The sequence below is a fragment of the Microchirus variegatus genome (genome assembly GCF_963457635.1).
Source record: "Microchirus variegatus genome assembly, chromosome: 22".
In the NCBI taxonomy this organism is placed as follows: domain Eukaryota; kingdom Metazoa; phylum Chordata; class Actinopteri; order Pleuronectiformes; family Soleidae; genus Microchirus; species Microchirus variegatus.
The window spans coordinates 10,276,256-10,406,524 of NC_139823.1; the positions used below are offsets into that span (position 1 = coordinate 10,276,256).

Genomic DNA, 130,269 nt, shown 5'->3' on the forward strand with positions numbered 1-130,269 from the left:
GTTTTCAGACGAAGGATGCAGCATATAAATAATCAAATACATTGTGTCTGTCAACAAAGACACAAACAGAGGCAAAATAATGACATTAACAACAATCACCGACTGTTATGAACTGCAGCTGTAAATTAGTTTTACGTACTTACTGAAAGTAGAATCTATGCAATGTGCTGGTTTCTATGTGGTACTTAAACAACACCTATAATAGTCTGTATTTCATGGTCCTCCCGACCAATGAGTGGGACTAATTGTGCTGCTTGCTTAGCCCACCCACACTTTGAGGAGGACGGCTACAAATTTCCCCAAATCCAAGCTCTAATGGGTTGATGGATAGTTCCCACCTGTCAGCGTGACATTTGCAATGGTCCCATCTTTTGTGAGCAAACGGGAAGGAAGGAATAAATGGAGGGTGAGAAATGGAGACAGAGAAACGCTTTCCTTTAGTTCCTTCTTGTGTCTTCATCGTTTGGCAAAGCGAGGACACAGCAGACATGATTCACTTTGAAGAGTGAACAATAGATGCAAATTGCCACCAGTTGTTTGCCTCCAACATAAATCTTTTGCTTTTCTTATTTACTATGTCAGGGTTTCATTCCATCCACAATGTGAAGCTTCCACTTTAATCCTTAAGGTTTTATCATAACACTGGTGAACATTACAGTTTCCCTACGCTCGCAGGAAGGTCTGTAATAAAACTGTTTAACTGTAAACTTCGCATTAGAGTCTAAAAAAGAAACCGAACACTAATTCCTCCTTGCTACCACCCACCAAACTAAAATACTCGCCCGAAACAGGCACATAAAAAGGCACAATGCCACTTCACTAGCTAAATCTTATGCCATGTGTGCTGTAATAAAATCATGGCCCCAAAGGCCTGGACAGATATCCAGTAGTTGACCAGCTTCGGGGTTTTGTTGTGGCAGTGGTTTTAACTTTGACTGCTGCACTTTTAATTTCTTTAAATTCCAATGAAAGTTAAAATTGCAGGTTCCCAGTTACCATGGCGACTTTGTTTACTTTGTCTCTCTGTGTCGCCGCCGACTGGGCTGATGTACAGAAATATTTCATCCCTTAGATGAATTGGCAGCAAAAAATGATTCTTCCAGTGAGACAAACAAATGTTGCTATGGCTTCGGGAATTTATGCTGTGGAATATAAATAGGGCCTGTTTATATTTTGATAAATTGTCCTGTTTACAATGTACCCATATATACCCAGACTACAATTAAAGGATTACTTTGATTATTGAAGACAATGTGCATCTATGTTAAGCTTTGGTAATTCTTATATTTGAGGGGAATATTAATATATAACAGACATTGGACGTGATGTGTTTATGGAAAGCATAGGTTGGACTTAATCTGACCTAATCTGTGCCTCTTGCTTTGCCAAAGTTATAAGTCTGAATATGTATTTTTTGTTTGTTTGTTTCATTGTCAATTGTCAACGCTGACATGTTTAAATGGTGACGTTAAAGCTGCACTTCGTAACTTTTGGTGATTATCGTTGTTAATTATTCCCTTCATTTGAAAACAGCCTCTGTCAAGCAATACTATCACATCTAACTGAGGGATTGTTGGCACACAGATGGGCAGGGATAAGAAGCATTTACCCTATCAGGCAGCTGTGGCCTGTGTGCTGTGTGTGTTCACTAACTCACTGCAGAACAGAATTGACTTAAAGGGTTCTTAATCTTAATAATCAAACTGCTGAAGCAGGAGAGTTCACTTTTTTTTGGGGGGGGGGGGGGGGGGGTCGGGGTGTTTCTTTACGTTTACGTGTTGCTCTTGCCTTTGCTTGTTTTGACATAAAACAAATAATTTCCTGTGTGCAGCATGGAAATGTCATCGGGTGATACGAGATCTAAACACTGCTTTACTGAAAAACACAGTGTGTTGATCGATTTTTTTTTTTTGACAATGCTTTGATTGTAATCGATAAAAGTTACACACTACACTTTCCTGAAGGGCAAGAGCCCTCAGCGATTAAGTAAGTTTGTAAATGCCACAGTTTGTCACCTCCGCTCAAGATAAATAGTTAGATTTATTGCGTGATACAGACATTGTAGAGGAAGAGCTATCAGGGTGCACTAAAGTAAAGGAAGCAGCTGAAAGAAAAGGTTGCACGTCAAAGCGGTCACTGTAAATTCGCCTCTCTCACATGTTCCTCGAGTACGGTTTTGACGTGAGTGAATAATATACATTTTTTCGCTGCTGACTGGAGCAGCAGCAGCAGCAGCAGCGTGGAAAAACATCTAGTTTGTCCTTGCATAGTGGTGCATTTCTGCTGACATTGGGCAAAACCTTTAAAAGCATGCGTGCTGCGGGTGTGTGTGTGTGAGAAAGAAAGATATCTGATTGAAGGATGTGATAGCTCACGAGAAGAGGGAAGACTGAGGTGGTAATTGATGTCTGTTGATTTGAAACGCTCCTGTAAACAACACATGTGACTGTGTGAGTGATTTATCCAATTTAAAACTGAGAACTTTTTTTTTTTTCTGATATATTCAGTGGGAGAAAAGGAAAAGTGCAATTTTTTTATTTAGAATCTCTGTATTAATTTAACTGCAAATAGAATGCATATGAAGTATACACCTGCAAATCCTTAAGTGCTTAAGGTGGACATTAAGTATATTGCGGTGTTTCAATGAACATTAAAATCCCACTCTGCACTACAGTATGAGTAAATCAACCGCAACAGGAAGCCAATGCTCATGATTTACTGTGTGTTTGCTCTCAACACTGTATGAAACAAGTGATAATGCCTGACTTGAATGGTAACGATATACCGTATCGTACTGTACTCCAACCCCCTTCGTTATGTTTTGCTATTTCACGCAAAATGTCTGGCCAAATGTCAGACATGTCAGGAAAAGAGCCATCGTAGAGATCACGTCAGGAACAGGCTAAAATTAACCAGCGTCTTGTCTGTACGCATTTACTCACAATCTGAGTCATTATCGGTGGTGTAGAGCTGTTGAACATCACCCAACACAGTGGAGGTCAAATGCTGTGTTTATATGACAGAGGAGGAGACAGCAGTGGCTTTTTTAAAAATTATTATTAGTGTTTGTGTGAATCTCAAATACCATATACACAAAGCAAGTTTTGCATGTGTGTGTTCAGAAAGAGAAAGATTGTGCGTGTCCACACTGTATTGTGAGGCTTACTTTCCCACTGTGGTCATTCACATTGTTACACGCGGCCTTGTGTGTGTGTGACATGCTAGATAAATCGTATCAAAAATACCATAAGAATGAAGCATCACAGCAGTTCAATCACCCTGCCAAAACAGCCCCGTTCAGAACGCTCCATTTAATAGCATTTAGCATTTGGAAAAGTGATCATTTGCAGGCTCTAGCAGGCTTATTGACATCATATATAACATTTATCCACGGGACAGATAAATCCTATGAGGCTGGAAGTTTGTGTAGAGCTCTGTGCTGCACTGTGGAGCCAAGAATAGAACTTTTTGCAGACTTTGCAGACTTCCGGGAGAAAGTGGAGCTCCGTGAGACAACAATTCCAGAAATTCAGCGTTTTGTGTTGTCCCAGTGAGCACGGAAGTCAACATTGCATGTTTTATCTCCTGAGGAGGACCACAAAAACATGAGTGAGTCATCCTTTTTCACACTTTGCCGACTGATAGGGCCTCCAGAGTCCCAAATATCAGGATTTAAATGATTAAAAAGTTGATTTTGCACAATATAGACCTTTAAAGATTCACCATCTTCTCTTCAGTTGTGCAGAAGCCATATTATTTCAGACATGAACTGGTGGGAACCTCTCACGTGAGCAGACCGGAACCAAAACATTGCCGCACTTGTTTTGTCGAGATTTCAAGAGAAAACATTCGACAATCAATTTACTCTGCAAGTTTCGCATGCTGCGTTTCCAAATCAGCGCCTCTCAGCTCCCGTGGCTTATTTAGAAAGTCGGATTGATTTATTTTGGAGTCAAGAGCTCATCATATCAAAAGACAATTAGCAGGCTCTTCTGTTGTTGCAGCAAACAAAGATCCTCGTCGTTTTTAATTTAATGAGCAAAGTCTGGCTCGGAATGAGAGTCTTTTTTTGGAATTTAATAATGGTTTCGCTCTGAAGAAAAAAAAAAGAAAAAACGATTCAGCCTGGTGTTGTCACAGTGTTAGGTAGCATCTGATGATATTATAGAAAAACAGGCCCAGACATAGTGAGGAGAAGATGTCCACACAGCCTGGGATATTAGATTCATGAAAGGGCCAATACAGAGGCAGTGTGGGTACGAGTTCTGCTTGAATAATGGATGTTTGTTATTGAAGACAGCAGATGGTTTTGTTTTGTTTCTTTGTTTGTTTGTTTTACATATTCCTCCAACACTGAAGTGTTTTGACTGATTCGCTTGTTCCAGAAAAGAGAAGAGGCTCTCTTCTCACCAATCTCACCGACGGGTATAATGAGACGGCCGCACGCACACACACACACACACACACACACACACACACACACACACGCACACTCAATGGGATAAAGGTGTTTTTACACCCCATTTTTGATGCCCTTGCTCAGTTGTCCTCATTTGCACAGAACCTTAAAAATGTGAATGGTAATCATAGCATTGTTCCCTCTGCTCTCATGGAAACCCTTTCAAACAAACACATGTTGGGACTTCAAGAGTGGATTACTAGCAGACTTCTGTGTGTGCTCCTGGCCTGTCTGCACAAGAAAAGCAGCCAGTTAGCATTTAAAACCTGAACACTATAGCATTGTGGCTCTAATGGAGCATTAGATTAGGTTTAAGAATCTGAATGGGGACTGGTTCACTTCGCTCTGGCCTGGGGCTGCCCATACAGGTCCTCTGCTTAGCATTAGCATAATTGTGGTACACTGCAGCACAGCAGAAGGTACTAAGAAATTCCCTTCCCAGCTCATCTAATTCACTCTGATTGAGCTGGGAGGACTGGTGTTGAACTCCACAAATGACCCATGCAGGGATGGGGAAAGAGGATGGATGGATGGATGGATGGATGGATGAATCTCCTGGTAAAGCAATTAAGAGAAGATGCAGAGAAAGAAGAGCCAATAAATGCAGTTTCTCATTCAATGCATGACAAAAAAAATAGCAAGAAAAAGCAAATAGTCATAATTATCCAACTAAAAATGCTTTACAACAAGTCTGACCCTCTCAGAAATAGCGAGAACAAGAGATATTTCAACTTACTGTGTGGATTAGAACAATAGCTGGAAGCACCCCCCCCCCCCCTTCTCTCTCTCTCTATCCGTCTCTCTCCTTCCCTCTATACTGCCATCTCTCCTCCTGGGATAGGCCCTATTTTGAATTTAATGAAAAAGTAGATAACATTACATTGCACAGGGCTCAAATGGGACCCAAGAGAGTCCCAAACCAATTTTTGTTGGACAATAGAGAAAAAAAGGAAAGAAAACCAGAGATGTGCACAGTTTTTTGATGAAATATAGCCGAAAAAATGACATTCCCACAAAACTAAACTTCATTCTCAATTACATTTTGTTAGGATTCTATTATTGAATCCAACAATTGTATAACTCATTTATGTCTACAGTAGTGCATATCAATGTGATTGTGTTTGAGCAGGGGAAGATGATAACAAGTTTGTGGTTATTAACGTGGACAGATTTGGGCACATAAATATGTTCCTCATAAAACGCAATGCAGTTGAGTGGGAAACAGAGTGTGAATGTGGGCAGAAGTTGGAATAAATGTGTGTGGAGTGGTGGCTAGAAAGAGACAGAGATTCTTTATTTTGTCCAATCTTGGACAGCACTATAGAGAAGTTTTGAGACAAGGTAATCATATTTGATTTGGAGGTTTTCCTGTGTGCTCCTACAATGATATAGAATGTAACTTGGATTTAACGATCACGAACCCTTCTCCTGCTTAATCAGAGGTTAGCAGTGAAGTGGGATTGGTTTAACACCTTGCCACGAAGCCCGGATTTTGCAGCACCGCAGCCTCAATGGATCCTAGACTCAGGGCCAGTGCCCTCTACACAGTGCCTGTGAGGGTTCCCTGAACCCAGACAAGCGTTTTCCCTCCCATCTTGCACTATTCTACCCTCCCCTTGCCTTGGATTCCTATTAAGCCCGTTTAACATGCCACCAGGCCCATTCAAATGGCAGTCGGGAGGTCTTCCAGAGCCTTACAGAGCCACTGAACTCTCCCTAACCTACTAATCAGACCTCTCCTCCCTTTCAGCCCTCAAACATAAAGCACCATCTTGACCACCATTTTGTAGGTCAGCCAGTGTGGGCTTTGTATGGGCCTTAGCACCAGCCAGAGAAAGATCCTCCTCCTATTGAAGCATCTTGAGCAGCTCCCTGAGCCACCCAGACACCTCCTTCTGCAGATGGAGGCACCCAAAGACAGCCAGATTATTAAGCTGTCACTGCACATCTAAATCTGTTCCCTATTGCAACGGTGCAGGGCCTTTCCAGCAAAAGAGAGGGGAAGCCTTTGTGTGGCACCAATGTATTCAAAGCGCTATAAAAAATCTCTCACACACACAAACTAATGCACACACCAGTGAAATGAGATGCAAATCCAAGGATTCACTTGGCAGTAGGGTGTGATTTTCTTTTTGTTATGTGTGTGTGTGTGTGTGTGTGTGCAGGTGGCACTTGTAGTTTTGTGCATGTGTGCGAATGCCTAATTCCTGTAGCATGGTCTCAATCTCCCCTAGCATAACAGGGCCCGTACAGTTAGGCAGCCATAACACAGATGTTGGTAGAGGGGCATTGTGCAAAAGTGGCAGGGAGAAAAAATTACTTCAGGAGCCAAGACAATGCTTTTGGTTAAAGCAGGCTACAGTGAAGCACAATGGTGCCCACATTGCTGAAGATGAGCAACACAAGGTTTTGCAGCAAACGGAGGAAAAAGGGGTATGCAAGGGTAAAGGCTGACCTGGATCCTGGTTAAGACTTCCTGTTTTTTTTTTTCCCCCCTCTCTCTCTTAGACAATCGGCCCTCACAGATTGGATTTGCATGGCTAATGTGAGTTTAAGGAGTTTGTTTATGCTAGGGGTCTTCAGATGGGGTTGACCCATGGATTCCAAAAACCCTCACATGGAACTCCACCATAGCGAGCATGTTACACTATTACTAATCCCTGCTGCACTATATTGACATAAATGGCAGGAGGGGGCTCTTGTCTGACAGTGTTCGTCGATGTGGACGCATGACTTCCTGTGCATATGCTTTCCATCTGAATCAGCTGCAGGAGCTGCCTCAACCACACGGTCATGCAAACTGCAACATGGAATGGTTTAAAAAAAAAAAAAAAGAGTGTGGATTAATTAAAGTAAATAATGGACATAATTAGTGTAAAATATGAGGATTAATTAGTGAACAATATCAAAGGGTTACTATGTGAACTTCTGTAGGTGGATTCATGTATCTGCACTAAACTTTTCCTGAGTGAACATGTTCCAGGGTAAATAGAGAAAAGTTTTACATTGTCTGAAATCTGAAACGATTCTTAATATAATGAATAGTGTATTGGTGGTGAGGTATTCTCTCTCTCTCCCTCTTTCTCTCTCTGTGTATTTGTCTAAGGAGTGGAAATTAAAGGATCTCGAGGTAAATTCTGGTATTAGGAAAGGAAATGACCACTGAAACACTCAATAACACCCTCCGTTGTTAATGGCCACCACCCAGGCTCAGACAGCAGCATGGTCGGACACATGGACATACACACACATGGGCACCTGAGTAAAGGAAACAGGAAGAGGAAATGAGCAATCCACGATCCACTCTACCTTCTACTGTATATTCCCACAAAGCTTTAACGGCTTTCCCCAAACTTCTCCATGGACTAGATTTAGGCTTGTGTGTAATGCTTGAGCAAAGAGGTTGTTTTGGACCAAAGACAACCTTCTTCACCCTCAAGCTTCTCTGTGTGTGAGTGTGTGTGTGTGTGTTTGGGGGTTAGCCCTTCAGTTTAGCAAGCTATGAGGAAAAAGTTTTGTTTTGGAATCATTAACGTACAGATGGTGTAAGTGTTGAAATATGACCCAATTAACAAGTGCTGCAGTTGTGTTATTATTTCCCCCTGAATTCATCTTATGGAAAAAAAAAAAGAGAGCTCAGAGTAAGGTAGATATTTCTCATGGCTGCGTGAAATGGGTTACACATGTACAATCTCGGCCCCGCCGCTGCCCTCTTTCCACTGCTTTCTCACATGGCTGTATGCTCTGTGCGCGGAGTATCAGCGCGAGTTGGTCATGGGCTAAACAAACAGTATTGCCTTTCTCCCTTGAAAGTTCCTATTTGGTCTGGTAATAATTTTAGGTTAAAGGACTGAGGGGAGCCCTGTGAGTGTGTTACAGATGGTATTATAACATGAAAATAGGTATAATTGCTATGTGCTTACACTGCTGGTTAAGAAAACCTACAGTATGGGATTAGGTTGCACTGTGTTGCCCTCCCTTGTGCATCACTCCATGCTGTCCATGCTGTTTTCACTGAGTTATAGCTATAGCAGACTGTATGAATGTCTTATAATTACCTGGAGTGGAATTTGTCATACTTCTGTTTTACACCATAGGTTAACAACCCCAACCTGAGCGTGATGGGCCTGACAAGAAAGTTGAAATGTTATTCGTGTTTGGGTCAGATGGTCACATTGGCTGGGTGAGCTAATTTGACGTGGGGGTTTCGTATTTGTCTTTGTCAGTGATGGTTTTTCCAAAGAAGTGTTGATGGACACTGACCGCAGTTGTCTGTTATCATGGAAAACTGAATCGGACTTGGACACAACAAGTACGCAGCATACGATCTCCTTTTAACGACACAGAATTATTGTAGGGATTTGAAAAAGTGGTCGATTAGAATCAAATATGTTTTTCCGAGTTGCACCAAAGAAGCACAATACTGCTTCTGTTCAATAAAGAATACAAAATGAAAAAGAGATTATTGAGAAATTAATAAAAACTAACTTTAATGACTTACCATTAAAACTAGTGTTTGCAATACAGTTGTCTTTACTTTTTAGTCATTCACCGTTCACGTCAAGTGGACAGCATTCAGGGAAACAATAATTGTGAATTGTTTGTTGTTTTGAAAGATCTACTGTTGCGATGAATCACACATCAACAGGATGGTTAATGTATTAGAAGTGCAAAAAGAAATAGGCAAACAGCCTTGAGTTGCAAATACCAGACACATTAAGGCCTGGAGCACTTCCAGGGAAATCTTTCAATTACACAGAGTGACTACCACTCTGTTTCGGGAGCAAGACGGATGAACCTGGAGAATGGGCTGTCAAAGAAGTAAACTACACTATAGATTTAATTAGAATAACACATCTGGGAGCTTATAGTTGTTTGAGCAAGGCTGCGTTGTAATAGACAGGTGGATGGCAAATCAATGCTCTGACCTGAGGGAAAGGCTGTGTTTTTATATATAAGAGACACAGGCAAGAAGAAAAGTGAGTTTGTTGAAAGTGTTAATCAGGATTGCCACTTCAGCTGAAGGCCCTAAATCCAACATCACAGCATCACGCCCGGCGTTTCAAATGCCCCTGGGAATAACTGGTTAAAGGTGATGTTGACTGTCAGGAATGAACAACCACATTGTTTCGTAACGTCGGCCGTGTTGTTGTTGTAGATTCTTTGCTTTGTTACTTGATAGACATTCATCATCTTTGAGTATTTGCTGACACCATGCTCTCTTTCTATGCTAGACAGTGTCACAATATCGGGGCCTGCTCGCCCACTGTTGATACCAGGAGAACTAATGATTTTGGAGGCTCTGCCAAAGCATTATGTCACTATATCTGAATGAGAGACGAGTTCAGAACAGTAGCACCCTGGGATTTGCCCTTAACCTCTGCATCTCTGACAGTGTACTTTTTGTTCGGTTTCCAATCGCAACTTGTCAGCCATAATTTGTGGAATAATTGAATAATGGAGCCACTTTCCAGAGAAGGGGGCAGTTTATTCTCACATATCTGAATATACTGTGTGTGACAGAGAGGCAGAAAGAGAAAATGGAGAGAGCGAGCACTCGGCTCAGTCAGCATTGCCCGGCACCCATGACCGCCTTCACAAACCTCACAGTTGCAGGTCTAAACGCCTGCCCTAAACAGTGACAGTATGCTAATCCATTTAAACAGCTGTCAGTCAATCTCCAGCACATGAAAGTGTGTTGTATGTGATTGAGTTAAATGCAGTGAGACAGACAGATGGAGCGCATGTGACTGAGTCTGTGAGTGAGCAGGGCGAGAGAAAGGCGGCGGCGGCTGTATGAGTTATTATACATTTTGTTCAGATCCATGGAAGGCCTGACATTCTTGTCAAGTGTATTAAATAACCACATCTTTCAATTTCTGGGTAGATGTTTCCAACTAAGTTTGTCTGCACCGACCTTTCTGTCAGACTGACGGTGTCCCGGCGAGGGCCGAGCATCCGCACATATGAAAGACCGCTCTGTCAGTCGACTCTGAAGCACTTTCTGCCAGACATGTGGTTCTTATTTTGCAGCTAGAGGAGCAGATTAACATAAAAGAGGGCGTGTAACAGTTCTCCTCGCCCTGGGGCATGTGGACGGAGAGGCCGCTGCTGGATTACCTCATTGAGGATCCTTTATAATGCTGTTTACCTTGCAAAGTGTGCATCTCAATGAGGTATTGCAATGGCAGCAAGCATAACAGGGGTCAGTGGCCAATTTTCTTTGGCAGATTCCTGCACACAGATACTGTATATATATATATATATATGGGAATTTAAAGTTTTACTCATCATGCGATACTAAGACAATAATTTGTCCCTCACGTTCTGATGATTCTTAAACAAACAAGTGCATTTCGAGACAATTATCCAATATTTTATATCTTTGTGACTGAATGGAAAAATGAACTTGAGGCAGTAGATGAAAGAACGTGAGAGTGTAATTCCCCAAGGTCTGTTCAGTGGCAGCGCTGAAACTTTTGATTGTATCACACGATCGCCATCAACAGATGGAGATCGCTTTGTTGAAGCAATGTTCTTTTGCATTAATCTTGCCGACTCGACAGATCTGAGCACACGATCTAAATTGCATGGCAAGAAAAACAAGGTTGTGCTTAGTCTTGTAATTGATCACGGGTATATTTTGAACGTAGCATGTGATAAAGCAATCAGAGCACCATCTCCCCTCTTCATATCAAAGCCTTGTGCATTTGCACCTCACTGGTTTCACTTAGTGTACATGTAGACCATGTGTGCATTAGCGTTCCATGCATATTACTGGTTTGAGTCACAGTGAGATGTTGCAGCACTGACCAGACCAAGTTTGTCTTTGTCAAAAGCAAATTACGAAACCACTGTGATGTCACTTGTAAACAGTTTGACCACTTGGCCAGCGCTGTTTTGGTTATTTGATTCCACAAGAGGTTCTTAGTGATCATCATGTCCTTGACATCTGCTGTCAGTCATACCATAACCAATTTTTTCCATCTAATTTGACTTAAAAATGAAGCAAAAAAGGGTAATATGTTACTTGTGACCATAACTTAGATGTACTAGAATATGTTTCCTTGCCTGTTTACCAACCAATAGGAAGGATTAGGAAGGGGATTGAGATGTCATCCTTGTTGTCCCTCCACAACTGTAAATGAGAATGTCCATATGATTATATTAAAGGTGCCATATGTAAGAATGTGGCCAAAAACGGTTACTACATTCAAATTCAAAATACCGAGGTCTTTTAGGTTTCGTTTTCTGACGTAACTGGCAACCCGTGGTTGCTCGGCAGCTGAGACTCTACTGACTGCAACGATTGGTAGACGGCGGTAATTGGCGGCACATGCCAAAACATGATTTGAAGACATAAACATGATTTGCAGTCTGCAAAATATTTTTTTTAATGCAAATATTTTGTCTGTACTGTTGTTGTTGGTGAGTTCAGTTTGTTATATGAACATTATTCCTGAGTCTCTGTGACATATTAGGAGGATTTTATGGCCAGTTGCTTTAGATTTCTTACATAATGCACCTTTAATATGTGTGGAATGTGGGTTGTGTTTGACCAGCCATAGGGCATTTAACACATGCTTGGTTTGACATACTCCTTTTTTTTTTTTTTGGAGACATGTGAGATGTTGCTTTCCTTGATTGGTTCAAGGGAAAAAAAAAAACCTCTCAGCAAACGGAAATAATGTCAGGCCGAATAAAAACAAACCTACTCAGTGCTAACTTTCAGCATCATTTGTAATCTTGTCAAAGACGATCGCAAAAAAATCTACTGCCAGATTTAACTAAACCCTTGCAGTTGTAGAAACTGTACCGGGACAAACACGAAACCATTAAGCACAGGTGAGAACCATTTTCCAGCTATTTGCCCTGCTGACCTGTGAAAGGAGCTACTGGCTGGTGACGTTGACGTTCGTGTCTATACATATCTAATGTGTGACTGCAGAGTTGATTTAAAACAAAGCAGACATAGTCTGAGAAACAAGTCATTTCTTACCAGTTCAACCTTTGATAAACATATAAAAATATCTCACTTTTTTTTACAGGGGTGTGAGGTATCAGATTCAAAAGTAGGTTTAGGACATTCTATGCACACATTTTTTTTTATTCAAACAATATTTAGTATAGTAGATTAGGTTAAAGGTATCGTGTATAACATTTAGCAACATTGGTGCAGAATATCCCAAACCTCACAACTTCCCTTTCAAATGTGTTGGAGAAACTACTTAGCCTTTAGCAGAGGTGGAAAGAGTACTGATATATTCTACTCAAGTAAAAGTACCACCATTTTGATAACATTTTACTTAAGTACAAGTAAAAGTATTGGTCTAAAAATGTACTCAAGTTAAAGGTGCATTATGTAATACATCTAAAGCAACTGGCCATAAAATCCTCCTAATATGTCACAGAGACTCAGGAAAAATATTCATTTAACAAACTGAACTCACCAACAACAACAGTACAGCCAGAATAGTTGCATAGAAAAAAATCTTTTGCGGACCGCAAATCATGTTTATGTTTTGAATGTTTTGGCATGTGGCGCCACCTACTGCCCGTCTACCAATTATTTCAGTCAGTAGAGTCTGAGCTACAATGGCGGAGAAAACAAACCTAAAAGACCTCGGTATTTTGAATTTGAGTGTAGTAACCGTTTTTGGCCACATTCTTACATATGGCGCCTTTAAAGCTACTTTTTTTTTTTTTTAACAAGGTTGGGGTTATTTCTTGTATCGTGCAAAAAGGACATGGGGACACAAATCTCACATTAATTGTTTTTAATTAAAGGAAAACCTTTAGAAATTAAATTTCTGACAAAATGATGTGTAAACACAGAATGTATCAGTCAAAATGGGTCAAAGTACACAACAAAAACTACTCAATTACAGTAACCCGAGAAAATGTAATTCATTACTTTCCACCTCATATATATATAGAGCTGACCCTGCCCCTGATATAAAAGGCTCATTCTGGGCTAATGAAATACAATTTCTGCCAAATTAGAATAATTACAACCACATTTCACACACTGGATCTTACGTCGAGATGAAGCTAAAAGGGCATCATGTGTGATTTAAAGAGCAGACACACCCCAATGATCAGGCTAACTGGTTTCCCAACACATTGGATACTAATATTCAAGTGATTATAAGATCCCTCTTTCTCTGCTGCATAATTGTAGCCATCATTGTAAGAATTTCTCTTTAACACCACAGATCTTGAACGGGGAAAGGCCACGTATGAAGGAGTCCTTTGTCAGAGAAGAATTAATATAATTTTGTGCAGGTAATGAATCTCCACCTTCGCTGTTTCATTACTCCGTGCAGTCACGTTATCAAGCCCTAAATTTAGCCTCATTATATATTCCATTTCTGCCAGCCACATAAAAAAAGGGGGAAATGGGCTTCTCTGAACATCAGGTGTATATTTCATATTACTGTTCACACAATGGCCGGTGCCCCTCTCATGTCCTCTTCTTTTACCTCTCACTTCATCTCCTTGAATTATAGCCACCGCTCACATCTACCAGCTCCAGATAAGCAGGTCTTTGCTGCTGGAATTGAAAATAGATGACAGAACCAAGATGAAGCACTTGGATGAAAGGTTCAATTATTTTGATGATTGGTCTCAGGAAATGTCTGACAATGACACTCATTTAGTCCTAGTGGTGCTCTGTGGAGACACACTTATTGCAAGCCGAAATGTCATCCTCCTCCTCCTCCTGATATCAGTGAAACCATATTAACCCATGGGAGATTTTTTTTTTTTTTTCAAACGTTCCCCCTTAATTTGCCGAGATATAGTTTGAATCGTCACCTGATAATTAATCTTCTGGTGACCCTTGTTTAGCGGAACCAAGCCCGTCCAATTAAGCAATGTAAATCTGTGATTAAGATGGTGCATAATGCACTTGACCCTCGAGGTGGGGCAGATGATGTCCTAATCACCGTCACTGAGCTAATCTATCTCAACAGAGGAGTCAAAGGTCACAGATGAGGCTGCGATAAGAGACGGACTTAATGCATAACAATTGCAGGATTAACTCGAAGCCGGTCGCTGACATAAAGGAGATTCAGCCAACGATGTAATTATTCTGGAAACTGGACACAAGTCTTATTTTGGGAAATCTGTGTTTTGAAAACAAATTAAATAATGGCAACATTGCTAAAAAAATACTAGTCACTTGGTGGGTTGTTGTGTCCCTAAACATCAAAAATAGTTAATGTTCACTCCAGACCAAATACTGCTGCATATTTATTAAAATTTTTCTTGTACTTTAAAGGGATAGTTCGGGAATTTTGGACATAAGACCTATTTTCCAACTCAGCCGGTGTGATGGAGACGTCTGGAGATGTTTTCAAGAAATTTCATTCAGTTCTTCCAGTTGCCGAGTTCGCTGGTGCTATGGCTAGCGCAAGTCAATGGTACCAGCTAACATGGCATTAGAAACACTCAAACACCGACTCCACGGTGCACCCGAGGCAAATCAATTTTAACTGCAGACTATCGATGTACATGTCTGTGTTGATAGAATGTTTGAAATAAAACTTTGCAATTTGAAGGATGTATGTCTCAGCAGCAGCGCGTCATACTTCCTGTTAGGATATGGCAGCGGCGGACTGATTCCGCTGCTGCTCAAAAATGGATGATTCATGCGATGCGATTGTTTCAAATATTATTCTATCAACACAGATATGTACATCAATAGTCTAGTGTTTTAATTGATTTGCCTCGGGTGCACCGTGGAGTCGGTATGAGCGTTTCTAATGCCATGCTAGCTGGTACCATTGACTTGCGCTAGCCATAGCACCAGGGAACTCGGCAACTAGAAGAACTGAATGAAATTTCCTGAAAACGTCTCCATCACACCGGCTGAGTTGGAAAATAGGTCTTATGTCCAAAATTCCGAACTATCCCTTTAAGGTCACATCTGCTATTTTCAACCAGGTTATTAACCTGTTTGATTTTACTTGTCTGTGTATTTGAAGTAAGTAAAAGAGGCGAATTTAAAAAAGGTAAAACATTCAACAGTATTCAACAGAAACAATGTGGTAGCCTAGAGCTATGGGGTTTGACTTTTAAATTCAGATTCAAGTCTGTAAATAAACCAAAAATGAAATGTGAAACAGGACAAGCCAAATATTTTAGACTGTGTTATTTTACATAACTTTAAACGTGTCTGTATTGTGCAAAATGCACATTTGTATGGATGTATACAGTATGAGTTAATCTGTGTGTGCGTGTGCACCACCGCTGGTGATCCTGACAGCGTCTCCTTGCAAACGTCCACAAAGGTCATTGAGGGGGAGGAGGACGCACACGCCAAAGGTTTGACCCCCTCGGGTCAGAGGAGGCCTGTATGATGGAGATAGCTGGACAGGGTCAGATAATAGAATGACAATAAATGTATGGTGCGTTATATATGCCCGTGAGCCTCTCCTGCTGCATACATGCATGAGTCTCCCCCATTCAACGCGTTTGGAACACTCGCATTCAACGCGCATAAACATAAGTGTTGTCTGGGAACGGTCAGTCCGGCTTGTCGAGCTTTCGGGTTGTTCCATGTGCAGCAGATAACGGTGTTTGCGTCTCTCCCCAAAATGCAAGAGAAAATCCTTGTGTCCACATCCCCAAATATTACTTTCTATTTACTCCAAGGATTATATCCTGCAGATAATTAGAGATAACGTTGGTGCTTAGGGCACCTGTCACCTTTGCTACCACCTGGCTGTTATTCCATTATCTATTCCATTTGAAATGTCAACATTTGTTTTTTGTCTTAAACGGAAAAGTCCTTGTCAAAGCCTGAGCAGAAAATGACCAACCGAACTGTAAACACTGTTTTTTTGTATGTGTTCTAAATTTTAGCTGCTGTGTTTGTGAGTGTAATGCAAATGTATTCGGAGACAGGAAACTGTTTTTACATACTTGTCCAATACGGTCTTCATATTTGTCTTTGGTTTGACCTGCTACAGATGCCTGATTTGATGCATAATTTATGTTCGGGAACAGGGAGATGAATGTATCTGGACACACACACACACACATACACACACACACAAGGTAGGGTAACAGACTTGAATTACCCGAGAAGGAAGAAAAAGAAAGGAACCAGCATGAAAGCGAAGGGACCTTGAATTTGAACAGAAAAAAAGGGGGGTAATTACGGGAAGTGGAAAGAAGAGGATGAGGAAATGAAAAACAGTTGTCGGAAAATAGCGCTAATTCAATTTGATTAAGTTTCTGTTTTCAAAAATAAACATCATCATCGTCGGTATCCCCTTGTTGTTGTCAGCTTGTCTGCCCTCACACTGTTGTCCTTCGTCAGTCTTGGGGAAATAAAGGGTGCTGAAAACCATTTCCTGGTTTTCAAATGTGGTTAGGAACAGTCAGTAAACTGCGGTCAGGGCTCAGAAAAGATCATCATTATTCCTCATCGTCTCGCAGCGTCTATGGTACACTTAACTTCAGAGACCTTTGAGTTAAGTGCACCAATACTGATAATACACTCAATTATCATGATTACCAACATCAATTATTCCTTTTCCCTTCCACATTGCGACACATCAGGTTCAATCTTGAATCCTAAAATAATTCCTCCGTCTGTGAAATGGATGACACATTGTTTTTCGGGATGCTGTGTGAAAACAAGAATCTTTGAGTCATGCTCTGTCAGTCCCTTTTTGCTCCAGATCTCCTGAATGAAGTTGTCTTTCTTTTATGTGAATAAAACCGGATACATTTTAAGTCTGAAAGGTGCCATATGTAAGAATATGGCCAAAAACAGTTACTAAATTCAAATGTAGTCACCGTTAGGTTTCGTTTTTCTGATGTAACTGGCAACCCACGGTTGCTCGGCAGCTGAGACTCTACTGACTGCAATGATTGGTAGACGGCGGTAGGTGGCGCCACATGCCAAAGCATGATTTCAAAACATAAACATTATTTAGACATATTTTTTTTCATGCAAATATTTTGGCTGTACTGTTGTTAGTGGTGAGTTCAGTTTGTTTTATGAACATTATTCCTGAGTCTCTGTGACATATTAGGAGGATTTATTGCCAGTTGATTTAGATTTATTACATAATGCACCTTTAATCATACATTTTTGTCTGTCTCAGTGTTTTAACCCTTTAAGGTACTACTCAACCATTTGGTCGACCACACTTTAAGTCACTACATCTCATTGAAAAATGCATCAAGCTGAACTCACTAACACTAAATTGATGTGAATTGTTCTGAATGTTGTACTTTATGAATTATGCAAACCAGGTTTATTATGAACAGACGTCTCAACCGTTTGGTAGAGGCCTGTAGCTAAAATACTGTAGGGTCCAATTAAAAAAAAAAAAAAAAAATGTATTGATTGTCCTTATTGTTATCATAAGTAAAAAATAAAATAATAAAACAATAAAAATGAAATTCTTTTTTCTTGGTGTGTACCTTAAAGGGTTAAACAAAGATGCACAGATATATATAGGCAAGAAGATTGGACTAATGCCGGGCCTGATTGCAGCGCTGGAGTCCTAAATCATCTCTTCGACTGTTTTTCAGAAAACGTAATGGTGCAGACAGGCAGGGTGAACTAATTATCTGCATGCTATTTTTCCAGCCAAAGCTGGTAATTTAGTAGCAATTGACCTCCTGCAGTTTGCCAGCGAATGAAAACATGTAGGCCAGTCGGCTAACGAGGGGCCTGAGGACCCCAGGGTTCATCCGGGCCTTTCTCAGCACAGTGGACACAGGACCTCTCACTTCACTTCTAATTTACCTCTTTACCACCTCCAGGGGAGACATCATCATCCTCACACTGTGAAATGACTTAAGCTGTGTAGCTGCAGCTGAGGAAAAGCCTGTTGGGGGAAGAACTCAATACTGCAATTGTCTGGAAAACGGGATGTACTTTTTTTTTCTGAGCTGTTTCACTGATGGCTAAAGGCCTTCACGCCTCCAGCTGAAATGTGCCTAAAGAGCACAGTTCTACCATTTATGTCATTTCATGGAACATTTCTTTCTGCTTTGTGATTTGAAGTTAAATAGATATATATATATTTTATTTTTTTATTTTACCCTTGGCAGCCTGGGAAAGCATCTGACACCGTTAACTTCATGGGAGACACCATTCCAGTTAAACAAAGACAGATTCACTCGTTCTTTTTTAGGTCAGCGAGTAAACTCTGGCATTCGTCTGGCCTTTGCTTGAAAATCTCAGGCTAAATTGCAGCATGAATACAGAAGAATCGGACAAAAAAAAAAACTATAAAAATGGCCTTTATTTTGTTTCATGTGACCACAAACACCTCACCTCATTGTCTCACGGGATCGTTCCGTTTGCTCAGTATTAAACACTTCTCTCAAAAAGATTCAATTACTTTTATTATTGCAAAGTCGTGCTTTCATCTTTTATTGCAGATTCCAGTGGGTGTCATTTTTGGCATGGCTGCCGATGGAATAGCGCAGAAATCACAACAGTTCTAACCTCACTGATAAAAGTATGCTCACGGTGGAGTTTTGGATTGGTCCTGTGTAGGCCGTACTCTTGCTTTTTCGCTATAATTATAATATTTATTTGCAAGACAGGCTTTATTATCAGGTATGAGGATTGAGGCTATACCGTTTCTTCATTGTCATCTTATTGTCCATCCTTCCTGCTTTTTTTTTTTTTTTACCACATTTCCATGTATTTAATGATGAAATGCTATAGTAATGAGTACAATACTGCAGGTGTCAAAGTGAATACTGCTACAGACTCATGTTATTGCTCTGAACTGTATGAAACCCTGAAAAGGCAGACACCGACTGTAACTGCAGCAAAAACCAGATCGCCTTGTGAAAACTCACTCATGTGTGACCTGGCTATAATCAGCATTTGTTTTACTTACTGTGAAGTATTGAGCCATATTGCTAATTGTACTACATTTCATAATGCAAAATGCAGAATCAGGATATTTTTGGTAAAAATGTCATGTGAATTTGACAACGAGACGTGGTTTTCCTTTGAGATATATCTTGGTTATATAAAGTCTAAGTGGGTGGAGGTTAGGAGGCAGAGGAATTTCATTTAATCTGTTTAAGTAAACACTGTTTCCCTATGAAAAGGAGTAGCTGCATCACCATGATGTGTTAATGTGCGTGTGTGTGTGTGTGTGGAAGTTTCCCCACAAATATTTGGCTAATGGTACAGTTGCTTTTACTATATTTTTACTACCCGCAGTTTGTGATGCCGGTAAGTGGCTGATGCAGAGGGCATCTGTTGTCAACATGTTTTGGAGAGCACTCACAATGAAGAAGGCGTCATGAATCACACAGATACTCAGAGATTCCCATGGAGAAAAAAAATACACACAGGTATAAATATTGTCGATCTGGCAACCCCATAAACAATTAGTTATTTTTTCCCTTATAAATTAATTGAATCTGTAGCTTTGAAATGTGTGTCTTTACAATTAAAGATGTTAAAAAAAGATATATGCTTTTATTTTGAAGGCTGGATGTCATATATTTCCATTTTTCTGATGTTTGCACTTTTTTCTGTTTATTTTCTTTGATTTTTTTCCCTGCTATTCTGTATTTAATGTAGTTCCAGTTCTTAAGATGACTTCCTGTTTTACTTTGTAGTCTTCCATCTGTGTGCATTAAGGCTAGTTTTACTTCCTGTTTCTCTCTCCCTGATCGAATGCACATGTTCCCAATTGTTTGTACCTGTGTCCCATTACTCTCCTCTCACTTTGTTTTTTTCGTTTGGCCAGATCATCTTCTGTGTTATCTGTAAGTATCCTCACGTTCTCCGTCCTGTTTTTTTGTTACTCCCATGTGTGTGTGTGTTTCATTCAGTTTTTTCTGGGATATATTTTTCTTTAGCCAGAATGCTAAACTCACTTTGCACTGAACCTTTTCTGATTTATGTTATTGTAAGAATTACCTATAACCTTATCTGAGTCATCTGCACTTTGCTCAATCCAGCTCATTGTAGATAGTTCTGCAGAGAGTTGACTTGTGCTTGTTAAATCTGATAAAGTAGAGTTGTTGCCACTTGGGAGCAAAACAGACAACGCAATATTCACATAATATCACATTTTAGGGCTGAAACAGGGAACTTGTTTATAAAAAAATAAAAAAATAAGGCCACAGAAAGATTCAGCAGCATCTCCTGAAGTGAAACTGAATGTATTCTTATTGAAAAATTCTTGAACCTCAGTTTCTTCCGCTTCCTTTGCTAGAATGTTTTAATTTAATGGGCATTTATTGAACTTAGTTTTGGCCAGTGACTAAATCGCATGCACATGATACTGCAAAAACAATATCAGCTGCTAATATACACATTTCTTTTTCCTTTTGTACATGTTAGTTTTACAAGTATCTCCTGCAGTCAAAACATTATCAGTATGTGTCGGTAAAACAAACAGTAAAAGCGTATTATTTTCCTCTTGAAAAATGATTGTTCAACCCAGATTGTTCTGTTTGCACGTTGTTCGAAGGCCGATCGTGAAACGGACTGCGCGCAGAACGGCACGGTCTGCTGTTGTAATCAGAGGATGGAACTGCGTCCTTGTCAACATGTGGACATTATTCCTTATGCTTGCTGAGTCTTGGCTGTTATTGAAGTGCTGTTTTTGATTAGTTTTGATTGGTTTCATTTGTTCCTCTGTGTTTAGACATCAATCACTGCCTTTCCCGTATTGGATCTCTGCTGTCTCCCAGCTGGTTGTGTTTTGTGTGTATGCGTGTGTGTGTGTGGGTGTCGGACCACTTTGAGCTTTGAGACTCACAGGTGGTCCTCTGTGAATCTATAGGTGATCGGAGAGGAAGCGAACGCAACATAGATTTCTGGCAGTGAGGTGTGAAGTCTGGATGTGTCCTGTGATGCCACTGTTCTGGCGATTTGCCCTCGGTGTGTTTTTTTTGTATGATTGTTTTCAGCCTGCATTATGACTTCACCGGTGCAGTGGGCTCAATTTACCTTGAACGAAAAACACATTTTAAGTATCTGTACTCTTGTGAGAACAATCAATCAAAGTTATTCACATGTTTTTTTATTCCTCTATGCAAAGAGATCAAACCAGCCGGCGTGTTTACACACAACTACGTGTGTTGGAGTGATTACTTCGACGGACTGACTTTGTATTCGTGTTGGGCCAACAGACATAGACATAGTAACCCAGTATCTTCAGAATCACTCATTCCAACTGTTATAGCTCGGACTGCTGTTCCTCACTGACAGAGGAAAGAACAGCACTGACCTGCCTGTATGATCCAAAATGTGATTTATTAGTTCGGTACGCAGTTGGACAATCCATATAAAAGACTCCTGCTATCTCAGTTTGCCGTGATAGAGAGGGATGGGTGTGTTGCGATGCAGCCTGTGGCACAGTAAAAAAAAAAAAAAAAGGAAGAAAGAAAGCTTTCTGTGGAATCCTATGGGAGGATGAGGAGGTGTTTTTTTTTTTTTTTTGGCAGCGATAGAAGAAAGGGAGGGATGGTGTGTTGGAGTGAGATGTCTGACATGCAGCCGAGTTCTCTGACCTGACAAGGCCTGGAATGGCCTTGACACTGGAGTGCAGACAGCGGAGCGATCATGTATAAAAAAAAAAAAGGAGGACAGGCTTTTTCATTAAAACGGACAGTTTAATTGAGATTCCCAGTGATTTTTTTTTTTTTGAAATCATCGATGTGGTTCTGCCCCCGGCAAAGACGTTCTCTTACGGGAGGAGGACAGTGGAAGTGGAAGCATGGTTGGGTTGAGCACAGACTAAGTGGTGCATGGATACCAGACAACATGGCACCTACAGTACAAACGCCTTCTAAAAAAAAAATCCTGCGTGTAGTTCACAGACTCTCTATTCTCACCGCCAACCCCATTGTATACCAAACAAAAGTTACACCAGCTGTCCTTAAATTAAAATGTTCGCTCACTGCATATTTACACATCACAAAAGTTAAAAGGGGTCAAGCCAAAACAAAGGATGGATATTCAACTTACTTTCAAACCTCATTGGTAAGGTTACCTTAAAGGTGCCATATGTAAGAATGTGTCCAAAAATGGTTACTTCATTCAAATTCAAAACACCGAGGTCTTTTAGGTTTCCTTTTCTGACATAACTGGCAACCCGTGGTTGCTCGCCAGCTGAGACTCTACTGACTGCAATGATTGGTAGACGGCGGTAGGTGGCGCCACATGCCAAAACATGATTTCAAAACATAAACGTGATTTGCAGTCTGTAAAAAAAATTTTTTTAATGCAAGTATTTTGGCTGCACTGTTGTTGTTATTCCTGAGTCTCTGTGACATATTAGGAGGATTTTATGGTCAGTTGCTTTAGATTTATTACATAATGCACCTTTAAAAATCCCCTCACTTTCATGATCAGCACTGCAAAAACACACACATTTGTCCATGTTTTCATGAATTTTGCATTATCATGACTACATTTATCGTTAAGTTGTGTCATGGGCCGCTTCGATAGATAATAGTTCAACATTTTGGTGCTGTGATTTTTTATTATCTGCAGCTCTCTCTTCTGACAGGCTAATAATATTTTACTATTGGGACATTCCTTATCGTTACAGAGTTGTTACTCATAGCATTCAACGATTGTTCTCCATCATTTAATTTTCTCCTTAAGGACTATTTGCCTGTATGAGCCAGCGACTATAAATACTGAGCTGATTTATACTGAGTTTGCAAACAAGAATTAGTCTCAGAAAATGTCACTGACATAAAAACAGGGTTTCCGACGCATCGCTTTTCTGTCTGGATTTGGGTGGAAAATGGATGAAAAGTATATTTCAAGTGAAGCGACGGTTTTCCTTTGCCGTCAACTGTAACGCGGCACCACTTTCCTCTGTGACAGATGAGCCGGAATAAAAGAAACTGAGTGTCTTCATTTGTGGAAGTCACCCTTGGTTAGACACTACAGTGACCGCACATGATTGCTTGAGAAAGAAAACCCCCGGTTATCCGCGTTGTTGTTCTCTGTGAGACGAATGAGCGCGTGTGGGTCATGACGAGTCACAATTGGTGACGACAGGAAGGCTTTTTTTTTTTTTTAACATGTTGTGAATCATTTTGTTTTTCTGAAAGTGTTTCACTCGACTGGGCAACACGAGGTTTATCTACTGCACACATTACTGCTTTCTGCTATAGCAGCAAAGACCAGGGGGTTGGTGTGTTGGCGGTCATGTGGAGGGGAAGGGATGGCGTGATGGTAAGCATGCGTGTCGATAAAATGGTGCCACTGGGCTTCTGTCACAATACTTTAGACTCTGTAACAAGCTCACGTGTGTGTATGTTGGCTGGATTCATGCAACCCCCCCCCCAGGCCAAATTGGCATATTGTCTGCTTTCATATACACAATAATTAAAACCATTATGTATGTGATTTACATTTCTAGTTTCCGCCGTTTCCCTCAGCGATGTTTGAAGGTTTCCTGTTCTCCTGCTGGAGCCACACCTCTGACCTGAGCCATCCAAACTTCAGATGTGCTCAATGCCAACTCCTTATCCGAACAAGCAGCCAATCAACCATTGAAGTACTGAAAGCTAATCGGGCGCAGTGGCTATAATTTCCGTGTTTGTTTTTAGCCTTGCAATTTGGAGGATTTCTTCTGCCAGTGAGAGTGTATACGCTGTTTTTGAGAATGTGTGCATGCTTCGTGATTTGAACCAGCAGCGCGTCTCAATCACCCATATATTAGAATGGATCAAACGACCTCTCGGGAGTTCAGATATGCAAAGGGTAATTCATCTCTGCATTAATCTGCTCAAAAAGGGCCTGTGCTCAGAAGGAGCTTGTGAGGACAAGAAACCGCTGTAATGATTCTTTTCATGGAAATGTTTGTCGCGCCATAGGAGGTTGGTGCCAGAATGATGCTCGCTGATGAATTCCTGTCATATTCAGAAACATCTGGCTGCTAATATTGGCCATTGTTTTTTACCTCATTGCTTTCTGTACTCTGGTCTGTTTTAGAGGAGTTTCTTCTGATAGCAGGTGAGGTTGTTTTCCTTAGGTTGACCAACTCAACAATAGTTAAATTATCAAAACATTTACCTGTTTAGATGTTGCAGGTTTTCAGCGTAGATTCCAGCTTTCCCATTTACTCAGGTAAAGTAAAATATTTACTCATATGAAGTCAAATGGCATTAACCCTTTAAGGTACGCACCAAGAATAAAGCAAAGGAAAAATAATTTCTTTGCATTTTTCATTATTTTATTTTATGTACTTATGACAACGACAATCAATAATATAAATATATATATTTTTTTTTTTTTTTGTTTAATTAGACCCATAGTATTTCAGATACCGGCCTCTACCAAACGGTTGAGATGTCTGTTCATAATAAACCTGGTTTGCATAATTCATAAAGTCCAACATTCAGAACAAGTCACATTGATTTAGTGTTAGTGAGTTCAGCTTGATGCATTTTTCACTGAGATACAGTGACTTAAAGTGTGGTCAACCAAATGGTTGAGTAGCACCTTAAAGGGTTAAAGTGTTTTCTCCGATCGCAATCGGTTAGTGCGTTATTTTACAGTTTAATTTCTTTTTTTTTCGTTTATATTTCTCTCCACTGTCCAGGCTCCACCAAGCTTTTTTGTTGAGTGGCTTGTTTTAATGGCGGTTGTCAAACCAGCTCAAAGTTGCATTACTGCCACCCTTATTAACGCTCTGCCACTGGCACACGCAAAGTCTTCTAGGACATGGTCAGCAAACGAAGGATCCACCATATGTATCCTTCACGGATGGGCGAACATCGCCGGAGCCGACGTTTCGCGTGACAATCGGGACAGCCCACGTCGCTGCTGTGCTCTGACACATTTTTGACAACGTCCGGATGACGAACGCGCGTTCGGTGGACATGGCTTTGAGAATTGGGACAGAGCTAATACGTCTTGGAGACGGGGGGGGGGGGGCAGGAAGAGCGTCAGACGTGTTCACATGAAAGACAGATGCTCCCGATGACGGGTGAGGGTTTTATAGTTCAGTATTACAGAGTTTAGTTTTGCATGTGGTGCAGACACCACCTCTCCTCCTCCTCACTGCGCTGTGCTGTTGGGAGAACTGTGCATGTGTCATAAAGCGAAGCAACATAATGATATGGGCCCCGTTACACACAGTATTTAGAGATTAGACTAACACTGCGGTTTTGTGGTCGGAGTCGTGCTGATGGTAGCCATGTGTGCCTGAGGACACACATCTTTAGACTGCGCCGACAAAATAACGGCGTAATGAATGTCAACATACCTGATGCATGAGGAAGGTTTTTTCGGGAACAGGGTTGGTTTTGATGAGCAGTGGTGGAGTCATAGCCTCTTTTTTTTTTTTTTACTGATTAATTTATTAAACTGGTTTGTACCAAGTGGCAACTGCTCATGATGTCGCTCGTAAGAATCTGAAGTCACTTTTTGAAGCCCTCAGAATTCCGAGTTGTGTTAATTAAGAGGTGACGCCCACAAACCAAGCCCCTATTGGAAGATACCAGCTGTCAATCACGCTGATAAACCCAAAACTGCTGACTTAAAGGTGAAGTAAGTAGTTTATAGTGCAATCTAGAGGAGAGGCTGAAATTTACAACAAAGAAATGCTGCTCTGCTCACCCCCTCCCTTCCCTGAGCGCTACGGTATCCTCAGCTGGTCAAATGTCGTCCTCGTTGTCTTTCTCCGTGTCAGCAGATGAGGTTCGTGAGGCGAGGGAGAGGGCGAGCTACCGCGGCCGTAGCAGACGAAGCGGAGAGAGTGGAGGCGGGACTTCCGCTACAAGTAAAGAGACGCTTGATTTGTTCTCTCGCGTTTGTCCTTAAAGGCTCCCGTAGAAACATGGCGTCTCGCTGCTAACAGTGGCTATGCAACCGCGGCCCGCGACCATGTAATTTTACATGACTTTTTGAAACACTACGAAAATGAAACAAAAACTATTATACAGCGACTAGACAATGCAGGAGCACATAATATGTATAAAAAAGTGGATTTTGGGTCATATGAACCCATAAATACTACACATTGTCCCTTTAAGGCAAATGCTTACTGACATTATACATCAATTGGGATGTAACCTCATTTTCCCATACACTTCCACTCTGCGTTCTTTTACCAAATAGTGGAGTCGGTCCTTAGTGGCAATTCAGTATATTCCCATTTCTGGATTGGCTTCAGAAGGGACCTAGAAGAAGACTGTCCATTTTTTGGGTTGTAACTATAAAACTGGGAAAAATTAAACTGATGCTTCATGCCTTCAAGAATTTCAACTTTCAACTACTTGGATAATACTTGACAGCTCTAAAGGTGTTGTCTTTGTCAATTTTAATTCACGAGCACGCAATTTTGAACGTTGTCAGCAACGTGTGATCGCTAATGTGACAACCTCATATTATGATTTGATGTGAATTATTCCCAACTGAGCAAACAATCATTCCCACTCCAAGAGGCGCACACCATTTTTCACATCAGTAGCTCAATATCATTTCCCTGTAATATTTCTTGATAGTTTCCGTTTCTTATCAAAGAACAAAACCAAATTAACTTTAACAGTTTCCATAAACTTTTTCTAAGCTCCATAAACTCCTTGTTAATACTTGTTTATGAGTGCTGTCATGGCAGCACGCAATATGTACTGTATAAAGTATGAGTTTAATTTTTTTTTTTTGCCCACTGGTGTAGTTCTGCAGTAAGTCATGTTGCAGCTGTTTTAAGAGACGTTTACGTCCGCTTGTAATAGATCTTTTTTAAACACATTACACATGAGGGAAAGCATTTTCTCGATATTTGTTTAAGCTCGAATGCATCATGGGGAAGAAAATTGCCACAGAAAAACATTCAATCCTGTAATCCAGCACGCCGATGTTACGAATGCAGTCGAAAAAAGGAAGAAGTTTGTACAAGTGTGCCACGCCCATAGTTTTGGTTTTCACCAAGCTTTTTGCAAACTTGTTCTGGACTCCAGACCTCGGAGCAGATGACAGAAATCTACAGGGATGGTTTTCAATCACCAGACAAAGACATTGATGTTCGGATGTTTGCATTAGTTTCTGCTCTGTTTTAACTTTAGCTAAAGCCCAGTCTCAAAGCAGCGTGTGTTTTTACGTCATCCGTCTAGGACATTAATCTTCATGCTGCTCTGCAGCTACATATTCCACTGTCGAACCTCCGTGTGTCTTTTCCCTATAAATCAGCCATATATATTTATATATGCCCTTATTGAAACTGCTATGTGTGAGCAGAGAAGCTGGACTTTAATGACTAGGTGCTGAAATAATTATATCAATGTAATGTAATTAGTGCATTAGCCAGGGCTGCTTGGTGTCACTCAATACTCGAGCCTTTTTCTGCTTTAGCAGGAACAATCAACAAGTATGTTTATGTCCTCTCCTTCTGCACCAAGAGGGAACACAAATGTCTGTCACACTGCAAATTGTTGGTGTGCACACGTCCGTCTGTTTGCATGCATGTGCACGCTGTGTGCAAAAAGTATAATATGTGTTTGTCTATGTGTGAATTGAAATCTGTATCTTCCAGAGAAACGTGTGCACGTCTTGATAACACACTGAAAGTTATGCATAGCCACTGGCCAGTAAGATTGTGGAATCTGTGTGACACTGTCACACTAATGCACACTCACACACAACTTCAGGCCCTCTACTCTCTCATCTGTATAATTAAGGTGCTTTTCTCCTGAATATTTCAGTTAAATGTCTCGGCACAGCAACAGACCTTTTTGCTGTTTCCAGAGAAGACTGCTGCACTCAGAGGAACCATTAGAAAAACGTTTGCACGCGATCTTGTCCTAATTCATATGGAGCTATTATTTTATAGAATAGAGTAGAATTTTATGTCAATAAGGACAATATAGTTAGCATAGTTCCAACACAAAATATATAATAATATAATAATAATAATAACTCCTTCAGTTTCAATAGGGTTCTTGCACAATCGTGCTTGAACCCTAATAATGCAACTGATGCGCTGGATGTAGAGTGTATAACATATACATGATCAAACACGTTAAAACTACATAAAAACAGAGATGCTAACATTACATAACTACAAACTAAACTGGATGACACGCAATAATAATTATCAAATGGTAAATATAAGACATAATCAGTACAATTAAAACCTGCTTGATAGGACACTAGAACACGCATAAATTGTCATTAATCCTTCACCAACTTAATGAATGAACCTCAAAGTTCATATTACATGGGTCACAATTCCATATGAAAACCTATGAATCAAAATGCAAAAACGTAATATGCTTTGAATGTCAAGTGCGTTTCCAGTCAGGGTGGAAGACATTCTTCTCAAACCAAAGTTTGTGCTGTGTGGGTGCCTGCATATGTGCATGCATGCGTGCGTAAATCTAATCCCATAGCAGATGGAGGAGGAATCGAAAGGCAATAGCAGGTCATGAGATGGGGTTTTAAGACACTGTCCTGCAGTCGATGATGGACATCTTCCTGTATTAGGAGTGAATTCCTTCCCAGAAAACACAATGCAGTCTTTCACTTAATCTAATTTCTTTTGGCAACACTTGGCTGCGAGCGTTCTGTTGCAACACTGGGAAATAAGACTATTATTATTATTATTACAGACAAACCGATGATGAAGTGTTCTTCTTCCAATGATTGATTTCCACAATTAAAATGATTAATCGAAAGCAATTGCAGATACAAAATTACCGCTGTGATTTCAATGTGTGAATAAGAGCGAGGGTGAAAGAGAGGGGGGAGCGTTTGTCTGCTTGTGACAAAACCACCTCGGAACTATAGCCATCGAGGAGACCTCTATCTAATTACGAGTTCTTTATGGTTTTGCCTTGTTTATCTGTCCTCCTGTAAATAAACATTCATGTCAAACTGTTTTGTTTCAGGACTTTCCCCATCTTGGAGCTTTGGTTGTGAATGTTTTCCTATAGCTGGAAAAGTGTTGTACACTTTAAAAAAGAGTAATTGGCAACAGTCTCGTGTAGTAAAATGTGTTATTCTGTTAATCAATTACTGTGGATGGCGGGTAGTGGTGTAACCTTTTAAACCTTCCGCCATTTCTTGAATGTTTGGCTGAGAAAGACCAGTGAATCTTGTATGATATCCAAAACAAAAACACTGCAGCGATAAATCCATAACACCAACTGAAAAACATGAGGTTGAAGGCATATTCTGTTCCCCCCCCCAAAAGAATACTTTTTTGTGGTGATACTGGATTCGGCTGAAGCGTATGTGGTTTTTTTTTACTTGAGCAACATTTTTAACTTTAATTTAAGTCAAACATCTAAACACCGTTTCTATCGCTGAGGTTAGTTGTGCTATGTTGTTGCTTTTTGAGGGTGATAACACAACCATCTGTTTACAGTGCTGTCACTCACACAGTGTGTGTGCGTATGTGACCATAAACCAGTGTTTTTGCCAAGGCCTGTAAACAAAAACAACAACGAGAAAAAAAACACATGAATCATCAGAAACTAAAAAATTAAGATCACCAGAGCAGGGACATTTTTTTTTGAAAGGTTTTCTCTTGTGAATAGGACGTATAGGGTTGCAGTCCAAAACAGTGGTCAATAATCCAATCTTTTATATTAAAACCAGCCAAAAACATTAAACCCCCCGAAAATCTATACTCGTTTACTTTGCTCGTAGCCCAGCCTCATGCATGAGCGGGGGGGGAATGATGGGACAGGACTGTGGCTGAATGTGGAAAAAGAAACTGTTTTGGGGAGGGAGAGAGTGGAGGAGGAGGAGGAGGAGGCCCGGCCCTGTCTCTCAGGACCCTGTTATGGTGGGTTGATCAGTCCTTGCTGAGCAGCTTCTCTCTCAGCGTGGAAGGGAGAGACGCTGCCACATGCACCATAACCTAATTAATCACTGGTGCAAATACAGAAGAGTTGAGCGCTGATTTCTTTTGTGTAAAAGCACGCACACACACACACACAAACTAGACCATATGATCGTGCACATGATAAAATAAACTTTTTGAGTGATGATGATGTCGACGTCAACCTTGAAGTGGGAAAAAATCAACATTTACTCCTTTTCATATTTGTTTTTTTTTTAAACCCTAAATTCCAGATGATCTGTGTCATGGTCCTGATGATGATGATGAAATCATGATTATATTCCCCCTGTTTCTCTAATGTACCCTTAATTTACTCAACACTATAACACTCCTGTGATGACCGTGATTTCCTGACTTTTATATTGTCCTGCAATGCTGTGAGATAAATAAAAAGGGGGTGAGGAACAGCGTTGCGGCTGGCAATAATAAGAAGGCGTCGCTGGTATGATGTTTGGTGTTGGGGGGGGGGTTATAGTGTTACACGCCAGAAGCCTGCTGGCTTCTTCTCCTCCTCCTGTAACGCTGTGAGTTTGGAGGAATGTGCCGTCTCAGAACCACAGGGGAGGAAGAGTGTACTGACAGCGAGCAGTAAACACAGTCAGCCCTTGTGTGTGTTTGTTTGTTTGTTTGTGTGTTACCGTGTAAGAGGGGCCAGGGTCTGGCAGCTTCAAAGCGTCTCTCCTAAACATCTGCTCCGTGAGTTTTAGAACTTCTGCACACACTAGCCATGTCAGGACACAATCGCTGCTCTAGATCAATATTTCCCCTCCCATCTCACACTGGATTGTTCCACTGGCTACAGTTCAAGAACAGACAAGCGCTCATTGAGAAGAGGGGGAGGGGGGAGGGGAGTTTGAGTGGATATAGGCGGGAGGGAGGGACCCATCGCATTTTTTTCCGATTTGCCACAATCGGAAACAGATTTTCAGTAATTAGTCGGAACTAACTTGCAGGTTTAATGACTAAAAAAGGCGGCGATGATGCTTCTCAGACGAGCATATGAAACAAATTACCACTGATTGTGTTTGACTGTCGGAATGAATCATTAATCATTAATACTTTCTTAATTGATTCACTCTTCTTTATTGTGTTGATGAAACCATATTTTCCATTTGTTGTGCGATCGCTGCAACTTCCGTTTGATTTTTCTCGCAGTGAAATTATGACATTATTCAAATGAAGACGAACCGATGCTCATTTTCATTTCAAAAAAAGCCACGCGCGTGTAGATAATTAATTGAATTTACAACCATTTGTTTGCTCAGAAAAGTCCCCCCCCCCCCCCCCCCCCCGTGGAAAATAAATCCTCAGACAGTTTGTGTGAACTGAGCGAGTCGGGAATGACCAGCCCTTTGAATTGATTGTTAGCAGTGCAGCCTTTAAGAATGAATGCGTTTCACTGTGTAATAAGTGAATTAGTGGGATGTAGAAGATGATGTATGATGGAGGCTGGCACCGTCTAAAGCCCCCGCTGTAAATCCACATGCCACAGCCACTTAATAATGTGGCTGGAGACCTCCTGGCTTCATTCTTCACTGTACCCCCTGACAACCTGAAAATCATAAATCTCTCCGAGTGAGACGTGGCTCACTGAATTCACCATTAAGTCATTTGTGTTATACATTAAATGCAGTGCTAAAAAAAAAAAAAAAAAAATTACATTTATACATCATCAGCGACACATAAGCAATAATGACAAATGATGGAATTAAATACTTAATCTAAAGTTTTTGCATAATAAAGAATGATGTGCATTTGTCCATAAATTATCTCTGATTTATTCATATATTAAGATAAATGTATCACATTGTTCCTTATTTTTTTATTGACAAGACTATCTTTATGGAATTCAGTACCACGTGGACAATTGTGCATTTATTTTCTTTTGTTTTTAAACACAAATATCACTTTCTCACTGGGTGTGCGAACTTGCATTTCGTAAACCGTTCCTATAGAAGTCGGAGTGTCGCTTCTGTGCTGTTGGCCTCTGTGTGCACCGTGTTGTTGAACTTTTCCCATACGTCGGATGCCTTCCCTTTCCCAAACCTCCAGCCTTCAACCCCCCACCACAACAGCTGGCATCCCAAGCGAGGGCCCTGACATTACACTGCCACCATTTCAGTTTTCAAGTATTGTGGTGTCAGGAGTGGACAGACCCAAATATACTCATATGTCCATTCACACACACACACACACACACACACACACACACACACACACACACTTTGGCCATGAGCTGGCGACATAGAAAATGATATTGTCCAATGTTTCAGGGAGCATTTTGTTGTATTTTGTTTGACTTTATTTGTAAATTATATTTGAAGCTAAGTTGTTTTAAATCTTCCCTCATTCACTAGTCTAACAGCTATGAAATAAAAGCACCAAAAGCTCATTGTAGAATAAAACAAACAAACTGAGCGTCTTCCAAACTTGACAGGATCCTGTCGACCCGATCCAATTTTCAGATTTAAAGCAAATGGCTCTCCACCGGCTGCTCCTCGGTCCCGAAGAAAGCCAAGTCGTTCCGCATGTATGAAACGAAAAAAAAAAAATCCCGCACAGCTTTTTTGCCTGTTTTATTAAAAACATCAGGTTCTTGTTGGCTCTCCCTCTGCGGTGTTCAAGAAAAGAAAAAAAAAAAAAAAAAGTACATTTGATTTACACTCTGTTGTTGTTATAAAGGCCTGTAGGTCCTGGATTCATCTTGCTGTACAGTACGTCAACTGGCCTAAATAAACCAGCAGGTCACATATTTCCTTTTAATACCCAAACCCATATAACTTTGTTATTTAACTCACTTCCTGGAACAATAAAGCTGAGAAATACAGAGAGTGGGGGGAAAAAAAAGTAGGTAAATGTGACAGAATTATTACAGTAGTTGCTCACAGGGACGTATTTTTTGGAGATCAAGTTCTTCCCAGACGGTGTTCCCCATGTTGGTTATTCAAATTACACTCTTGGACTGACAGGTGCTGTAAAATAATTATGCCCAATGTCTGAGTTTGCCATAAGAAGAAACACGACTGAAAACTGACCTGTGGTGAACTTGCTGTGTTTTTTGCTGTGTGTGTCGGACTCTGTAGGACCCAGCGGAAAACTGCTCCAGCCGGAGGGAGACTGCATGAGTGAGAGAGAGGGAGAGAGAGAGAGAGAGAGGGAGAGAGAGAAAGCTGCGTGGAGAGAAGACGCTCTCAGATCAGTCAGTGGCTTCATGGAGTTATGTACCTCTGATCCGCCGCCATGGATTGCACTTCGCGGTCACTCCTTTTCATTGTATCTCTTTTGTTGTCCTGCGTTGTCCCTGCGTTTCCCGTCATCTACCCCCCTAACGAAGGTAAGGAAACTCTTCGGTTCTGCCCCGACATGTGTTTTATTCTGCGTGTGCGCGCACCACCACGCTCGTGTGTTAATGTGTGAATGCGTTTTACGCCGAATGTGCGGCTGCGACATTTTACCTGTTCCAGATCCAACAACATTGATCCAAAGTTCACGGAGGTGAGACTTGGAACAGTCGCCGAGAGAAGCTGTGTGATCACTCGCACCCAAAAAGCTTGGGAATGAAACTTGAAAACGGATCCATCCACGCAGGAGCTCGACCCCGATGTCGCGGATTTAATCCATCCCCGAACTACAACTATGAAAAATAAACACGCGTTGGAGAGACACAGTGTCCAAAAGGCGCAGGATGCGGAGTTATTACGCAGCGTAAAGATTTATAGAAACTCGAGTGACTGTGTTTCCATGCGAGGTTCATGCTGCTCTGTTTTATCCAAGGATCCGTTTGGGGTAGACGCCCCAGTTAGACACACACAGCCGCACCGATGTACGGGCACTAAATAGAAGATGAACGCGTTTTTGGAAAGTGCGTAAAAGCGTGGAAAGTGCGTAAAAGCGTGGATGTCTATGTCCATTATTTGAAATCCAAAAACAAACAAACCCTGTTGACTTTTGTGTCACTTGGTGGCTTAGACGATCCTGTTAGTATGGATGACAATGATTCTACTCTTCGTGGAAATAGATATAGTTCTTATTTACGTCAGGATTTTTATTCCAGAGGCAACTTTTGTTCGCTTTTCCATTTTCCAAACCCGTCAGGATGTGACACACAGAGACAGACAGACGCTCTGCCTGCTTCAACCACGTGAAAACTGCGCTGGAAACCAGTGAAACGGTCTCCTCCTGTTCTTCATTTCACTCTCAGTTATTAAAAAAAAAGAAGAAGGTTGATGTGTTTTTGTAGCAGAGTAAAAGGGAAAGTCTTAACTGTTTTTGAACGTCCTTTGGTTAAAGCACCAAACTGTACTTATAGGACATATTTAAGAAAAAGATTTGCATCACACTGTCCAAAACTGACATCTCAGTTAATTCACTGGCATAAATAAAGAAATAAATCGAATAGTCGTATACTATTATGTTCTAGTCCCTCGTTTGGTGTAAAAACAACTTCATTGCGCACAGACGAAAGTTTAAAGGATGAGTTTGAAAAGTTTTGGTCAACAGGCCGCGTCAGAAGAGAGGAGAGGAGCAGATCTCGCAGAATCATCTGAACACAAAGAAACAATTGTTGTTTATGTTTTTTATCACCGTCGACCTGCTGTTTTTCTCTTTTCTTTTCTTTTTATCCGCACCTATACTACTTTTTTAAAGTTGCCACTTCATCTGAGAAGCTTACATCTCAACTTTGATTAGTTGTTGTTGTTTTTTTGGATGAATATTTCACACTTTTAAAATCACTTTTGTTTACAGTTCTGTCCGTGTGTGCGTAATATGAGAGATGGATAAAGAGAGGGAGAGAAACTGGAGGAAGAGTTGTTTTTTAATCACACGAAGAAAGAATTTGGGAAAAAGGAGGGAATTAAAAAAGTTTGCCTGGAAAATCGAGTTTTGAGTCAAGGTCAACGAGGCCTACAGTCAGTATTTTCCTTTTGCTCTGAGAAACTTTCGTTTGTTTTATAATTGAGACGATTTAATGTCGCTTATTAAAAGTAGAGCTGGCGCGTGGTGAGTGTGTATAGGCCACTTTGTGTGTGCGCGTGCATGTGTGTGTTTGTGTGTGAGAGAGAGAGAGACACATTAAAACTCTTACAATTCAATCAATTATTATTATTATTATTATTTTAAATGCAATATCTGCTCAAACAAAAGATTATCGTCGACATGTGCATGTCATCATATGAACAGTTGCTGTCACAGAGCAGATTAACGTAATATAAACACACTGATAGATAAATAAATAAATAAATAAATTACCCATATTTCTCTTCATGGAACAAAGTAACAAATATACTAAGTGATCGGGGCTCCTCTCGTTGTCTGGTGGTTATGTTTAAGTTGAAAAGTTGCACTCAATGTGTCTTCGATTATGGGAAAGTTTTATAAACGACATGTTCAATAGTTAGTGACACACCAGTGAGTGTGTGTTCGTTCATGTCACCAACTTTTCTTTCTTTCCATCCTTCATTCTCGGTTCTTTTCACAAGTTTTCTACTTCGGATTCTGACGCAGGTTTTTGTTTTTTTGTTTATCTTAATCTAACTATAAAAGCGCAGCAGAGAATATATATATATATATATATATATATATATATTCAAAAATAACAGTGCCGACCACAGATCTTTAAATTTAAAAAGTTAAAATTTGATGGCCCTAAAATAAAGTGCTGGAAATTCGTTAACATGTCATTTTAGTCAATAAGTTATCGACTTAATGAACATTAATTACAGACTCATAATGTAAAATTAAATGTTTCCACATGTATTATTTATTTAGAATTTATTTATTATTTAATTTAATTATTTAAAAGTTTTTTTGAAACACTTGACATGCTTATTATGTCACATCATTTTAAACGCATTTTCTGAATAACTTATAAGAGGGGGGCGCTTGACATCATGGGAGATGCGTTTTTTGTTGTTGTTGTTGTTGTTGTTTTTTTCCTCCCCCAAACACTTAATTGAAAAAAAAAAAAAAAAAAAAGTAAAAGTACAAGAACACCAGAAACAGAAACGTGAAGGTTTGATGTTGCTGAGCTGACTGTGACCCGCTGCGGGGCGTCGGGAGGCCTCTGGTATTTTTAGCCCGTGGTGGGGAGGCTTTGGCCCGCAGAGCCTTCGCTGCTGTTCCCGCTGGGATGTCCCGGCGTTTGTGAGCTGTGCGGTACTTTTCACTGGTGTTGGAAATGAGCTCACACACAAAATCCCTAATTTTTATTTCTACATACACTAAATATTGACAATAATTATGTGTCTTGACTTGAGGTTCTTTAGAATGGATATCCTCCATTTTCACAGCAGGTGGATTAGATTTTCTGTGAGTTTGATTAAGTGTTGATGCATATTGATATTATGTGGGGAGAGATGGGGAAATGATAGTGTATGTGTGCCTTCATGTAATGATTGAGGTGTTTGTGTGTGAGTGCAGGAATAAACTGCAGTGTAGTTGTGTAGAAAGAAAGAAAGAGGAATGGGGAAGAGGGGTTGGGCTATAGCAGCATCAGACAGAGCGACTCTGCACTTGAATAATTCATAAAGGGAGGTGAACACTTCACCCTTTAACACAGACACAAGTTGCCTGCACTGCGGTCTGACAACCTCCACATGCACACAGCCAGAGAGCCAGGCTGCACACAACACAGCAGCCCACTTTGTTCACTATTAGAAGGCTCTATTCTGTTCTATTGTGATATTCCATGACCACATGGCTTCTCTTCTCATCCAACATTTCAACTGCATCTAAGGCTGAGGAGTAAAATACTATGTACATGTTTCTTTCATTATATTTTAGAAACATTACGGTTAACTGTGCTGGTCTGTAAACCTGTATTTGCTGGGTACGCATGGGTTTGGTGGTTGGTTTGTTGTGACCCATCAGCTTAAAGTTGCAAGACGTTCTGGTTCTGCCTGGCTGTGACATTGGGGGTTGATATATGTGGGTCATATATATGGGTGTGTGTGTGTGTCTTTGTAAGGACTGAAAAAAATGACAAGTGAGATATAAGGAAAATAAGGATGTTTTTTTGTGGTCCTCACACACATTAAAGGGCTTTTTGGGAGGTTAAGACCTGGTTTTATGGGAAGGGTTAGAATTGGGTTTGGATTAGGGAATGCATTACGTCTATGAGTGTCCTGCATGGGAATATGTGCTTGTGTGTGTGTGTGTGAGAGAGAGAGATTGCGGCCCATAGGTATGAGTCATATACCGTATTTGATTCACCTGTACCTACCTCTCTGATGTTTTGCTCCCTCCCAGACAGACTGACTCAGTTTGCTATTAATACTCCTAGTTCCCCCGTTTAGAGGCACTCCCTGATGGGGCAGGGACAATATGCTTGGCTGATGGTAGCTCACTATGACTGACTGACTGACTGACTGTGAGTGCATGAGAGAGGGAGCGAGAGCATGAAACAGTGTCTGGGCTTATTTTGTGACCGACTCAGTGCGCATGTGTAAAGAATAATGTGCCAATAGTGCATGAATGTGGACATGTCTGCATCGTTGTGTTTACTTGCCTTGTTTCTCGGGATGAGGATTCATCCTCTGTTATGTGTACGTTTGCGAGTGTGGGCATGCGCATGTGTTCTCGTGCGCACGTGTTTGTTGCCGACTCTCTCAGCCAAGTGCAGCTGGAGGGAGAGCTTTTTTTTTTTTTTTTTCTCCTCCTTGCGATATGAGAGCCCATCTAATTTTCTGCTCTCAAATTCCTCCGCTCAGCTCAATTTGAGTGGTGGGCGCCCCGGCTCGTTGAGAAATGTAAATTGGAAGAAGCAACGGGTCCTGGATGCTGAGCTGCTATTATCTGACATAATACAGATAGCTTCATTAGACTCTAATAGGAATGTGTCTACTGCCACTCAACTGGCTGAGTGGCTAACAATGGCTGCGGCTCAGGTGAGCCTCCATTTAGCTTTGTGAGCCTGGAATTTCATAATAAGTCTCACTTTGAGCGTCTATAGCTTTCCCCCCCGCCTTCATGTGCCTCTCTGTTATGATTTTGCTTTTTTTGGCCCCACTTGCTGATAATTACTAAACTTACTTGCCTGAAGAAAGAATTTTGATTTCCAAGCTGCTGTACTGTTATACTATACTGTACAACAACAATTAGTTCACAGTGCAGTGGAATCTCCGCCACATTGGTCTATAATGACCAATACTGTCCTTCGAGACAGAATGTGCTTACTGAGGCTTTGACGAGGAGAAAAGAGGGTGATTATATTCTTCATATTTTCACAGTGAATACATTTACAGCTGCAGGGCCTTTACTGCACTGCAGCTTAATTTTGCTGTGTATAAACTTTCCTGGTTCTTTTGTAGTTGTACAGATGCAGACAAACTCAAGATATACAATTTTAAAAGTACTCTATTAGTAATTGTTGCCCATAGCTTCTGCTGTTTTTATTCGCAGTCACAGTACAGTCTGTTGTGTTACTAACTCGCTGCTGAAGTTGGAATCCATAGAGCATAAAGCAGCCCTCTCCGCATTCCGAACCCATCGCCCCATCTGTCAGTATGTCATAGCCCGCACTGACAGGTGTATTCAATGACAATCATTCACACCAGAGCCAACGCGTAAATACTAAGAATAGAAAATGCCATAGCTTATTTTTCTTCGGTGCTTAGGGAAGATGCTGCATGTCAGAGTTGATTCCACTCTCACATCACGGGTTGCTGAGCAGAATCCGTTCATGTGTGCAAAAAAGTCACCTGTACTCTCTGCTGCTTGTACATCCTGACGGTACAGTTAGCTTTATTGACTCCGAAACTGACGTGACTGCTGCTTTGGCACGATAAAGGTCACCATATGAAACCCCCTTTGCCTTAACCGAAAACTTTCGCGATGATGTCTCGCTAATGGAGTTTGTTGTCTTATTGTGTTCTCGTCTTCAAAAGTCTTCTGTTTGACTCTCTGTCCTGTTTTCCGTTTAAAATGAGTGAGTTTTTGGCAGGGTGCGCCCATTAAATTGCATTTCCATTCATTATAAATTGATTTCTGTTTGCTTTTCCATGAACCCAATTGGATTTCTGACCACCTCTGACACTGGCGGTTACATCAGAGTTTAGATTTAATACTTCTCCGGCTTCACCTGGTTACAATCCATTCATCGTGTGTGTGTGTGTGTGTGTGTGTGTGTGTGTGGCTACTTGGGGTGCAGGTCAAGAGGGGTCAAAAGCATGAGAAAAAAAGAAAGAAAGAAAAATCACTTCTTGCTGTGGTTTTTGAAATCTTGGCTCCGCTGTGGATCAGTGCATCCTCAGGATATTTGCGACGTAGCCAATAAATCCAGCCAACGCCTGCTTTTAATGCTGCACACAGCAAGACGAGAAGACGGCCAGCTCACACTCTTGGTTAACATGGGATATATGGTTTCTGTGTGTGTGTGTATGTGTGTGTGTGTGTGGCAGCTGAGTAAATAGTGTCATGGTTCTTTGAGGTTGGTGCTCCGTCCTGTGGGATTAGACAAGGGCTAATTGGGGCTAACAAGGACTAGACACTTAAATGTTCTCTTTGTTTTCTTCCTCTCCTCAGTTAACCTGTTAGATTCCAAAGCAAGCCAGGGGGAGTTAAGATGGATTTCCTACCCATCGCATGGGGTGAGTATTTACCACGTCTTTATATTTTATCCACTTTTAATAATACGTCCATTTTGGAGATAGATGCAGCAACATGAGCTGAATGTGGGCTCCCACCCCACACCACTTCAGGGTTTTCAAACTCCCGTGGTTCTCACTGTGTCACGTTGGACCTCAATGAAGTGCAGATTGACTGTAGACATGTTTTTTTTTTTTTTTTTGTCCGTTCTCCTTTTCACAGGTCAAAGGTTAAGCATTCGGAGCTTGCCATATGGTCAAGATACTTAAGGGGAAATAATGAACTTGTGTGCATTTGTGGGGGTATGAGTATTTGAATATGTGCGTGTTTGAGTAAAGATTAAGGCATTAGCGGATTTTAGGTTGTAGGCACAAAAGCATCCATTTAAGAATGTTGATAAGCTTAGCACCCCCCCACCCACACCTCTTTTTAGTGAATGTCAGAGGCAGTATTTTACTGTTGCTGAATCTAAACTTTTTACCTCTTAAAGGGACACTGAGGAGTATTTATGGGTTTATATAACCCAAAATCCACTTTTTTTATACATATTATGTGCTCCTGCATTGTCTCGTCGCTGTATAATAGTTTTTGTTTAATTTTCGTAGTGTTTCAAAAAGTCATGTAAAATAACATGGTCGCGGGCCGCTGTTGCATAGCCACTGTTAGCAGCGAGACGCCATGTTTCTACCGGAGCCTGTAAGGACAAACGCGAGAGAACAAATCAAGCGTCGCTCCAGAGGAGCAGTTTGTTGTTGTAAGTTTCAGCCTCTCCTCTAGATGTCACTATAAACTACCTTTAATGCATACGTTTTGCTGTATATGACTATGTGCGTCATCTCATCCCGTTTACTATTAACTTCTATATAGCCGTTCTTTAATGTCAAAAGTCTATACAAACCTTTTTAAACTTGTGTTTATGTGCTGCCGTTTACCAAATCCCCCCCCCCCCCAAAAAAAAAAAAAATCATACAGCCTCATTTGTCAACCCCCCCTCCCAACTGATATGAAGTCCCCTCAGTGGGCTCTCACTGTGTTTATTTGTCTAAGTAGTTGGACTACTGTGCCTCAGGGCTGGCCCACTGACACACACACACACACACACACACACACACACACACAAACCCACACAAAACACACTACTCTCCTTAAGACACTGCATTGGCTTCAATTCCTTTGGACAGCCTGAACAAAGTGTTAACCAGTTAATGCCAAACCCTAACCTTGACTTAACCACCAGTCAAATCTTAGCCCTGAACTTCGTTCCTCGGAAATGAATTGCGTGCCTCATTTGGAGCACTGTTTTGGTCTCCATGAGGACTACCGGGCCTGACAAGTTGCGTATTTATGCCAGAAAACGTCCTAAATACACACGTTCACACACACACATTCACGTACACACATGGCACACACTGCACACTTCCTCTTTTTTTTCCTTTATTAAGTGTTAGAATTACTCCTTGGCAGTGGCTTAAGGTAATCCAGTCATTTGTTCTACAGAGCTGCCAAACTTGGTTTCCCTCAGCCATATACAGCACTGGCACCCTCAAAAGGCTCACTTTCTTTATAGGAGGTTGAACCACAATGAAAAAAAAAAAATGGCTAAAGGGGAAAAAAAACTGCAGGCTATTCAAAATGCATTTAGTCCAGAAACAATAACAGGATACAGGACAGCTGCGTGACCACTGGAAGGGAGAAAATGATGTTGTACTGATGGATGCTATTCACGTGTGAGCAAGTCGGAAAATAAAAAATCAATGCTGCAGGCCTGATCCATCACTGGCCAATGGAATGCGTGCCGGAGCTTATGGAGTGTGTGCAGCGCGAGGTCTGCTTCATTTCAAGGTATTTGCTTTGAACAAGTTCAGAAGTAAAAAAAAGCGTGTGATTGTACAATTCATAAAAAAAAAAAATTGCTGCAGGAATCGGAGCCAATGTCACTTTTAGATGAGAATGACTTCATAGAGCGAGAGAGAGACACGGGATAGGACGGGATCAAAAGAAGGGAGACGGAGTGAAAAGGGGGAAGGATGAAAAGGGTGAGGGAGAGAATAGAGGAGGAGAAGAAGAAGGGCAAGAGAGGATGATTGAGGGAGACGCGCCGGAGAAAGATATTGCTGATGATCAAGTCCTCAAGGTGAATCATGTGTAATTACTCACGTCATCCACTGACTGCGCTCCGATAAGCAGACTGCTGCCCTGTGAGACTGCTGCTCACAAATAATTTCTCATAATGTGGCAGTGGTGCTGAGTTTACACACACACACACACACACACACACACACACACACACACACACACACACACACACACACACACACACACACACACATGCACGCAAAAACATAGTTTACATTGATGGAGAGGCCACTGCTATTGCTCTTCTGGGACAACAATGCACTCTGGTGAGAGCAAATTAACAGTTTAGTATGTAAGTAAGTAAGTATGTTCACTCGCATGTTTGTTTGCGTGTGTGATCCAGATATCACTTTATCTGTCTGGGCAGCTGGCTGATTGCTGTGCACACTGTCCAGGGAGCTTAGTCCTTCACTGCAGACTAAGGAGTGTGGAAGATTACATTCCTGCATGCTCTGAAAGCATTCTTTAAAAACTAAAAGCGCTCTGCATTCAAAAAGAATTAATCATTGAAAATCAATTTTAAAAAATCCAGATTTTACAGAACAATAAGGTTAATATTTAGACATATAGGCTTGAAAAAATATGCCTATGCAAGGGCAAGACTTGGCCTATACTCTTCCACATTGCATAAGTCACCCCTGAGCTCGGTTAAAATGGAAGTGACTGAACTTTTGTGTCACTGTGAACACGCTTAACCTATATAAACAAAAACCTGCAGACACAGCATGTGATCTCTCAATACAGTGTCAGGAATAATGAGTCGTATTTATCGCGCGCGCATTCACATTTCGCATTCCAATTCACAGGTCTGGTGGAGGAGGAGGAGGAGGAGGAGGAGGAGGAGGGTGGGGGGCACATGTGCATGTCTTTTCATATTCTGGAATTGGTCCACTACTTCAGTCGGGCCAGCTTTCCTTTTCTTTGAGAATTCAGACTGCCGGTTCAACTTCTTTAGTCGCACCAAAAGAGCTTTTAAAGTCTCCCGTGCTTTGCTGCCGCTCTGTCTGTGAAATCAGCCAGATCAGTATATTGCCTTCCATATACAGAAAGCGGCAGAGTATAGAGAAGTCCGACAGGCCAAAACAAGGGACTAGAGACCAAAAGGAGAGCAGTAGGACATCTACTGTAGCAAACACGCATGTTAACATGTTCAAAATTGCATCAAATATGCAATTTCAATAGAACGACGTAAATCCCAATCGTACATTTTCCCCCCCCAAAAAAACTTAGACCTCGATACAGTCGGTAAACTCCTCTTTTTCCACCATCCTCCAGCAATTGTTGCTCGGTGTTCTTAAGCAAAAGCATATTGACAAGGCCTCGGAGCTCTCGGAAAACTGGAGGAATGGGGGTTATGAGGAAGTATGAAGTGTGTGGTTTCCCTTTGGTACGACCGGGCTGATGAAATGTGACTGATATGCTGCAGTTGTTGAGTCTGTGACCACGGTGACCTCTGCGGAACCCGCAGCGTACGCTGGCCCCTGTGCTGTGTTGTGGACTCTACAGTTTTTGTTTTTTTTTAGATCTATAGCCTTCTCCATATAGAGCTATTACGGACAGATTTTAATGTAACATATTTAATTTGTTCCTTTTTATTTTTACAGCGTAGATCGAATTACCTCACTAAGTATTGTTCTAATGTAGATCTGGCATTCTTTTTTCTTTTTTCTTTTACTTTAATGATTTACGGATGTGTTGGCATCGCTGCGATAGAGTTCAGATCCTGTTTACGAAGAAATAAAACTTGTTATTGTTAGGCTTTGGAAACGACACGCTCTTTTTCAAATTGTGCCCTAAAACACAAAGTTGTGTTGGTCTAAATGCATTGTTGCCCCTATACTGGTCCAACAGCCCTAACTCCCATTGACCTGCATGTCTTTGAAGTGGCTGACCTGGTATGCTGACTCGGCGATTCTGAGACGTGCCTGTTGCAGTCGTTTTTAATGTCTTCAGCGGATCAAATTACCGCCGTCCATTTTACTGTCCCTTTAGCCGATTGCACCTTACCTACAGCACAGATCAGAGAAACTCAGGGGGGAACAAGGTCGCACCGAACTGTGCCCCAGCTGTGACCATCAAGGGTTGACGGGGTCAGAGTTCACCAGGACTGGTGTAGGGTCTTAGTGTTGTTATATATCAATTAGACGGCAGGGAGAGGTGAGTTACTCCCCCTCCCCCCCCCGGAGAGAAACAAGGGGCTGGCTGCTCACTTTAATCTGTTATTTATCCTGGTTGACACACAAACAGCTCCATACAGTCCCACAGGGAGTTGCCTCTGCACTTAGGAAAGTTTCCTGAAAGTGTGAAGTAGAAGTCATAAAAATGGAAGCTCTGCTTTTTTTAAAGGCATTTTTCCATTGACTGTAAATGGGGTCGTACCTATGTTCCCCGATAGGGGAGCATCAGACCTTTTTTTAGAAAAAGGGTCCTATGTTCCCCACTTTGTGGAAGCCTGGGTGTGGAGCTCCAGGGTAAAGGGTTAGGGTTAGGGTAGGGTAGGGTTAGGGTTAGGGTTAGGGTTAGGCTAAGGGTTAGGGTTAGGGTTAGGGGTAGGGGTAGGGGTAGGGGTAGGGGTAGGGTAAGGGTTAGGGTAAGGGTTAGGGTTAGAGGTAGGGTCCTATGTTCCCCGGGTCCTTTTGGGTGAACAGCGGGGAACATAGAACCCTTTTTTAGAGATAGGGTCCAAGTTCCCCAGTCACATACAAAGCGGGGAACATTGTGACCTCACATCTCATTGCTCATGAGACTCTCAGGCAGTGTGCTGCACCCTCCTGACTAACCCATACGGGTTATAGCATTAAGATATTATCCCTTTATTGCCTCTCTTTTCGAGCGAAGGTCAGATAAAACAGCCCTTGGCCGACTAAACCCAAGTAAGTGATTCAAGGTTGTAGGACTTTTATTTTAGTGCTGTAATGTTTTGAATGGAGGGTGCGGAGGGTAACTCCATGTAATAGACGCTATCTTCCAGAGTGGGATCCTTACAGCATAGTGGAGGTCTCATTTACTTTGGCAGAGGCTTGCTCATATTTGGGTCTTTTTTTTTTCTTCTCTTGAATAGACGATTGCATACACTCGCATATACACCTGGGTTTGATTTTGAGCCCTGTGTGTGTGTGTGTGTTGTGCTTGAGAAATTTCAGGCCCTAATACTAACTTAAAAGCGGAGAGCCATCACTGGCAGTCACTTTAGATTTGGCCCAGTGTGCATTGTTGTGCTCGACAACAATCTCATTGCTGCAGACATCTGCATGCAATAGAATACACGCCTGCGTTAAACAATATAGAAAGCAGGACAACAGTAAGTGGATCATTGGCCGGATTCACAACCACACAAATGTGCTTATTCGCTCTGCGTTTAAGGGTATTTTCATCCTTACAACGCCAGGCAAACTTCTTGAGTGGAAACTTGACATACTGAAATATAGCAATCCGTCCAGTATATGAGAAAAAAAAAGAAAATCCACATTCCGCTCGAACTGTGAAGAAGAGAAGCACTTGAAATAATGAGACAAAACAGACACGATGCAGCGCACACACTTAAGTCCGCTCCACTTATACGCGCTACATCCTCTTTAGTTTTTCATTAGATCGTCGATCAAAGCGAGATCGCCACAGAGACGACCGACATTTTTGAGCTGTAACAATGAATACATTTTTTTCGCGACCGACAGACGACCGAACGGCTTAATGTGTGGTCGTAAAAAGAGAAGTAACTTTTAACCGTGTTAAATGTTTTCTCCAAGACGTAAAAAAAAAAGTTGTGCTGATGAAATCCAATTTCTCACAGTAGCTGCTTCACTAATACGCGTCGCCGTAATTGACGTTCTCGACCAAAAAGAAGCCGTGCATTCTTAAAAAGAACGTGCCAGACAATCAGTCACCATTTAAAAGATCAGCTAAGGTCAGGGGAGGAAAAAAAAAAAAAACGTTTGTGGTTCTGGTTAAAAACAGTAAATATGTCACTGTTGAAACAACATAACCATAGAAATGTAAATTGAGCTTAATGCTACAAGACAAACATGTATTTATCGTAGGGAAACCAATTAAAGGCAAACTTTTTTTTTAGCTGATAGTTTTTGTTTATTGTATCACTGAATTAATGCACTATGACATTTCTCTGATATAAGAAGAAATAGTTGCAAGGTTTGAGTATCAACACCATCACTGACATGAGTGTCTCGTTTTTTTTTTTTATTATATTTTTTGGGGGCCCACATGTAAACCTTTCCTTTTCTGTGAGCAGCAGCTGTGACAGGTCACATCTGCACAGAAAGGTGAGACCCCTTGTTTACTGCTATGTGTTGAACTATAACAAAGAAAAAAAAAAGACACTGTATACAAAGCTGAAGCAGGGGGGCACGCGATGCACTGTTTTCATTTTTTCTCTCCAAGTAAGTACATTATCTTATCAAACACGACGTCAACGACCTCATTAATGTTTCGTGGGAGACCTCGTCCTGCCTTGCCTGTTTTGTCCGAGTCTGTCATCGTGTTCCTTTTGCATGTCATCACATCATTTTTAAGTCGTGTATTAAACTCTTGCACTTCCACGGTGAACGGTGAGGTGAAATGTTAAGTTTCGGGGGGGGGGGGGGGTTCGTCTCTATATTTAGCCCCCGCTCAGTTCTGTCCACTTACCCCTGTTATTGTTAGCCCTACAGAGAGCTCGGACTACACTCTGATGAATGAGGTGACGCTAAGCAAAGCATGACGGGGGAGACTAAACACCAATGGAATCACTCCCCTCTAGTTTCCTCTTAGTCTCTCTCTTCCTTTTTGACTCCTTCATGTTCCCTCTTTTTTTTTTCCACCCCCCCCCCCCCCCCCCCCCCCCTCCCTTCCCTGCTCTTTCTTTCCTCCTCTCAGGGGTGTTTCATTTACTCTACTGTGAGATGAAAAGCAAGTGGCCATCCTTCAGCCCGAGAGCTCCTTGAAACACTGGACGCTCATAGATTAACTTTACTCCCCCCTCCCATACACACACACACAAACATGTAATAGAAAACCGTAGACTTTCTTCGCTCTTCATTAATTTCTGTGTTCAGCTGAAAGCACCTGCTGTGTCCGCCTGCTACGAGGCTTTAAACACTTCACATGAGCCTTATGCGAAACATGCATGTGTGCGTGGGTTTATGTTTCCATTAAAGGTGCATTATGTAATAAATCTAAAGCAACTGGCCATAAAATCCTCCCAATGTGTCACAGAGACTCAGGAATAATGTTCATATAACATAACTGAACTCGCCAACAACAACAGTACAGCCAAAATATTTGCATTAAAAAAAAATATTTTGCAAACTGCAAATCATGTTTATGTTTTGAAATCATGTTTTCGCATGTGGCGCCACCTATTGCCGTCTACCAATCATTGCAGTCAGTAGAGTCTCAGCTACCGAGCAACCACGGGTTGCCAGTTACGTCAGAAAAACGAAACCTAAAAGACCTCGGCATTTTGAATTTGAATGTAGTAACCGTTTTTTGGCCACATTCTTACATATGGCACCTTTAATTCTTGTGTGAAAGCAGCATTAATTCACTCTCCATGCACTTACCCAGCAAAGCTTCGCTCTCATTCTGAAGAAAGCGCTGCTCATTCAGGCACACATCCATTCTGACTTTCACACAGGGGAGAAAAAAAAATAAAAAATAGATCCATTTACACAGTTATGCCTATTTATTGGTTCTAATGAGTGTCATTTTAACAACAATGAGTCCAGTGTTTCAGGTGTTTGCCCATTCATCATCGCTGTGATTCAGTGTTGATTTGCCTGGACAGCAAAACCAAAGCGTATGATCAATGAGTCTTCCCGCTGTGTTAAATTCAAAAGGAATGACCCCCACTTTTTTTTTTTCTCTCTCTCTCCTCTCTCTCATTGCTTTCTCCCAGTGGAGGGAAAATGTAAGATAGACACGAACGTTCCTGGTATACACTCATATCTGTCTATATTTTCCTAGTTCCTGTTGTTTTTAATAGTTGATTGAGCACATTTCCCTTCAGTAGCAGTAGTACTGTGATGCAAATAACAAAGACTGCAGCTTGAAAGTCCTCACTTGTAGAGAAAAAAACATGTTAGTAAAAGGGTGGAAAAAAAAACACACTATGAGATTTTGCTAATATTTAAAAGCAATTAAGCGCCTTTGCACCAAATTTGGAGATATTTTCTCACTTCACTAATCTGGGAAATTTGACTAAGGCAGCAAGTTTACTTTTAATGAATCCAAGTCATTTGTACGAGATCTGGTAGTGTGCATTTTCACCCTTAACTGTTTATTAGATGCTTAGTATTCAGCCAGAGTGAATGTGAACCTAAATAATTCATCTGTAAATGCTTACAGGGAGGATATAACTATTTTTCTTAATTCTATCTCCCCCCTTTTCTCGTGTTCCTCTCTCTCTCTGGTTCCAAATTCTCTCCTCTTACTTTTGTCTAACTTTTTTCATTGCATTCTCACACTATCATTTCTTTTTTTTCAACAAATTTGCTGTTTTGCTCTCTCAACTCTGCCATTCTTCTTTCTCTCTTTCCATTTAACCTTCTTTTTTTATTTCTTTTTATCTCTCTTTCCTTCCTACTCCCTGTCTACCTCTTCCTTCTCTCCATCAGTGGGAAGAGATCAGCGGGGTGGATGAGCACTACACCCCGATCAGGACCTTCCAGGTGTGCAACGTGATGGAGTACAGCCAGAACAACTGGCTTCGCACCAACTGGATCTCTCGCCTGTCCGCTCAGAAGATCTATGTGGAGCTGAAGTTCACCCTGAGGGACTGCAACTCCATCCCATTGGTCCTGGGCACCTGCAAGGAGACCTTCAACCTCCTCTACCAGGAGACGGATGACGACCAGGGCACCCACTTCAGAGAGCACCAGTTCTCTAAGATTGACACTATAGCTGCCGACGAGAGCTTCACCCAAATGGACCTGGGCGATCGCATCCTCAAGCTCAACACCGAGGTGCGCGAGGTGGGTCCCATGACCAAGAAGGGCTTCTACCTGGCGTTCCAGGATGTGGGCGCCTGCGTCGCGTTGGTTTCCGTGCGGGTTTACTTCAAGAAGTGCCCGCACACGGTGAAAAACTTGGCCGTCTTCCCCGACACCGTGCCCATGGACTCGCAGTCGCTGGTCGAAGTCAAAGGCACGTGCGTCAATCACTCCAAAGAGGAGGAGCCGCCGCGAATGTACTGCAGCACGGAGGGGGAGTGGCTCGTGCCTATCGGGAAGTGTCTGTGTAACCCGGGTTATGAGGAGCGAAGCAGCGCCTGCCAAAGTAAGTCACGACTTATGTCCTCACACTCTGCGTGATACAATGCGAGGTTTGTTTCGTAAATGCTGTAGAAGTCAAGTATCTGATGTGAAGACTCTCACAGTTCATAGCTGTCGACCCGAGAACCTTTGATGTCAAAATTCCATCGTGTGTGTGTGTGTGTGTGTGTTTGTTGCCTTCAAGTCTTCCCCCAAATTCCCCTTGAGCGATCGCGGTTAAGTTAGCAGTTGTTATAAATAAATCCACGCAAGTGTGTCCGAGGTTATCGGGGGGTTCGCTGGTTCAATGGTCATCTTCTTTGTGACACATCATTAGCTATGTTGAAGATCTTAACCAGAGAAGCAAGGGCAGGACTGATAATGCAGAAGAAAGGAGTGGATTCTGAATAATGGAATAGTTGTGGTGATGGTCGTGGGTGTCAGTGGAGGCATGAGTGTGGGGGGGGGGAGACACTGGAGTCTGGAGATACTCAGGCTCACCCCGGAATCGGTTCTTGCCTTGAAGGTGGTCGAGAAAAGTCAAGAAGTATTTGTCTGACGGCTTTCAAATTTGAGTCCACTTTCTTTCCATCTGCTACACGATCATGACACATGCTTTGGAGAGGATTTGTCAGTCGATTGTTTTGAGAGACTCAAAATATTAGTCGCTGGAGAAGAAATATAAGCTAGATCTATGGACGAACACACTAGATTATTGGATGTTGATTGACCACAGCTTATTTGACAAAAAAAACATATGAATACATTTTCTTTGACAACTTTTATAGCCCCTTTGGGATCGAGCAACCGGCGGGTTCAGAGGTTAAATGCTATGTCAAGTCCATGACAACACAATGTAATGGGTTGTAGAAAAAAAAAAATTGGAGCTTTCTGTGTGCATTTAGCAAAACTAGACTACTTATGAAATATTAACTGTACTTTATCAGGCTTCTGTGGGTGGTGAAACAGCTTTCATCAGTCAGACTTAAAGGAAATCATTAGTGTTCTGTTCTAAGTATTTCTGCCTCTGCACAGTTCCCACACCAGGCCATGTTTTCACAGTGTTGCCTTGAACCCCCGGTGTTGGACTTAAATAGTACAGTGCACATTATATGTTGCATAAAATGACAATAGATGCACCATAATGTATGTGTTTGCTTATTTCGTGCTTCCCCCCGGGTTTGTGTTTATGTATGTTTTGTTTGATCACGTCAGAAAAAAACCACTCGCAGTGGCTTTGGCAGAGGACACGGAAGCACCCAGCTGCATGTGCCATGAAACCCCACTTTGTCTTTGTTGTGGCAGGATGTCGCGGTTCCGCTCCCGTTCTATATGTACTCCTCTTTTCGCAGTTTCAGCTCCTGCTCAAGAAGCCAGATTACAGCACTGACATCAGCCACCTCTGTGCCGCGGCCCGTTTTCCACAATGACATAAAGTTAAAAGTGTGTCCGTGTCGCTCGCTCTGTCTTTAGCTCTCTTACGCCTACTTATTGTCGCTGCTCCCACTGCTTCCATGTTCATCAACTCTCTCCTCCACAGAGCCGTGCCCAGCGTTAATTTAAGATCAAAGCCCGTCTCCCAGGTCAAACCCCTCTGATCGGGGCCACGAGGAACGCTTTTTCTGGAGCTGTGGAGTCTGCTTGCGTTATCTGCTATACTTCCTTTTTTGACCTGAATACACATCCACTGGAGTTAATCTACTTTTTAAATCCAAAAATCGTGTTATTGCATTTTTGGACAGTACGTGAATACAAAAAAATCCATACATTTTGCTATTATCCCTTCTAATTTGAACAAAGATGAGTTGTAGATACAGGGATAGGACATTACACAGACAAATGGCTGACCCCTGTGTCCCCCCCCCCCCCCCTACCAGCCCCTTCACTTCCTGTCCCTCTGTAAATTGTGTGAATGTTTGGATGTATTTGACAATCTCTTATTAGTTTCAGAGAGGTCTAATGGACTCTAATAAGGTCTTATGTTACCCTGGAATGGGACAGCTGCACCAACAGGCCCCCACAGTCCCCGTGTGCAGCCGTTGGGGGGGCCCCAGCGCAGAGCTTGCTCTGCAGGCCTGCTATGTTAACAGATAGATGACTGCATGGGGTTAGGTCACCATACAGACAGACAGACAGACAGTGAGGAAAGCTGAAAACATATTCACGGTGCCTCTAAAACGGAAAGAAGCAGTTGTCTAAACTATGGTTTTCTCCGCAGTGATTACATGTTGCACATACACACACATTGAGACCACATGGCATTTGGTAATTTCTTTTTTTTTTTTTTTTTTTTTACCCACAAGGAGTTTTGGCTGCAGTTGAATAACAATTAAAAGAGCACCACTTAGCAACTTAGAGACAACTACACCATTTTTATAATTGGACATACTTTTCGTCGAATTTATTCATAGTGGGATGCAGTTATGGGAGCTGCTTCAGTGACTCCCTGGTGTCCCACGAAATAATGATCTGTGTTTGTTTGTTTCACTTAAATAAACGACCGTATTAAAATGAATATCACACATGTCCCGCAAGACAACAGGCACTTGAGCACATATGGGATGCAGAGTGTGGTGATGTTTGGTCTTAGCTCTGACTCAGATATGGATGGAGCAGCTTTTTTTTTTTAAATGTTCATGCTTTTGTTTTCTTTGACAAGAAGCCTTTATGCAAAATATTTCACTGAAGTCTCTCTGCTGTGTGTGTGTATGTGTGTGTGTACATGTATTAATATCTTTGTGAGGTCCAAAACGAAAATCCCACAACTTTAAAGGACTTTTTCAGGGTTAAGACTTGGTTTTATAACATTTTAGGGCATTGGTTCTCAAAGTGCGGCCCGGGGGCCAATGGCGGCCCGCCGAAACATTTCTGGTGGCCCGCAATGAATTACAGTTGATAGTTTTAATCCAGGAGGTACTAAGCTTGTTAAATGTTTCTTGGACATTACTGGATACAGACCAGTAAGTGTAAACAAAAATATTGGGTATTTACCTGGTTTCTATATGGTGAATGTTAGTGTAATATTGGGTTATAAGCTGGTAATAAGCAGGTAGCTACAGCCCACAATTACTAGCTATTTACCCAGTAAATACATGGTAACAGAAATGTGTTACTTGGTATTAACCTGTAATTACCCAATAAATTATAAAGCGTTATTATATTAATGCTTAAATTACATCATATTAATGCATTTATCATTAACGTGAAACTGTAGAACTGCAATCTGGTCACAAATGGGATTTCTTTCTGTTTTTTTTTTCCTTTGGCGGCCCTCAGTCCAATGTTGGGTTCCTAAATTGGCCCTCAGGTATCAAAACTTTGAGAACCCCTGGTTTAAGGTAAGGGTTAGGGCACTTAGTCGTGATGGTTAAGGTTAGGGTAAGTGGCTAGGGAATGCATTATGTCAATGACGTGTCCTCACTAAGATATAAAAGCAAGTTTGTGTGAGTCAGAGGGAGAGACGGTTAGAGCATGTGCAAAGATGCTGTTGTTTATACAGAGTGTGTTTAAGGGGTTTAATAGAGTACACACTCAGTATTATTAGACTGTCATTATCTTGCTGGGTTGTGCGCGTGTGGGTACAAGCATGTGTGTGTGTGTTTGTGTGCGCATCGCACGAAATGTTGTTTTCGTCAGTGGCGCCTTCAAACGACTTACGTGAATTCTGTCTGGCTCTGGCAATAATATGACCATGTGTAGCGTGTGTGGCCGATGTCTGCCCATGTATACGTCTCATTAGTTACAGTGCTTCACGGGATCGTTTCTGTACGTCGCCGTGAACCTTTTTTGATATTTCATCATCCCTATCGGAGCAGTAGATGTCATGGGATCATTCACACTGCGTGACGTGAAATCACGCCTCAGTCATTGCGTGGATTACCGTGTTGTTTTGCGAGCAGGCTTCAGCCTTTTCCACGGAGAATGTCAGGCCAGATCTAATCTCGCTAAGTCAGTCTTTCATCTGTCATTACAACAGACTGCAGCAGGTGAAATGACTCCCTATCTACCATCAGTGTGAAATTCCTGCAACCATAATTTGATCCTAAAACAGCAAACCGGTCTGCCTGTCGAGTTTCTCCTACTCTCTATGTGTGTGTGTCTGTGTGTGTGTGTGCACTTTGCAAACGCAAGCAGCTGTTCTGTTGTACGTTCCAGGAGAGACCCACGTTTACATTCTTGCTAGATTTATCAAGACACACAATCCTCAAACTCGCCAGCTCCATAAAGCTTAATAAAATTACACCTATTTTATTTTGGATCTGTGCACAAAGGCGCAAGGACACACAAGTTCAAGCCTGAGTCTGTCTTGAATTTGTCACTATAGGAATTATTTTGTCAAGTCTAGCAGCACTATACAGAGAATGGAAAGTGTAATTTACCTTCTCATCATTTTGTTCTGATGATACTGCATTTATTTTTCGATGACTGCATTGACCTCGTCGTTCCCACATAACTTTTGCTCCTCGGTTTACGTCCTTCACTTCTTCCCTTTTTCCTCTTCGCTCTCCCTCCGCTTGGCTGATGTCTTGGCCTCTGTTTCAAAGCCCGCCCGCCCGCCACCCATCCCATGTCGAATGTTTTATATCACTCTTCACTCTCTCTAGCTTAAGTGATTTAGCTGCTGCCCCTCATGTGCAGACATGCTCGGCTTTCCAGGAGACATGTTGGACTCCCCGTTCTACATCGTTCACTGACTGTCACGCAAGCGTACATAAACCTGACCGATCCAATGCATAACTTTAAAAAAAAATAAATAATAATAATATGTCATTTTATGAAAGCCTCCATTCAACTTCAAAAAATGAATGAATCCGGACAATTTTTCCATTTCATCTCATTGTTCTGGTCGGCCGGTCTTAAGGGTTTTGACGCGAAATGATGGAGACCTAATGTGGCAAGTGAAGGAACTCATTTAGCATTTAGCTTGCCAAAAAGGAACACACAAATATCGAGCGATCGAGCCAAACCGAAGCTAAAATAACAGTGAATATTAGTCTTTCATCATAGGGAGCTCCGATTGGGATGCCAGTGTTGCTCTGTTTTTGTCAAATGTGTTTTTGATTGTTCTGGAGTCTCCTTGAATCCAGCATAAAAAAAATATAAAAGAAATGTAGCTTAATATTGATAAAGGCTGCAGCTGCTAACCAGTGCAAGGTGGTGTTTAGTTTTTTCCACTTTTATATTTTTACAGTTGTGGTATTTTTTTATTATTATTGTGCATTCCATACGCGGTGTGTAATAGTGTATGACGTCTAGATATTACTGTAATTAACATAGTGACAATGATACGTTTTTGCCTCAAACGTGGATCTATCAGTAGAGAATACATGTACGTGTGTGTGTGTGTGTGCCGCTCTGCACAAGTCCCCGGTCTTGTCGACATCTCCCTTTCTTATTTTTCTCATTGCTCACAATGTTTTCTGTGTCTTTTGTATATTTTTTCTGCCAGACTGTTGAGGCTGAGTGCTGTCAAGTCATGGGGCTTTTGGCTCCCCCACTGGTCTCTTGGAACGACGGTGTTTGTTTGTGTTGGCCGTTATATAACTGCCCGGCTCTCCGCAAGGACATGTCGGCGTGTCTGAAATGTGCAGGAACAAACACAGTGAGATGCAAACACTTACACAAAGATACACAAGAAAGTGGAAATTACAGTATTTCTAATCGAGCACCGGGCGAATGTACACGGGATCTGTTTTTACCTTCCTTTGTTGCCAAATATTGTGTTTGCACGCGTTGTTTCTGCATTCGTTTGTGTCGTAGGCTTTTATTTTTCCACTTCACTGCGTCTTCTTAGCCAGTGTCCTTTGTACCCTGCTGCACATCTTGCTCTGTAAGTTGCACACAATCACAATCGTGGCACGTCACAGAAACAATAGCGTGTTACTGTTGGGCACCTTTATGGCTATTTGGAGAGCAGGTATTTCTCATTTGCTTCTGCCACTCTTTTTTTTTCATTCTGACCTGTGTGAGTATGTTGTTTGTTTGGGTGAATGAAGTGTTTTACTGTCCACGGCTCTGCTCAAACACTATAGCGTTCCGTTGCGTCGGCCTCCTCTTCTCTTGTCAGTTTGGCTTAGCGTGAGTTTTTTCCTCTGCAGCAGCCCTTTGGCTGCGTGTGTGCTGCCTGGTATTCAGGCTTTTTTTTTTTTTGCAGCTGAAGACTAGAGAAGAGGCTGGGAGACAGGACAGGCTTGGATTGAGTATACTTTGCTGAGAAAGGTGTTGATTCATAGTCTTCACACTCGCATTCCAACTTGAACAATACATATTTTAACACAGCAAATCATTACCTCTCCCTCGAGAAGCTTGTGTTTGCAGTAATGTACATAATTACTCGCTGTATTCATCATTTCAAGTGTGCGTGTTCAATCCACAAAATCCATTGCTGCTCACATTTGGAGTGTTTTTTTTTTTTGGGGCTCTTTGAGAATCGCCTATAACCTTGATGCGCAAAATAAAATTGAGCTAATTAAAATACGCTGAGAAGCCCATAGTGATCATAGAGTCACACTCCATTGCAGCCTGGAGGGGAAATATGACCAACATATTGCACACAGTGCATTTTGACAATAAAGTCATATAGTGGAATTTTTTCCTGAATGATCTGACAATATATATTTTTTTTCAAATCAACCCAAACTCATATTTTTATTAACAAATATTTGAAGACAGGAAATACTTTACATAAATAATTTACTAGTATACTGTATTGTGTAGGCATCTACATCTGTTTGTGTCTTATTTTGTGTGTCTCCGTGTCCAACCGAGAGTATTTTTCTCTGTGTGTGTTAAATTGAGAAGAATTCCTGAGCCTGTGGTTACCAATAGCTTTGAAGTCCTACCAGCACCAGGGCCCGGGGGGGGGGGGCTGACAGGCTTACTGCCACCCCCGGCCTCCTCTGGATGGCCCATAAAGAGAAAAGTAAACAGGCAACATTACCCTGAAAGAACCAATCTTTCCTGCATCCTTGGCTACAGCCTCCTCCTTGGCCCTGCGTGCCAGAATAACACTCACTTAGGCCCACACACAAAACACAAAAAACTCTGTGCCTCCCTGACTTCAGAGGAAGTTGCACCGATTCATATTTATTTCCTGGAGACACACACTCTTCACCTTAAAATGTTGTTGTGGGGATAACATTAACAATACCATACTGGCACAGAGCGCACGTATACACAAATCAGGATTAGAGGGAGTGTTTATTTGTTGGAGAGGCCACTTCATAGTGGTCAATCAGTGTGTGTGGATGTGTGTGGTAATATGTGTGTGTACAGGTGCTGACGGATGATTACTGTGGAACTTATGTGGGCGGGTGTGAGACAGTGTGTGTGTGTGTGAGTGGACAGACAAGGACAAATGAGATGGACGCAGCAGGAAACGATGTTTGGATACAAAATGTGTAATGCAACAGGGAAGGGAAATGAAGGGGTGAAACTTTGGAATCACTGCCTCGTTCCTGATGGATGAGAGGGAAGAAGTTGGAGAGGGGAGTCATAGAGGGTGTGGGAAGGGGAGTGATTCTAGTAGTGGAGGGAAGGGACGAGAGAGAGATGGGAAAAACAGAAGCTTTCACAGGGATATGGACCGGAGAACCTGAACCTGTTTTGTGATTTTTGTAGTACAACTATAAAATTCAGGTTTTTTTTTCTTTTTCAAATCTCGGCTTCACTAAGTTTTCCTTTGTTCTTTTCCTTTCAACCGTTTCCTTGTTTTGGAACTCTGGCTGGTCTACAGTAAAATCAGCAGGTCATTTACATTAACTGATGATGTTTTCCAGTTGTTTTCTGCTGCTGACTTACACATAATTATGCAGTGGAACAGAAAAACCGAAAACTAAAAGTTTGCAAAAACAAATATAACTAACTGAAACTGAGTTGTGTGTTTGTACATTTATTTCATACATAAGCATTTTGGGTTTATATGAAGTGTATTTTATTTTTTTTAACATTTCAAAATGTTTTCAATTTGATTGTGTTTACGATGTGGGACGTAGGGCTATGCAAGTTAAACATAACATTTGTTATTGGGTTGAGTTGGTTCATCTAAGTGAATCAAACCTCCCGTCTTTCGTTGGGTTTATTGTTGAGATTGAGCTCCCTGAGACTCCTGACTCACAAACAATGTGTAATTTATTATTTATGTTACGTTCATGCGTCTCTTTAGTCTTTTGATTTTTATCTTTCTGCATCCAACCTCTGCAGTAGACTGTTATATTTGATTCAAGGATGGTTGTTCATCTGTCCTGATACATTTTTAAAATGTAGGTTTTTAAGACACACAATACTTATTATGACCCTTTTGTCTCTTGCATACTCCTTATTACATATAACTAAAACTAACACTAAAGCTAATAATAACTATAATAACTAAAACTAAGCAGTTACAAAAAATAAAAACGAGCAAACTTGCTCTAAAAACTAATTTAAACTCATTTATAAAACTGAATAAAAACTAAAACTAATGAAAAAATCCAAAACTATTATAACTTTCATTTTGAATGGGGCAGCGGCAAGCAATGTTCAGATTTTTCCAAACTGCAGAGTGAGTGTTGGCCAAACTGGTTTATGATCATGTTTATGCATATAGCTTAAAGCCCACATGGAGCTCTCGAACAAGCTCGCTTTGCCGACAGAGTGCACCCGACAATGGGGAAACACTGCTGGCATCACATCATCATCACTTCACCAGCCTTTGCAGCTCTTGCTGCATACTCGGCTATGACAGACATAACTCTGCTAACCTCAGTCATCCACCTCTAACAAAAAACACCAGGCCCACCCACCATCAAGCATTAAATTTGACGCATGCATGTCAGTAAAGTGTTAGTGATTCAACCCTGCGTTGTTCGGCAGTTGTTTTCAATGTCGGAGCCTTAGGCCCTGACCACAACGGATGTGTGAGCAAGCGAGTCTGTGTCACAAAATGATTTACCTGCTAACAGTTGAGAGCTGCCACACTTCCACTGTAAGACACGTGTCCGGAGTAAGGTATGAGGTACTCTTAATAGGTTATCTTGAGAATATAGCTCTCACATCATATTTTCAAAAGAGACCTTTGAGCTCTGTTTCCGTGTCTATGACACAGACGCAATCTAACTTTGTGGTACCCCGAATCCATATTTCAGGGCTTTTATTGTGAAATATTTGCAAGACTGGCTGATGTACGTCTTCAAACTGAGTAGTCCTCAGTTACACGTTCGTCTTTTACTGCTTTATCCTCCACATTAGGGTTACATGGGGCCGCTGGTGCCAATACAAGCGTACATAAGTTGAAAGGAGGTGTACACCCTGGACAGGTCGCCAGAGACAAACCACATAAACACCTACAGTCAATTTAGAGTGTCCTTAATCCCCAAATATGCATGTTTTTGGACCGTGGGAGATTCCACACATGGCTATGAGGCATCTTAAATTTATATTATTTATGGAATTTACGAAGGTAAACCCTGTGTAAAACCGTACACTGACTGCCTGTGTGAACAAAAGAAGTGCGTGAGATGCAGCAGATCAGTGACACGGCTGTCATGTCGTGCGCATCAAATGTGGCCCAGGCAAAAGCATTACTCTATTCGTGATCTTGTATCATATTTTTTTACATCTAACTTATGAATAAAATTGTCCCGTTGCTATAAATCTATTGTGTGCGATGTCTGCTGTCCTTGGTGCTGAAAATGCGGCCCGCATCCTCGCTCGTATCTCGGCGCTGTCAAGCGTCGAACTTATCTAAACACGTCCTGTAGACACGCATGGCGAACCCCTTTCGCAGTCTGACACATCATCAGATTGTACAGCTGAGATGCACTCGGAAAAGAGAGGCCTCTTGGTGTCTCCTCCATTTAAAAAAAAAAATCCAAGCGCTGCTGCATAAATGTCTGTCTCCCAGCAGCTGTCTGATCTTGGTGTGTTGCTATCACAGATGTCGGCATAAGCAAAGTCTGTAATGACAGCGAGGCAAAGGCGGCAAAGTCGCTTTTAACATTTTTCAGAGCAAAGCACAGAAGGCAATTCTAAAAGCTTTTCCGCACTTAATTCTCAGCTATAGATAGTTACTGATGTAATTAAAGTGCTGAGCGTGTGTCAGAGCAGCTTGATACTTGGACTCTTCTCTAAAATTTAATTATGTGATCTATGTAAGAAGTACAACAGACTCAAACCCAAAGTGCAGGGTAATATATATATTTTATATTATCAGAGAAGGCTTCAGTGGCCTTGAACAAAACAAAAAGTTGAGAGCTGATCTCTACTCGAGTAAACACAGCTGACCCCTGCGTGCTTTGTATTTTTTGAATGCCTTACGCCCTTGTTCCTGTGTTTACTTGTGTGTTGTTGACCTTGCAATGAGAACCTTGGTGTTTTAATACTTCCATCTTAATCACATGTGCAGGTGTTGAGGCATCACTGCTCCTCTGGGAACTGTGTGTGTGCCTGTGTGTGTGTGTGAGTGTGTGTGTGTGTGTGTGTGTGTGAGTGTGAGTGAGACAAATGGATAAAAAAGAACAAGTGCAGGATGTAAGTGTGAGAGACATGTCTGTCAATAGATGTAGGTCATTAGTAAAAAACGAAAGTGAGCAGAGGTGAGGAGAGTGAGACAATGTGCTGAGCACAGCAGGAACAGCCTCTTACTGATTACACCCAGTCACACACACACACACACACACACACACACACACACACACACACACACGGTCTGTAAAAGAATTCTGTTGGTTAACTTCCTCATGTTTGTGTGTTTGACAAACCGATGTTGATCTATTCAATACACACTGTGACAATGAATGCCGGGGTGTACTGTACGAGACACAAAACACTGGCAGTGTATTACACCATTGAGCTGTTATACAATCAAAGCAATATGTTGTTCTTAAATCGGTTTTGTTTTCAGTTGACTCTTTCATGTCCTTCTGTTCTTGTTTTGTTTGTTAAGGTTGTCTTTGCAGTGCACCCTCTGTATCTGTGGCATTTGTTTTACTTTTGCCCACAACTGTGTGGGATTAATCTAAGTACCTATTTGTTAGATCAGCTTTTACTGAGCTTTTACTGCGAATTGAGCCGCAAAGTCGTATAATGCCTTTAAATTACAGGTCATTTTTTTTATTTTATTTTATCGTGACCCGTCAAAATGACCTCAGCTACCAGCATAATATTGAGTTTGTGCCTGGAAAAATGACGCGGAGACAAGCAGCTGGAGTAAGTTTTCTTTTAATGCATACTGGCTTCCTCACTTCTGCGTTCAGAAATGGAGCTGAATGCACATAAGTTCAAAGTTTTACAGAGAAAATCCAGCTGAGGTTGGAGTACAACTGATTAAGATGTATTCGGTGGAACTAACTGCTTGTAATTCAAGGGCAGGATTTTGGGCAATGATGCAGAACTTTACAGCCTCAGCGACTCATACAAATAAACAAAACAACAAAAATAATCGAGTGTAAGTTCTTTCTCAGCTCGTGCGCCTGTTAAAGAGTCGCCCGATTTAACGGACACTCCTGTCTTTGCCAAAATGATCCATAGACTGAGACTCCACGCATCCTTGACTCCCTCTACTTCCACATTTTGATAGAGTTAAAGGAAAAGGTCCCTGAGACTGTTATTGCCCACTCTATCCATCCCTATCCATGGCCACCAAGCAAGAAGAGTAATGACATTATAGCATCAGCAATGGCTGTTGACTTAGAGATGGTGTCAAGTGGAATGACATGTCCTCCAGTGTGTGTGTGTGTGTGTGTGTGTGTGTGCGAATATGTGCATCTGTGATAGTGGAGGGAGGCCGTTTGCATGAGACACGCACTACTGTGTATACATATGAGTGTGTGTGTGTGTGTGTGTGTGTCTGTTTGGGTGTGCTGATTAAAGGCGGTCAGGCCTCAGTGATCAGGCCTTTAGGTGTCCCAGCACACTGAATGCCAAACACAACAGAGCATGCCCAGAGTAATCAAGCATGGAAGCCGCATGGCTAAACCACGCCAGACAAACCTTAAAGGCCTCGCAGCTGTGTGTACATTTGTGCGCATGTGTCTTTTCTCTACTTTGTGTTTGGATATATGTTCTCCTTTGACCATGTTTAGCAATCTAGGTCAAAGCCCTAATGATTTAATGCATACTTTGTTTTATTCTCCCTGACTCTAGGTGCAAGGGTTAAATGTTTTTGCTTAAATACGTTCACTAGTATCAGTTTTCCTTCTTTAAATAATTTTGTTTTGCTCAGCCACAGCTACTACTGCAAAACTAGAAACATTAGATGTGCAAGTGGCTTCACTCATTTTGCCATCGTGTGTCAACTGTGTGTAAAAACTCCTAAAATCTACTCCTATTGCTTGCTTTTCTCTGTTCAACTTGGGGCAAGCGATGGTCAAGTGTAAAGGGAATATGACCTGAAACTGGAGGGTTATTAGTTCAAGTTCCCGCCAGGTCAAAATGGGCTGCATTACCCTTGAGCAAGGTACCCTCAGTGGCTTCTCACTGCAGGTTTCTGTGTAGAGAAGGAGTTCCCCTATTTAATTTAATTTAATTTAATTCCTAGAGTTAATGAAAAGTATAAAGAAATAAACACAAAAAAATACTAGCCTCATGGCCTGGAACACATGGTGCACAAGCTGGTTGAGCAGTGGAGAGGGTGCCTGAAATGTACGTGCACCATTATACGCGTGTCAGGTCATGAAATTAGATCATTAAAATAGAGCAATTGTGCCTTTTTTTTTTTTTTTTAAATGTGGGGTAAAATTAGTCGAAATGTCACACACATCCATGCAGTGCAACAGAAGAAAATTTACTTTTAAATGAGCCATTATATTCTTTTTTATTTTATAAATCGCTAATCTATACACTAAAGCAATGTAAACTTGGTTGACAAAGGTATAAAAACTGAGAATTTAGAATCAGCCCTAACATTAAGGTCCCTTAGCACTGTTCTTACCATTGTGTGATAACACGTTGTTCTGCCAAAGTGTTACTGCCCTCAACGCAGAAGCATCCGTCTCTGTCGGAGTCTTCCAGTCTCTTGTAGATGCATGAGTTAAGTGTCACTTATACCAGGACAAAGGATTCCAACCTTTAAAGGTTGTGGGATACTGCAGAGATGAGCACTGACCTTTCTGACAAATTACTCATACTCGCTCAGGTATCCTCTCTCTCACACACGCACACGCACACAAAATACGCATGGGATTTTTTTTTTTTTACAAGCGGTATGAAAATGAGCAGCGAAAAATGGCAAACAGCACTGTCCGACAAGATTATTGTACTCATCATCCCCAGATTTTTCCACCCTCCTCTGATTAATTTCCCTTCATCTCTCCTTGTTCAAATGGATAGCACCACGCATTTGTCAAGGTGAAGGTAGCGGGGGCCCACGCCGAGTGATACAACCGACCAATTTTATTCCATTTCTCTGCTCTGCTAGTCTTTCGCGATTAAATGTTCAATTTCAGCAGCTGGAGGCAATGCCAAAGGGCAGCGTCTCAAGAAATGTTACAGAAATCTAAACTGATGAATGCGAGACCTTAACACCGACTCCTGCATAATGCCCCGGTCTCCTGCGCTGCTTTGTGTTGCTGTTGATGCAAAACGGCTATATTGTTATGTGGGGACGGATATTGACCTTTCACTAAAACCCTGAATATCAGTTTCTGACCTCTACATCTGATTGATGCATTTGTTTACTTAGTCACTACACGAAAGCATTGGGATTTGAATTAATGGTAGTGTTTGTCAGATGCTGTAAAGGATGCGTTTTTGTTCATTTTAAAATGCAGGTATTGTGACTTTGCAGAGCATCCCGTGAAAGGAAAGAACTGGGAAATGTTGCTTTTCAATGCAGAACATGCATTCGGATGTGGTTGAAGGGTCACACGGTCGGTGTAGTGGATAGCACTCTTGCTTTTGCAAGCAAGAAGGTCTGGGTTCGCGACCTGGTCGGAACAAGGGCCTTTCTCAGTGGAGTTTGCATGTTCTCTCCGTGTGTGCGTGGGTGTTCTGAGTTTGGCACAACACTCTCAAATATGGTTCACAAATCTGTACTAGTGAGCACTACACCTTTACTTCAGTAACTCATCCACCTGGTGTGTGAGATATATTCTGTTTAGAGAGAGCATTATTATTATTGCACAGGTGAGTCTCGGCATGGTCACAGTAGGAGTGTGTCTGTGTTTCAGAGAATTTGGCGAGTAAATCCTTAAAAATGCCACAAATAAAGGTATTTGCTTAAAATAAACTGCACATTTTAGAGTGTTCCCTGTCATTATGGCACACTTGTGCAATAACTTTGCTCTTTAATCAGAATCTTGGTGTTTCATCTGCCAGGTGGATGGATTATTCTAGTGAAGATGTAATGCGAAGTAATACAGATGAGAGAAAGACCCCTGTTTATTTGCATATTGTGTTTATTTATTTTAAGTATTTTTCCTCAAGCCCGAGGGTTCGAGAACATGTACTCTGCTGACTCTTGGGTGTCTGAGTTGCAGGGTTGACGCTGACAGCTCTGTGCTGGGGGAGGGTAATTGAGGTGTGTGATTATTGATGAGACTCCAACTCTGATGAGCTTTAGCCAATTAATCCATTGATTTACATCTAAATGGGTCCTGAAAGGTTACTGGCTGTGACTGCCATCTGCATGCACTTAACCATGCTAATGTCGTGCTGAGTGACACATGCACCCCTCCAACTCACAGGCAGAAATGTAAGGGTTTAGAGAGCGAGAGAGAGAAATCGGATGTGAGACTGGCTGATCGCTGATAGATTGCACTGTTTTCCCATCGTCAGCAAAATAAGGTGTTAATTACGATGCCGTATGTTAATCGCAGGCGTGCACACACCTCTTAATAATGAGACCAACACCTCTCACCTCGTCTATCAACTACCCCACCTCCATCGCTGCATAAATTGTTTTTTATCAATTTTTTTTACTTTTCAACTTGACTGTGAATCGGTAATTTTTCAAGTGTGTCAGTGTTCAGTTTTGATATAATGAAAGGAGACTTTATTTCAGGCTGGAGACTTTTTATTTGGAGCAATAAAAGTCAGTTTACATTTGCCATGCAAGCAATAGCATTTCTGCCTGAATTTCTCTCCGAACAGCTGAAGAGTTCATTCCTGCATGTCCGTTCTAGTTTTGAACCAATTAGTTTTTCACTCCATTTGACTGTTGCGCTCTCCTCTCCTGCCACGGTGAAGAATGTCTCATTCTGTTTGGTTGAAAATGGGCTGTACTCTTTTTTTTTTTTTTTTTGTAAAACTGCTATTAGCCTTCTAACTGAATGGGACTCATTGTTAATTACCAGTGTTCTTAGCTTAACTGAGAGACCCAGTAAATTGTCCCCAGGTGGGGAAAGAATAAGCTCTACTTTTCTCATAAATGCACTCAAGCTAATTATGACTGTGTGTGTATGTGTGAAAATGAATTGTGCTTGAAAAGTTCGGGTTTTTTTGGCCACTTCAGGCTCCGTTTGTGTTTTGCGTGAATGACGGCACGCGTGACTCGGTGTTTACGCAGAATATAGCTCATCTGTCCGCGTGTCTGCTCATGGGCATCCATGTACGTTTGCCCGCGTGTACGTTTGTCCGCGCGTGTTTGTGCATTTCAAGGCAAGCGAGACTTGGAATTGGGCGCGTGCTAAAACGCGCCCGCGTCTAAAGCCAACAGTCCTGTTTAAGTGAGATGTGCGACGTTATAATGATGCCATCTATCACTCCCTTCATCTTTCCATTCCTTTATCCCCCGCACCCCTCCATCACCGTCTCTGTGGCCTCATTAATTTAGCCTGGACTATTTATGGGCCTATAAAAACAATAAGGAGAGAGAGAGAGAAGAAGAAGGGTTTTACTGGCACGCCAGACATTTCCAGTGCATGGGAAAGATGAGGAAGCCTGTTTGGGTTCGATGGCGCATACCACATCACGTTCAGTTAATTGCACTAGATTCTTAACATCTGGTTAACATTGGACAATGTTTTCATAAATGCAGTATGTTCTTTTGACATATTATAGCTTTTTGATATTGTAGAACAGACGCCTCTATACGGGCGGACATTCAGGAAGGCCGTAGACCAAATTGGGGTCTGTACCCACGCACAATAATTTGAGATTAGAACGGCGTACAAATATGGTAATAGGCCTATAGGGTATTCTGAGAAAAGGTTGTGGGTAGTTCAGTGAGTGATAGATTCAATTATGTTTTTTTTTTCTCTCTCCAGTAATTGGGAACAAATGCTTAAATGACAATACTGTACATTATAAAACATTTCTCCCTTTCAAAGTAGCTTGGCAGACCAAATGATATTCTTTCAACTATCATGACAGAATATTGGACAGGATTGAACAAGCAAGGATTTCAAATTATGAGGTGAAATCGTTTAATATTCAACATTTTAAACTAACAGTAGTGGTTTCTTTTCCTCAATGGAGTGAAAGAAATTAATGCTATTGAATGGGATTAAAGGCCTTGAAGTCCTATATGTTCGCCTCACATTACCCTTTACATTATAAAGCATGTTCAACTTTGCTGCAAGGGTGCAAAATATAATTCCTCATATTTCACTTGTCCTAACCTATATGTTTTATTTATCTCAATTCATCTCCATAACCAGATTTGCTCTTCACGTAAGACAAAAAACACACCAGGTGTCAAATCTTCAACACAATTCATATCATGAAATGGTATTTTCCCATCTGGAAGAACAAAGGACATGGTCCTACCAACAGGGACCTGTGGTTCGGTCTATGTGGAGTTGTAGCTTCCTCCTCTTTGCTCCTCTGAGGCCGAAAATCATGGGCCCACGATGCACGGAGCTCAAGGTCGCCTTCAACGGGAGGCCTCACGTGTACAGTATATGGTTCGCACGGAATGGAAGTTTTTATGTTCGTCTGTAAGGGGACGTGTAGTTACAGAATATAAGGTTATATCAGTTTGTTTGCGGTTTGTTGCATAAACTTCATGGATCTCCACGAATCTAAAGTAACGGCGAGATACATACACGTGTGCACGCACATGCTCGATGAGCTCAAAACGGGAGATCATGAGCTCATGCTCGTCATTCATCATTTTTAAATACAGGTAGTCATGCTAAATTATGCCTCTGAATACAATAAGAAGCCTTGACCTGGTTTCTTTTTTTTTTTTTTTTAATGACGGTTGCTCTGGATGGTTGCTGTTGATGAGAGTGGGGGGTTATCGCCCCCACTGCAGAGCGAAATACCATGTGTGCGCCCAGCGGGAGGACATTCCTGCTGGCCCCCATGATTTCCTTTAGGTCATTCATGCAGTCCTCGTCCACATCACTGTAATGGCATTGTCCCGGGGCTCAGCCGCCCCTGCCAGGCCCCCCCACGCTTCAGCCCTGGGCCTCGCTGACAGCACTGCCCCTCAACTGCCCATCAAGCCTTGGGGTGGTTGATCGGAAAAAAAAGGGATAGGTCGTGAGGATGAGGCCGCCACAAGGCCATACTCAAAGATGAAAAATATGCAAATATCGTTTTATGCTTAAAAAAAAATGACCTCCATCAAAGCCAGATTTCTTTTTAACCTTGGGTCTGCTGAAAAATGTCTGGACAGTTGAACAGTAACACACTAAAGCGGCAGACGCATAGCAAATCAACATCTTTCATTTACCGAGCTAAATTAGGTCACTCGCTGTTGTCACTTTATTTTGTGGAAAACGTACATGGATTAGGACGCGTGAGCCAAGCGGAAAAGCACAGTCCGCGTATATAGATCGTAAGAGGGGAATCTGCCGTGTTGGCAGAGTCGTTGTATGGTATGAAAGAAGTGGAGGGGAGGGATGGCATCTGCCAGTGAATTCAACAAAGAGTCGGTGACCGACATCTTTTCTCAAAGCTTCTCCCTCTCTCTGCATTTTGTATGTAAAAAAAAAAAAAGGGCAGTTCATCATTATTCAAGGACAGAGCTGATTAAAGGTGATTAGGCCCTGCCCATCCATCATTCTCGCCTTTCAGCCTGTCACTGACTCCAGCTTTTAAGGGGGCACACCAGTGTGTGTGAGAGAGAGAAAGAAAGAAAGGGTGGGTGGTATGGAGGGAGAGAAAGACTGTCCAGCCAGCATTTTGTTTTTCCCCCAAATATTCAAAATTACACTAATTGCCAATGATTTGTAAAATAAAACAAACTACGTGGCTACCTAATAAGGCTGCTCATTACTAAAATAATACACGAAAGCACTGACGTCGTGGTTTGAGCTGAAATGAGCCGTGGCAGCCCATTCTTTACTGGATTCTTTAGTAACCCTGTGATGAATGTCCACGTTCTCCACTGATGAATGACAGCACTGAGAGCCTCTCATGGCCTTGCCATTCCTCATAACATTAAGCAACAATAACTTTAACCAAATGAAAAAACAATGGCGGGTTTTTGTTGAGTGAGAGTAAATTGATTGGATTTGCTGGTGCTCTGTTCCTCTGGATAGTTGCTCAGTCAGCGTTTTTGGTCAGTTTGTAGACTGTGGGAAAGGAAGAGTCGGTCTAAATGTACTTTAGGAAGTTTTCTTAGACCGCATATTCATTCATATGAAACAGTACAATGGAACTCCAGTATTGGCACTCTCGGGGTGAGTAAAACCTCTGAAACAGCATTTAGACCCCATCATGGGACTCCGTAGCACACTCACTTTTTTTAAGATGGGGTAAAGTGCATTTCATTGCGAGTTTTTACACAGTGTTGAATTCAGTTTCACAAGCTGAGGTCAGGGGAAGGAGGTGTGGATGACACAAACTGGTCTGGTATCTGATTTCTTTGAAAAGGGGCTTTATTAACTTGACAATGTGTCTCAGCGTGGTAGATGTGTGCGTCCAGCAGGGCATTGCAGATGACCTATTTTCTCTTAAATTATGACTGGCACTGGCTAATAAAGTAGCTTTGGAGTGTTGTTACGCTGCTTCAGTTATCAAAAACAATAGCTCCAATAGCTCAATGGTAACATTAAGTGCTTGAATCTATCGGCTTTTGCGAAAGACTGAGCGCAAAGTGCACTATATTCACACTGAACAGTGCACATCGTTCGGGATCTATAAGAATTGCGTTTGTGCGCAGATGACGACTACAATCTGCGGCGACCTCGGCTCGGCTGCGATGAGCCGGAGCTCCAGACTCCCGCTAAAGTCAGCTCCGCAGGGTGCCGTTCTGGAAATACCCTTCTGCTGATCCTGCACTTCTCATAGTGTCACAACCCCATCACTCTCAGGCACCTACTCTGCCGCACCTCAACCCAAGAGCACAAAATGCACACAGCAAATGCAAAAACACTGCTCCGTGTGCCAAAACAACACTCCTCGCGGTGCCTGGATGCTGCTAAATTGTTAGCTATAGTGCACGTTAGCCGTATTTACATCGGCGCTCTTCTCTTTCTGTAATTTGCTCTTGAGTGGCTCATCATAAATAGTCTTCATACATTTAACATTCCTCGCCGTGATAATTCTGAATCGGTCTCCAGTGTGTTGTCTGACAGCGCACTAATGGATCTCCGCAGCATGAGCAGTGTGTTCTAAAATTATGACAGTAAGCTTGTTTTAAATGGACCCATGTGAATATTATCCGTGCTTGGGTCACCAGCGGTGGCACACACTATGCACATGACATGCTGTTGACACACTCTGTGTCTATGTTTATACAAGGGTTGTGTGTATGACATGGACACACACACACACACACACCCAAACTGGTGAAACACAAGTGTCCTTCCCATAAGAAAACATACCCGTTAAGACAAAGTAATGTTAACAATTAGGACAAACAGTTGTTTGAACCCTCTTATGCGTGTTTGACACAGCAGCAGCTGAAGATGAGCATGGAGTCAGAGGAGAGTGGGTAAGGGAAGAGTCTTGATGTGTGCTTGGATCGTGCCAGGATGTCTGGCCCCGTCTATGGTTCACCTGCGCTGGTCTGTCACTCATTCACACACACACACACACACACACACACACACACACACACAAAACACACACATCTGCATTCACATCACTGGCGAAAAGTATACACACACGTGTGTGTGTGTGTGCAGTAACAAGCAACAAAAGACACTTCCAAGGGCGCACACTTCTCCCAACCCCCCTCTCCTGCTCTTTCTCTGTCTCAACACTAAACACATGGCAGGACACCCTGTGGTGAGGTGTGTCAGTTGAGGAATGATTTAGCACCGCTCTGCCCCAAACACTGAGAAGACACCTGCCACAGGAGTCCTACTACTACTACTACACACAAATGTGTGCATATGACACACGGTATTTTGTAATAGACACAAGTAGCATCAACTGGCAACCTTGGGCAAGAGACAGCGACGGTCCATAAAAGAAATTGCCAGGTGTGCAGTCTGGTGCTGGTAACCGTTTCATTGTGAATGTTAGGGACTCCCCGCTGCGGCGCGGTGCTATTTCAGTTGCGCCGGTCGGTCAGGGTCCAGGGACAAAAGACCGATGTGGTCGTTAAGGTTGGATCGCTTCCATAAGGAGGCAACTAATATTTTCCCCATGTGTGGACAGTCCGCGAGGTGGAATAAAGTTCAGATATGCAGTCAACTGATGGCCCTGTCATGGTTTACACGCTTCTGTTCTTTCTATCCAACAGATACGTAGTGTAAAAATAAATCTTCACAAATATTTTTTTTTTTAAACATTCTGAAAGTGTAATGTCTGATCCTGGTTTAAAGGTGCATTATGTAATAAATCTAATTCAACTGGCCATAAAATCCTCCTAATATGTCACAGAGACTCAGGAATAATGTTCATATAACAAACTGAACTCACCAACAACAACAGTGCAGCCAAAATATTTGCATTAAAAAAAACATTTTGCAGACTGCAAATCATGTCTATGTTTTGAAATCATGTTTTGGCATGTGGCGCCACCTACCGCCCGTCTACCAATCATTGCAGTCAGTAGAGTCTCAGCTGCCGAGCAACCGCGGGTTGCCAGTTACGTCAGAAAACGAAACCTAAAAGACCTCGGTATTTTGAATTTGAATGTAGTAACCGTTTTTGGCCACATTCTTACATATGGCACCTTTAATGTTTGACTGTATGTATTTGTTGTTGTTTAAAGGGAGAGATGAGGGAATGTTAAGAACATCAAATAAGATGGGACTCATTTGAATGTACAATGCTGCAAATGGACTGGGCTGCAACACCGGTGTGGAGCTGTGAAATCTGATATATATATATTTTTTTGTAACACGAAACCTTGATCAAATTGCATCATTTTTGCACATTGCACTCATTTTGTGACATGCAGAGGGGGGATGGGGGGGGAGATCCTATTAGCCATAGGCATAGACTACACAGAGGAATTCTTAGACCTTTGCAAATAGATTGTGACCTTCCCATCTCTGTCAGAGATTCATGGAGCGATGTTCACTTTCAAGGTGAAAAGTAATGAGATACATGTGAAATATTATTTGGGGTGGTGTGATTTAATGAGGTTGGGAAAAAAAAGTGGACTATATTTTGTAGTACATGGTTTAGACTGATATTCTAAGACACCCTCACCAGTTTTATTTTGATCATACTGTGTCATTTCTGCAAACGCACACGTGTGCACAGCAAGTATACTTCTCGAAGGTTTGGCGCGAAAGGCTGTTTCTGTGAATAAGAATATGCTATGTCAGTTAAATGTGGAATAACGGGCTGCAAAAGACCAGTGTTTCTGCATCAAAAACCAATCCGCGTAATTTTCAGTATGACGATTCACAATGGTATCGGAATTGAGTTGAGAGGGGAAAAAATGACATGCGTTTTCTAAATGAAAATGTATCCAGGAGTAATTCCCTGGTGATGACGTTAAATAAAGACAAATACCAGGGATTGTAAATTAAAACTAAATGTTTTCCTTCGGTATTCAGTTCGTGCCTAAATCCATTCTCCAGTCGGAGTTGTTCGGATCCAAGTGGGAGTAGCACTGTTGGTGATATGAAGCCAAGGATTTTCATGTCTGAGGTAGAGTAGCCTGGGGACTCTTTAGCATATGGCAGTGGCCACGTTGTGAGCCGTGTGTGCAGGTGCCTGTCGGAATGTGCATATCAATGTGTGTGTGTGTGTGTGAGTGTGTGTGTCCCTTTGTTGTCCTCGGGTACTCGTGAGAGTGGTATAACGGGCGAAACGACACATCTGCTTCCAGATGTGAGCAGATAAAGTCGCTAAATCCAACATGAGGGTAATAACTACTGTAGAATTGATCTATTTTATGATCAATGTTGTATTATATTATGTGATGCATGATAACAAATGTAATTATATTAGTAATATAATATTGCAGTGGATTGTGTTTGTGTGATGTCCTCACTGGGATACGTGTTGACTGATTATTTTTCAAGTTTTGATGATTGAGGACATTGAGGGAAATGGATCACTGTAACTAACTTGTGCTCCATCCATCCAATACAGTATAATCCATCAATCCACTTTACACTCAGATCTGACTACAGAACTGGTACTTGGTCCCCAAACTGTGTGTTGGACTGAGATGTAAACAGTAGGGTTGCCAGTTCACGGGCTAGGGTTACCCCTGAGGGTGGTACCAAAATCTGTGTTGCTCATTGTTAACTAGACATCCTAACAGGGGGGAGGCGGTCCCAAGCCTGGATAAATGGCAGTCAGGAAGGGCATCCGGTGTGTACAAATCTGTGCCAAATCAAATGTGTGGATCAACCGCTGTGGCAACCCCTAGAGAGGGAGCAGCTGAAAGACCCCCCAAATAACGTATAGTCAACACATGTCGTACACGTTCATTTTGGATTACTTTTTCAGAAATAATAGGTGTTTAAATCCCCCACTTTACCGTTATAATCTGGTCAACAGATGGGAATCTACATCCTGCGTCCCCCCCCAGCAAGGACATGGTCACACGGTTACTAACGGCTACTATTGTCTCACACGGGATTGTGAGACAATGACGGGGGACCGCTAAGTCACCAAGACGACAGCGTTGTTTGTGTAAATGCGTGCATGGTGTAGATGGCTGGTTATCAGCAGTATTCACAGCAGCACAATAGTTTTTGTAAAGGATGAGTGCAAGCAAATTGGTTTAAAGGGGATGTGCAAGTGTGTGTTTCCAGGGAGAGCAAGAGTGGCATGTGTGTATGCATGCGTGTCTGTGTGTCTGTGTGTGTCTGTGTTTGGCAAAGTGAGAGGGCATTGAGAGGTCAGCGTCATCTTCAGGCACCAAACAGTGCCTGCTTACACATGTAGATACACACATACTAGTGTGTAAGATTTGTGGAAATGTAAACAGTGGTCGTGGTTCTGTGTGTGTGTGTGTGTGTGTGTGTGTGTGTGTGTGTGTGTGTGTGTGTGTGTGTGTGTGTGTGTGTGTGTGTGTGTGTGTGTGTGTGTGTGTGTGTGTGTGTGTGTGTGTGTGTGTGTGTGACAGCAAACAGATTAACTGTTAGTGTGTTTGTATGGTTATTGTTTGTACGTGGGAATGTAGACAACTGTGCATGGGAGTCGGAGACGCAGACGCTAACAAAGACTTGGAGAAAAATAGACAACTCATTATGTGACCATAAAATATCCTCATCCTGTTTACTCGGATTCTCTCTCAGTCCCTGCCTGTGTCTTTTTTTTATTTTTTTGCATTTAAACTATTTCCCTCTCATTCGTCTAATGTTCGTCTGTCTTTTTTTTATTACAACACAGTCGGAATGTAACAACAATGGAATTCATCATTGGGTCCACTTAGTTTGTGTGTGTGTGTCTTTGGAGAGCGAGAGTGTTTCTGCTGGCATGCCTAGTTGTCCTGGATTTTCTTCCTGACCTGGCTAATCTCTGGAGTGTGGAGGGTGAAGGGAATGTCATTGCATCCTTGATAGATACAGCAGGGAGTTGATCCATGCCTCTGCATGTGTGTGGGCTTTGTGCACCGCTTGCCCCGTTTTGCCCTAGTTTATTGTCCTTCACGTTACAGCAGTTTTGCGTACACACACACACAGAGAGAGAATTTGTGTTTTTTTTTTGAATAGGGGTAGTTTTTAGAGTGCCTTTCAAAAACTTGAATAATGAAAACAACATGAAAAATGAAATCATTCTGAACAGATTGACATTTTAATGGACTCCTAATACTCTATATCATAATATACTCATAAATATTATGCTTGTGCGTGACAGCTGAGTGTCTGATCTGTTGCTTCTCACGCTCATCCTTTGTTCACACAGAGAGCGTGTCCACTGAGTGCCCGCTGTGCGTCTCCTACAGAGCTGCTGCTGTGGTTTTTATATGCCATAAGTAATCTACTTCTAAACATGCCTTGGTGCTCAACTCAAATAGCAGGCCTCTCTCTGGCCTCTATGTATCTGCTTGTTCTGCCAATATATCTCACTATAAAAACCCCCGTGTTGATGGTTCAAGGGAACTAAAATGGAGTGTTTGAACTCGGAAAATTGGAACAGGATGTGTTGTGTTTTGACACATTTTGACGTAACGCAGTCGTTGAATAAACGGTGGCGACGGATCGATTTCACTGTCAATTTCGCTTTTCGCTGCTGTGTCCAGCTCGTGGACAAAATAGCCGCGAGTTGCTGCAGAAAACAGGAGCAGAAATGTTAGAAATAAAAATCAAATAAACAGAACAATAAGAGAATAAAGTCCATGTTGCCCCTTTTATACAATATGAATATATATTTATATATAGAAACCAAAACTGTGCTTTAAGACTACTTTCTATTGTGACTTATATATGAAGGCAACTGTTTGCTTGTGGTTGTTTTTGTGCCGGAATTATTGAATTGAACTTTAATCGGGATTTTAATTTTATTTTGAAACTTATTTCTGGTAACTACACTGGTAAAATATATATATATATATATAAGCATTAAGTATCCTGTATAAGACCAGTAGGACATACACTAAAATAATTTACAAAAAAGTGCATTATTTTAATGCTTCAGCTCATAAGTATTCTTCATTACAACACCTTCATCAACTTACACCTCTTCCTCCTCCTCCTTGGTCTCCCCCCTCTCTTTCACTTGACCCTTTCTTTCTTTCTTTCTTTCTTTCTCCTTTACTTCCCTTCATCTCCCCCAGCTTCCTTTCGTCCGCCTCTTATCCTGCTCATCAGGCTGCTTTATTATGCAAATCAGTGTTGGATCAAATCACTTAATTAAGCTTTACTGTGCCAGTTTGTGTGTCTCTCTCACACACACACACACACACACACACACACACACACAGACAAAAACTCTACTGGTTTTGTGGTTTAACGTGCTTAGTATTCTGGACCGACAAAAAGCCTGCACATATACACACACACACACAAAAGACAGCCGAACAGTCTTTAATAGATAAACAGACTTGAATAGCTGGGGACGCTACAGGCCATTAGCCCCGCAGTTAGCAGCACAAGCTCCGATCTGACCCTCCATCGCTCAACTTACGAAAGCCAAGTGTTCCGTTTCTGCGACTACTGAAAATGCAGCTCAAGAGGTCGCGATGGTGATAAAACTTTAACGCTCGGGTCAGAAGCGGATAGCGGGGGCCGTTTATTTGGTGCGCACTGAGCGCTCGTTGGTTCAACGGATCGTTTTGGTGATAAATTTGAACGGATGAAACAAAGCAGCGAGCTTGAAGCAAAACATCTGGATGCAGAGATTCAGCACTGCCACATTGATGATCTGAAGGACTCTGAGCTGAGATTACTTTATTATTTAACCTCATTATGGAGAGTATTATGTCCACTTTGTCATACAATCGGCGGGTGATGAATTTGAGTAAATGCTGGAAACTACACATCGTTTGCTGCTGAATCCTGCCTGATTCTTCTTCCATGTCATGCAGTGTCAGCAGCACAGGACTGAAAGAACTAAAAATCATCTGCAGCCACGACCTGAATAACTGAGGGGTGATTACTGGCCTTTGTTATATTTTGATTAGCTGTGACAGCTCTCGTCACATTCACCGGAGCTGGATTAATTTAAAGGTTTTAGTTCAGACGGTTAATGTGTCATCCGCTTGATGGATACGAGCTCCGGAGGCTCTGTGGGCTCACATATGTAAAGAACTTCGGGCGAAGGGAACACTGGTTTGCTGACACACGAATAAATTCCAGTATGTTCCCCAACGTGATTATCACGGCAAATGACAGAATAATTGGACATAAGAGAGATGGAATGCATAGCAATTTGCCCCCAAGACACAGCCTATCAATTCTGATGATTGCTTTCATTTACATTTCTGACAAAAAAAATGAGTTCGTTTAATCAGGTTAAAACACATTAGCTTCAACAAATTGATTGTAATTTCGCATAATGAATGTCGGTGTGTCACTTTGTGTGTAACGGTATTATGGTCATGAATTGGAGTCTTCACTGTGACTCTTCCCATGACGTGTGTACTTGTTATCACAGTTGCATCTCGTTCAATTCTTGCTAAATACACGACGATTACGTGTTTGTAATGTAGCTGTATTTTAAGTATTTGATCCTCAGTCGAGTATGTCTTATTCAATAAAATGTCCCACCAAACTGTGGTTTCTTAACAAAAAAAAAGCTTTGACCTTTTTCCGTTTTCTGTAACAAGTGCACTATAGGCTATGGAGGACTAGACCTGACATAACAATAAATAAATAAATGTAGGTGAATAGAAAAGTAGAAATAAATGTAAAGCATTTATTTATTTATTTATTTATTCCTGTATTTATTTATTTAAATATTTAATTAATTAATTAATTATTTATTTATGTATTTAGATATTTATTTATTTATTCCTGTATATATTTATTTATTTATTTATTTATTCATGTATTTATTTATTTAATTATTTAATTAATTATTTATTTATGTATTTAGATATTTATTTATTTAATCCTGTATATATTTATATATTTATTTATTTATGCATTTATTTATTTATTCATGCATTTATTCCTGTAATGTTATGTCAGGTCTGGTCCTCCGTACGCGGCACAGGGCAGAATGTTTATTGTTGTCATGTTTCCAGAAACATTACAAGTGGCTCCGGTTAAAAAGACCGCTCGCCAAATGCCTGAGCTGTCAAAGTAAATAACTTTTCCATTTCAAAGAGAGCCATTCCAATTAAAGGAAGAAGGATGGAGCGACAGAACGAGAAGGAAAAGCCACAGAAAAGAACAAGAGGGAGGGAGGGAGGGAGGGAGGGCAGGATGAAGGGGTTGTCGAGACGGAGGAAGAAGAGGAAGAGAGGGAGTGAAAGTTATTGCAATGTTGTCGGATTTCAAAAAGGAAAGAGGGGGCGGAGGTGGCACTGAAACAGGAAATCAATTGTTTGGAGCACTTTGAACTCGACTGAACCTCGCAGGAGAGCTAAATATGAGAGAGACAATAACTGTAGCCTTTAGATTAGACTGACACAAAGATTGAGGTCGAGGGGAAAGGTACTCTCCCACTTCCTCTGTGTGACAGCAATCGGTTACCAACTCGCACGTTAGGTCACAGGTCAACAGGATGGCGGCAATGTTGTCGAGTTTAATGTTCTTTCCTTTTTACTTCTACTTTTTTATGAGAATTAGCTTAGCAAATTAGCTTAGCTTTAAAATTCCCTGAAATCTGCTGCATAATAACAAAATCTGTTCTGACTGAGGTCGGATCAGGTTTTCCTCTGTGAAAAAGGGACTGCAGTGGGAGCGCGAGTGCATCCAGCAGCCATGTTAATTATTGATGACGGTGTTCTGTGACCAAGACTATTGATTGAGCAAATTGCAGCCCCCAGTTATTTTACAATGACCCTATCAGGTGGCAGCTGCGCTTTATTATTGCACCGTCCTTTGTGCATATGCGAGTGTTAGTGTTGTTGAGAAGTAAATTGTGAGAGATTTTGTGGCCAAAACAAACAATTTTGACACATGTAGATGAAAGATAGTGAAAGTTAGTTAGATAGTTTTTGGTTTTCCGGCCTTGAATACATGTTTTGTGTGTGTGTGCTTTCATGGAGATTTCATTCTCTTCTATAAATATTTATTTTTTGCCTGCTTTGTCAAGGCAGTCGCGCTCCTCCTCACACTCACACACACACACACTCACATATCATTTAATTAATCACAAAAATCCTGTACTCTTAACAGGTGCTACGTTTCCTCTCCAGGGGAACACATAAGCGCGCAGGCTTCTACACACTGTATCATAATATATCACACTGTATTCACTCATACGCACACTCTGATGCTAAATGTCAGTGTACTACATCCCAGGTTCTCCAGGAGTTAACCTCCTGTGAGCCAAATCTGATTTCACCATCAGCCTCTGTCAGGGCTGCTTTTTATTGCAGTAGACAGTCAGTGGGGGAAGAAGGAAGGCCTTTATTATCCATTTCCAGCAGTTATAAAAAATATTTTTAGGACTGTGGTCATGAAAAAGCAACATATCCCTAACTTGTCATATGAAAAGCTCATACCCCGTAAGTGCAGCTTTGGTTATTATTTTTTTACATTAAAAGTTTATTAGATCCTCTCTGAGCCTAATAAGTTTTACGGCGGTGTTTTGCACCGAGTGGTCCCTGTGCGTTTTTTTTTTACTTTCAAGGGGAAATGAGGCTGTTTTCTTACATTTGTGGAGTGTTGACTTGTGAGGCGCGATCGTCCAAAGGTAGTAAAATGCTCAGTTCTTCCAGCAGCTGAGGATCCACTGGAGGTTCTCTGTTTATTTAATTCTATCCTATAGTACTTTCAATTTAGTCAAACCATGATACAGGTCATTCCTCTGTGTCATTGTGCTTTTGTGCAGAAAGTAGAATTACAGTTACCTGTAGAATGACATCCCCTTGATGTGAATGTGCACAATAAATCACACAAGCATAAATGGTGCCATTGCACCACATATATTATGTGAAAACAGTCTCTGACTGACAAATGTCCTCAATCCTCCTGTGAGTGAAACATTTTCCGAAAAATTCTAATACGAGCTGTCAGAGATGGGGTCAAGTCACACGTGCAAGTCTCAAGTCTTAACCTTCAAGTCTCGAGCAAGTCCCAAGTCATTTTGTCTTGGGCAAGTCAAGTCGAATCTTGTGATAAGTCAAGTCACCTCATTAATGCAGTCTTACCTGCAATATCTGGTCTTTATAAGGGCAAAATATTAGGACCTAATACCATTATTTGACATTTTGTCTAACCTGTATGACATTGAATTGGATTTAGAGTCATTATTGCTATTCAGCGTCAAAAAAGCTTATTTATTTTTCCAAAAATGTCCCTCCCCCTCACTTTTAAACACCATATTCACTCATTACTGTTTTAACTTGTAATTGCTCCAATTTAAAACCATATTTACTGAATTTAGCCGCTCAGTTTTTTTTAGTTATTTCATCATTACAATATTGTCTTTTTGTGCCACAATGTTAAACTTTTCAGCAATTTATTTGTTTTTCACTGCCTGAAACTTCTTCTAGTGTCATATCGAGGTGTTCGCTATTTTATACAGCATTCAGCAATTTGCCATTTTCCTTTGCATGTGTGGTTTTTGAAGCTGAACGTGATGATGCGAAATGAGGTCTGATGTGAGTCGGTACGTGAAAAGAATGTGAGGGATTCACTGATTCACAGGGCAGTCATCCAATCATGACAGTGCCGTTTTCCCAGCGTGTGCTCGCATAACGGCTAATATTATATTTGATTTATTTATAAAATAAACAACAATCAAGTCATTCAAGCCATCAAAATGGTTCAAGTCGCAATGACTCGAGTCCCCATCTCTGCTTGAGCTTTCTTTCATAATACAACAAAGACACTTTAGGCTGTTAGTGGCCCACTTACAGCCCAGAACGTCTTCTCTAGGAACCAATGGGCTTGGTGCTATGTAGGAGGTCAATAGTTAAACAGCTTATAACTTTACATTTTAGGTAACATAACTGTCTTAATACCAGTATTATTCTGTTATTATTTTTCTTTTTCATATGGGAAAAGAGGCCAAAAATGAAACGAAAGACTTTGCAGACACATAGTGAATATGATGCACTTTGCATGTCTCCATAATTGATTGAACTTTGACTCTAAATGAGAACTCTGACAGTTAGTCATTACACGCAGTAGCTGAGGAGAAACTGATGCAGTCAGATATGAGTCCAGTGGTATAACAGCTCTCCAAAGCACACAGTGACAGACTCTTTGTTTGGTGTTATCCAGGGGTCAAGTGTTAGGGGCATGTGTGCTCTGTCAGTTGAATGGGAGAATCATACGAAGACTTGGACCGCTATGAGATTCATTTATTTTAACATGCGTCTGTTTACCCAGAGTTCTCTTGCTCCGTGCTTCCCCTCCGTGCGTTTCTGCTGACCCAGCAGTTATCTTGCAGCTTCTATTCCCTGATTGGGTCGAGGGGGGGTGTTACAGCGCTGCTGCCTGTCAGGTCTGATTTCCTGGTGTGTCGTCCAATCAGGGTGGTCTGTTTTGTGCGTGTCAGCGAGTGTTGTGGGTTGTCCTTCCATCAGTAGGATCACGCGTAGCGGGGTTTTCAAGCTGCCTCGAGTTGCATTTGCTCGCGCGCGCAAGAGATAGTGGAGTTATTTGGTGCAGTGTGGGGACCTTGGCGTGCCAGTGTCAGTGATGAATAGGCCAGTAGTATCAGCACAGTGTTGGCTCCTTATAGGAGTGTGTTGTCCACCACTGGGATCTGTCAGATCGTTTCTGCTGAGCCCACACATTCTGTTGGGTTGCTCCAAGCAATTTTTTATTTTTTAAATCGTGACACTGTACTTGTGTGTGTGACTGAGATAGAGTGCGTCATCCACATCATATGTACAGCAATAAATATTAAAGTGATTTGCTTGACTTTATCCAGACTGTTTATATAAGTGGCTTTGAATGACACAAATGTAATCAATGGTTTAACCCTTAAAGGTGCGACTCAACCATTTGGTCGAGCACACTTTAAGTCACTATATCTCATTGGAAAATGCGTCAAGTTGAACTCAATAACACTTAATGTGACTTGTTCTGAATTTTGTACTTTATGAATTCTACAAACCAGGTTTATTATGAACACGACGTCTCAACCGATTGGTAGAGGCCTGTATCTGAAATTCTGTGGGGTCTAATTTCACGTTATTGTTATCGTAAGTAAATAAAATAAAATAATTAAAAAATGCTTTTTTTCTTTGTGCGTACCTTAAAGGGTTAAAGAAAGTGACTTTGTCATATTTGAAAAAAAAAATACTGGCTTAATACAGTTTTAGTCCTGTGGTTCTTGGAAGGTATAGGAACTGTATCCTCCTGTTCGTGGTCATTAAAATGGCCTGAAGCTTGATTAGACAAGATTGTGTTAGACTTAAATGGTGTTATCCCATTATCAACGGCAGGTAAGACGATAAAGTAGTTTCTACCTGTGATAGAGCAGAAGAAATATAAAATTTGACCTGATAACAGTACGATGCACAAGTCTCAGGCCACCATTGTTCTAGCAATGTTATAATGACCATAATCACGTGATCACAGAACTAAAGAAAAATGAAAGATTTAAAGCACTTTTGCCCTCATATCACCCTCTTTATCTTCCGTCTTACAGGCATAGAAACGCGCGCACACACACACACTTGCATATTCACTAAACTTCACACAGGTGGAGTGTCACCCTAATTGCACCGATTGCAACACATTTTGCGGCGAGTAGGAGTTAAAAGAGCTGCTGAGTGCGGATTTAATGCCACAGATATTTAAAGAGAACAGGCCTTTCATCTGAGAGGGGGGGGACGACGACAAAATGCATTATTCATGCTGTGCCTTCTGAGAGATGGGAAGAGAAAGAAATGGAGACAATGATATTTTTCGAGAATTATCGTCTTTTTTTTTTTTCCCCCAAACAGAAGTCAATGGATTTTTGTTACCTGAACAGTGCATCGTGTGCGTGTGTGTGTGTGTGTGTGTGTGTGTGTGTGTGTGTGTGTGTGTGTGTGATTAAATGCCACCCATATTTCATTCCTTTCCTGTTCTTGTTGCTGTTGCTCGGAAAGGTAAAAAATGCAGCTATTAGATAGCTGCCGGTTCAGCACGATGCTCATGTATCCCGTCTGTGTTTCTCTTTGTCTCCAGTGTGCAGGCCGGGCTTTTACAAATCCGCGCTCGGGAACGCGGAATGCGCAAAGTGTCCGCCTCACAGTTTCTCCCACCACGAGGGCTCGCTGTACTGCGGCTGCGAGAAGAACTACTTCCGCGCCGAGGGAGACCCCGCCTCCATGGCTTGTACCCGTAAGTATGATTTTGGTGCCTTTGTGTGACTCGCTCAACGTTTTTTTTTGAGTTATACGTTACACAAGGAGTCAGATCGTCTCTCGTGTGATTCAGGTTCCTCCCTGACCTTATCTGACCTCGCATACCTGTCCAGAGAAAACCAACCATAGTGGTGTGGGAGGATTTCTTCTCAGCCCATAAAACATGCACTAAAACCTGTCTTACCCTTTTCTCAAAGAGCTACTCATTCCCCCCCCTTGTGCTCTAAATGCTTTCAGATGTTTTTGTTTTTACTCTCAATCACTGTTGACGGTACAGATATTGCTGTGCGAGACACCGTCTTTACCTGCTGTTGAATCCGGAAGCTTGCAATTGTTTTTATGTAAAAATTACCAGTTTAACTTCCAATGAAAATAGTATGTAAACGGAGGATAATCTTGTTCTGCAGGATCTCATTTAGAGTTGGATTCCGTTCGCATAATACGGCGGGGATATTGTTATTCCAGTGTGCAATTTCCCAATTTACGAGCAAAACAGCTTAATAATAGACAAAGAGGGTTAACATTCCTCGTGCATTTAAAGGTCACTGTAACTGTACACGCTTCTTTTTTTTTTTTTTGTCTGCATCTGATGAAAATGGATTGCAGATGGAGATGCCTTCCTGAAAGCCGTCCAAGATGCAGTCTCCATAAAAGCATAAATCACTGCATTCCCTTATGTCAGATTATGAATACATCCGTTACTAAAGGGGCTTGGGAGAAGAAGAAGAAGAAGAAAAAAAAACTCAGAACAGTAGAAAAATACAAATCGACACCCACAGCCGTAGACAGGATCCTAATTAGAAAGACAGTCATGGCAGGTCCCTGTTGTGATTATCTCAAAAGCCATCTTGTCAACAGGGCACATTTTTTCCCTCATTGGGATAGATTGAGCGACACGAGGGCTGCAAGTGAATAGATGCATTGTTAAAAGATAATGATCGCCATTATCTCAGAAGAGGGATTTTTTACTGTAAGCGGCGCGACGGGGGGGGGGGGGAGTTGTTTTAGCGACGACATCGAGGATTTTGAAAAAAAAAAAAAATATTGGCAGGGAAATCTATCGGAGCAGGAGAGAACGAGAATGCTAATTTTCAGAGAGACAGAGAAAAATACATGCTTGCATTCATCCGTGTGTAACCGATGACTTCGCCGGTGAGTTTGTTTACTCCCAGGAATTCAGGACAACAAGCAATTAAGACTACGTTCATGCATTCCCAACGGTTACGCCTCCGAATGATCGGCGCTGGTCAGCCCTGATGATCATCACCGTAGATGTACTGTAAAATGAAATAAAGAAGTTTTAGTGTCAGCTGACTGAAGGTCTTTGTCCCCCCCCCCCTCCCGTGTGTGTGTGTGTGTGTGTGTGTGGGTGTTCTCTGGCTACTCCTGCTTTCTCCCACTGTACAAGGTCATGCAGATGTGGTTTCGGTCTATTGGAGACTCTAAATTGACTGTATGTGTGAATGTGAGCATGAATGATCGTCTGTTTCGGCCTCTCCAGGTTCTACACTGTCTCTTGCCTGCTATCAGCTGGGACTGACCCCCCACACACACCTCCTTGTATCGATAAGCAGTATCGATAATAGATGAGTGAACGTCCGCTGACATCTCCGCTGATAAGATGGATCCTGGAACCTATCAGTTATTGGATTCCTTCTGAGATTACAGATGTATCTTCACGTCAAACGTTCAATTCGGTGTGTATGTATTTTGACAGTTGAGAGTTGGGATTAACCCACATGTAGCCATCTGCAGAGCAGGTGATATCTGATACGCGTTACAGATCCAAAACGTCAGTTCATGTTCAGTCAAAAAGTGGAGGTAGATGTAAAGACTAAGGAAATGCATACATCACAGATTGGCCTTGACATCATTTTTATAGACTAGTTACAGTCCATAAAGTGGCATGCAGTCTTTTTTAAAAACCTATTTACTACAGCTGAGCTGGAATGCTGATCTAGAATAAATGGTAATAAGGAAGATGCCCTGATTACCAGGTGTGTTGCCTGTGCGTACTTTAAATACTCTTAATCAAAGGTAATCATAACAGGAAGTGAGATTCTTCTTCTTGATTTAGGATGTCACTGGTTCATAATGGGACATAAAATCAATGTTGTGAAGGTTCATTGTCATGTGATTATACTGTTTTCCTTATCATGTGAGTCACAGTATTAGTAGTAATTTTCACGATGCACTTTATGGAACAGTATTTTTGACTTAGAGTTATTTATTTTCATAACTGGTCTCTGGAGCCTATGTTTCACCATTTTCAGATTTATGTTTTTTTGTTTTTTTTTCAGTACTGGCCTAGAGGTATGGATTTATTGCGACGTTAAATCTGTCTTTAGCGCGTCTTTAATAAGATTTGCGAGACTCTGGACTTTTTCTAATCTTTGGTGTGTTTTCTTTCGACTTCTCTCTTGAACCAACACAGTTAAAGGCATGCGATGCCGATTACACGCGATGCCGGCTATGCATAGTTTTCGGGTGACGTAAGTTCATGTCAAGTCAAACCAAACAAAGCACTTTATCTCAAGGCACGATTTAGTGATCCCAATTCAATCTCTTCCCCTCCACTTCAGCGGAGTTATTTGGCAGCTTTTTTTTGTCCTCTGTGTAATTACAGCCACAGCTTTGATATAAAAATCTGGAAATATTTAGAGGGATCTGTTTGTAATACGATGCTTTTTTACTGTTAAATGTTGGTCAGACTTTGACGGTCTTTTGCTTTTCTGGAGGAGGCTTTGTCATGCCCTTCTTATAGTGATCCAAAAAGAGAAAGAAGACTAGGGAACTCAGCGTCAGTACTTTATTCAATGAACGTTTTACCTTTCTACTTTTTGACCTTCTATCCCGCTCTCCACTCCTATATCAAATTAACTTTTCAATTCCTCAGCTTTATCTCACCACAATTTCCTCTCTCCTCTGTCTACCAGGTCCTCCCTCAACTCCTCGAAATGTGATCTCCTCCATCAATGAGACCTCAGTTATCCTGGACTGGTCCTGGCCAGAGGACACCGGAGGGCGCAGGGACGTCACCTTTACGGTTCTCTGCAAGCGATGCCGCGCCGTAGCTGGCAGCAGCGGCGGCAACGGCGGAGCCCAGCGATGCGAGCCGTGTCGCAGCAACGTTCGCTTTCTGCCTCGAGCCGCTGGCCTCCACAACACCACCGTGACCGTGGGTGACCTGCTCGCTCACACCAACTACACGTTTGAGATCGAAGCGCAGAACGGCGTGTCATCGATGGCGCCCAAGATGAGGCAGTACGCCGCCGTCACCATCACCACCAACCAAGCAGGTGAGAGAGCACAGCAGACTGGTGCATGGATGATCAGAGAGACAAAGCGGTATCTTTTTTGTACCATATATTCTCAAAACATTGTCTCTCTTTTTTTCTTTTTCTTTAAAAAAAAGCAACACATCGGGTAATTTTTACCATTGGCAAGAAACTATGCACTGAAGGGTATCTGGAAAAGTTTAACAATCCAAAAATCCAAAAAAACAAGAGCAAATTGAATCTCAATTGTATATAAAAAAAAATGGAAAAAAGATGCCGACCATGAATCACGATGATCCTGGTTTGAATCTCGCTCAGAACCTCTATCAACTCTCTTTCTCTCCCGTTTCCTGTCGTCTCCTAATGCACTTACATGGGTTTATTTTAATGGCAAACCTCAGGTGTGTCGGGAATTCCCATTCAAAATCCAGACAGCGTATACAGCTGTCTCTGATGTTCCGTACTTTGATGATTAAGACTATCAGGAGACAGAAATGAAGGAATTGCTCTTTTTTTTTTTGGCCTTCAGGAAACTGAAATCAGAAAACAGATTCAACTGATTGCAGATTTTTCTTAGGCTTGTTAAGGTCTGGCACCACGCTTAGATAACACATCATTTTTATTTTAACTTGGGTAACTATCAAATGACCTACATGTTGTTGTTTTTTTAACGGTATTTCCTGGTTTAAACTGTAGAATGTCAGTATCATGTTCCCATCAATTCACAGAGCAACTCGGACTTATAGTGTTCAAGCTGATCCCAGGCTGCTAGTCTTGTTTTTTAAATCTAACATTAAGGAAAGAAAAAAGAAGAAAACCTCTCCTACTTAGTAACAGACACTTTTAAGGCAAGGATTAACTTCTTAAACTCTCACACAAGTATCTCTCTACACATCTAGTCCTTACAGGAATATGAAGGTGCTCTGAAACTCTAAGATCGAAATAAATCTCGCTGCAGAAGATCAAGTGCCAAACCTCAGGAATACCTGACCCCGGCAAGAATGCATTAAAATCTCTCTGTTGTTCATCAGTTTATTTCCTCCTCCTCCTCTTCCTCTCATGTTCTCTTATAGCTTGCATTTGTGTTTGTTCTTGTTTTTGATGTTGGCAGATCAGCATATTCTCCTGTTGTCGTGTTTTTCTTCTCAATTATCATCCCTCTTCAGTCTCCTTTTCCATTTTTTTCCTCCGCTCTTGGACCCGTTGATTCCATCTGTCACTGCATCTTTTTTTAAGTGGATGAAAATTTTCTTTCCAAATATTGAAACTGGGGTTTCTTTTACACAACTTAAAAAAATAATGAATATTAAAAAAGGGAAAGAGATGAAGATATATCCACTCTTACAACCTCATAGCATACAACTAGTATAGTTTGACCAGGAGCTCAACGGAGAAGTTAAACTTTTTCACTTGAATTCTCAATTTGCAACAACCTGTTGATACATATTTGTGACTACACTGTGCATACAATGCAAGGATAAATACACTTTATCATACATATGCAAACTTTTTTAGAAGAAACCTGCCATGCTGCATTCATACACAATACATACAAACAGATGTCTGTTGGGATTACGCTCTGCTATTGCATCAGGGATGTATTGTAAGTGACGTGGGCCAGACTTGACCTCTTTAAAGTGACAAGATGGGAAGAACGAGTTGTAAACATACCGTGTGTGTGCGTGCGTGTGTGTGTGTGTGTGTGTGTCTTTATATATACACGTCCATGTGTCTTGGCTGAAGAAAAATCCAGACTCGAGTCATCTCTTCTCATAAGCAGAAACGTCAACTGTGATGATTGAAAGCTACGGGTTTTTGCGTCCAACTCAAATTAACTGACGTTTTTGTTTTTCTTATAAAAAAGAAAGAAAACCTGTCATGCTTGCCAGCATAATCTGTGTATGATTAGTCTGGGGGATTTTTCTCTGTGAATGTGAACATATATTGAATTTAAAGAGAACACAACTACGCCTGCATGTGCTCGGAATATTAAAAACCGTCTTTATCGCTTGAATGATAATCGCAAGAGATGGATCGCTGGCTTTCCATATCGTAGACCAAGCACATGCATGCATTAAAGCGCAAATACACACACCTCAATGCTATACCCACATTTGTCACCGCGCACACACACACACACACACTCACACACAAACACACTTTCAGTCCATCTCTGCCTGCAGCTGCACACTCTCCATCAGCCCCTGAGAGTTTACAAGGATTAGGTATGTCAGTGCACCAGCCCCACCAATCTTTACAAGTTCTCTCTCTTTATCCTTTCTCTGTCTCGGTCTTGCACAAACACACACACACACACACACCTGTACGGATGCCAAAGCTGGATCATGGTTTTCCTTTGGAAGGAGCTGTGTGTCACGGCTGTGCTGTCAAGGTGTCGCAAGATAGTGCTCCTCCTCCTCTTTCCTCTTTTGCTCTCCACTCATTGTCGTAAGTATGCCGTCAGCTAGTTAACTGTGATCGAAACCTGGAGTTTGGTTGGAGGAAACCGATAAGTATTTATATGAAGTGTGAAGGTGGCGATGTTTAATAAGCGCGCAGTCCAAGAATTTGAATAGATTGGAAGATATGATTAATGTCATTTTAACAGAAGTCAAAGTACAACTTGAGATTTGTTGTAATTCATTTGTAATAACCATTTAATTACTGTTAATTAAAACTAGCAGGATGGACTGCATGTGTTTGCATTGAATTAAACAGTCACACCAATAATGCAGCAGTGTTATAGTGGGTAAATAGGTGTGTTTTCAATGGTTTTATTATGCCCCCTCAAGTCACAGGTGAATAATGCTGAGGGGCAGTTTTTAAGGCCATTATGGGCCCAGTGTACATTAGTTTTACAGTTGAGCCACAGACAGAAAGAGAGAGTGACAGCAAATTAAGTGCTTGCCAATAGAAATGCATGGAGAGCGCGGGGGTGTGGGGGGGGGGGGTGTGGAGGCGGCGGGTTGAACAAGAGGAGGAGTGGAACTTGAAGCTGCCTCCAAGCGGCCCAGACACAGTAAATCATTACCACCATAAACCACAGAGCCAATAAAAAGCACAGCCTCACCCGGCTATCAGAACCAGAGGGAGAGGAGGAGGAGAGGAGGAGGGGGGGAGGAGGAGGAGGAGCAGGGGGTATAGAAACAGATTCTCCCCATCTGGATTCATTACAGGAGGAAAAAATAACTTCCCGCTGAAATACACACACAAGTATATGCACAAAAAAAGACACACACACACACACACACTATGCAGCCATATAATCACAATCAAGAAAGGCTCGAACATTTCAAAGACAAACATGTTTTTTCCTGTGGTCTAATAAAATTAAAAGTCAATGCCTCAGATGCCGGGTTGGCCCCGAAGCTGCCAGGCAATTAGAGAGCAGTAAAGAAGGGAAATGAGAAAGGGAGTGAAGAGGGAGAGAGAGAGAGAGAGAGAGACGGAATTAAGGAGGGGTACTGAGCATGATAGAGGGAGAGAGGGAGGGAGGGATGTGCTGAATTACTAGATTGGGACCATGTGAACTCCCCGAGGCTATGCGATGTGTGGATGAAGGACCGGAGAGGCAGATTGGCAATAGAGCCAGCACCGAACCTAAAAAGATACAGCAGAGAGAGAGAGAGAGAGAGAGAGAGAGAGAGAAAGGGAAAGAAGGTTTCAAACTTTGAGAGAAATGCAGTGGATCGAAAGACAGAAGTGGACAAACCTCTGACCTCCACTGAGAAATTGCTCCTTTAGCAATAAAAGCAGGAGCTCATGCAATGTATACGTTTGGAACTTAATACGTGATGGAATCGAGATGTAATATCCTCACCGAGCTCTAGAGACAGCGTGTGGTAACCCATAGCCTTGTTTTCCTTTATTTTGATGATATTGGCCAGTGGTTGCTTCCAGAGATTGCACTCTGAAATTTGAAAAAAAAATATATATATATACATTTTCCAATATTTCCTCCGTGGCGTTTGCTACAGAGAATGAGTTATGAAAAAAATCTGGTATAGCAATATTTATATCTGTGCAAGAGACAAACCAGGAGTACTGTGAAGGTATTTTTTTTTTTTCTCGTAATTAATGTTAGTCAAGCTAAATCATTGCATTTCTCGGACAGTGGATAAATGCACATGACTATTATGAGTATTTTAAGCGTATGTGAGTGTTTGCGTTGTCTTGTTTTTCCATGCAGCAAACCCATCCTTGATATGGACTCCACTAGACTACGCAGCAAACTGAATTAGACTAACAGGAACCTTAGACAATATTGCCAGGATGCTACACTGGGGACTGAACTTTCACTGAACCTCTTTATAAAGACACTCTCTCCTCTTTGCACTCCGTGTCTCTCTCTCTCTATACGTCTGCCTTCCAGCTCCTTCTCCGGTAACGGTGATCAAAAAGGAGAAGACTTCTCGAAACAGCGTCTCGCTGTCCTGGCAGGAACCAGAAAGACCCAACGGCATTATCCTGGACTACGAGATCAAATACTACGAAAAGGTCAGTGCGCAATACATCACAATTTACCATATGTTTTAAAGCTTTACCAGACATGTACCATAACATGTTAAATGAACAGTTCAAATGCAACGCATTTGATGAGACGACCATCATGTAGGGTTGACATATTGGCCAAACATAGTTCCAACATCATTTGCTTTGTTGTCCTGATAGAGAACCAGGTTTAATGCGTTTCATACGTTCATGTATGAAGAAGAGCCAGATGCTATGTTTTGAAGATGGCGCCTCACTCACTCATTCATTCATCGTGCTCATACGCCAAGAGACTTCTCTGTTGGCTCGGCTTTCTGGGCCCACGGAAGATGCTCAGTTCTTTCCCAGTCGAGGCCAGCGAGTCAAAAATATTCCACTGTTTTGAGCAGGCTGACTTCCTGTCTGCACCACACACGCCATATGATAAAGTAACTCGCATGTCTTGCCAGGAAAAAGAAAAAGAAAGAGAAAAAGAGGGAATGAGCAAATTGACAAATTACTATTGATGTGCAGTTTGCACTTATTTTCCTCTCTATCTCGCCATAATGTTTGGAGCCAAAAGTTGGTGCATTTTTTACATTTTTCAAAATCTTAAGACTTTCATGTTCTAAAATGTTTTGGGTTTGAGTTAAAAAAAAAAAAATCTTTGATTTGGAATGTGGTTTCCATGTTTGAGCTCAAATTTGTTTTGTTTTTGCATTTACACTTAAAGAAGAATGGCTGCTTGCGTTGCCATATACTTCTTAAAGGTCCCATATTATGCAAAATCAACTTTTTCATCATTTAAATCCTTATATTTGGGACTCTGGAGGTCCTATCAGTTGGCAAAGTGTGAAAAAAGAAGACTCACTCATGTTTTTGTGGTCCTCCTGGGTCTAAGTACAGGAGATAGAACACCCAATGTTGACTTCCAGGAATTTTGCGCATTTTGGGATGTCACAATGCACAAAATTCCTGGGATTGTTGTCCCTCAGAGCTCCACTTTGTCCGTAAAAGACTTGAGAGTGCTATCGAGGTCAACGGCATCCGAAAACCGGAAGTCCGCAAAGTCCACGAAAGGTTCTGTTCTTGGCTCCACAGTGCAGCACAGAGTTCTACGCAAACTTCCAGCCTCAGAGGATTTATTTATCTGTCCAGTGAATACATGTTATAATATGACAGCAATGTGCCTGCTAGAGCCTGCAAATGATCACTTTTCCAAATGCTAACTGTTGTTAGCCTCTGTGGATGATGTCATTTCCTGTCCCTTAAGTGTTTAGGACACCAGGTTTACTTGGGGTAGGATAGGATATAATATGGGACCTTTAATATTTATCTGCCTAACTATAATAAGCCAAAAGGAGCGTCATGTTTTCATCGTGTGTCTTCCATTGTCTTCTCTCCTCCCCTTTTCTCCTCTTTTATCCTTCAGTTCTTTGTCTTCTCTAAATCCTTCTGTGTACATTATGTCGCCCCTTCCCTGCTTCTCTCTTCTTTCTTTTTTTATCCTTCTCGTCTCCCCCTTTTCACATCTCCCCTCTATATCTCTCGTCCTGTCCTCCTCTCCCCTTCTCTTCTTAATGGAGACAAGTTTTATGGCCAATAGTAAAAATGTGTCTGTGGGGTCTCTCGTTCCTCTGAGAGGGGGAAATTAGTGCAGAACGAATTACACTGGTTTTTTCAGCGCCGACGCTGTGCTACGGCTGACATTTGATGGTGAAATTAGCCGTGGATGCAAGTTTAATCACTCTGGAAGATTCAGTGTGTGTGTGTGTGTGTGTGTGTGTGTGTGTGTGTGTGTGCATGCGAGTGTGCCTGTCCAGGATCACAGATGCCAACAGTGGCCCCTAATCTCTTGATTAGTAGGCAGACAGGAACCGTTTCCTCTCTAAACTCTGCTCCCTGCTCAGCCATCCTTACCTGAGATGTTAAAACAAGGCTGGAAAGCAGCGTGAGGAGAAGTCACAGTTTTTGATACTGGGTCAGAGCTACTGCAGCGCAGGTTTAATTCTCGGCTGTGATTTTGCAGTCGCGCACACACATGCTCACTCATCACAATCCAATGTTCATTCATAGAGGGCAGAGGAAAAAAAAGTAAAGGGAGAGTCTGTATTACAAATGTTCTTTTAATAACAGTGTGAGACACGCTCACAGAACACACGTACACACAGGCAACAGGCAAACGCACAAACCCCAGAGTTCCCAGGCGATTCTTCACAGCGGCCATATATACGCAGCGACAAAAGGCTCCTCCATGCAGAAGAATAAACTGGGACAACCAGGGGGGGAGACCCTCATCACAACCCAGATCAGAGGCCTCTTCTTGTGGCAGGCAGAGGGACGCTGACGACCTTTAGCATGCTAAGGACTAACTAGGAAATTATGCAACTAAAGTCACTCAATCACACAAATCCTCATCAAGTTCTGATTGTCACCATATATTTATATGGTTCTAGCTAAGTAGAACCATATACGGTTCTTCAGCTTGTCCTCATAGGAGAACCCTTTTTGGCTCCAGGTAGAACCTTTTTATAAAGGTTCCACCTGGAACCCTTTTGGAGGGTTCCACCAAGAACCCTTTTAAAACCCTTTATTCAGGAAAGGGGTTTTAAAGGGTTTTCTGGATCAAAATGGTTCTTACTGGAACCATTAGTGTTACCAAGAGCTCTTGAAAAACGTTTTCTTTGGGGAAAGGGTTTTTCAGAAGCAAATGGTTCCGGGTAGAACCTCAGCTCTTATAGAAGGAACCCTTATTTCTAAGAGTTCATTATGATAATGATGATAATGGAAAACCAAATCAAATGAAATTGTATTGTATAGCCCACAATTGCGAAAACACAGTTTGTCTCACTGGGCTTTCACAGGGTTGGTAACATCCTCTCTCCTTAGACCCTCGACCAGGGTAAGGAATAACTACCAGGGGGAAAAAAAACCTTATAACGGGAAAAGAAAGAGGTAGAAACCTTAGGGAGAACCACAGGTGAGGGATCCACTCACTGGACGGACTGGATCTATGTAAGTGAAGATGTCTTTGCAGTGTTCCCTTCTTTAACTCAGCCTCTAGGATTTGTCGGGTAAGTCATGTGTTTATAGAGCAGAGCTTTGATGAGAGTGCAGATAGAGGGTGGGGGGGGAGTTGCAGGGGATGTGTCGTTCCAGACTCATAAGTACAGCTTTAAAAACGGAGAAATAAAAATATAATTTGCCACAAGTCGTTCAGTCTGCCCTCTGTAAATCCTTAGAGCTCATTGAAGTGTTCATTCCTGAAGTGTCCCGCCTGCTGTCTGCACACAATCTAACACGTGTGTTGAGTTATTCCAGTCCCTCTGTAATATACCTTAATACGCCTAATAACTTGTTTTTTTTTCTTTGTAATACGCGGGTGCTATCATTTTCACGTTTGTTAAAATAACACTCACAAAAGTCTGCCTTTAAATCCAGAAAGCGCTTTAAAGTTTCCGGCAGATGGTTGTTTTAACGCAGAGCGGAGCGACCGTACGTTAAATAAATACTGCTCGGCAACTGGAATCATCAGTCGATGCCACCTTACAAGGAAACGTGCCTGGAGCCGTGTCATTAATTTTACTATCAAGTGGCTGCTGACAAACGTGTGGTGTGATGATAAATTAAAACTAATATCCACTTATGTGAAGTGAAAATATACAAATACAGTAGTGACAGACAGAAATAAACTGTTATGGTTGGGAAAACATTTTTAATACCACAATGATTTATGTTAAATTAGGTGACTGTAACTCCTAATTCTTACACTGTTGTATTTAATACATCTCTTTAGTTGTGATCTTAATGACAGTTTTCAGAGTTTTCATCTGGAGGTTTTACGGATATAAAAGGTGGAATTTAATTGTTAATAAAAGAGAGTTTTACTGTGAACTCTGTGATATTTTTAAAAAGAAGGGAAAGAAGAAAACACACCAACTAATCTTCACATGCTGCACCACCATGTCATACAGTCATGGAACCAAAGGCCCACGTGTCTTTGCACTTCCTATGTATGTGAATGATTGCTGATTCTCTGGGGAATTTCCTCACGCCGTTTCCCAGAGGAAGAGAGGTGTTTCATTTTGGAAATCCCAGGCCGACTATGTGATCTTCCCGTCGCTTAAACCCAGCAAATGAGTGCTGTACAGCTAATAAGACGTTGTCAAATACACTTTTGCTTATTGTTTTTGCATGTTTTTATCACCTTAATCTGCAGGGAGAGACGGAGAGAGAGTGCATCAAATCCACTTTAATTTTTATCTCTTTCTTTTAATCTCTTTAGTTAGTCTCAGATGGAAGGAATGCTGACTGAAACGCTGCGTTTTACGAGACCTCTGCTGGATATCTCATGCTTTTGGGACGGTTTTGCGTCTCAGACTGTGTGCACGTGGATTAAACAAGCTGTAATTTGCTACAGCTTTGTTTACGTTAGCAAAGCAGAACACAGAACAGAGGCCGTATTAAATTCTACCCAATGTCCCTACCCATACCCGTGTCCTACAGTCACATGGCTTGTTAGGAGAGTACAGGTGTCTGTCTGTGGCAAACCTATGAGGGGCCGTGGAGGCCATAATTCCTTTTTTTTACCTCTCACATACACAATTTTACCTTTCACATACACAATTTTACCTCTCAGATACACAATTTTACCTCTCACATACACAATTTTACCTCTCACATACACAATTTTACCTCTCAGATACACAATTTTACCTCTCACATACACAATTTTACCTCTCAGATACACAATTTTACCTCTCACATACACAATTTTACCTCACACATTCACAAGTTTACCTCTCACATACAATTGTTTTACCTCTCACATACTCTCTTTTACCTTTCACATACAATTGTTTTACCTTTCACATGTAATGTGTGAAAACATGTACTGAGAGGTAAAAACAGAGAGTATGTGAGAGGTAAAACAATTGTACGTGAGAGGTAAAAAAAAAGGAATTATGGCCTACACGGCCCCTCATACAAACCTCTGTATGATTGTCAGCGATCACATAGGGTCCCGATCTCTGAACTATGATGACCTGTGGTTAGATTTATAGCTGCCACGAGGAGTTTTCTCAGCACATGGCCGTTGTATTTGTTACCTCCTCGCAAACGTGACAGTCTTAAAAATGCTTTTTTCGCACCATAAAACCGATCCACACCGTCGTGGATTCTGGTCGTGCACGTGTGCGTGTCTGTGAGTGTTTATGCCACTGCCTTCACCAATGAGTGCCTGTTGATAACTGGGTCTATAAACTGAGGATTTCACTCGACCTGGACGAGGTTCAGCCTTGAGTGGTTTTTATGAGCTTGGCTATGTCGCAAGACGTGTAGCTCATTTTTTGGGTCGTCTCTGGTAGGTTGGCGTGAGATTTAAGATCGCACACTTATTTCTATTTCTCTCCTTTGACAGTTTGTTTCATGGCTTTGAGCTTCGTGTTGATATGACACCTCAAACAAATGGACTATGAGACACATGAAGAAACATTATGCCCCGTTTTATTCTATTTGCCATACTTGCTCAGTTAATTTGTTATTTTGATTCTCTTATCTTTACCTGGTAACTGTGGTGCACATAGTGCAACATAAAATATGCTTCTTCAAACGCAATTTTAATGAAAATTCCAACAACATGACCTGTATGGATCCTGTTATTTTTCCAACTGTAAAAGTGTCACTACACTCAGGCAAAAATTGAGGATTGTTTTCTGTCTTTCCTTGTCTGCGTTGACCTACTGCCCTCTCGTCTTTCCTTCACCACTTTTCTTCTTTTCACATCTGGAATCAATGTGCCAAATGTAGACCTGGTGTGTAAATCCTGCTGTTGCTCTATCAGTGGAGATCAGTAGGAGAGAAGTCATAAAATATAAAAAGCATAACTCCTCGGGCTGGAAGAAAACTGCCAGACTGTCTGAGATGTGTGTGTGTGTGTGGTGGGGGCACAGGGGGATACTATATAGGTATATTCTAGGGCTGTAACGATATGCGTATCGAAAATCAAAATCGCAATACTCAGAGCCAATCGCATTAATCTCTTTACTGATGTCCCCAGTACCGGGGGCAGCATCAGATGCAGCGACAAAAGCGTCATAAAACTCAGCTAAAAGCTCATATAAACCATTTTTATGTTCACCAAACAAAGTTAAAACACAGATGGATCGAACCCGCAGGAGGTGAAAAAAAACGCTACAGCGCACACGTTTAAAAGCGGCACCGGATTATGTAAACAGCGAAGAATCCACAGATTCTAACGGTACCATTTTTATCACTCTACGAACAAGATTCACGGATCCAGCCCCAAAATAAGAGCAAAACAACAACCGACTTTCAAGAAATACAAGCGGAAATGTCGTCTTACCTTTGATGTTTATCAAAACAAGTTATTTCCACTGGAACAAAACTGATTCTCATGAAGAACTACACTTCCCAGCATGCTTTGGGGACAAATCCAAGTCTGGTTGATCATTTACTTTGTATTTTTCAACAGTTTTGTATTTATTTATCTTCAAACCTGTTCACAGTGTTCCAAAATATTTGTTATTAAATGTTACATTAAGTTGTTATATAAGAAAATGTTGTCGAACTGTGTGTCAGAAATCGTGATACAAATCGAATCGTGAGTTTGTGTATCGTTACAGTCCTAATATATTCATTAATTGCCTGAACTAAATTGCATTTATATCTTATTATTTGACGTTGTTCTTCTTGTTTTACAGGATGAGCAGGAGACCAGCTACACCATCCTTCGCGCTCGCGGCTGTAACGTGTCCCTGAACGGTTTGAAGCCGAACACCGCCTACTTGCTGCAGATCAGAGCGCGCACTGCAGCCGGATATGGAGCCAGCAGCCCCAGCTTCCAGTTCGAGACCAGCCCTGACTGTAAATTCAGCCGAGAGCAGAAGCTTACTTACTTTTCTATAAAATATGGTTTCACTGTTGTTTTGGCTTTGCATGCCGAAGCACATTATTGGCATTTAATATAAAATATAAGATTATGTAATGTTATATAATGTCAGGGGGGGATCAGTGAGAGGTTATTGTGCCCAGTGGTCGGCTTTTTTAAGTATCATTGAAGAGTTTTATAGGAAAAGCACAGCTTCTTTTTTTAAATAATGAGGGATCAGTTTTCTATGCAGCTGGACACATTTAAGCAGCTGAGCATTTCTCGGCACAAAAATATCAATCAAACTTTGTTCAGAAAAAGGTAAAAAAGGGTGTGTTCTACTTGGAATGAAGTGTATTTTACTCACTTAGTTTTTCTCCTCGTCTTTTCAGCAGCCTTTTCTATCTCGAGTGAGAACAGCCAGGTGGTTCTGATTGCCATTTCCTCCGCCGTGGCCATCATCCTGCTCACTGTGCTGCTCTACGTCCTGGTTGGCAGGTCTGTTTCCTTACTCACTCGCCTCGATTGTCAGTTTGTGTCATCATTTCTTCCAATTGCTGCAGCGCTTCTCTGTCAGTTAGACCTGATTGTTAATGTTGAAGACCGTTTGCCTGCTATCGCCGTGCATGTCATTATTTTTACCAATGTGTCTCTTTTGTATCCGTCTATCCCAGGGGTCTGCAACCTGCGGCTCTAGAGCCACATGTGGCTCCTCAATAGTAACTTTGAATAAGAGCAGTTTATTTTTTATTTCATATTCATTCTCTTCTTTCAAAGTGAACACAATCTTATTTAGAAATCAAGGTGATATTGAAATTGTTTTAATAATAATTTGTGCATCACATCATAATGTCCTGTCCATCTTTGGATTAAATGTTGGCTATAAACCGCAACGAATGTCAACGGTTTTATTTGTGTAGTTCTTATTGCAACAAACTCATTCTTATAATATATCTGTACAAAAAAAAAACCTATATGTGATATAATCTTAATTTTATGGGTCAAATGGGTTTTGCGGCTCCAGATTAATTGCATTTGGGTGGAGAGGGGACAAAAATGGCTCTTTTCATAGTAAAGGTTGCAGACCCCTGGTCTATCCTATAGTTTCTGTTATAAATAAATAAGTATTAGGGTATTTAGGTGTGTGGGTGTATAGGAAGACGTTGTGTGTGTGTGTGTGGGTGTGGGTGTGGGTGTGGGTGTGTGTGTGTGGAGTTGGCAGTCAGTACTGTTCAGAGAGAGTATAAATCCATGGCTCATTATAGGACTTACTGATCCTCTCTTGGCTTATAAGAGCTGGGATTACACACACACACACACACACACACACATAGAGTTCTTGCGAGCCTTCAGGCCGGGCTACATCTTATTGGGAGATGTGGCACTATTTCTGACCTTTCTGTGTTTGGATTGGCAGGTTTTGTTGCCGCAGCAAATCCAAACATCCCGACGAGAAAAGACTGCACTTTGGCAACGGCCACTGTAAGTATTAGACTCCGCTTTTTTCCCCCAGGCCCTGGTTTGATGTATCCTCTCTACATTTTTTTTTTACTATGCGCTGAGTAAAAGGAGTAATTGCAGTTATATTTCAGGTTGTCTGATATTTTCACCCATGGGGGGGGAATCTTTTTTTACACAGACCTTTTTTTTTCAATCCGCTAAACCAGCGGTGGGTGTTTTTAGACCTAATATTTCTCATCATAAAGCAGTTTTTCCCCCCTTCGCTCGGGATCGCTCGGTCATACGAGAAGACGGCAAGCCAACCGAGACGATATTAAGATGGAGGTTTCTCGGCCCATTTGTAAACCAATCCTGAAGGCTTCGTTTGAAAAAAGGCTGTGCTTGATGCCAGCTGCAACAAGTGCAGCAAATTAAGCTTTAAACAATCCATAATTATAGGCGTTACTCTGGAGAATAGTCGTTTTTTAACTGGTACATTTTTTCAGCAGTGATGAAAAGTGATGTAAAAGGTAAAATATGAATGGAATCCATATTTTTTTTTAAAAAAGAGCCAAGGTAACAACTTACGGCGAGCTTTAAAAACTTTAAAAAGCTTAATTTACAAGCGAAATGTTATTTATTAGGAATCCTCCTCCCTTCGACCTTCACCTCGTCATTAGCTCGGCAACTCCCCGGCGACTGAATAACATTTTGCCCTCTCCTTCATGAATAGTTTGGATGGGTCATAAGCAGGGCATACAGAACCCACAGGGGAATAATAAAACACACTTTTATCACTCCCTGTTTTCAAGTATGCCTTTAAAAACACTCACGTGCGCATTAGTAGCCTATACTGAAGCTTTTAATCCTCAGATTGTCGCTTTTAGTCATTCTGGTGAATGAATGAATGAATCGGTAAAATCATGAATTAATATTCTATTCAACAATTTAGTCAGAGCTAATGTAAGTCTTCAGCAGTGTGAATATAGTTGAGCCATTCCGCCATCCGTTGCACCATATGACTTCGTTTTCGCAAAATGTGTTGAGTTTAACGACGTGTGTGCATCTGGCCTTGATTTTTTCCGAACTAAAAATGTGCGTAAACACATAAAAAAAAAAAACAGCTTTTCTTGGACACGTGCCATATAGTCGAACATAAAAGCATCTGTGTATCTAACACACAATTTACTGTATCAGCTGCCTCCTGTCGAGAGCCCATCTTGTTTTAAGCTTCCTTAAAAGGGAATTCATTCTTAAAGGACAGTTTTTTAAGTGATTTCTAATGGATGCACGTCCTTTTCTGCTGTTGCAGTGAGTCTGCCGGGTATCAGGACCTACGTGGACCCTCACACGTATGAGGATCCGAGCCAGGCTGTGCACGAGTTTGCCAAAGAGTTGGACGCCTCTTGCATCGCCATAGACAAAGTCGTCGGAGCAGGTGAGCATAAACGCATGACTACATGCTGTGCGCGCACACACACACACACAGACACACACACATTCCTCATGGGTTAGGCCCTATCCTTTTCCACACAGAAATGGAACGAAGCGTAAAAAAAACAATCTTTTTCTCTGCCGTTTTGAAAAAAAGTTTCACGTAAACACGGCATTGTTTCAGGAAATTGTCTTCATCCACAGTAAAACCCTCAGGAAAAATACTGCAAGTACATAATGCCAGGCCTGTAAGTGCTGCTGTACACAATGTATACAATCACAGCCAAAACTACCCTACTACACTAACACTAACTACTTTTCCGAAAAGAAAATTTGCCAGTTCTGCCACACGAGTGAGTCGATGTGGCTGTAGAGACAGAGGAGCAGGACAGAGAATCCCTCTGACCACTCAGATAACACAAAAGTCCCAGACAAGAAGGAGCTGTGGATGTGTCAGTGAAAATAGTGTCAGTGAAAATTTTGTTTTGTTTGCTCCTCCCCTTATTTCACGATTTCGTTTCACTTTTTTTTTTCTTCTTCACTCCCGTGTCTGAACTCGCCGAGGACTGGACGTGTTGATATCTCGCAACTTTTTTTCAGGCTGACTTTAGTTACTTTTCAATTGGCAACACCATTGGCCAAACAATCTGCAACACACGAGACAAGGATGCCGACAATGATGCTGTAGACGGGGACAGTGAATGCCAGCGCAAGACAGAGGCGGGACTATGACATCATTGTTTTCCTAAAGTAGTGCTGTTGTCTGCAGGGAAAACGTAAAGGGAGCATTTTGAGATTTTCCCACTCTGGGTCCTGCTTCTGTATGGCTGAAACGCTGATAAGATTTAAATAAAAAAATAAAAAAAAAACTATCCATATATATTCACCTCCAGTCATATCTGTGTGGACAAACCCTTATTCAAAGCAAGCAAATTGCCAAGTTGGTGGCATTTACTTTTACTTTCTTACTTTTTTACTCTGTAATGTTCCATTTAGATGACAAAGTTGCCCCCAACTGCATAAACACAGAGAAAAAGTCCGTACCTTAAGTGTTTTCTATATATCTACATTGTCATAGCAGCGATCTGGTTTAACTCTACGGGCATTTACTGCACAGCTGGGAATGTGAAAGAATGCAATGCCCCAGCTTGATGTCCCGTCTTTCTAGTCCTCCTCTAACTGGGTGTAGAAATGTTTTTTTTTTTTGTATCCTTATCTTCTTCCCTTTAGCTCCTTTTTTTTTTAACCTAATGCTCTAATACTAAACTAAATCGAATCATTGCAACAGTAAAACAAATCTCCTCTCTCCTCTCCTTGTCAGGGAGGAGAGGAGAGAGGAGTGCATGGGGTAATGCGTCGTGATTGATGTCAAGTGCCGGCAGAATGTATAGAGAATAAAGCACACGCGGTGCATAACAGCAGGCCCTCGGTCTCCAGAGTCCCAGCAGCTCTGCACACTTTTAAAGCTGTCAGAATAACTGAGACTCTGATACCTGACTCCACACTACTGGACTATGGACAAAACACCACAACGCATACCACTGTCTCACTGCTCATCAAAGACAAATCACATTCATCATAATAGGGTTGGGTTGATTCATAGGTTTGCTTCTTTTTATTTTTTTTGTCATTAGAGGTCAGCTATGGAAAGGTTAGATCCTGTCATAGGAAGTATTTGTCTGTGGGAATCTTCATGATCATGATTTTCCTTTTTTTCCTGTAGACTATGGTATGAATTACTGATGAAGATTTAAAGTTTTTAAAGTTACAGTTTTTTTCATACACACTAAGAAATCAAAGTACGAGACTGTACCTAAAAGAGGTACAAATGCTTAGTCGCTCCAGTTGTACCCTATCAAGATACAAGCACTGTACTTTTCTCAGTGTGTACCAATCAGTACATTTTTGTACCAGGACATAAAGGTACATTTTTGTCACTAGAGGTGCAGAAATGTTTCCATAGAGGTACAAACAAGCAGGTACAAATATTAAAGGTACAGTGCTTGTACCCTGATAGGGTACAACTGGAGCGACAAAGCATTTGTACTAGAGCTGAAACGATGAATCGATGAATCGATTATTAATCGATTACTGAATTAATCGCCAACTATTTTGATGATCAATAATCGGTTTGAACCATTTTTCATTATTAAAACAAGATTTCTGATTGTTTCAGCTTCTTAAATGTGAATATTTTCTTGGTTTCTTTGCTCCACATAAACAAAGAAATCATTAAAACTGAATCGTTTTGGTTTGGACTTTCGAGAACATCATCATTTCCAGCTTTCCAACAAACACCGATCAATGTTTTTAAACGTTTTTTTGACATTTTATGGACCAAACGATTCATCGGTTAATCGAGAAAAAAATCGACAGATTAATCGATCGCGAAAATAATGGTTAGTTGCAGCTCTAATTTGTACCTTTTATGGTACAGTCTCGTACTTTGATTTCTTTATTTATATTTATATTCATACTAAAGTTTGTGTTCCTGTTTCCTTAAACTGACTCGTAGTCCCGCACAGGATTTCCAATGTGCCTGGACTGTCTGTTTAAGCACAAATGGCAAAAAATAAAAACCTTGAACCTAGTGTGTAGGTAGTTAAAATAGCCCGATATTTCAATACTGATTATCCTTAATAAAGAAAAAAAAAAGCTGGAAAATGTCCAATGCTTTTGCATGAAGCAATTAAATCAAGTGTGCAATACTGCCTTACAATTCAATCAGATTTTTTTTTTTTTAAAGCTATATACGAACAATATTGAGTACAATACGACTCCTTTTTTCCCCTCCATCGCTGCCTCAGTCCCCATCTGTCTTCATTAAACATGTTAACAAGACTTTGATCTGCTTGCCAATCAGTGATTGTGTGTTAAAAAAAAACACACACACACACAGCACATATGCTCCATGCTTTTTTACATGGGTGAGCCTAAAACATCAAAGTGGGATACCCAGATACAGGAAAGCAATGAGTGTCCCTAATCAAGCGTCATTAGACCTGGATCTTCTTTCTTGGAGTGACCGCATGAAAAAAAAAAAAGGTGTGTTGGCCTTGGCTCGTGTGTCCACTGCTGACGGCCAGAAGAATGGAGAGCAGGGCAGGAAAGGACAGACTGTAATTATTCTGCCTAAGTTCTTCCAGACCCCCATTCCTTCCAGTCCAAGATTTGATCCACGCTCTCTGATCCAAAGCTGCTATGGGAAATGACTGTACAGGACGGAGAGAGAGAGAGAGAGAGAGAGATCTGCAGATGTCTTACCACTGACATCACCGCGCATGAGCGCACTCGATATGCATTTACACAATGGAGAAACGCACACAAATACAATCGACAAATTATACACACTCCGCTCATCCTCTCTGCAGTCTGGCCAAATCCCTGTCACCAGCTGTAACATGGCTGGCTGCCTTTGAAGTGGCCAGCCTGCCCCGACGAAGCTCACCTTACCTTGTGAACACACACACACACAAGTGGAAGCTGAAATAAACACACACACACACACACACACACACACTGGCAATGAATACTAATTGATCTCTCCCAGAGTGGATGCTAAGTCGCACAGTGTTTTGGTTTGAAATAAACATATATTTGGATTTTTGGTACGATTTGATTGATCGTTACATGTGATTTTATGGTATTTTAAAACCAAAAAAATTATTTTTTTCCTTTATTGCCGTTGTCCTAATTTCCTACATCTCGACAATGGAGGAGACGAACACAACCCATACTCAGAATGGACTCAGTGAAAAGAATATGACCCAGTTTTAAGTATTTGCAAATTTAACAACTGACTTTTTTTCTTTCTGTTCAGCCATAAATTATTAATTAAAGATGGATTTCTTAATAAAATATAAATATTCAGTTGTTCCTTCAGGCATATACTGTACATATATACGCACGGGTGAACATTTGTGCCATTTTGTACGCTTGTATTGTATCTCATGTATTTCCAGTTCATCAATCGAGATTTGTTCATATTCAAAATATTGATTTCCCTTCCTCCATGAATGTGTCCACAGGTGAGTTCGGAGAGGTGTGCAGTGGTCGCCTGAAGCTGCCCAGTAAGAAGGAGATCTGTGTCGCCATCAAGACTCTCAAAGGAGGATACACCGACAAGCAGAGGCGGGACTTCCTGGCGGAGGCGTCGATCATGGGACAGTTTGACCACCCCAACATCATCAGGCTGGAGGGGGTGGTGACCCGCAGTAAGTGCAATCATCAGCACAGCGACGTGAATTTAGTGCATCAAATGTCAAACTTGCATCAAACTGTCAAAAATGATGTCGGAATAGAATAGAATAGAATTGAAGGAGGCGTATGATTTGTATTCACATTCCATCACCGCTCTAACACCTGCAGAGACTTTTTACCGATTCCGGATTTACAATTGTCTTTGACAAATGGCTGCAAAGTGGCTGACGGTTCTGTGAAAGAGCAACGGGAGTTTTATTGAGTTTGCCGTGGTGTAAATCTCCGCAGATCAATGTGCTTTGATCAAAGCCTGTGTCCAAAGCGGGACATAAATCCATAAATCCATATCTCTGAGTCGCTCCCTTCTGGGCCTCTTTATAAGACTATCATTAGCGCACAGAATGCCTCTTTAAAAAGGGGGGAATGACTGCAGAAAAAAAAGGAAATAATGAGTCTGAACTTTGTCGCTGAGAAACGGGGCCTGGCCTCCATCTCTCCCTGCGGCACCAGGCTTATTAAGTAGCTCTGCCATGTTATTCTAAAGAGTCGGATAAAATACCTGCAGAACTCCCCCTCACTTCATGCCCTTGATTTTTAGGTTTCTCTTATTCTGTCTCTTTTTTTTTTTCTCGCCTTCTCCGGTGTAATGTTGGAAACCTAATTGCGTCCTGACTCTTAAATGTGCATGCATCCATTTCAATCTAAAGCAGTATTGCCAACATAAGATTTCAAAGTGTGCGGTGAAAATGGCCACAGATTGATATACCAACTGTATTGGTTTGATGAATTAAAGGCGCCATATGTAAGAATGTGGCCAAAAAGAGTTACTTCACTCAAATTCAAAATTCCGAAGTCTTTTAGGTTTCGTTTTCTGAACCCTTGTAGCTCAGACGTAACTGGCAACCCGTGGCTGCTCAGCAGCTGAGACTCTACTTAGTGCAATAATAAGTAGACGGCAGTAGGTGGCGCCACATGCCAAAACATAAACATGATTTGCAGTCTGCAAAAGATTTGTCGGTGAGTTCAGTTTGTTATATGAACATTATTCCTGAGTCTCTGTGACATATTAGGAGGATTTTATGGCCAGTTGCTTTAGATTTATTACATAATGCACCTTTTAAGTCTTTATGTCTTTGTCTCACTGTCTGAAAACTGAACACTTTCGTCAGTGGGTCAAAAAAAGATTCATCATCATTTTAATTCATCACACTGACAGGCCAAAAATTCACGATATGTAATTGTTTTAAGGTGTAATATAGTTAAACACATGCAGCTTCAGTTAAAGGTGCCATATGTAAGAATGTGGCCAAAAACGGTTACTACATTCAAATTCAAAATACTGAGGTCTTTTAAGTTTCGTTTTCTGACGTAACTGGCAACCCCGTGGTTGCTCGGCAGCTGAGGCTCTACTGACTGCAATGATTGGTAGACGGCAGAAGGTGGCGCCACATGCCAAAACATGATTTCAAAACATAAACATGATTTGCAGTCTGCAAAATATTTTTTTTTAATGCAAATATTTTGTCTGTACTGTTGTTGTTGGTGAGTTCAGTTTGTTATATGAACATTATTCCTGAGTCTCTGTGACATATTAGGAGGATTTTATGGCCAGTTGCTTTAGATTTATAACATAATGCACCTTTAAGTCTTTAAAAATTGAACACTTTCATCAGTGGGTCAAAAAAGATTCATCATCGTTTTAATTCATCACACTGACAGGCCAAAAATACACCCTATGTAATTGTTTTAAGGTGTAATATAAAGTTAAACACGTGCAGCTTCAGTATAGAAATGTATATTTTGTCATGAGTACAATAACTGCAAATTTGAATCAACTAAATCATATTTCGGGAAAGTACACACACAGTAGAATATAAGCAAAGACATGAGTTTCAGACATGAGTGTGAGCCTCGTTTCTAACTCCTCGTCATCCGTCTTCGCTGGGAGTGAAAGAGTTTGTGCGCTGTGTGATCCGTCAACCTCGAGACCGCTTGTCCAACATATCTTACACCACTCTTCCAGTCCGCCGAGAAACGCTGCAATAACACAAGACTTTGGTGTAATTTGCTGCCTTTAAACTAACAGTGGAAGTTCAATAGTCAGTGCTCTGTATATAAACACACACACACACACACACACACACAGAAATATAGGGTGATTTATTAAGCTGCTCCTGTTAATTCTTAATAATCCTGAGACTTTCACACCCCATTTACCTTGCTGCTGGTTTTGGCTGCACATTTTATAGATACACACACACACACATACACACACACTTGTGCACACTTGCGTTTACAGAACAAAAGGGGCCTCGGGGCCTTTATCATTGTTGCCAGTGTAGGGAAGAGTAGAGCCCTGGAATGGTAAAAGGAGAGAGAAAACAGATTGGAGGGCAGATTGTATGCATGTTCCCATTTTTCAAATTCAGACATGTTTGTTTAATGATGATCAAAACATGTAAAGTCATATAGTGATGCATTAACTGCATCTCCATCCATCTGTGTACCTTATTATGCTTTGACGGTCTCATAGAGATACAGTATATTCGTCTGTATCTCGTGATTTCGTTTAAGATAGTGAATCGGTTAACTTTCATCATATGCCGATGTTTTCCGGTAAGACTACAGTTGATCTGTTTATTTTCACGAAGGAGTCCTTCATGCTCTCCACTTTTACCAGATGTGGTTGGAGGTCACAAGAGATGCAAGAAGACCAGAGCTGGTAAAAGGAAAGGAAGATTGAGAAAGTGGAAGACGGCGGTGGATGGAGTTGCACGTTAATCTGAATAAAATAAAAACAGAGAGCCATATGGCCGGTGGTAATGCAAGAGTGAAGCAGGGAGAACGAAGTCGCCTGGCACACGAACCAGTTCAGACATCGATGCTGTGCATTTAATGGTCGATGCAGAGATTTCCCTTTTTTTTTTCTTTTATTCCTCAGTAATAAACCTTAAGTCAACTGTAGTCTGATCAGGTGCAGATGATAGTTAGGCAGCGTGGATTTACAGCCACGGTCTTCCACAGGAATAAAGATGTCACCCGCTGACAGCTGACCTGCCGTAGCCTTAAAACGTGACCGAGATCGCTTCATTCTCGTTCTGCGTGCGTGTGTGTGAGAGACAACAAGCAAGAGATCAAGTTCAATCTACCTACATGCACAGTATTGTGTGTCTGCCTTATATCAAGGTTCAGCTCTCCTTGTTTAACCCCGCCTTTGTCTTTGCTTGCTTCAAAGAATAAATCCGAGGCTTGTGTTTCAGGCCGCGAATCTTCTGCGCGGAAAAAAACAGTCGCTTGAGCCGATTGTGTGAGAAAATACAGATGACGCAACGTGTGAATCGTGAATCTCAAATTCTTCTTTTCTGTTGCAGGTAAACCTGTGATGATTGTCACGGAATACATGGAGAATGGATCCCTGGACAGCTTCTTAAGAGTATGTAACACACACACACACACACACACACACACACTTATGATATAAGTGCAGCATGAACAGAGGTATACACACGCACAAAGGCAGATAAGTAATCCTATCACATTTAGCTGAGGATTAAGGAGCTGAATATGGTGAAATAAATGGTTCAACATGAAGAACAGTGCTGTAATCAAAGATGACCTGAGATCAGTGCAGAAAATCCTCACTCATGTGCACATCTGTGTAAACTCATCAGAATACAAATAAATTAGCTCGTTGTCTTCTACTTTCATAACCTCCTCAAGCATCACTTAGTTAAAGGTGCATTATGTAATAAATCTAAAGCAACTGGCCATAAAATCCTCCTAATATGTCACAGAGACTCAGGAATAATGTTCATATAACAAACTGAACTCACCAACAACAACAGTACGGACAAAATATTTGCATTAAAAAAAATATTTTGCAGACTGCAAATCATGTTTTGGCATGTGGCGCCACCTACCGCCATCTACCAATCATTGCAGTCAGTAGAGTCTCAGCTGCCGAGCCACCACGGGTTTCCAGTTATGTCAGAAAACGAAACCTAAAAGTCCTCGGTATTTTGAATTTGAATGTAGTAACCATTTTTGGCCACATTCTTATTATACATATGGCACCTTTAAAAAGGCAACTCAAGTAATTTTGCTTTTTTTTTTGCCAATTTCAAACAGCTAAAACTTCCCTTGCCTCTTTTTACTGTGACATTTATACGAGGTTGTCTGATTCTGACTGCGTCGGCCGTACTCTCCATGTTTAAGGGCTAATCACATGCTAAAGTTTTATGAGCTGAATTCCCACTCGTCTCCCAGATGGGCCTGGGTTTGCTTCTTGCCTTGCCTCTGTACCTTTAAACAGGAATCGACGCGCATCGCTGAAATTAACCAAAGGACATCAGCCAAGCCACAACACTGCCATGAAATCACGTTACCTGTTTCAGCCTTTTTCCACATGTGTCTGCACAGCATCCACACACACACACACACACACACACACACAAGCAGCCATTGCTTCCTGACATTTTACTTCCTGACCTGCTGTTTTTCACTGGAAACGTGTCATATTATGTGCAAACGCGCTCGCACGGATTCGCAGCATATGACTGGAGCTTATGTCCGTGAGAGCTTTGTAGTGACTTAGCCAGGTGGTCTGGCTACTAATTGCTCGAGACGATATGGAAGGTGAGGTCGTCCTGGCTCGTTTTCAAAGGAAAACAAACTCATCTTACAAGCGTATCACGGACGGCGTTGCATGTGCAAGCGTGGGGGGAAAACTGCGCCCGCTCGCATGCTAAATCAAACCCAGAGTGAAAACGACCGTACTTATATCGGAACGAGTATTTTATCAGCCTTTGTCATCACCTTGCCCCTGTGGACCAGAGAACATATAGTCTTACTCTTTTAACACTTGCCCTGAGAGAGAAATGTTTGAACACCAGTTTGTAAAAGCTTTAAAAATTGATCATCTTTAAAGGTGCATTATGTAATAAATCTAAAGCAACTGGCCATAAAATCCTCCTAATATGTCACAGAGACTCAGGAATAATGTTCATATAACAAACTGAACTCACCAACAACAACAGTACAGACAAAATATTTGCATTAAAAAAAAATCTTTTGCAGACTGCAAATCATGTTTATGTTTTGAATTCATGTTTTGGCATGTGGCGCCACCTACTGCCGTGTACCAATCATTGCAGTCAGTAGAGTCTCAGCTGCCGAGCAACCATGGGTTGCCAGTTACGTCAGAAAACGAAACCTAAAAGACCTCGGTATTTTGAATTTGAATGTAGTAACCGTTTTTGGCCACATTCTTACATATGGCACCTTTAATCCCTAGTTTAAACACATTAATGAATGGATACTATTGTTTATCGTTTTGGTTTTTTTTAAACCCGATTTCTACAGTACATTGTCCGATCCTAATTTCACACATTAGTGGGTAGTAATGTGGAAATGCTGCATTGTTATCAAGTAATCCGAAAGGTCAACCTCTCTTTTGAGTTTTATATGACATACAGTAGAACCAATTACTTCCTACCTTCAATCATTGATTTCTCTCTCTGTCTCTTTTGTTTTGTAGAGACATGATGCCCAGTTTACGGGAATTCAGTTGGTGGGAATGCTGCGCGGCATCGCCTCGGGTATGAAGTATCTGTCCGACATGGGATACGTTCACCGAGACCTGGCGGCGCGAAACATCCTGGTCAACAGCAACCTGGTGTGCAAAGTGTCGGACTTCGGCTTGTCCCGGGTGCTGGAGGACGACGCGGAGGCCGCGTACACGACCAGGGTGAGCTGAAGTGCAAACACAAACACAAAAGAAATGAGTGTCAGCATTATTTATTTCTTCAAATCCCTCTTCCATGGGAAGAAAGGGGAACACAGAGGCAAAAAAAAAAGTTGTGTGATAAGACCAACACAAATCCTTAAAAGCCCCCCAAAATCTCCAGGTCACTGCACAGAAATGACAGCATACAACAGCTGGTAGACTGTGGAGAACACCATTCTGAGCACTGTGTGCAACGATGGAATGCATAACATTGATAAGACGTTTGTGTGGTCGAAGTCTCAACTCGACTTCCTTGTCAATGCTTTGTAGAATTTGTCAATATTATAGGTGTCAGAACTGAAATATGTAAAATACGTATAGGCGGTCAGCGCATGTCCTTAAAAGGATAGCTGTGCGAACCCGTGTGTGTGTGTCCGTCCTTCACACACCATCATGGGACCCTGTGGTGTGGTAGATCATGCGTGCATCCCTGTTAAACGCTGTATAATTAGCTGGCGCTGTATTGCTTGTAAAATAAACAGTCAGTGTACCGTTTTGCCTTTTCTCCCAGAAACACATAATGTGAAATAAAGAGGCAGAATAATAAACTCCACTGGCATTTGACAGTGACTGACAAAGTACGGTATGTTTGTGCATCTTTGCCCACAATCCTGTGTGATTGTGTGTGTTTATATGTGTGTCATAGATTCCTAATTTCCTTTGGGGTCATTCAAGTTCTGCGTCGTCTGTGTGTGAGAAAGAGAACCAGGCTGGAGCCCAGTGACTTATTCCAATAAACTCTGTTAGCTTTGGCTGCCGTTGGACCTTCTTTCCTCAGCTCCGTTTTTTGCTCCAATTTGTCCCGGTTCTCTGCAAAAGATGACAAACGCAATATCTCCTGATGTAGTTTGATTAATGAGTTATTCTCCAGCCGATTTTTTATATTCTTAAACTTGATATCGACACATTTTGATTCAAACTGAGCATGATCGATATTTTTTTTAACTGCTCTAAAAGCGTATTGTTTCTTCTACTGTTTTCACATCCCGGATTTTAAGGAAAAAAAAAACCAAGTACCTCATATTTTTCCGTTGGAATGTTTATACATGTCGGTGTGCGAAAAAGAGAATCAATCAATGGGACACTCAACTTTTCCACTGCAAGTCAGTTCCGCGAGGCTCAGCAGCTCCTGTGGGCAACATGAAGCAAGTTTCACTGCGGGTTCCTTTTACACCACACGGTGAATAATAACGATACTATTTCAGATAAGTGTTACAGTTGTGGGACTGAGGTCGACATCACCAATGCTCGGTCCAAACCGCCAGAGCCCATGTGGGTTAGCAGATGTAGGCCTTTACGTGCGACATACACATGTGCCTTTATTGTATATTTTATATCACTAGAATACAAATATAACCGATGTCTAAAGTTGCAGTAATTTGTAATATTTAAATCCTCACATTTATACCACGTTTCCCACATTGTTGTCAGCCAATATGCTGAGAAATTCTCTTGGATGTTATTTTGCGATACTCTGGGCTCTGATATATGACTGATTTATTCAGTGGCAGATTGACAGACTAACGGATACGACTCATTCATTTTGTTCTCACTCTCTTCTCTCATAGGGAGGTAAGATCCCCATTCGGTGGACAGCACCAGAGGCTATCGCCTACAGGAAGTTTACATCAGCCAGCGATGCTTGGAGTTACGGCATTGTGCTCTGGGAGGTGATGTCATACGGGGAGCGGCCGTACTGGGAGATGTCCAATCAGGATGTAAGTACTGCCAAGTTTTCCCCCGAGTTCCTTAGGAATAGGAATGTCTGTGTGGTTGGCACATTTTGACAAGTTTCATTCAAGTGTTGTGAAGGCAGCAGCCTCATATTTTTGATGTTTATTTAATGCTCGGAGTGGTGTGAAGAGACTAAGAGGCTGAACATGAGGTAGACATGACAAGACGGCACTCGGGCAAGTTGGATACGCTCACAAGTCAATTCACAATAAAGAAACTAATTGATTTAGATGATGATAAATTATTTTTTTTAAAAAACAGTTCTTGCAAGTTTGATAAATAACTTCCATCCATCGTCTACCGCTTTATCCTTCACATGAGGTTTGTGAGGGTCCACTGGTGCCAGTTCAAGCTGACACAGGACAGATTGCCAGTCCATCTTAGGCTAACATAGAGACAAACAACCATTCCTCTCTCACACTCATGGTTCATTTAGAACAGGGGTTCTCAAAGTTTTGATACCATATATACCAATATAATAACGCTTTATAATTTACTGGGTAATTAACCAGTATTTTGGCCATTGTTCTTACCTTATATTTACTGGGTAAATAGCTAGTAATTGGGGGCTGTAGCTAACTGCTTATTACCCAATAATACACAAAAATTCACCATATAGAAATCAGGTAAATACCCAGTATTTTGTTTACCCTTATTGGTCTGTATCCAGTAATGTCCAATAAACATTTAACAAGCTTAGTAGCTCCTGGATTAAAACTATCAACTGTAATCTATTGCGGGCCACCAGAAATGTTTCTGCGGGCCGCCATTGGCCCCCGGGCCGCACTTTGAGAACCAATGATTTAGAATGTCCAATTTACCCAAATCTGCATGTTTTTTTAACTGTGGACCCGGCGAAAACCCCACAAACACGGGGAAAGGCATGCAAACTACATGCAGAAAAGCCCTTGTTCTGACCCTTGTTCACAAACCACTACAAAGTGTTCTATACACATAATCTGATAACATAACGTCATTATCTCATTTGTCATATCTTCTATCTTTGCTTTTCCCCCCCCAAAATACAAAAAAAAAGGTAATAAAAGCTGTAGATGAGGGCTACCGTCTTCCCCCGCCCATGGACTGTCCGGCGACCCTGTATCAGCTGATGTTGGACTGCTGGCAGAAGGAGAGGAATAACCGGCCGAAGTTTGAGCAGATAGTCAGCATCCTGGACAAACTCATACGCAACCCTGGTAGCCTCAAAATCACAGCCAACACCACATCCAGGTAAACCTGTGAATACTGCAACGTGTTTTGTTACACCTAAATATAAGTCATAGAACTGTGTGCTCTCTCACTGGGATATTAATTACTACTAATATGTCTTTTCTGCTCACTGGATGCCTGTTTTCGCACACGTGTTATGTGAGAATTAACTCCACTTATGACGTTCCTCCTCCGCCTTTTATTTCCCTTAAACAATGTCAATGAATATTTATCTTTCTCATGCCGTCTAATTATATATTCCCTCCGTACTTTTTCCACTTACTGTGTCCCTCCTCCTCCATACCCACCACCCTTTGTGCCTCTGTCCTTTGTTGGGACAGGCATTCTCTCCCAGGGGGCCCGTGGGGGAACCAGGGCAGCGCATGTACAGTTGTCAGTTCTCTGCCAGTAGGGGGAACATGCGTTAGGTCTACAGCAGGCGACTACGGTATTATGGAGACGTCAATGCTCATAACATTGACTAATGATTTCTTAAGAAAGTGAAAATAGGTCCCTTGGAGTTTGCATGTAATTTTCCTGATTGCCTTTTAACACAGAGCGAGCACAGGCTCGCCGACAGAGGCGGCTATAGTGATTTATGAGAATAGTGTGTGTGTGTGTATCGGCGTATGTATGTGTGTGTGTGTGTGGTGGCAGCAGTAGCACAGCAGGAGCAGCTGCACTCAGCTCCACACACCTCGTTTGTCTCGGGCTGTCCTGGCTGGTTAATGGAGCAACCCCCCTCCTCCTCCTCCTCTTCCTCCTTCTCCTCCTCAAAGCCCAGACTGAAGCCCGCTACCAAAGTAGAGCATCTGGAGAGTTTTGGGGGGGGGGTGGTGGGTGGGACCAGGTCAGAGTTTAGCGTCCCTGCACGGATGAAGAGGGACTGGAGTCACTGGGCTCAAGGTTGTGCCGTAAGAGACTAATTACGAGGCCAATGAGAATCAAGTTAGGGTTAGAGGCTGCCGTCTATACTATTGACTTTACAGGGTGAATAAATGTGAGGTTACAGTTATACTGTTTCCTTCAAGTACGTTGATTTGTGCCGTGTCAGTTATGCACTGCTACAGATGGAGATGTTTTTTTTAAGGGTTTTAAACCTTTTCTCTTTAGGACTAAATGAAAAGCTTCTGTGAATCTAGCAATAAATCAACTTTATAAGATCACTTTACACCGCGCTTCGATTTTAAAATCAACTCAGTCCAGTAAATGCGGATCTTTTCGTTCCTTTTAAGTCGTTACGGTCGGAGGTGGAAATTATGCTGAAATAAGAGCTAACGAGTTTCCTGTTGTACGGCTGGAACGGAGCTAAGATCTATGTTCGTGTATTTTGGCCCAGAATGGTTTCTCTTTGGTAAAATGACACCAGTGAACAGCAATATAAAGGTACACTATCAGGAAAAAGCAGAATAAATCAAAAAGTCAAGCAGAAGTCTATGTATCGAGAACTAAATTGAACTTTATGAAGTCAAACCTTTCTTAAAAGCATTAAAATCTGCAAAGAATCTCAAGCTAATGCATTTAAATCAAGCATTTAAATTAGGAATCAAATTCAAAATGTCACACTCGAAAAAATGTAGGTTAATAGCTTCCCTCAGACCACCTGAGTGATATTGATTAAAACTACATCATATTCATCATCTCCAGCCGTGGTCAGATATCAAATTGTCTAACTAATAGCGTTGACATTGGCCCCCGTGTATCAATCGAACGTCTCCTACAGTGACACCCTGGGAACTGTCCCAGTAACACAGCGAGAGAGGTGAATTCCTCCCACACCCGTCCCGTGAAACGTGTTCATGCGCTCGACTCCTCGTCCACCTCATTCCTCCCCCGAGAGCTTTAAAAACAAGAAACTCCACCGCCCCCTGGTTATTTAGAGGTCAAAAGAATGAAATATTGAGCAAAAGAAGGGACGGGAAATGAAAACTCGGAAAAAAGAGGGTGGTGGGCTGTGTTTTCCTTCTCCGGTGTATTTATACATCCCACTGTTGGAGCAGTTGTTTTCTGCGATATTTTATGGTGTTAAGTCCACGAGGGTTTTTTTTTTTTATCTGCCCTCAGACAGATGCTTTCTTTTCTCTTTATTTTACCCTTCATCACATCCCTCGGTTTCTCTCCGCTTCCTCTCCGGTCGTCTCGTCTCTTGAGCCGCTGCTGGGAGATGTTGCTGAAAATGTAACAACAAAGGAAACAAAGAAAACGATACGGCACGGGAGACAAGGTCATTTGCAGTTTACCTCTCGGAGGAGACGCGGAAGAGGGGTAAAGTAAGCACAGGGGGGGGAGATGAGATATGAGAAGGTGTGGAGGAAAGGATCAATAATCCCCCTTTTTAAAAATAGAAACATTCGTATACTGACAACCCAATAGTTAAACGCTAAGAATTGTATATATTGAAATTAACAGATGTCTCACAAAGTATGCAGAAGAAAGAAAGAAAGACATTTTCTCACTCCTCCGCTCCATGCAAACCATCCCTACTGTCTATAATTCCACTTTTTTTTCCTACAAACCAGTCTCTCCAGGGGGTCCTGGGGGGCCCCAGCATTTTTTGACAAGCCTCTGATCTGGCAGGAAAAGACTCAATAATTGTAACAACACCCACTCCACCATCTTTTTTTTTTTTTTTTTTTTTTTTTTTTCACCCCCTTTTATCTTCATTTTTCCCCTGCCTTAGTTTGAGATGCAGTGCCACTTTTGTGTGGGCCTTTTGACATCGTTGCCTGATGGAAGTGTGACGAATTTCCATTTTAACATCCATTTAATTGTATTTTTTTTTCTTCTCCAAATCTAAATATATTGAATATCAGCATCAAAGAGAATAATTGGACTGTAGTGTAACACGTCACGTCTCGAATTCCACCAAAAGAAATCGGCTAATAAGGAAATTAATTTGAAAATAATTAAGAAATATCCATTTCAGGAGACCATTTTCATCCTCTGAAGGTATCCCAACCTAGGGTAATACCTACCTCGATTTTTTTTTTTTACACACAATGGCTCCAAAATTCCCTGCCAATCCAAATCAGTCAGGTGGAAGTGGACTTCCTGGTATTCTAATGCATTTATTTACCAGGCTATGAATAGTTTTCACCAACTTGCTGCCAAGGCTCCATTTCCCTCGTGTACATGTGTGTGTGTGTGTCCGTGCCTCTCTTTGACATAGACGCCTTTATCTAATCTGTAAGTTAGGTGCAGCTTGTGCCTTTTTAAAACCGGCCAAATAAACACAAAAGAAGTGATCTCACCATTATTTGGTTATTGTTTGTGTTTTAGGTTTCCAGTTTTTGTTCCTCGTGTGCTCTGACCTAGTTTTTTCCGTCTCTCTTGCCATCGACGTGATCGGGTTTCACAAAAACAAAAAACAACATTTTTTTTTTTATTATTAAACCCAGCATCAGCAGTGACATCATAGATTTAGACACTGATAAAGCTTTTCTTTATCATTCTCAGACTCGCCCACCAGCTCCTGTCTTTGCTCTGCGTGTCGTTCTCTCTTTGTCCTTCCTCTTCCCTCCATCTTTGGCAAACATCAATCAGAGGCGGTCAGAGCGGTGCCTGCAGCCGTTCCTTCACCCTCGACTGTTGACTGAGCGCTCTGAAGCTCAAAGCAGTCCTTTTAATTTGATTTGATCCAATTGAAACCATCAAGTCTAATCAAATCTAATATCGGGAATTTACTGCAGTGCGTGGTACACGGACAGTAATGAAATTAGACAGAAACCGATGCCGCTTTTGTTAGTAATCTTGTTCTTGAATATGTTTGATATATGATAGAATCATTGTGTGTTGTTGTGACACATGGTAGGTTGAGTACATTCAAGAGACGTATATAGGGGGGTCTGGGGGGGTTAGACCCCCCTGATTAACACTCGAGACCCCCTGAAAGCCTGTAATGCAACGATAAATTGAATTTTATTCATGATTTTGATTTCGGCTTCTCACGATCATAAAAAGATTATAATCGAAGAAAAACGATTAACGGTGTGTATGTAAATTCCTATGCTACAAAAACACCTTGAATGCACCAGTGTTACAGCAAATACTGCAGGGTGGCACCTGGGGTGGTGAAACAGTATTGCGCAACAAATGGGAGATGGGACCCCCCCCCCCCCCTCGATTATTAATGGGTATTTCGCACACTGGTTGTATGTACAGATATGAACGCACAGTGTGTGCAATATGTTTACGGTCTACTGAAACAGTATAGTTTAAAAAGGACAAAGTGTAATTTCTCATTAAAAAAAAATAGGCCCAACGACATCCTGTGTCAAATTGAATTTTTAAATAAAGGAAAAACCTGATAACCATTTCAAACGGGCAACCTGAGTAATACTATGACAAATAGTCTTATCAAAGCATGTATATTTGCTGACAGTGTTTCTGCACTCTCTTGTTCTACCAGCGCTGCTTTCCGTGTTGTTCCTTGTAAACGGATCCGGCGACGTGCTGCAAACGTCGTTGCTGCTGCCCACCTCTAGCTTTTTAGGGAGCTCCGTTTCCATCCTGGCATCCACCTGCAGGATATAGAGTCACGCATTAGGCGAAGTTTATTTTTATCGCCGACCGTTTCTCGTCCGCAACGCTGCTGACTTTGCTGCATCCTAAAAGGACAAGGTCAGTGTCAAGGCACTAAATATCAATACAGTACTCCAGCAGTGTCCGCGAATCATGCTTGAATTGGAGCTGCAGTCGCAAAAAAGGTCCGTCTTTCAGCTGGTGACCCACTTGGCACCACTAACCTTGTGTTCCTAAAACTATTATCTCCACTTGTTGTAAATAAATGTGTGTTAATTGAACGACTTCTCCCTCTCTGTCTTCTCAGGCCTGCCAATTTGTTGTTGGACAGGAGCAGTTCGGAGGTTCCTTCCATGGGCACGATGGCCGACTGGATGGATGGAATGAGGACGCTGCCCTGCAAGGAGGCCTTCTCTGGGGTCAGCTACAGCTCCTGCGACACCCTGGCCAAAACGTCCACAGAGTAAGGCAACAACGCACGCATTAGGGTCTCTCTGCCTATTCTTGTCACTAGTTTTTTTTTTTACTGTGTCCGGGACCCGTGGCAAGGCTCAGGAATTTGAAGAGGCTCTTGGTAAAGAAAACACGCGCACACACACACACACGCGCACGCACTCTTGTTCTCTGAAAATAAAGAGAGCTATAGAACCTTTACTAAAAAAGTGTCCAGTTGAGACTCACGGTAATTTACTGTATAATGACAGGCCCTTTAGACATGCTCTCAGTGTTGCAAATATGAGCACAGAAGGAGCAGGTGAGAGCTTGAAAAGAAAGAGAGTTAAATGGAGAAACCGAAAAAAAAGCGCAAGAGACGACGGAGTGGGAGGTGTAATAGTGAGTTCTACAGTTCAGAAAGTTTAGTGGGGATGAGAGGCAAGAAAAACAGTGAGGAAAAAACTAGGATATACTGTGGGTTTTAAAGAGGTTGAGAAAGTATTTGGAAGCCGAATTTGCAGGAGGGCTAACATTTGATGTGTTCTCCTTGTTGAATATTGACATGGATCACTCCAGATGATAACATTTCATCACCTTAGGTTTATATGATATTCACTGCACTATAGGGGTATTTTTTTCAGCTCAGAACACAGCGTGCCATCAGCAGACAATACAAATATTGCACATGTATACTTTTTTTCTGTAGATGTAGACACCTGTCGACTAAAGTACGGTAAAGCATCATAATCTGCACCTTCTGTGGAATGTGATCTTGTTAATTATTGGACTTTTTAAATCATTGTGATAACAGCGGTTGGGAACCAATGATTTACACCAATTTATAATTTCTGGAGTCCATATGCATACAGAAGTCGGTCTGTAATATCACTTCACTGAATTTATTATGCTCGTTGCAGAAAAGCTGGGTGTGACGCCGTACTAAATTCACCAAAGAAACATAGGCAGAGTCCAGTTTCCTTTAAAGGCGAGCGCTTGCCTACTGCTGTGGAAGACACATTTTTTGGATTCCAGCAATTATAAGGTTTTTTTTACGCTGCTGGGTTGCTTTCTCATTCCATCCGCAGCTTCTTATATGCTCAACTCTCTGTCTCTGGACTATACATTATATTTTATTTTTATTTTTTTCTCCCAGACCTTAACCATTTAAAATTAATCAACAAACCTGTCATCGGTGAAAATCTGTCTTCAGCCCAAGGATCATGAAACATCAAACAAAAAGCTTACACAGCGGAGTAGGAAATCCACATCTGGTATTGACAAAGTACGCCGCGGATGAATTGCTGTTGCGTAACCTTGCGCTGCAGAAATCATATCAGTCTACAATGGTTTTTTTATGTAGCTAGGGCTCCTAAATTGGATCACTGTAGTATTAATCCACTGAAGGCTGTAGCTAGGGCACTCGAGGCTAGCTCCGATACTCGGCTAGCAGCCTTGGATGAGATTCTACATCGCTCAATACAGATTGCTCTATTGATTTGTACAGTCTTAATCTAGTCCTTGATATTCAGCACAAGGCTTGGCAACGCGCTGACCTCTAAGGAGTAGTAATCATACTTGGCGGCGGGGCGCTGACTCATCAGCAGGAGGAATGGAAGTCATTTCTTAAGACACGATAGAATCGACTGATGAGGAATTATCGTTTTTTGGCCGTTTCTTGACCAAATTGAAAGCATTCTTAACACAGACGCAAAGTTTTTTTGGACGCCAAATTACGCTTCACAACTACTGCACGGATGGTCGCAGCAGTTGTCGTCACTCGCATAATTGCACTTCAGAAATGCACTTGCAGCACAAATGATGGATGTCAGCACCACAGTTCTACCGTGAAAAATCGAGTAGGTTTGTGTTTGTTATTACAACGATAAGTCCAACCCACTGAGCCAACGAGAACACGGAGAGGGGGACTCCGTACAAATCCAAATGTTTAAACTCTTAATGGCAATTATTAATAGCTCTATTTTAGGGTGATAGCATTTGGAACACGGTGCGTATTGAGTCTTACGACTCGGTGCTTCATTGTAATTCAAGAGAGACTCATTTGTGCAGACAAAACACTGTTAGCTCAAACTGAATCTACGTTCTTTATGCAAGCAAAAAAAAAAAAAAAAATCACGCTACAAATCATCCAGTTTCCGGCACCCGTGTGTATTTGTAAGTCATTACGGCGGCTGCGTTCGTTTTTTTGCTTTCTGTTCCGTGAAAATCTTTCGCTGTTAACTAAACTCGAGGAGGAAAAAAACCCAAAAGAGGTATTGCCGTGGGATGATGGGAATTGTTGAATCAACAATGTGGCACGCTGTGGAAAGAAACTTTCAGCTGCTCTCATGTAATTGTGTGTGTGTGTTTTAAGATTTAGTTCTATTCTGTGCTTTGACTCTCAGCAGAGCAGCTCTCCAGCAGAGCAGAGATTAATTATCATGTGTCATGTGTATTTCAAACGTAGCCGTAACGGTATAACTGCTGCTATAATGAGGCGAGAACATGTCCACTGGAGACTTTTGGGCTTTGTTTTATATACACATAAATATATATATATATATATATGACTTCACCGTTCATCCCCTATGTTGTCATCCATCATAACATTGTTATCTTGTCGTCTTGTAGCTGATATTATGGCGTGGTATATATTTTGTTTGCTTTTCAAAATGTGATTTAACCGTTCAGTCAGTCCGCAGATATTTCTCCCTCCTCGTCTACTATGTAAATCTGATAATGATTAATCATTCTATCCCAAAAGAATAGATCATGACCTCTGCATCGCTTAGGAAAAAATGCCTTTACTGTGAAATATGTATGATCTGGATTTATGTTTTTAATTCACATGACATAATATATATGTGTGTGTGTTAACGTTCAGATTTGTGGGGGGTTTTTTGTTTTAAGGTAAATATGGGATTTTCTGTTTATGAGGTCATAAATGTTTTGCTACCATGTCCACAAACCCAGGAGTTACCGCCCGTATAGCACTTTTTATTGACTTATATGCGTCTCCCTTTATACTGTACGAGAACGACCGTATGATTTAGCGGGATGTGTCGTAAAAAAAAAAAGGTACATAGATAGTAAAAGTCAGTGTGCTTTAGATGCCATCTTTGGAGAGAAGGCATAATCTGTGTCAACCAGTTGCAATGCATTAATGTTGGTGGTGCCGGCTGTGTCTCAGTAGAGTGGTTCTGACGGAGGTCCACGTTACACCTGCCACATGCCCAGAATGGGAGCCGTCCATGGGGATCACCACTCTCTAATGTGCAGCTCCTCTACGCCTCCTCAGGCTCTGGATGGTGGGTGGTGGAATAAAGGGCCTCGGTCCGATGCCTTGGGACCAGTAACTTTCCTTCAGAACCACTGATTGGCTTTCACTCTGATTTGTAAAGGGATAGTTAGTTAGTTAGTTAGTTAGTTAGTGCATTGAGCTGAATAGTTAAGTTTCCATGGCATGACGAAATTTAGCTGATGATATTTATCTTAAAATATTCATTCATATTTGGTGTGTGAATGAAAGGAAGAGCTATTGTCGCTCCTGTATCAAGCTCAAATAGTGCAATAGTTGCATTTTACATTGTACTGCTTACAGGTAGTGAACTATCCCTTTATATTTGACCACAAAGTGAAGCAAAGTCTGTGATTTTCTGCTTTGGGGGGGGGTTCGTGTCTGCACTGTCTGCTCTGGCAAACTAAATCTTCAGCTTGCATATGATAGAATGCGTCTGTTTTTACATATTTAATATATCTGGATGTCTTTAGCTGAGTGAGTTTGTTCTTAAACAAAAACCGCCACCACCTCTGCAACTGCAACCCCACTGCTTTTTTACTAATGCAATATCATCATCATTTTGACAAAGGTGCAATGTGTGCTTTCACTTGTGTGTTTTCTGTATTATGTTATGCATTTAAAGGTTGTTTTTGTCTGTGTGTGTGTGTTCCAAATGAGGCTTGCCGTTTTAATTAAGCAGACTAACTTCTGTGTTTATTTGGTACATATGATGTTTAACATGTATATTTTTCCTTACACCCGATTGCATGTACAGCTACTAATCTTTTACGCAAAGTATTAATAACGTATACATATATATATTCCATACCGGTGCTGCTCCTCTCCATAATGCAAACAGCTTTCGCTGTCAAAGGAAATCCAGCTTTAAGGAAAATAGTTTTCCTTCACTGCTGAGGTCCTTGTGTGCAATAGTTTTCTCCACTGACAGGGTCGTAATAGCAGCTGTCAGTGTAGAGTCCCTCAGGACCCACCTCTCTCTTTGTTAGTGATGGAGAGTGGGTCGCACACATACACCTCCTTCAGAGATATGTGTTAGCACAGCAGCCTTCTGGGAAATGCGGTCCTTTTGTGAATGGGTCAGCTTCATGGGAAAGTGAAAGGAGCAGCACCGGGAGCATGTCGTCAAATGCCGCGTGGGTGTCAAAAGCTCGATCACTAACAAACCTTTTCATCTTTTTTTCATCTTATCTCTCTCTCTCTCTGCCTCTCCTTCACAACCAGGGATCTGAAAAAGTTTGGAGTGACTATTGTCGGACCGCAGAAGATCGTGAGCAGCCTCAAAGCCCTAGATTCCCACACCAAGGACGGCCCAGTACCTGTTTAAAAAAACATGAACCCACCCCGTGTGTCTGTGTTAAAAGACTGCGGTTTGCGAATCAGACTCTTAACACAAGTGGCTGCGTATCCAAACTAGAAACGGACGGATTACGGAGAGGGAAGAATATACGAGTCAGGCGAGGGGCTTTGATTTGTTTTGAAGACACTTCCTGATGAAGAATGAGGAGAAGAATACGGTGCAGCTCTGACTCGTCAACCCTCCGTCCCTCCACGGCCAAGTTGAGATGCCTTACGGACTAATCAGAGAGAAGGCCGGGCAGAAGAAGAAGCCAAGGGGGGGGGTCAGTGAGACCTGGTCAGGGATTCAAATTGGGGCTTGGATGCAGGGGAAGGACTGGACTAACAAAGAAGCAGGAGCTCTTATATCAGCATCAGCTTCCCTTTTACTGCTAAAAGGGTTCCGGCGACACTGACAGTTTCCTTATAGCAGCCTGTGGAATGAGGCGGTGAAACAGCTGAGTGGAGGTGCATGGCAGACAACAGCAACTCACCTGAAGGTGGACCCCGCCCCCCCCTCACCCGCCCCGTCCTGGACTAATAATGAAGGCGTGAGATTTTGTCGTATAACTACCTACATTTACTGTCTCGGTCCACGAGAGATGTGTATGGACACACACACACAGGGAGACAATATCCGAGCCATTTTTACTCTGTAGCTCTAACCCTATAGCATTTGCGTTTGAGTTGACATTTTCACATAAAAAAAAAAGCAATAATAACGATTATCAGTTAAGTAGTTATCATTGTACGGACGCCGCGTTTTATAACGTCGTGAACGCTGTGCTTTGAAGGTGCAGGGTGCCGTAATCGCACTGAGATCTATGTTTCCGTGCGCTTATGAGCGTGACACTGTACAGTTTTATCGCTGTTCCTGCAATCGAATGACCTTTTGTGAGAAATCTCAGGATGTGTACTTTTTAGGTCTAATTTCACGAACAAGGAGAAACAGAGAGAGAGAGAGAGAGAGATGATATAGAGAAAACAATGAGAGTGCAGGTAGCAAGAAAAGGTGGAAGCGGCAAAGGGGAAATTGATGAGATGAATAAGATGATAAGCGGTGCGATCCGGTCTTCTGCTTTATACGCTGTTGTGTGGAAGTGTTTCAAAAAACGAGGAATGAGTTGATGAACACGGACCCCACAAAACATCAGGTATCGTCTCCTTAACCAAGAAGTCTGATGTGTTCCCATTCACCGTCTCTTTCACACCGCTTCTCCGAGAGTGTACACGTAATATAGTCGATATGCTTTTGCTTTTGAATCCATAACTTACTAAAAAAAAGAAAAAAAAAAAAGCCACTCGGGATCTGTCTTTACCTCTTTTGATTGAACATTTGCTGTTAAAGGGGATTTTGTTCTAGTAATTCATTAACCTCGGTCGAGCGAATGCAAAAAAAAAAACGTAGACTGCTAACGCGTAAAGTTTAGCAACAGATCTCGCATGCGGCGGCTGAATATCCCTCGCCTCACCCTTGCCTTCCAAGTGTGTTGTTGGAGAACCTGTGTAGCCTTCAGTTGGACCTGGGCCTTTAAACCATGTTGAATCTGTCCTTTACTGCAGTGCATTGTTCCAAGTCAAACAATTGCTCTTAATCCATAAATCTCAGTGTGTTGAAGGCAAAAAGGAGAGTGCCTCCTGTACTGTAGCTTCGCATAGGGTTGGTTCATGATGGGATCATCAAGCAAAAAAAAAAGTTTCATTTGTTTTTATTCAAGTCCTGACTCTTTTTTTTTTCAGTGTTCTCACTGCGACATAGTGCGGAAAAGAGAGATCAAACACTTGGGGCCAATTCCAATTCCTATCTTAACCCTCAAGCTCAACCCTTAATCTTAACTGGCCCTCAAAACCAAGTGTTGAGGGTTATTCTGTCACTTAGAAATGGGACACCCCTTAAATGCAGATACGTCTTCAGACTGCGGGGGGCAGAATAACGCCAAAGCTGCGTCCAGTCTGTCAACTCCAAAAAAAGAAGAAGAAGAAGAACACATTTACGTCACGATTATTTATTTATGATCCGTTTGTCAGTCGAGTTATTAGGTTGTCAGTTAGTTATAAGATGATACTCATACAAATACCACAACCACGGACATATTCAGCTGACAGTTACCGCACACTAAAAGTTTGCTTATTGAAAAGTAAACCATAGCGAACGATCGCTTGTCCCGCAACGACCGGCTATTGACAAAAGACCGTAAAATAAAAATAAATGTTAAGCAACAATGACGTCAGTCATCCATAATATGGGCCTAAACTAAGATAATACAATGGTTTTCATCATTTTTATATCTCTCTATTAACAAAGAAAATACTTCCGGCGCCATCTTTGTTATGTGAAAACACGCAATGCATTCTGGGTAGCCCTTGCTCCCAAGGGTGGTCTCGGAAAATCTCAATATTCAGGGCGATGCAGCCCTTAAACTCGCCCCTCAACTTAATTTTTCTGAGAATCGGGACAGCACTTGCACTAGAGGGAGCGCGCATTTTTGAGATTGAGGGTTAAGCAAGGAATTGGAATTCGCCCTTCGATCATTGCTTTTCTGAGATAGTATCCAAGTACATCACATATATAATTATGCACAGGATGAGATTTCCTCAAGGCACCTAAAAGAACATTGGTAATTTTATTCTGCAATGGCATACAAACTTAAAGATGCCAGTCTCCTGCTCCGATGTCACTCATCCAATGTATTGAATAGCCAGGATTTCTAAACTGGCACTTTGGTACTTCGTGCCCTTGGATGAGTTAACGTTTGATCACCAGGGTGCCATCTTCAAGCACTTACTTCACAATTTTTATGCACTTTGAATGGAAATATTTCTGCCTTGGCTGTAAATTTAGGTTATCTAATGAATGGGGTGGGGGGGGGGGGTTGGGTGCTTTTAGGAAATCCGGCCCTGTTCATTGTTAGCAGTCGTTCCTCTGTTACTTGGTCTTACCTGTGGATGCTGCTGGTTGCTGCTACGTGTTTGAATTAGCATGTACATACCATAAACCATCATAACCATAGCAACTAGCACTACAGATCCCACTATATGTACACGGTCATCCGTCTTTGTACAAATGTTTGTATGTATAAAAGAATAAATAAAAAAAATAAAAAACTGTGCAACATTTTAATAAAAAAAAAAAAAAAAAAGAAAGAAAGAGAAAAGAAGAGACACAAATCATCTGTATTATATTTTATCTTATTTTGAATTATAGTTGTCATCTCTGGTTGTTTTTTTTTCTACAATAAAAAGGTAATTATGGTTATTTTTTATTATTTATTTGTTAACATGATACAGAGCAATGTCGGTTAAATAAGGTAAATTATGTGTTAGTGCGATCTGTGTTGGGGTTTTTTTTTTCCGACTCACTTTATAATCCTGAGACATCTGAGAGAGAGCAATACTGTTATAATGCAACCTGTATCCAGATTCCTCCGTTTCTGACTTGTGTCTGTGTGAGAGTTTTACGTGTGCAAAATGTAGATGGCCTTGTCTACTAATGTAAAATGATTTGTAGTGGAAACATTTATATTTTTATAATAAATATTCACAAAATATTTTCCAAAAAATGGATGATGATGATGATGATGATAGACCTGCTTCTGTGTGTCTATTTTATTACTTGATGAAACCAAACACTGACACGTAAATTAAAGTTTTCCCCTTTCAAGTAGTAGCGTATTCCCACATGTTAGAAAGATCACAAAGTGGAAAGTGGAACACTCGTAAATCGGGCGTCATCTTATTATTTTTTTATTTTTACATTCCACTATTTTGGCATGTGCTTTCTTCACAATAAAAAGCCACCGATCATCCGACTGACGTGTGTGTAGTTTAAAGGACAGGTGCTTCAAATCACTGAGGTCACGGGGAAAATCGATTTTGAACAGAGTCCGTGGAAAGTTCTTTCATATCCGTAAGACGGACCCTTCACCACCGATATCCACGCTGCACGAGAAATGGCGACTACAAAGTCCAGGAAACGCTTGGAAAAATATGTCAAAACTGAGCAAGATGTGTGTAAAAGTAAATGTATACTGTGAAGCGTGGTCAAAGTCGCACAGCTTACTTTACATCTTTTTTTGCGAAATTCAAATTTTCATCCAAAATGACAGTCTCACCGTTTGTTTTAACTTGGCGTTCGACACATTTTCTTACACACAAGTTACATTTTTTGAAAATCTGAAAATTGTCTGCACAAATCTGGAATATCCTGGAAGTTCATTTACCTTGATAGTGTTAATTTTTCCAAGAGCTTTATGTGAAATAATTACCCAAAAAGAAGAGTTTTTGTCACTGAATGTCACTGAAAGTTAAAGCATTACCATCATTTACTGTGTCTGCAGCAAAAATAATGTTTGTATTGAGTTTAAAAACAGTGTTAAACTTTATTTTATTGTCCACTATCAGGTCTTTCACCGTCCTACAGACACACACAGAATGTATGATCGTCCACATCTGTTAACAGGCGTCCAAACCCAAACTCAGGCCCCCGTTTCTAATCTCATCCACACAATTTCCCGGGGCCACATCTAATAAAGTTTCTCGTTTCCGAGCGTGCGTCGGTTATAGCCGATTTGTCGTACGATTTTCGGCGTACGTAACGATCTGCTTTTCCTCCCCGCTTGCCGACTGGAGGGAAGATGAGAGGTGTCAGACACGGGGGGAAAGAGCGATGGTCTGCTCTGCTCTGTGTTGAAATGTTGACGCTATCCAGATGTTCCGCAGCAGATGTGCACAGAGAGAAATCAGGACATTGCCCCCCCCCGAAAAGTCAGGAAACGATGATGCGCAGTATATGCACGACAACACCACCGATGGACCACGATGGATCTGAAACCACTGGGTGGGGGGAAAGACAGAGGGAGGGGAGGGGAAAAAGGGAGTGAAATAGGGAAAGGAGGAGCTGACGAGGATGAAACTATGAAGAGGAGGGTAGAAGACAGGTGTGCAAGATGTTTGCAGCCCGTGTCAGTTCTGTCCGAGTAGATTATCTGAACAATGGCAGAGGAGAAGATTAACAAGTTCTACTTGGCAGCGTGCCGATGAAATGCTCCCCCCTCGCTCCTGCAGATACAGAATGCAATGTTCCACTTGGAGAGTAATGATAATGAAAGAACAAAAAACGTGATTCATTCCCTACCTGAACAGCACTGCAGTAAGACATATTGCCTCAGAACCGTCACTGACATCTTTGCAGATGTGATTTTTTTTAATTTTTTTTTACTTGACTTTTACAATCCCAATGTTCTTTTTCAGGCCCTGCACATTTTTTTAAACATTACATCTCCAACTTGCTGACTTAAGAAAGTACTTAGTATTGTTTTGTGTTTTATTGCTGTTAAGATTCAAGATTCTTTGTTTTGCCATTTGTGCATAAAACCAGCACAGTCCAGGCACAGGGGGATTTATTGTGCAGAAGCTCTCTTGGAGTCCAGCAAGAAAGGATCATAGAGGGAGGGGCAGGTGCTTAAAAAAACTATACAAAAGAAGTAATAGAATAAAATAGAAATAACAAAAAGTTACAACTCTTTTTACGTATGCTTCATTTTAACATACTCGATGTATTGTTTGATTGTTGACATGTTGATTTGTTGTCTCCATTTCTCCTTCTGACTACTTCTCTCCCCCCATTTTTTAGACTTGATTGGTCTGTTAAGCACTAAATGTGTTCAGAACAGTGCTATACAAATAAATAAAAGTGTATTATTATTATTAATATTATTATTTGTTCTTTAATTTTAGTGTGTCAGCTATTCCATCCATCAAAAGTGTAGATGAATGAATGAATTTCTGGCCTGTCCTAATTATATATATATATATTTTTTCCATTGATAGGCAATTTGTCATCACAGCTTTTGCCAAAAAACTGTGATAATGTGTCCGACAATAAACAGCTCTTGAATGTCACTTTTTATTTACTGCCGTCTGGATTATTTTTTTTTGCAAGAATGCTAAATCGCTTGAATACATTTCATGGAAATACACCTGATGATCCCATATCCCATTCCCTCCATGTGGAAACGTACCCTCCCTCCCCCCTTAAAGCACGCTGTACGGCCACATCCCTCTATCCCTACTCTCCCCTTCCTGGTTCCTGCTTAAAAGTGGTCTCCAGCTGTGTGCAGCTGCTTTGAAGGGCCTGACTCCATGTTGCAAAGTCATAGTCAGCCAGCTCCTGAGGACCGTTGTGGGGATGTTATCCTCATATGCCCAATATCCAAGTTCATAGTTCACTGACAGAGTAGCAGGATGTCCTGTTACTGGATTTAATTTTTTTTGCATTTTATTTAGCCACCAGCAATATTTGGAGGAATTGTGTAAATGTTCCTCCACTGATGAGCAAGAACACAAATAAATATTAATTCAGGAATTTAGAATTACATAAAAAAAAAAAAAAAGTCAGCCACACAAATGAACCCCATGACACCGGTGTTGCTCTCTCTCTCTCGTCAACACACCACGTGATTCAACATGGCGGCGCTCGTGATCACCTGATTCACGAGGTTCTTCTCCTCTTCGCAGAAATAGCATCGTTTTGTTTCATAACTTCCATATGAAGTTTATTTTTTTCTATTTATTTTTCTTAATGAAGATCTGAAATCATGATGGGAACTTAATATGACGTTGCTGATGTTGCCACGGGGGGAAAGTTTACAGGACTGCACTGGACCTCACAGGTGGATGCTAGCTTGGATTTCGCCGTTTCAATAAAGGTAAGCGCTTTAGTCACGTTTTCGCTGACAATCGAAATTTTCACTTTACTAGTGTGGCTGTGTTGTGATGATGTTTTGTGATGTTTCTTTTGCTGTCACGAATACCCTGGTTTTCAATGCTACATAATGCTAATAGCTGGCTAAGCGTCATGGGGTCATGAGCTGTCGTGAAGACGTGTTTACATTGTGGAATTGTGTATGTCCTACCGCTTCTTATTGCTCGAGTCGTTGTGGACTTGTCATATTGTTGTCATTATTACACTTGTCATTTTATAGACGAGGATTCAAGTTAACAAACTGCCCCAGCTCATTGAGTTTCGCGGGAGCCGTAGGTAGATCCGTGCCAAATGGAGCGACAGTCATGTGCGCAATTACGCACAACTATGTGCGTAATGCTTCCTCACAATGCTTCGTTTTTTCCATTTGCTATTCAAACTTTCTTTATTTGGCGTGTATAGGAGAGTGAAGCTCACATGCAGCTTTTTTTAATTTATTTTTTTAAAAGCTGATGTTGGATTAGTTTGATCCTTGTGGAATTGAGGCAACACACCGTTCTGTGGCAGGTACATGATGTGTTTTAAAGGTTAACAAAACAAACGTGTCTTTCATTCCATCCCAGCCACATGCAATAAGGCCGATGCAGTATATTTCTTAAAGCCAAAATGTGTGTCAAAAGTTAAATATTGTCCAGACTATACACATCATATTCTGCTGAATGAAGGAAACATATTTGTGAAAGATGAAAATGGGAATAATTAGGAAAAGAAAAAACATTCCCCTGTCATATAGTGAATCATATCCCAATTTCAGTCAAAAATAATCCCAATTAGATATTTATATAAATTCATTCAGCCCTACCCTGAGGCGCTTCATTCAAAAACAATGGGCCTAGATTTGAGGGCCATGAAAAACTGCAACTCTGCCGAATCTTTTTCAATGTGGTTTATGCACTTTTTTAGTACTGAATCCATTATATTTCACGTACATTTTTTTTCCTGGCAAATTAGTTTAAACTGAAACAACCAATGATAAACAACTGGTGGTATTCTGTGGTTCTGTTCCATAGTAGTAAAACTGAATGATAAATCCCCATAAATAGTTGTAATTTAATTTTTTTTCCCCACAAAACCTATTCTGGAGCATAGCCCAGAATAACCCAGAATGTGTGAAGAACAGAATGGGTGTAATGATACCTGAAGAGGCGACGCAATCACCGCTGTATCTCTTAATGTTTAACGGCGACAGAGCTGCTGGTCCGGCCTGCTCATGCACACTGTCGTCTACTCCAGGGAGAATTGATTTTCCATGAGAGCTGAGTGATGTGGGAGGATCTACATGGCCTCTGATGTAAGCACTCTGTCATCTCTCTCTTCTTTGTCTACATCATCCCTCCCACTCAATTCTTTTTTTTTTTTTTTGCTTTTTTCCCCTCCTCTTTGTTCTCCTCACTCTCTTTTGCAGTTCTTTATCTTTTCCTCTCATCTTTCACCTATCTTTTATCTCGCCTCGTCTTTCCCACTCCTTCCTTCAAATCTATTCTGCTTTACTGGCATCACATTTTCATTAACTTAATTTTATAGTCATTAACGGCTTATTAGTGGAAATTGAATAGAAGTAAATAGACGTCCCTTTGCTCTCTGTCGCTCCCGTGTCTTTCAGCAGCAGACGGGGTGATCACATGCTGAGATTATGATGCCAAATAAGAGCTCAGTTTCCAGTGTTGTTGCTCTCTTTGCATCATTCACATAAACAGATTTCACGGAGACGAGTATGATAATTTTTTATTTCACGTCAACCTGGCTTTTGTATATGCTTTAAATCCAGCTCATACATGTTTTGCCGAAGCAGGATGGAAAGTGGAGATACGTTTGCGATGGAATTTCTTTTATTTTTGCGATTTCTTTTTGTTGTTGTTGTGCAGATGGAAGATTGATAGACGTTAATAATTGAGATTAATATTCATATTTGCCTGATATCTCATTGTATATATTTAGTAAGTAGCAATTAAGCTGAGTTGTTGCTGCACACTTGTTCAACAGGGAGTTCATTTTTCCTGTAGCATTTGATAAAATACTTTATATATATATATATATACATATATATATATACATATATATATATATATACAT

At 41.4% G+C, this 130,269-nt stretch overlaps 1 protein-coding gene across 1 annotated transcript; it reads left to right on the forward strand.

The window, feature by feature from the left end:
• Positions 1–33,489: 33,489 nt before the first annotated feature.
• On the forward strand, positions 33,490–121,515 carry epha3 (eph receptor A3). Its single transcript, XM_083908545.1, has 17 exons — positions 33,490–33,616; positions 39,805–39,869; positions 48,612–49,272; positions 81,227–81,382; positions 84,342–84,704; positions 89,056–89,180; positions 95,876–96,038; positions 96,435–96,540; positions 97,460–97,524; positions 98,795–98,920; positions 102,945–103,130; positions 106,488–106,549; positions 108,653–108,862; positions 110,470–110,619; positions 111,672–111,865; positions 116,673–116,828; positions 121,320–121,515. The coding sequence occupies exons 1-17, from the start codon at positions 33,523–33,525 to the stop codon at positions 121,420–121,422; spliced, it is 2,985 nt and encodes a 994-aa protein (XP_083764671.1). The 5' UTR covers positions 33,490–33,522; the 3' UTR covers positions 121,423–121,515.
• The last annotated feature ends 8,754 nt before the right edge of the window (positions 121,516–130,269 follow it).

Coding starts and splice junctions, on each gene's coding strand:
- epha3 (XM_083908545.1), top strand. CDS start 33,523: ATGGATTGCACTTCGCGGTCACTCCTTTTCATTGTATCTCTTTTGTTG. Junction 33,617..39,804: donor CATCTACCCCCCTAACGAAG/GTAAGGAAACTC, acceptor TCCTCTCCTCAG/TTAACCTGTTAGATTCCAAA. Junction 49,273..81,226: donor GCGAAGCAGCGCCTGCCAAA/GTAAGTCACGAC, acceptor CTTTGTCTCCAG/TGTGCAGGCCGGGCTTTTAC.